The following is a 144,179-nucleotide window of genomic DNA, read 5'->3' on the forward strand; positions in this document are numbered from 1 at the left end:
GGCAGGGGGGCCGCAGGAGGTCATTGTGGCCTCCTGAGGTCGTTTTTGCTGCAGAGGCACCACAGGCTGGTCCTTCGCTGTTTTCAGGGCAGCCCCGCAGGTCAGATCTAAGCCGCCCACAGACGAGATCCAGCCCACGAGTTTGACATCCCTGTTTGTTGTTGTTAGTTGCAAAGTCGTGTCCAACCCATCGCGACCCCATGGACAATATTCCTCCAGACTTTCCTGTCCTCTACCATCCCCCCAAGTCCATTAAGCTCACACCGACTGCTTTCAGTGACTTCATCCAATCACCTCATCCTCTGCCTTTCCCTTCTTCTTTTGCCCTCCATCATTCCCAGCATTAGGATCTTCTCCAGTTGAGTCCTTCCTTCTCATTAGGTGGCCAAAGTATTTGAGTTTCAACTTCAGGATCTGGCCTTCTAAAGAGCAGTCAGGGTTGCTCTCCTCTAGGACTGACTGGTTTGATCGCTTTGCAGTCCAAGGGACTCGCACCAGTCTTCTCCAGCACCAGAGTTCAAGGGCCTCCATTCTTTGGCACTCAGCCTTCCTTATGATCAACTTTCACAACCATACATTGCAACTGGGGAAAACCCTGTTTTAGTCCATTTCAATTCTGAGATCTCTCTGGATTGTGGTACCCTAGACTTACGTTAAATAAATATAGCCTCCTTTCTTTCATCACATCCCTTTTTGTAATGCTCACTGTCTTTAGATATACGATGTAGTTAAGATGATATAGTCGAGGGCAGGGAGACTTGGTTCTCCTCTTGTGTTTGGCATGGAAGTCAGTTGAGTCAATTTCTTCCTCTTTCTTTTCCTCTGAATCCTAATCAGTGTCATGCTCTGTGACAAGCTAGCTGAAAAACAAAACCTTTCTTGGCCCCATGCACTGATAGGTTTAGTTGTGAAGAATAGGAAAGTGTAGTGTAAAGCGAGCAGACCTTGCAACTCAGTAAGATGAGCACTGAGAAAAATCACAAGCCCCTCTTTTCTTCGAGTATCTTAACAGCCAGCCTTAAATTGACGCAGTTATCACATGATGTTTATTTTTTTTATCTGTTGCAGAATGCTTGGAATGTCACTGTAAATCCCAATAATATACATGTCTCCAATCCAGCTGATGGAATGTGTAGAAAAGCACACCTCAAATAAAAAGAACATCTGAAGATTTGTACCAGGTTATGGAGTCTTGAATGGATGCTGTACAGATAGTCCTCAATTTACAATCCAAATTTATGTTGCTAAGCAAAACATTTATAAGTAAATTTTGCCCATTTAATGACCTTCTTTCCACAGTTGTTAAGTGAATCGCTGACCTTGCTAACTTAGCAATATGGTTGCTAAGTGAATCTGGTTTCCCAATTGACTTTGCTTGTCAGATGGTCACAAAAAGTGATCACATGACTCTGAGACCCTGCAACTGTCATAAACATGAATCAGTTGGCAAGCATCCAAATTTTATCCCACGACCATGGAGATGCTGCAGCGGTCATAATGTGAAAAATGGTCATTGCATCCCTATGGTCACATGATTGTATTCAGATGCTTGACAATTCATATTTATGATGGTTGCAATGTCCCGGAGTCATGTGATCCCCTTTTATGACTGACAAGCAAAGTCAATGGTTCCCCTTAACAACCATGTTGCTAATTTAGCAACTGCAGTGATTCACTTAACAAATAGAACAAGAAAAGTTGTAAAAGTGGGCAAAACTCACATTTCTCACTTAGCAACAGAAGTTTGGAGCTCCAAATTGTGGTCGTAGGTTGAGAACTATCTATTGTCAGGGTTCCAAATAACATCCAAAATTAAATCAGAGTCCAAGGCAAAGTATTGCCTCAAAATTCCAATTTATTAAGAGAGTCGTGTTGGCACCTCTGGGAAAACCTGAATCTGAAAGCTTCTGGTTTTACCCACCCAGTTGGAAGTTCAAGATTTGCCCCCACACCCACAAGTCCATCACATGGTCCAATTTTCCACTGCCATGCTGGCAGTTCCACCCCATCCAGTTCTTCCGGTCAGGTTCAGAGGTACCAAGATAAAGGATGACCTTGGCAATCTAAAAGGAATTCTATTTGGTTACATCATACCTACTCCTTACTATCCCCCTCCCATTTTCCCACTATAGAAACAGCATAGTATAGAAGTGTGGCAATGTTGATCCTGCGATTCATGAACCCTGGCGCAGGCATGATGTCATCACAGGGGGTCCGTTGCAAGGGCTTGAATAAATGTTATGATTTAAATCTTAATTAAGCATTGGTGGTGTTGCGTCCCCCTGACGCAGCCGGCAGCAAGCCACGCCTTGCAAAAGGCGGCCGGCCGGCGGGAGAATTTGGCCACCCATTGGCCGGCCGCCTGACAGCTATCAGTATAAATAGCTGTCAGGCGGCGCTGTCCAGCGTGCATGTACTGACCTGCTGTCAGTTCTGTATAATAAAGGTTCCTGTTCATCGCCTCCTGTACTTTAAAGGTGGGTTGTCCCTGCCATGGTCTGTGGTCACAAAAGGATTTCAAGGGGGTCCCATGATGAACGAAAAGTTTGAGACCATTTTAGAGTATTTGTATCCACCCTGGGAAACCTATATATTAAAGAGCAGCATTTAAACTGATAGTGATAAAGGAACAGCCTAGATGAACTCATCTCCTGCAGAAAACTCATCTTCATTCTCAGTTCAGGACTACGTTTTAGTTTCTCCCACTTCTTGGTTTGCAAACCAAGTGCCAGCTTCACCTTGATAACCAATGTGAACTAGACCCTTTCTGATTGGCAGAAACATATGGAACCATTTGTTGCTTACTGACATACCTCTCAATGGTGAGATGATTATGCAAACAATATATGGAATTGTTCTTTGCAAATGCTCGGGGAACATCTGTCATCACTAAAATTGTGCATCAAAAAAGGTTTTGGAATTTTTTTGGGGAGTGGCCCCCAAGTAAAGGGCTGAATTCATGATGTAGCTTTATGAATGATGGGTCTGGAATGTGATGTTCCCTTTTTATTTCTTGTATGCCTCTGACTTTATAAGCAAGGCAGTTGCTTCCTTAGATGAAGTCTTCAACCACTAAAAAGTGGGATTCTTGTAATGCAAATAAGATATCTGCAAAGACCCGTGTCAGCTACCTTCTCAACTCTTGAAGTGTTTTGCATTCCAAAAGCAACTTTTACTGAGAGATAGTAATTGCAGAGAAGTCAGGTGGAGTCCTGAAATTCATGAGTAAAGTGTTAGGTTAACTTTCCCCTTCAACACCCAACACCCCAATACCTCATGTCTATTGGTAGCCAATAAAATCCACAAAGGTGTTTGGAAACTCCAAGGTGGGATGGTGAGAAGAGATTGTTCTCGAAATGTTTGCAACCTTGAATCCCAGGCTTGAACCAGTTGAGAGGGGAACCTGGGCAGGTTGGCTGATTCTCCCCCCCTAAAACTCCCAAGCAGTACAGCAAAAGCAAAAGCATGCAAAACATTAAACCATGAGCTTCCTCTTCTCTCCCGCCCCACTCAGAATGGCAGCATTCCACAGGGACCTGACATGGTTTCCCCCCCTTAAAAGGAGAGATCTGTAGCTGAAAGAGGAAAAAGGGGGCAAGAGAAGGGGAAGCAAAGAAAGGTTACAATTACTATGGTTGTCAGATATTGACTTTGAAAGCATTTAGTAACTTAGGGGTTTTGACATGACATTATCAAACCCGCTCGTTTGGAGAACTAGGGAAAACCTTCCATGCCACTAAGTATGAACCTTTCCCCTGTGGGTGCATGAGTCAAGGATCTCCTTAATTTCAAAACCGTTGTTCCCCTTCTATCATAAAAAGTTCAGGAACGGGGGAGGGGGTCATGGCCTTAAAGGAGACATGCTTTCAGGTTTTAACAAGCTGTAGTGAAAGACACAGTGAACTCTTCTTAGTGACTTTGGTCATTCCAGTTCTACAGTAACTGGATTTATGATGCGTTTGATGGGAAGGTGCCTATAAAAAATAGGGTCTATTCAAATCACTATGTTTGCAATGGTTCCCATTAGGTTTAAAATGACTTCCGCAAGGCTTCCCTAAAGGAGGAGGAAATCTTCTCAATTTTACACAGTGTATTTTTAATTTTAATCACATTGACCAGCAGGAGGCACCATTTGACCCATTTTCATCCTTTTCTTGCCATCATCAGACATTGATAACTTATGCTCAAGCTCTACCATTTCAGACAAATGGTTGTCCAATCTCTCTTAAAAAACCTCCAGTGGTGGAGCACCCACAATTTCTGGAGGCAAGCTGTTCCACTGGTTATTGTTTTCACTGTTAGGAAATTTCTCCTTAGTTCTAGTTTGCTTTTCTCCTTGATTAATTTCTTATCCAGTGCTTCTTGCTCTGACTTTCAACAGAGAATCCATTGCAGTAAAATTTCCAGCCAATACCAGGAAGAAATGCCATTTTCTTTTTACTAAGTTTAACCACAGACCTAAAACTCGAATAAGTTGGTGTTAATTCCCTTTTGTTGTGTCCTCTGGATCTTGCTCACCCTGATTTTGGTTGGTAAACCAGGGTGTGCATCAGGAGCACTAAAGCATATAAGCTGTTCTTTTTTTCCTTGATGAGCATGGCTCACAGAGGATCAAATTCATCTGAAAGGAATCATTAAAAGGGGAAGGGAGGAGAGATAAAACTGGACAAAGGCAGAAAAGTGTTTGTGCAGGAAGAAATTTAAATCCCTGCTTTTCTAAATCCTTCCCCAAGGTGATATGATCGGTCCAAGAGCTAATTGACCCTGTCAAGGATCTTGCAGCTTGCTGGGTTTCACAAGCAGGGGGTACAGTTTCATTAGCAGGGAAACAAGTGCCTTATACTGTTCTTTATCTTGTGCTACAGTTAAGACCCCAGAAATGACCCCTTCTGATTATAATTGCTGTTATTAAAACTATAAAGTATATGGCCATTAAAAATCAAGAAAATTTCAAAATAAAACCCAACCTTTGCTCCTCTAATAGGTCTATCACTGTTTTCCATTCTCTCACTATTCCTCACCCCCCTTCCCCCCAAAAAACCCTTACCACCTCAACACGGTACGAAATTTCACTGCCAGGGGCAAACAGACCATAACATCTGGATAGCCTTACTTTGAATATTGTTTTATGTTGCTGTTTAGGACTAGGTAGAGTGTCCTAAGTACAGCCAGATGATTGTGGTAACACAAAAGGAATTTGGAAAACAAATAATCTTGATACAGAAGACCTCAACTGGATAATGGTAAAAAGTAGGAATTTGATATTGTGGAGTACAACCTCATTTAGTGCTTCATCAGCAAGAACAGTGGCCAAGTTGATTCAGTTAGTTTGTATTCAGATATTCAGTGTCTAGCAACTGTCAAAAGAGTGTGTGTGTGTGTGTGTGTGTGTGTGTGTGTGTTTTGTCAGTCACTCAGTCTATCTAACTGTCCTGTCTGTCTATATCATCTATCAACTATATATCTATATTTGTACATTTGGATCCATCAGATTACTGTAGCCAAGCTTAATATATCTAATGTCACAAAAAACTAAGTAGATTTGGATCAGATTAGAACTTAAATGGGAGGCATCAAGGAATCCCAAGTCTGAACTCTAGGCTGGGAAATTGGAAAAAAAAAATTCCCAGAAGACAAGAGTAAATTTCTTCCATGTTATGACTGTAAAGATCAGAAACCCAGCTGAACTTTAAGCAGAATTATTTTAACGTTATTTCATGCCTATCAGCAACAGTTATAGCAAACTTAAGCAAAAAGGCCATTTGGCAAATTATGTAAACTTATCTGAATGTAGTATTCAGAATGTAATATGTAGAATCCGCTAACCAATTGCATTATGTTTTTAATATCGGATGATCTATTTGATAGTAACATCTCTAGAGAACTAGAGGGAAGCAATAGATAGTAACTGGAATAATTTGTGCAGAATGCTATGAATTCATCCCAGAGTTTTTATATGGAGGGAACCATGAACTTTCCAGTGGGTGGTTTAAAAATAAATAAATGGAAAAATAAAACACAAAATGTTGGCTTCAGTAGTATTGTAGTCATCCCAGCATGGTATCCTATGCGGGAATACAGTTCAATTTTGTTGTAGTTTAGTACAATGACAATAAAGATTATACTTATACCTAGAGGTTTTTGGTCATAGGATGTAATAGTCTGTGAGAATGACCTTGGGAGACAGGAGGAAGAAAGTCAGAGTGGACCACCAATATATAAATTGTGTCTCAACCCCAAAAGGAGAAAGAGCATTTCAGAAGGGACCCTCCCACATTTTCCAGAGAGTAAAAGGAAAGCATGGGATGAATGCTGTCAGTCCTTGCAAGATTCTAATAAAAATAGAGCCAGTACTCCTGTTTGTACTCTTACTTGGATTATTCTGAAGGGCTAACATCGGGCTAGGGAACTTTGGCAGTTGTAATTTCCAGCACATCTGGAAGGCGTCAGTTGAGGAGATAACTGGATTGATGTGAAGTACAGAAGTCAAGTAAGGGACATGGTGGCTCAGTGGCTAAGACGCTGAGCTTATTGATCAGAAAGGTTGGCAGTTTGGTAGTTGAATACCTAGTGCCGCATAACGGAGTGAGAAACCAGCTTTGCCAACCCAGCAGTTTGAAAGCATGTAAAAACACAAGTAGAAAAAATAGGAACCACCTTTGGTGGGAAGGTAACAAGGAACAGCATTCCGTGCTCCTTCGGCATTTAGTCCTGCCAGCCACATGACCACGGAGATGTCTTCAGACAGCGCTGGCTCTTTGGCTTTGAAACTGAGATGAGCACCAACCCTAGAATCGGGAACGACTAGCAATATGTGCAAGGGAATCTTTACCTTTACCTTACAGAAGTCAAACCAGCATGCTGCTTGTTTAAATAAAGAACAGTTTGGAAAAACTCCATGAGTTGATCAGACTTCAGGCCAGTTATTCTTGAACTTTCTTGGCTTTTCAGGGAGAGGGAAGAAAAGAACTAAAAAATTTCTCCTGTCTCATAATGGTGTAGCATTTCTGTTATGCTGATTGTTTTCACAGAGAAATATAGCAGGTTGAGTTCACTTATTTCACAATTACTCTATAGAACAAGGTATGGCAGAAGCGATGCTCAGAAATTTAACTGCTGTTCCATTCATTGGCTACAAAGGACAAGTCAAGGTCCCTTTGAAAGAAAAAGTGTACTTTGTTTTAGGTAGGGGGTAAATTTCAAGGAACAATTAAAGAAATGGCTTGACACCCTCCTCCCCTTCAAGAATAAAGGTAATATAATGCTCCTTTGGTGAATCATCTGCTTTCAAGAATCCATGAAAGTGAACTGTTTATATGAAAATACTTTTGCCCACTTAGTTCCATACAATGGACAATCCTGAGTAAAAAACATAGATTACTAGGGGAAAAGTGACATGTGTAAACAAAGCAAGAATGTTTAGAGCATCTGGTTTTATTCTTTTCATATTTGAAATTTATTTTAGGGCAAAATGATCACTACCATAGTCAGCCTAGATTGTCTCCACAGGAGATGTATAGTTGGCAAATCATGGACTTTAGATTAATGTTATCAGATACTCTTGCTTGATTTATAGCACAATTTTTCCAATAAAAATGGAAGGAACCTTGAATTACAGTAAATTCTAATTCTTCTCTGCAAAATAAACTTTTTTAAAATTAAATTGTGATTCATGACTTTTCCTATCAGCTTGTTCTGTTGTTTGTATGTAAAGAAGGATACGATTGCCATACATTCTCATAATACTTTTCCCTTTCTAATTTTTTTCTTGAAGTTTGTTATTTGTAAATCATAATAGGTAGCAGATAAAGCAACATTTAAGGAAAATCAACACTTATTTGTTGAAGCTGGAAATATTGACAGTCTGAATTTTTGTTTAATTAGTATATTTGCATACCAAAATGATGGTTCTCATTTTCTGACTTGAAAAAGCAATCCCTGGGCTTAGGACATCACCTGTTTCCATCCTCATCATTCTAATAAGGTTCCTGTTAACAATTCTTTGGCTTACAGTTCCCACAATCTCTAATTTAGGCTATATTTTTTGGAGTTATATTCCAAAAATGGTTCCACCACAAACCGCAGTAGACTAAAGCGCGATCAATGAAAGCGCGTACGTGACGTCATCACAGCACGACGACAAACAGCACGCTGTGATCAGTAAACTTAAAATTAACGCGTAATCTAAACCTAACCCCCCCCAAACCTAACCCTAAACCTAACCTAAGCCTAACCCTTAACCTAACCCTAAACCTAACCCTTAACCTAACGCTAAACCTAACGCTAAACCCTTAACCTAACCCTAAACCTAACCCTAACGCTTAACGTAACCCTAAACCTAACCCTAACCCTTAACCTAACCCTAACCCTAACCCTAACCCTAAACCTAAACCTAACCCTTACCTTTATGTGAATTGGCTTGCTTTTAAAGCGCCCTTTTTCTCCGCGGTCGTATTTGTCGCGCTGCTACTGATGTCACGTACGCGCTTTAATCGGGCGCGCTTTAGTGGACCGCGGTTTTGACGGGGTCACGTCCAAAAATATGGAAACTATCAACTGCCTCACCTGCTTGCAATAATATTTCTATAAACTTACAGAAAGGAAGGTACCAGAACACTAAATTCATGTTTCTGTAATAAAGGGCTCACATGAGAAATGATGCTAATTCCACTGAACAAACAATTAAAATTGTTCATTTCAATTTTACATGTTTCCAGATCTCAGTTCAGTTCAGTTTTTGAAGTAAACAATAATTTGACAGAAGTTTCTTTGTAGTTTTGGGCATGTTTGCAATATAATCATCCTTGAGTTAAGAAGTATGACCAAGTATGACCAAGAAGTATTTTTACCAAGGTTCTCAAGCTCTAACTGAATATAATCTCCCTCTAACCAAGCTCAAATACAAACCTTAACCATCTATCTATTTTCAGCCTGCTTCTTTTTTCCATTGTATTTTCTTTATTATTTCAAAATTCTTCAAAGGCAAACTGTCTATGGAGATACTTAATCATCCAGGTCATGGTTGTCCCAAAGGTGCTTTTCCAAAAGATAACTGGACTTCCTTGGGTTTTTTTTTTCTTTTGAAAACTTTTCACTTCTCATCCAAGACACTTTTTCAGTTCTGAACTGAAGAAGCTTTTGGATGAGAAGTGAAATGTTTTGAGGAAAAACAAACAACTAAGAAAGCCCAGTTGCTTTCTGAAATTTACCAGTGAAGATTTTTAAAAAGAGGGATACATAAAATGTATACATTTACACAAACAAACTAAGAAAGCCCAGTTGCTTTCTGAAATTTACCAGGTGAAGATTTTTAAAAAGAGGGATACATAAAATGATACATAAAAAGAGATTTTGATAGGTCTAAGTGGCAACATCTAATTAATCTTGTTTAGCTTGGAAAAAGTAAGCCAGATCATATTGATGAAGAACTCAGAAATGCCCTGCCCTACAAGTTACAATGATAACCATACCTTAAAAAAGCAATGATATATCAGCTCTCTATTGAGGTGGGCATGGATATGAAGTCACTGGATGAATCAAACCCATCTTGAAAAACAAATGTAATTCTGATGTGCATTCAGTTCCTTGTTTTGGTCACCATTTATTTCCTTTTGACCATTTTCTTTAGTGCATCCTGCAGCATACTGACCAAAACAGGCTACTAACCTTGTATTAGTAATTATTTTACATAGATAATATATACTTTAAAAGAAGCATGGGCTTTTTACTTGAGAAGACAAGATGGATTGATATATATATTTTTCTTCCTTTCCATCCTTTTCCCATTTACTAAGCATCTCTTTAGTCATCACTTAATTACTTAATCGTAAATTTCTTGAGGGGTTATTTAGAAGAAAAATTAGCATCAAAGCTTGGCAGGTCTTCCAAGGGTTTTTGGAGGATGGCCAAGCAGTTTCACCCATGATTAATTAGATGAAGAGGGGGAATCTCCCCTTATAAATAGTAGAGGGTTGCTGAGCTCTTTAAGCAGTTACATGACTGCTGGCAGCTCAGAGGATTATGATTGATGGGTTAGGCTGCTATTATATACTGCAGCAACTTTTCATGTATGTGCACACACCCACACACATACTGGAAAACCTCAACATGGAACGTTGTGGAGCCTACCAAAGACATTTAGCCTTTCTTTGGAATTGCCCAGATATTTGACATAACCAACCATTGCCAATTGACTATAAACAACTCAGAACTGTTTCCTGGAGGCACAGACCTATTTAGAAGTTTTTCTTAATCTTGGCCTTTTAAATTTGGCACGAACAAACAAGTTACAGCTTCCTGAAGAATGTAACATTCTTCCACATCCCACAGTAAAATAGGGCAATTTCTTTTGATGTTCTGCCGTATACAGTACACATAACCCAGTTATTTCTGAACGTTTCAAGTGATATTATAGCGCCTTTCAAAAAAATAATAATACTTTGGCTTAAGAATTCTCACCTTTCTTAAGGAACACTGCTCCAATTTCCACTTCCTAAAGGCAGGAAGATGGAATAAATGGAACCTGGATATTTCACATCTTTTGCATAGAGTGCAAAGGAAAATGGGAAGAAGTTCCTTAAGTTACTTACTTAAGTTAGCCAAAGGGATTAAAAACAAACAAACTATATGTTAAGATAAGTGTAGATGGGGAAAAATAATCCTACCTTGATAGGCAGCACCATCTGGAGTAGAGTGGTAGCTTCTACAATTATTAGTTTGCAATGTGTAACTTTCAGCTTTACTATATCGGGGGGGGGGGGGGGAGTCTCACAGAAATTTCAGCAGCTCTTCTTTGAGAAAGATGGACAATTCAGAAATATGAAGTATAAATAAATAAGCAAATGAAAGAATCTTAATGGTCTATAATGTATCAGTTCTGAAATTGAAGGGTAAAAAAAAAAATCTTTTGCTAAGGATTTTGATCCTGAATTATATAGGTGGTCCTCAACTTACGACCACAGTTTAAGACTTTGCTAGCCAGAAACTGTCTGAAAAGATTACAAACATATGACTCCAAGACTACAACTGTTCTAAATACCAGCCAGTTGCCTAGCACCTGGATCAAAGTGACATTTTCTGAGATGATTGTGACTTCAAACTGTCATTAAATGAACGATTGTAAGTCAAGGACAATCTGTAGTCCTTGGTCTACTGATCTTCTTTAAATACTTCTGTTTGTTTAGCTTTTAAACATTATGTCTCATTGATTGTTATTTGGTGCGTGGTGCATAAAAACACAATGTATTAACACTGTTTTATTCTATAAGAGCCTGCTTGGATCAGGAGCATGCCACTGAAGAGGGATTAGAAAGAACAACTCTTAAAGACTTTACCCCTGGCCTTAGACGGACCAGAGAAATCAAGCTGGAAGCAAAGGAGGAAGAGAAAAGAAAAGGACTTCATAAACAGGTTATCAAGCCACCCACCTTGTCACAATGAACGCCTGGAAATTCTCAAAACAAGTTCTAATCCTTGAATGACAGATGATCCCGGGTTCCTTTTCCCTCACTACAAGATTAAATGTGTTACACTTGGGCACCTCTTCAAAAAATACTTTTACATCTCATTTCTGTCAACACTCTCTTCTCACCTGTCTCAGCGAGACTCCACCTGGGAGTCTGAATTGTTCACATCTATTATACAGGTGGGGAGAGGCAGCCTCTCTTATCTGAAAGAACAACACCTCTGTGAAGAGAATTCCTGCAAGGTGCTAGAAAGTGTTTTCAACAACAGATAATCCAGACTATAATCTGCAGTTGGCAGCATGAAGCCAAAAAGCAATATTCTTGAACCTGGAAATGCTGACAGTGATTTTTTGTATGTATGTATGTATGTATGTATGTATGTATGTATGTATGGATGTATGTATGTGTCTATATATAGTGTGTGTGTGTGTGTGTGTGTGCGCATGCCAGGGGTGGGTTTCTCGCCCCGTTCCAACCAGTTCAGTTGGAACGGGGGCGGCGGCGTCCTCGTGCACGCGTGCAGTGCACGCATGTGTACTAGCATCTGCGCGACGCTCCAGCTGCTCCTGGAGGATCGTGCAGGCGCTGTATGCGTCTTGTGCATGCGTGGAAGCGCAGAACTCGTCAAAACCGGGTAAGGACCACGGGCGGGCGTGCGCGCCCTTTGCCGTTCCCGGAAGTTACTTACTTCCGGGTTCGCCGACCAACTGGTTCGCAGGGACCGCCGCGAACCGGTTGAAACCCACCCCTGGCGCACACGCTCGTGTAAAGCTTACAAACTTTAGGGGATAGGATAGGAAAGGCTTCTGCGGGGCAATGCTGAGGGAGAGAAGGGGAGAGGAGAGTGGATGGTAACTACTCATTAATTTTCAAGCTGTGTTGATTTAGCAAGCTTGATCACATAGTTTCGTAGCGGAGTACAAGTATTCAGCTAGTTAGTTTTATATTCACGGCAGCCTGGTGGTTCACTCAGTGTAACTCTTTGCATCTTTACCTGATGGAATCCTCCTTGAGCACAGGACTTTCACTGGAAATGTACTCAGACAGTACTGGCTCAATGGCCTTTAAACAGAAATGAGCAAGCCCGCCCACCCCGCCTATAGTTAGCAACAACTACCAGAGTAAAATCTGCAGGGACTCTTTTTTATATATAGTCCAAAAACATATGAAAGGTATCAACTATGTATCCTTCCATTGCAACAATATGTCTGTAAACTTACAGAAAATGATGAAAGGGGGAGAGATGATGTTTGGTAACAAAGCAGCCATTAGGGACATCCTTTGGATGAACTGATAAAATTGGTGGCACAGTTGTTAAAATGAAGTAATTCACTGCTGACTGTCAAGAGTTCAATTCAGACAGGCTCAAGGATGACTCAGCTTTCCAAGGTTGCTAAAATGAGGACCTAGATTGTTGGAGGCAATCTTCTGACATTGTAAACTGTTTAGAGAGGATGGTAAAGCACTATGTAGAGGTATATAAGTGCTATTGCTGTTCTGTCCCCCCTTCTCGGCTCGATAACAGATGACAGGCAAACAACTTAAAAGGAACTCTCTTTATCAGTTCTCGGCTCAGACTGGCTGCGAGCCCAAAATAACATAAATAAAGTCTCTGACTAGATAACAAAATACCAAACAAAACCTCTTACAAGCAATGCACTTCTCCAAGTGTAGCCTTGAATCAGGGTTACAGGAAACAAGCACTTCTCCAAGTGTATCTTACATAAACCACGACCGATGATCAATCAATGTTGAATGAACCAAGGAACGTTGACTCCTGCAACCAGGGCGTGGCACCATCCATCCTTTTATCCCCAGAACATGCCACTCACGAGCCCCAGCTGCAGTGTTAATCTTGTATCCTGAAAAGACTCATAGAAGACATCTGCTGAGTCACAACATATTGCTGTTACTAATAATTGCTTGTTGGTAAAATGGAATCAGCTCTTTTATTAGTGTTCATCCTCATGCCAGTTCATGCTCATCCTTTTTAATCAAAACAAGGATAAGGTATTTATCATCACTCATTTCATCCCAAATCACTGTAAACAAAAAACACATGATAGTATGAAAATAGTCTCCCCGGTCATTAATTGGCATCGGATAGGGTATGGCAGGCAGCATTTGGATGTTGAAATATTTTGTTTCTCATCCTGCACATACAGTATGTGGGTATTGATTCTCAGAATTTCCTTGGCCGTTAGCTCACTGCTCGGAGATGGCCACAAACATGCATAATACCCAGCTTGAGGAAGGGTATCTTAGGATATTCTCTGATGTATGATGAGGCCAAACATGGACAAAATTGGATCAACCATTTGACTTCTGAAGAAGCATGCCCAATCACATACTGGCATGAACAAAGTAGGTAACTGAGCATTTTCAACATTTTATTATGTCTTTGTTTTATGATGCATTGGGGGATTAAGTTGCAAAAAAGTTGGCACTCTCTTCCCATAACTGAAGGTTATGCCAATGAATTTCAGCAGTGCAATTGTCCTCTAAGGGTGATAAATGGCCTATGGATTATGAGGTACTCACTGTCCATCATGGTCAGAAAAATCATTCAAAGGTCAATGATAACATTATTGATACTTCCATACGTTCATTGAAAATGTGGCTGGTGCTTTTTGAATGAGAAGGAACTAACAACTAACTAACTACTAACACTTATGGACAACTAACACTTATGGACAACTAACACTTATGGAGGAATCACAGAATGCATATCAATATAGTTGAAGAAAAAGATTACAGAAAGTTGAGCCCCCTACTCGAGATTCAGTTCTTGAGATTATCTATCTATCTATCTATCTATCTATCTATCTATCTATCTATCTATCTATCTATCTATCTATCATCTATCTATCTATCTATCTATCATCTGTCTTTCTGTCATCTAATTATATTATTCTATCTATCTATCTATCTATCTATCTATCTATCTATCTATCTATCTATCTATCTATCTATCTATCTAATCAGTGGAGGGTTTCAATTTATTTACTACCGATTTGCTCATGAGACTCGAGCTCTCATCTCACAATCAGGGTTGTGAGTTTGATTCTAGTCAGAGGCAGATATTTCTCTCACTGGGCACACTGAGAATATATTTGCTGAACAAAACTCTGTGTTAGCAACAGGAAGAGCAGCCGGTCATTAAAACACTCTCACTCACTCTCTCACACTCTCTCTCTCTCTCTCTCTCTCTCTCCCTCCCTCCCTCCCTCCCTCCCTCTCTCCTCTCTCTCTCCCTCCCTCCCTCTCTCTCTCCCTCCTCCCTCTCCCCCCTCCCCCCCCCTCTCTCCCTCTCTTTCCATAGACACACACACAAACACTCAGACTATACATACACACATGCACATATAGTGTGTGTGTGTGTTTCAACCATATGCATAACAGGCTGGAAAGGCACTTGGTGTTTACCTTACAAAGGCTGTTTACCTCTCTTATAGAGGTTTGAGTGATTGGCTTACCAGAGCATAAGGCAGTTTCAACTGATCCTACAACACATCCAATTCTGCAAAGCACCACCGTAAAAGAACTGTGTATTACCGTATATACTCGAGTATAGGCCGACCCGAATATAAGCCGAGGCACCTAATTTTACCACAAAAAACTGGAAAAGTTATTGACTCGAGTATAAGCCTAGGGTGGGAAATGCAGCAGCTACCGATAAATTTCAAAAATAAAATAGATACCAATAATGCCATTGCCCATTGAATAACATATACAGCCTGCCTGTGCCCATTAAATATACAGTAGCCATTGTAAAAATTTGCTCTGCATAACAAATTATTATCACACAATACTGGTGTATTCAATGAAATACTTCACTCACCTCATGATGCTGATGTCCCGCTGTGATGATGATGTCCCGCCTCCTATGACACACGGCACAGTGATTCCTATCATTGGATCACTGTACCAGAGGAGGTGGGACATCGCTATGTGGCTGCTTGCCATAACAAGGAGGAGGTGGGACATCGTTGCAGAGCGGCAGGAGGGGGAGGAAGGGGAGTCGTAAGATAGCCCTGCATTACATTAGAACGTGAGGAGGGGGGATGGTGTGGGTGCACGCTGCGTGGCAAACTGACACAGAGCGAGGGGAAACTCAGGGGCGCTGGGCCATTCACGAGCGTCACCCAGCGGCATGGCCCCGCCCCTTTTCTCCTCCATTTCAGGCACATTTTTCACTGACTCGAGTATAAGCCGAGGCAGCTTTTTTCAGCTCAAAAAGTGGGCTGAAAAACTAGGCTTATACTTGAGTATATACAGTATTTACTTGAAATAACTGCATGGCTTTCCCTTTAAAACCAAAGGGAAGTGCAGGCCTTTGCCTCTTGCCTGAGGGATCACTTAATTGGCTCCCCAGGTTTTTTTTTTTAAAAAAAGCAGTGAACTCAGTTGCCTGATAATGATTATAAACGACAGAGACTATCAGATTTACCTTGGGACATCTCCAGAGAGTTTGCAGTTAGTTTAGTCTGAACTCTGCGTCAGCTGCTTGGGCTCCTTTCTTCTCAGTATGCGGTGGCTGGACTCAGGCTACAGTCTTTCAGATCTAATTAGTGTTAGGGGAGAGGTGGGCTGGGGAACTTAAAACCATTCCTCATTTTTTTGTTTTGCCCTGTAAAACAAAGTCAGGGCTTATTCAAGGCAAAATAACCTTTGTAGGGAATGTTGTGCATAAAGACCTTTGACTTGGAATCTTTGAATAGCAGTGTATACCACAATGTGGGGATACACACAACTTTGGATTGAGTGATAGCAATAGCAATAGGATTTATATACCACTTCATACTGCTTACAGCACACTCTGAGTGGTTTACAAATGTCAGTTTATTGCCCCCAACAACCTGGATTCTCATTTTACTGATATCAGAATGGAAGACTGAGTCAACCTTGAGCAGTCAGGAACGAACTTCAGGCCTTGGGCAGTTAGCCTGCATTACTGCAGTCTAACCATTGTGGCACCATGGCTCAGTATGGGGACATGGGTGATCCCATCCCAGCTTTTTCACAGTGGAGCTATGTGTGGGTATTTTACTTATGGGTATTATATCACCTCTGTTCTCTTGAAGGTCGGATTAAGGTGGACTCTCTATGCTGAACCACCATTTCTTCTTTCATCTGAATAGATCAATTAGGGAGTACCAGTGGTGGGATTCACTTACCTTCCCTACCGGTTCGCAAATGTGAACATGCGCATGTCTGCGCATGTGCACCGCCTTCTGTGCATGCTCAGTTCTCATGCATTGTGTTGAGGCAGGTGGGCAGAGCCTCCTACAGCCATCTCTACCCATCAGTGGTGGGTTTCGAAAATTGTTCGAATCTACTCTGTGGGTGTGGCCTCCTTTATGGGAGTGGCTTGCCGCCCATGTGAACCAGATGTGAAGATGCCGACGACACTTGTCAGAACCACCTTAAATTACCTCACACACAGCACTGGCATGCATAAGAATATGATGTAAACTTGTTTTTTTAAAGGCATCTTTGGTTTGCGTTAAAACAACTTCAATACACGCAATGTTCTGATTGCACCACAAACGCAGTAGTCATCCTTACCTTTCACAGAGGCACTGAGTTTTATAAATATGAGCATGATAGTGTAGAATAATCATATCCAAGGACCAGTGGTGGGTTTCAAAAAATTTTGGAACCTCTTCTGTAGGTATGGCCTGCTTTCCGGGTCCACTGGTGGAACCTCTTCTAACCGGTTTGGTAGATTTGATGAACCGGTTCTACCAAATAGGTGCGAACTGGTAGGAACCCACCTCTGCTACCCATTCACCTGAACTGGAGAGAACCAGTTGAATGCCACCTCTGGGGAATACAGATTTTAGAAGAGAGAAGGAAGTTCTAAATTAAGGTGCAAAACAACTTGTTCAAAAGTTTAGAATCATAATTTCTCATTTGGAATGAATTGAAATTGTGTGGGTTAAATGGTCTTCATTTTTAGAAAAACACCCAGTCCTTTTGCAGTATCCTAGTATCTTTACTAGGAACAAAGAAAAGTAAACAGAAGAGTAGAGTTGTTAAGATGAAATGTTGACAAAAATGAAGAGTGTGCAAGAGTATTCTAAAATCAGGTGTTTTGAACATGAGTGCTACAATTGGAAACTGAACTGTTAGGAGTAGTGAGTTTCAAGTTCTAAAAGCATAAAATATACTATTACCCTGTTGCTTACTAGGGACAATCCACTCGCTTTCCTGATCTGACCCAGAACCAAAATCTGAAACTTTATATCAGCAAAGCCAGAGTATAAATTTAACCACAACTAAAAGTTTCCTGTTTTAACTGCAGATCTCGAGTTTGCTAAAATCCATAGTTCACTACAAGATTTCGCTCAACAGTGGGTTGGAACCCAAAGGGTTGTTTGAACAACTTGGTGGAAGTGTACATTTAAAAAAAGAAAATGAAAAAAAAAAAAACCTCATTAAGCTTGCAAAGTAAAAGTCCTGCCAAAACTTCTTTTGGGATTAGTTCCTCATTTAGCTCATTCATTTGGAATCTGTTGCAGTTGAGAAGATATAACTAAATTAAAAAATAAAGTTGCTGTATCACAAAGGTTTGAAAATTCCTGGTGAAATGGAGATGAAGAATACTCATTATAATCACTTTATTTATTTGTAGCCCAACCATATCTCTGATGGAGTCATTATTTTTGCTCATGTCTATATGTGTTACAGGGGTGGGTTCCTGCCAGTTTTAACTTCTTCTGTAGAAGAGGTTCCACAAATCTATCGTGCTGTTTAGAACCGGTTCCAGCTCCCTCCCACCACCCGTCCGCACATCATCAAGATGAAGAGCGAGAGGAGGAATTCTGGGAGTTGAAGTCCACAAGTCTGAAAGTTGAACACCCCTGGGTGTTTTTTTCTAGAGGGTTAGGGGTGCAAGGGTCTTGTAACTTGACAGTTTTAAGACTTGTGTGCTTCGGCTTCTGGGGGACGGAGTCTGCCGCCGTCGGAAGCTCACGGAGCTTCTCTCAGAGTTCTGGTCTGTATATCTTATAAGATCTATAGATATCTCCCTTTCTGGCAGAAAGGGGGGCAGGGAGAAGATCAGTCGTTAGGATCTCTTTGTAATTCCAGCCTTTTTTTTTTCTACCCGCTGTGAATGGAGAAGAGTTCAACATAGCTGAGCTTTAACTCCAGCCAGTTCTTCGCAGCTGCTTTTTTGCAGCCCTAGGCAGATTGCCCCCCCCCCCAGGACAAAGCTAAGCTATTTAAAAAATTAATCCGGGCGGGGACCATTCCTGAGGAATTTCTTCTTTATTATCCAAAATACCAGCTTCAACTTTATAAAAGGCTCCCTTTTCTAGCTGCGTCACAAGATGCGATCTTATAGCTTTTGTGTTTTGATGTGACGTACTTAGTCAGCCCTACTCTCCTGAAGGCTCTCCGTATTAACTGTTAAAGATTAACTGAGGGGAGCAGAGACTTTGATTGTTGGCTTGCTTGATTGCTTGTTTTTTATTCTTATTTTTTTTTTGGAATGGCTCCCAAATCTAAGCAGAAGCGCTTCCTTAATAACATATCTCAAAAAATTGCTATGAAGTCGCTGCCCTTAGCCTCCTACGCCCTCCACTGGAGATTTGCTAACACAAGAATTTCTTCTCAAAACGCTTAATAATTTCAGACGGAAATTAATCAACTGATATCGGATTTATATGATCAATTTGATGCTAAAATTGCTCAAGCAAAGGAGGATATGATCGGAGTAATGACAGTCATGACAGATTATATTGCTGAAACGGAGGCTAAATTGGAACTTTTGGAAGAAACCAACTCTAATTTGACATCCAAAATCCAAACGTTACAACAGGAAATTGAAAATGCTCAAAAACAACTTGTCATGATAAATTATAATAAGACTGCGTTTGCAATAAGAGTTAGAGGACTGCGTGAAAACGACAGGAGAATTTGAAACAGATCTTCTTTGAGGCTCTTAGCCGCCTCGGTGGGAAGTCCGGGACTTAACTTTGATTGGCAGATTCAAAAATTTACCGCCAGAATTCATGGGTAGCAAAACAGTGGACAGCTTCCAAGGGACATAATTATATACTTTACCACAAGGGAATCAGAAATGTGATAATACAGAGGCTTTACAACAAGAGGCTGAGAATTGATGGACAGGACTGATTGTTTTTAAAGAAATACCATCTCAACTATAAGAGCCAAGGAGAGACTACATTTCTTAACTGAAGACTCAGAAATTCTCAGATTCCATACAAATGGGAAGTCCCAGCTGGCATTACAGTTACCTTTGAGAACTCCAAAACATCGCCTTAATTCTGTTTGTGAAGCTGAGAATTTATTACAAGACTCTGAAGGCTGGGACTTCCTGATTCATCCGGACCTGAGAGAGACAAGGAGAAGGAGAAGACAAGCAGCGGGATACGTGGCTACAAGGCGGAGGGTGTTGCTTTCCTCTTCCGGAAGGGCAGAAGAGTAAAGAATAAAGACTAGCGATGTTTTTAAAAACTTCATGATTTCTGCTGGTATAAAATGGAAAAGTTGCATATCGATTGATGAGACATGGAGGACTGAAAGAAGCGCTGCTGATTGTGGACACATATTGTATATAAGATTTGTTTGAACTCTAACTCAAATGCGCAGATTATTTTCTAGGCGAGGAGAGCGGAGATCGCGATCTTCTTGAGTTGTGGTCTGGGACGAACGGAGTTGGGAGGTGCGTGGGAGATGGAAGGGTAGCGAAAGCTTAACTAGACTACTTGGGGCTAGAATGCAAGCTGATGTTTGTATGAATTGCTATTTCAATATAAGGTAAGAAAGATTAGTCAGAGAGTCTCCAGGAAGGTGGAGTAAATATGTGAGGAGCAATGGACGCGGATAAATATATATGTGGACATGGGTAGAGCAGGGTGGAAGGTAAAAAATTTACACGTGGATGTGGGTAAGGACAGAATGGGAGGGTGTTGGAAATGAAAATGAAGAAGTACTTGAGTTTAATGGTTTATAGAAAGGTTTGGATATTTGGATAAAAAAGAGATAAATTAAAGGTCTGAATAGATAGATAAAGCAATGAGACTTTTAGTTGGGGAACCCCAATTGATTAACTTACCTGGTTCTAATATAGTTTGAAAACCCTGCAAGTAATAAAATAAACCGAAATTTGGAATGAGCCACATTGTTTAGATCTACAGATGATGGGAAGCTGTGTTAATGTAGTGGGTTTATGATCTTTCTTGTTTTTCTTTTTTTTGTGTGTCTTTTTCTTTTCTATTTTTACTATTCCCTTTTTTTTTGTTTTCTTTTATTTTTATCTTTAACTTTAAGTTAGTTGGTTTTATTATACTCCAGTGCTTGTTAAAGAACTATGCCGCGTATGGGACCTGGGAAGCCGTAAGGGGGTTAGGGAGGGGGGATTATAGGGGGGAGGGTGGAGGGTGGAAATACAGTTTCAATTCTTAGAACAATAAGAATTCACTTGTATACTGCTGCTCGCTTTCCTTTTCTCTTTCATTTCAAAAAAACAAACTGATAGATTAATTGTAGGGATACACCAAACGTGAGGAGAAGAGGGAAAGAAGAGGGAGAAGTAAGAGGGAGCGAGAGGGGAATGTAAGGAGGTGAGATGGAGGGAGGGGGAGATGTCTGAGGGGGAAGGCAGTAGAAGAGGGGAATGCTGGAGGGAGAAATGAAGTTGGAGGGGGAGAAGAAAGGGTGTATGGGGGATTGAAGTGTTATGTTGGGTTTTTTTTATGGTGGATTTTTCCTTTTTTTTGTTTTTTGTTACGCACAGTATATAAGTGATTGTACAAAATGAAAATGAAAATGAAATAAATACAGATGTGTTAAAGACTTGTGTGCTTCAATGCCAGAGTTTCTGAGGCAACATTTTGGTTGCTAAGCAAGAGCGTTGTTAAGTGAGTTTCACCACATTTTACAAGTTGGCCACACCCACTCAGTCACATGGCTGCCAAGCCACTCCTACTCGGTCACAAGGCCAGAAAGCGACTCCCACCCAGTCACATGGCCAGCAAGCCACTCCCACAAAGCAGGCCACACCTACAGGAGAGGTTCTAAAATTTTTTGAAACCCACCACTGATGTGTTAGTATAACTTCATTACCAGGGGTGTCAAACTAGTGGCCCGTGGGCTGGATGCATCATGTCCAGGCCACGCTCACCCCAGTTCCGCAAAGGAGAAAAACATCACGATGCATCATGTGATGGCAACATCATGCCCTGAGTTTGACACCCGTAATTTAGGCAGTCACAGTATTGCAATGTATGAGATGCCCTAGCTTAGGGGTAGAACATATGCCTTTGTGCAAGAGATAGGGATACAACTCCTGATATCTCGAATAAGTGAAGTCAGGTTCAGACCTGAAACACTGATGAATCATAGTCAATTATGAATAGTATGTCTGTAGAGACATTTGTTCCAGGTCAATTTGGGCCTAACAGGATTTATTTGGAGTGCCTGATTGAATAGAAATCCACACATGCATTTGATTGGTCTAAATCAGTCCAAACTGATTCAAATTGATTTGGATATTGAGTATGAATCAGTCTGGATACTTAAACTGACCAGTTTTTCAAACATGAGAATTGAAATGGGCTTGATCTATATATCCTATCACAACAGCACTTAACCAAACAAAGTAATATTTAAACTTTTATAAAGGAATTTTCTAACTTAATTGGATTGTGTATATCTTATTTTAATAAACTGGATATACAATCATGTGATAAGAATAGTGCACCATTTGCCCCAAGCATATGCTTTCTGTTTTCTACTAGCTGACCAACATACTTATTTTGTCTCTAATTTTGTCTTTAAGAAATGGGGCTCTAAATTCACTAATTGTTCAGGCAATAATCGTTTTCCTTCTGATTCTATGTGTGAACAAATCAGGTTCAATTCAAAATGGCTGCCCAACTTAAGAATGAGCCAAAGCAAATGATTTTATATGAAAATCATACATGAAGTATTGATTTCTTTCCCTACTTCATTTTTTTAATTGAGTAAATTAAAAACTTTAATTTAAACCTAAGGAAAATGCCATGTGTTAACCAATTCTGGGGAAAGGAGGCATGTTTAAAATACACTATCAACAGATGGGATCAGGTAGGCAGAATGTCATCTTCAAATTGTTATTAGTTTTGGAGTCTTTCAAGTAAGTAGCAGACTGCTTCTACATTCATACTGTATATGTGGGAGAAGATCAGGCAGAGATGGGCAGTAGAGTTAAATGTATCATCGTTTAGAGCAGGGGGTGAATCCAGCAGGTTCTGACAGGTTCTGGAGAACCGGTAGCAGAAATTTTGAGTAGTTCAGAGAACGAGCAAATGCCACCTCTGGCTGGCCCCAGAGTGGGGTGGGAATGGGAGATTTTGCAGTATCCTTCCCTAGAGTGGGATGGGAATGGAGATTTTGCAGTATCCTTCCCCTGCTATGCCCACCAAGCCACACCCACAAAGCCACACCACACCCATCAAGCCATGCCCACAGAACCAGTAGTAAAAAAATTGAATTTCACCACTGGTTTAGAGTTCTTGGGTTGCCACCAAAAGATCCAAATCCACTCCTCCTTGAATTCTGTGACCCTTATCTAGTGCCAATTTAATGATGACCCACTGGAGGAGATCCTAATGCTGGGAACGATTGAGGGCAAAAGAAGAAAGGGATGACAAAGAATGGGTGGCTGGATGGAGTCACTGAAGCAATAGGTGTGAGCTTAATAGACTCCAGAGGATAGTAGAGGACAGAAAGGCCTGGAGGAACCGTTGTCCATGGGGTCATAATGGGCGGACGCTGTCCATGGGGTCATAATGGGGTGGATGCAACTTCACAATTAACAACAACAACACTATTTGACCAGACTCTTGTGTATAGATCTGAACAAATCTTCTATGTTTCAACTTTATGAATGATCCTTACTGTTTGCACTGAACATTACTTCAATCTCTGGGGTTAAAAAAACCTTAAAACAAATGGTTGTAGACACTTCTTAAAGAAAGAATACTTTATTTGTATAGGAAATTTCTTTTTCTTTCTTCTGACTGCTAATCCTTTGAGGTTTTGGTAGAACAGATTTCACTACGTTTGTTAGGTCTTTGAATAAAATATTATATGGAACAAGGCAAAAGAGTTGATCAGAAGAGAGGAGCTCAAAATTAGTGGGTGGCCGAGCAATCACAAACCTGTTTTGGAGAAAAGTCACCAATAAAACAGAAATCAATTAAAAACATAGCTGTATTGGTCATGAGGAAAAAAAACAAATTTATAAAACAATACTTTATTAGAGCAACTAACATATAAAGTCACTGTATTCAAAGACCTGAATACTTACATAACATGGAAGGGAAAGAAAGAAGTTAACAAACAGAAATTTAATTCATTTTACAGAATAATGATTTCTTAGATCAGTGTTTCTCAACCTTGGCCACTTGAAGATGTCTGGACTTCAACTCCCAGAATTCCCCAGCCAGTATTCGCTGGCTGGGGAATTCTGGGAGTTGAAGTCCAGACATCTTCAAGTGGCCAAGGTTGAGAAACACTGTCTTAGATTAAATTTAGAAAAAAAGCACGTTATACTGGTTCCTCTCATTGACAAGTTAAATGGTACAATATCTTGGAGAGTAACAGAAATGGTTTTTAAATAAGACATTGATGATGAGCAGCTTTTATGGAATAATAATGCCATAGTTTCAACACCAACAATAGTAGTAGATTAGCAATAAGCCAAAAAATAGATAAATCCTAAACTTACATCAGTAACTTTGCTTAACTCATGTGGAAAAAAACTTGAAAGGATTTAGGAGAAAATGTAGCAACATTTGGCAGGGCTATAAGGCATCTTGTGTTAATGTCATATGCTCTGAGTTATTTCTCAATTGGAAGTTGTCTTTGGTTAATGGAATAATATAAGAATTCTTGCTCTCTATGAAAGAGAAGGTTACAGATTCAGCCTCTGACTTATATTACTAAGAAAGCTGTGGTGTGTCAACTCCAGTGATGGATGCTAAAGTCTCACAGATCTGGAAGATACTCCCTCAAGGAAGTCTCAACCATGTAGTTCAGAGGTCTGGTTCATTTTGTAGATATCTATACCAGTGGTTCTCAAGCTGTGGTTTTTAGACTTAAGTCTTGGTGGTCTATGGACATGGTCAGAGTAAAGAAAGGTTGAGAACCATGATCTGTTCCAGGGTTGTCAAACTCAAGGCCCAGAGGCCAGTTCCAGCCCATGGGGTGCTTCGATCTGGCCCATAGGGCCACCTTGGAAACAGTGAAGGCCTGGCCTGTAGTGCCTCTGCCAGTAAAAATGGAGCTTAGGATGGCCATACATGGTCCTCCCAAGCTTTGTTTTCGCTGGCAGAGAGTTGCAGGAGGCCGTTGCAGCAGAAAATGGAGCTCAGGAACCCATTTTCACTGGCAGAGTGCTTGGACTACCATAGGCAGCCCTGACACGAGTGACATCAAGCAGGCCACACCCACACTGGCCCAACCCAGAAGCCTGAGGTCAAACACAATTTTTTAATGTGGCCCTCAATGAAATTGAATTTGACACCCCTGATCTATACTGTTATATTATATATATTTTATTGCCCTAGTAGCCAACTAGAGAGTCTCCAGGAAAAGATCACAATCAGGGCATCAAGAATTTCCTCCTTCTGTTTCTCCCAAGCAAGAAACACTCATTTGGAGTCTTCCACCTCACTGTCACAGCTAAAAATCACCAAGACTCGCTATCTGTGAATTTATCTCACTACCTTTTAAAACCAATTGAGCCAGCAGTCACCATTGCATCGCATGACAACTCCATATATTAATTATAATTGTAGTACAAGATGCGCTGAATGAAATGGGTGTAAAAGAGGATTGAACAGAGAACAATAAAACCATATGACAAAAGAAAGCTCGTTACTTCATTACTACTCCCCAATTCTGTCCTTTAATGATGATTTTTCATTGTATTATGCATCCCCAAAGCTACTTTTCAAAATACAAACTCCATATAGTTTCTGAAATATTATTGAACATTCCAATATTTTATTGCTGTGTATGCAGGTAGGTAGCTAAACCTTTATGAAAAAAAATTCAATTTTACTATACTTTCCTGATTTCATATGGATTGGGGTGAGGTTTCAGGCGATAGATACCTAAGCAAAGAATTCCATACATATCAAGGGCTTTAATGAACACATCACCGAAGAAGAGCTGCAAAACAAGAAAACACTTTTGATTCTATATCAGCATTCTTGATTAACGGAAGACCCATAACTAAAAGTAGAAGATCATAGCTCAAAAAAAAGGTGGGTTTCCCACATCACTTCTTGGGAAAATAGCAAGCGGAAAATTATTTCCAGCTATTTCCATGTTTCTGTAGATATTTCCAATGTGATACTTTTATTTAAAAAATAGATATTTTGAAGGTATAGTACATGATAAAACACACAGTTTTTTGGATTCATAAATATGGGGCTGAATAGAATTTACAACTGGCCTAGGAATTTTTTTTTTTTTTGTAAAGTCAGAAATAGAATTGGCAGTTTCTAGTAACTCTTTTATGCAAATAATTCAGGCGGGGAATGCTGAGCAGAATGAATCCACAGAAATATCAAGAAAGAGAGGATAATCTATCCATCTTTAGAGTTGCGTCTGATTAGTTCACACTTTATGTTTACAAAATTATTCCATCCAATGAAGGAATCACAATGAAAACTTAGTAACATATATTGGGGTTGCTTACACTGTCCTAGAGCTGGCAATAATTCAATTCACGTCCTTTATCAAACAATGGACTTTATAAAGAATATTAGAAAGGTATCATATTTTCCTTCTAAACAGGTGAACAGTGCATTCTTACCTATACCACTGCCACTGATCATCTGTAAAAGCAGCTGTTCATTTGCCAGCTATTTTCTCATGTATCATACTTATCATACTCAGATAGATATAGTGTGGAGACCCACTGAAGATAACTTGCGTAAGAACAATTGAAAAGTTGTGGCCAATACAAATAGAGATGACTTTTCCTTTTCAAATGCAGGTCATTTTATACACATGTATAAAATAACCTTGATGGAAGCTTTGTTTATTGGCTACAGTATAATGTTCTAAATGTGAATCTTGATTTCAATGTTCTGTTTAGGATCAGCTTGGCAACATTCAAGTATGTCATCTAGAGCCACATAATAAGAGTTAACTCATGACTATCAAATGCTTAGATTTCTAATCATTAGACATTATCCGAGAGAGCAAAATGGATTAGCTTGAATTAAATCAGCTGGCATCTAACAAAACTTACCAGCAGCCCTTCCATTAACTCTGGATCATCTACTAATGTTAAAAGAGCCAGTTTACATCTATTTCTAAGTCCCAAGAACAAGGCCATTGCTATGATTGCTAGTCAGTGAACTCCCCTCTTCCAAATATTCTTCAAGGTCTGGGCTGGTCCCACCTGTCACCAGCGTCTGAAGCAAGGCCAGCACATGGTAATTATGGTAGGTCTGCAATGAGAAATAATAGAAGATGAAAAAAAAAAACCATTTGTGTCAATCGGATAAGAGAAAGATTTTGCAAACACTGTTAACCCAGAATTAAATGACCAGGCTGTAAAATTTGCCTGATTGGCCAATCCCTTTCATATTGATTTGACTGCAAAGAAATCCGCAATATGCACCTTTTTTTTTTAAAGATATGTATTAGCAAATCAGGGTGTGGACTTCTAGTTATGTCAGGCATGAAGAATCAGGACCTCTTACTAAGTTCCTATTAAGCTGATTATTGCTTAGGGTATACAGAAGAATATAGTCAACTAATAGCACTAAATTGACACTAGATAAAAGTCAATTGAATTCAAGGGGGGCTGGACTTGGATCACTTGTGGGAACATAATGACGCCAGACAGACTGCTCTCTTGACTCTGTCCCCTATCTCTGCCTCTCCTTCTTCTATAGATGTCACTTAGCACATTGCAAACACTGTTGGAAAGCATTATATATGCCTAAGAGAGAAAGAGTCATATTTTCCAATCTTCCATTTCTTCTTTACATGTTTTTTCTGTTCTTCTGAGAAACTAAGAGCACCTTGCAAGTAGCTGCCCCTGATTTTTATTCTTACAGTCAATCAATAAATCTCTTATCATGGTCACAGACCAGAATTAAAATATTGAAATAAAATAAAATAAAATAAAATAGAACGGAATAAGGACTAGAGGGTGACATGACAGCAAAGTGCCAATCTCTAAGGGGCTGCCACAAAAATCAACCTTTTCTCCAAAGCACCTGAAGGCAGGACAAGAAACAATGGATGGAAACTAATCAAGGAGGAGAACAAACCTAGAACTAAGCAGGATTCCCTGACAATGTGCTCCAACACTGGAGGATTTTTAAGGGCAAGTTGGATAATCATTTGTCTGAAATGGTATAGGTTTCCTGCCAGAGCAGGAGGTTGGACTAGAAGACCTCCAAGCTCCCTTCTAACTCTGTTATTCTGTTAAAACACAATAGTATAGTATAATTAGTGATAAGAGCATCAATGATCAGCAAATCTGTCTAATTTTACAGACAGTATAGCAGAATTTAACTATATTCAAGGACACTGTATCATATTTATGTGCTAGTAACAGAGGTACATAAAAGATGAGAATTTCCTGGTATTGTAACCAGGTCAGGAGTTATAAAATGGGTCCATAAATCCTTATAGAGGATACAATATAACAGGATATGAGTTGTGGTTTCAATGACCTCTTGTTCATAGGGACACTATCTCAGCTCATATGGGACTGCTTTGTATTGGCCCTCCAGAATGTGTATGGAGACAGCATTACAACATGTTAGAGTTGCTGCTCTCCAAATTTTAAGAAGAGATATATAAGTATCTCACTCATTTATGAAGTGGGGGGGGGAGCTTGACTGCTCAAGAAAATATTCTTATTCTTAACAATAGCCATCTTGTAAGGTAAGATGGTCTGTTACTGCCTTAAACTTACCCAGTGGTAAGTCAAGTAAGGCATTAAAACTGGGTTCCTTCTGTTCTTATCCAACTGTACTGTTTTTAAATAAGCCAGCATTTTGAAAGGGGAGTCTTTACTGAATTAGGAAAATCAATAATTCATTTGAACTGTTTCCTACCCTGCTGCTAAAAACATAGTCAGCTATGATCATATTCCAATTGTGTTGAAAGAATTTTTCATCTATTTAGCATACACAATAAGCCCAACTGAGTTGAATCTTGAAATCTCAGACCAATGTTTTGATTATAATAAGAAATAGAAGCAAGCTGGTGAGCAGTTTGAGAATGCAACACAATTTAATTTGGATAAATGGGTAACTACAATTACTCCAGAAAATCATGTTGGACTTTACTTCTCCATACCTCATTTTTATATTTTGTAAATGTGAATAAAAAAGTTGGAAACCTTCTTGTTCTGAGATGTGCATATTATAATAAAGTTACTCAAACCATGCCATTTCTGAATTATTTTTAGATCTATCAGACTGTTCTCCCCAAGTTCCAGCAAAACATATTTGTGATTCTAGCTGTAGTTCTTGAATTGAAAGACTTTGTGTATGAAATGAGTCCATAACACAATGAACATGTTGCATACAATGCACCTATTAAATGTGAAATTCAATACCTTCAACTATACAAATACTTAGCCATGGTGTATGGGTTTTCGCTGGTTAAGGGACTGGTATTTCAATTTAATACAAGACCGAGAAACTATAGTTCCAAATTTAGATAGCGCTAGCAAAGCTTTATGACTAATACAGATCGAGATATCATATTAGCCACAATGAAGAGCATGTGAGATTGGGTATGATAGTTTATGCCACGGTTGTCAACTGGCAGCTCACAGGCTGGATGCATCATGTGCAGGCCACGCCCACCCAAGCTCTGTGAAGGGGAAAATGCCACAAAACATCATGTGATGACAACATGACGTCGCAAGTTTGACACCCGTGGTATATGGTTTTCAGGTTGATTAACCAGAGAAAATTAAACATGTTGGACAATACACTTGTTTCATTGCACAATGACTGCAGATTCCAGAACACTGCAATAAGTTTTGATTACTGTTCCAATCAACGAGGAAAGGATAAGGATAGAGCAGACAATAAGTTTGCCTTGTCTGTGAAGACGTAGGCCATTTTGGTGAGTAGTGCTCCATTAATCCAACAGCTGTATCAGCATTTTAAAGATGGAATTATCTAGTATTATCCTGAGCACTAGGTCAGGTTTATCTTGCTCAAAAAGAATTGTCATTTACATACTTAGCTTTATAGGGCTGAGCTCTTTAATATTTCTTGGCTACATTTCTTTTTTAACATCAAAAGGATTGTTGCATTCGCTGACTTGGAAAAAAAAATGGAAGGAGTTTGTGTGTCACCTGTGTCTCTCTGTATTTATTTGCTGAGTTAAATACATCATTGGAGTTTTCAGAATAAAAGGAAGACAAGTAGAGAGAGATCGCTTTCTATCAGAATATCCCTGCAATTTATTTATTCAAAGTTCAACATAGGGTTCCCTAACTTGCAGCTGTAGCAGACTTCTTCAAAGTTGCTGCTGCTGATTATTATTATTTGGTAACCAAGAGGGGCAATTATAAAGGATATGGGGATTAGTCATGATTCAAATTAATTAAATTAGAATCATAGAATTATAGAGCTCGAGGGAATTTGGAGGTCTTTAGACCAACCCCCTGACCAAGACAGGAGACCTTAAGTTATCCTGGACAAAGGCTGTACAATTGTTCTTGAAAACCTCCAGTATGCAGCACCCACAACCCCATAGGCAAGCTCTTCACCTGACTAATTGTTCTCACCGTCAAGAAATTTCTACTTAGTTCTGAGGTTGGATCTCTCTGATAAGTTTCCATCCTTTATTTTTTGTCCTGCCTCAGGTGCTCTGGAGAATGGACTGAACCTCACTGTGACAGTCCCTCAGTGGTGGGTTTCACAAATTGTTCGAACCTACTCTGTGGGTGTGGCCTCCTTTGTGGGAGTGGCTTGCTGCCCATGTGACCGGATGGGAGTGGCTTGCCCCCCATGTGACCGGATAGAAGATGCCGATGACACTGGTCAGAACCACCTTAAATTACCTCACACACAGCACTGGCATGCATAAGAATATGATGTAAACTTGTTTTTTTAAAGGCATCTTTGGTTTGCGTTAAACAACCTTCAACACACGCAATGTTCTGATTGCACCACAAACGCAGTAGTCATCCTTACCTTTCACAGAGGCACTGAGTTTTATAAATATAAGCATGATAGTGTAGAATAATCATATCCAAGGACCAGTGGTGGGTTTCAAAAATTTTGGAACCTCTTCTGTAGGTGTGGCCTGCTTTCCAGGTCCACTGGTGGAACCTCTTCTGACTGGTTCGGTAGATTTGATGAACCAGTTCTACCGAATAGGTGCGAACTGGTAGGAACCCACCTCTGCAGTCCCTCAAGTATGGGAAGTCAGTTATCAGGTTACCGCAATCTTAGTTCTCTTAATTAAGCTAGATTAATCAAATTAATTAAATCAAATTCATTTTTGTCCTGCCTGCATATAATTTTTTTTGCAAAGTGGTACATTACCTAAAAGTAAGTTGTAGCCCTGACCAAAAAGTTATCCATCATTGCTTTAATATATTCAAAAAAGCACTTTATTAGAATGGCAAGAATTGCATTCTTACTTACAGTCATATTATGTTGAGGAAGAGAAGAGATCTATTACTAATTAAAACACTGTAAAATGGCTATTGTACCAGTATATCATCAACATTCTTGTTGAATTATGTTTTAGCAATGTTCAAGAAAGCCTTGTAAATTCCAACATAAATAACTTTTTAAATTATTGCTAGGTAGTGTTTTACCAATAAATATCCATCATTCTGAGAGTTTCTAAAAAATTTGGAATTGTTGCCATATGTTGCCTACTGTATACATTTCACATGCACTATTTTGAATATTGTTTTGCTTTGTAACGACCTAATTAGAATTTTTTGCATGCAACTCCCTTAAATATACCACTTTTTGTTTGAATGCTTTGAGCTGAGACATATTGAGAGAAAAATGCCAGTGATTCTATGATTTCATTTCAGTCTATTCCATGACAGAATTTTGGCAGCTGATGCTCTTTCTCCTGAAAAGATATTTAACAGTTTTCATTTACATTTCTAGTGAAAGCCTAGCAAAATTATACATTACCCAATTCTGGTGGTTCTTAGTAGACAATCATACTGTGATAAAATCCATAACATAAACTTTGCATGAACTACATGAAGAAATATGTTCTGAGAGTCTTCCTAATTTGTATTAAAAAAGAAACCAGTCTCAAATCCAGTGGCAGTTTAACCTATAATGTTGGTTTGACCAGGCAAAAATTGTACTGTTGACATTAGATGTATGTCTGATGGATTCAGCAAAGCAAACCCAGTTAATGACCAACAGTGGAAAGAGAACAATCAAGGATTGGCCCAAAGGTGGTCAAAAAGGCAACTAGAATTGCTTGGGTTTTTTCCCTTAAAAAGTTTAGCTTCTCATCCAAGAAACATCTTTAGTTCTAACTGCATGGTAGGAAATGGGAAGGATTTATATTCTTTGCAGTCATCTGGCCATTAGTTCTCTGAGAGACATTGAGGCCCTTTGGGGATTTATATTCCAATCTTCCCATTCTCCATCATGCAGTTAGAACTTAAGAAGCTTCTTGGATGAAAAACAACATGTTTTCAAAGAAAAGGAAAGTTCAGTGACCTTTTTGCAAAAGCACTTTTGGACAACCATGACCTGGATGACTGAGGATTGGGTTGGAAAACCTGCTTATTCCCTTAGGTAGATACTTGGACCTGAAATGCAAATTTTTCAGCTCTGTGTTCTGAGTTTCCAAGAAATTGGCAATTCTTAATTCAGTGACAGCTCATAACCCATATATTCTCCAGCTCAGAAGGAAGTGTTGACACTTAAGTTACCTAATTTAGAATCAATTTATAAAGTCAAGGGGTGCCCTGGAAGCTCTGTCATAGTATAGCTTGTCTCGGCACAGCTCTTTAGATGAAAACGAACACCAGGGAAGACATACTATAAAGAAGATGTTGATGTTGAGCCAATAACTAGTCCAACAACTTCAGCTCTGGACTAATAATTCCTGATTTAGACCATAAGCTTCATCTATTTAACTCTCATCAATTTCTGAAACAGAAATAAGAATATTTACCTAAGTTGAGAAAAACTGAACTTTTTTCCTGCTCTCTGATAAGTTGGTGTAGGTCGTTGGCTATAAAAAACATTTGAAATGGGATATATATGAGTCCCATGTTTCTATGGCACTGTTGAAAACTGCTAACGTGTTCATGGAAGCCATGAGGTAACTTGGCAGTCCTCAGACCAAGTGACTTCACTCAACCTTTCGTCGAGGGAGTTCCTCTGAGAGGAATTTCAGCTCTGTATGACTCGACTCTGTGATAGAGACCTTTGTCAGCTTGCCTGGGCTCAACCTCAGTATTCCACCTTCGTTGCCAATGTTCTAGCTAGGGAGAACGCTGAGTGGACAAACTGAGGCAAGCCAGTCTTTTAAAATGCTAACTGCTTTAATGCTAACAGGTTGCTAACGTGGCAATTCATAACGCCCGCATCTCAGCTAACGGCAACAGCTGAGCCCTATTTGACAGCTCTTTATATATGCCGGCTGTCAAACAGGTTGCCAATCAGGCGCGAGAACAGCACCCCCTAGGCAGACGGACTGAAGGGTGAACTACTGGACATAGCAATCAGGAATGGGGGTGAGGGGATGAAAGAGGCCTACCTTCCTGTTTGGTGGTAGGAAGGCAGGATCAGGAATGATGATGATAATGATGATGATGATTATTACGAATATCAATACACAATAGACAATAAAAAGGGAAATGTTTTTTTTAAAAAAAGAATATTAGTTATAGTGGTCATGAATATCCTGATAAATATGTCTGTCTTTATGGTAAATTAAAGTGTTGTATTGTGATAACATGTGGTACTTTGACTTAGGTTCTCTTGGCTAGGTTAGAGATAGCTATTTTTAGATAAGGAAAATTAATCCAAATAAACAAGGAAGATCAGTTTGTACTTTTGGACAAAGTTGGAGAAGATCAAGGAGTTAACTGAGTCATCCTACAGAAAAGGACAGTTTAATAAGAAACTTGAACTAGGTGACTTTTGAGGAACTTACTGTGCACAAGAGAGAATCCAAAAAGCTGTCTGAAAACAGTGATCCTTTGGATAAGTTCTCGTCTAACTTGTCAGCGTTTTCCATTCCAGTCTGTTGAAAGAATTGTGCATTTGCAGCTACCTCTGTAGGAAAAGAAAACATCAAAAAAAAACCAAAAAAAAAATGCAACACAAGACCAACTGCTTGCATATATCAGCCTAAATAAATGGAAATGATAAGTTGGGGAAAAACTCCACTAGATCCATTGCTACAGCATGAAAATGCACACAAGTGGTCCTCAGCTTATCACCAGTAGCTTAGTGATGGTTCAAGGTAATGACAGGTATCACAAAAGCTACTTACTACTCAGTTTTGAACAACATCACTCCTCTCCCACCACAAGACTGCCTTTTGGGGACTTGGCAATTGGCTTGCATTTATGACCATTTGCAGTGCCCCACAGTCATGTGATTTCCACGTTTTTGCTGGAATCTGGTGTTTCCTTCCAGTAAAAGTAATGACAGATGTTTATGGTAATGGCAAAAACAAGCCGTTAGCAAACAATGGGTTTGCTTAATAACTGCCACAAAAAAGTTGCAAAATTGGGTCTAGACACATGATGACCCACTTTATGACTGTTGCGACTTATGACAGTAATTGCCAGGTTCAATTGCAGTCATAACTCAAGAATTCTGTGCTTTGTGCCAGTTGCAGAGTAATTTGATGGAAAAAATTACTTTAGAAAGCTTTCAAAGGAAAATTGTATTTAGAAATACACACATACATGTAATATGTATGTATTGAATGTATGCATTATATGTAAGTATGTAGCCAAAGATATTTGGGTGACTTTTTTGTTCTTAATTTTATTGTTCTTGCTAGTTGCCTTAGGTTGCGTGGTGAGTAAGTGGCTGGATGTATAAGTAAAAATAATACATACATTGTTTTCCTGATGGTCGCTTTTTTTTTTAGATTTTCAATATATTCTGGGGAAAGATTTCATCCTGAAGATTTTGTGGACGTAATGTTTTATTTCTTTAGTTGAATGCCTGTTTTCATTATTTTTGATAAACTGTCAAAAGCTTTCCTTTCCTTTTCATTTCCTCATTCTTTTGGAGAAATTCTGAAAATCAGTCACCAGATTTCTCTTCCCATAACTTAAGTAATTTCACTGCCAGTATTATCATATTGTCTATATATAATATACATTTTAATTTAATTACATGATGCACTAATTTACTGAGATCAATTTGCTTCCCCAGTTCATAATCTTAATACAGTTGATGTTGGTTTGTGCATCTCAGTATTATTTCCACCAACTGGCAGGGTTTCATACCAGAGTTTTCCTCAGCCCTGTCAGAAATCGCAAGAGGCTGGATTTTTAGAAGGATGTGAGGATATTTCCCATTAAATCATGGCAGTTTTCCCAGAAGTTTAAATGTTACAAACTGGGAAACAGAGTGCAATGAGGAAGGCACCAAACTAGAAATCAGAAGACCAGTGCTGCCTGGAATGACTGCATGACTACACAACACTTTGTTGAACAGGCCCAGGGTACCTGCGAGACCACCTACTGTCACCAGTAGCCTCCCACTGTCCAGTGCGATCCCACAGAGTTGGCCTCCTCAGGGTGCCGTCGGCCAGACAGTGTTGGCTAGCGACCCCCAGGGGGAGAGCCTTCTCTGTGGGAGCCCCTTCCCTCTGGAATGAGCTGCCCCCTGAGCTTTGCCTAATCCCGACCTCTGGTGCTTCCGGTGCGCCCTAAAAAATTGGCTTTTCCAGCAAGCCAGCCTGGCCTGAACAGAATAAAATAAATGATTAACTTAATTGTTAATTCTAACCTAATTTTTAAAATTTTATTGTTAATATTAAATGGGTTTGTTTTTGGATACTTTATTTGATTTCCTTTTTAACTTTTGTAATATGTGTTTTTTTTATGTTGTACGCTGCCCTGAGTCCTATGGGAGAAGGGCAGCATATAAATCCAATAAACAACAACAACAACAACAACAACAACAACAATCATCATAGTAGTAAATGCTGCAAAGCAGCTGCAGAGCCTCTGCATAAACCTTGCTGCTTTGAGTGTGCAGGGCATTTCTATACACTCAATGACAAAAAAGAAATGACCCTCCAATCCTCCTTTGCCCCAAACAGACAACAGCTCTTAGGTCTAGGTATGAAGCGGCACCAGTCTGGTGTAATAGTTAAGGCACCAGGCTAGAAACAAGGAGAAGTGAGTCTAGTTCCACCTTAGGCACAAAATCAGCTGGGTGACCTTGTGCTAATCCTTCTCTCTCAGGCCTAGGAAGAAGGCAAGGGCAAACCATTTCTGAAAAAATATTGCCAAGAAAACTGCAAGGATTTGACAATATTTAAGGCACCAAAAAGAGGGGAGAGGGGATTAGAATATACCTCATCTTCTATTTTATATTGGGCGGGGGACTATTTTCCAGAGCACCAAAAGGCAAGATGAGAAACAATGGATGGAAACTAAGGAGAGAAGCAACCTAGAACTAAGGAGAAATTTTCTAACGGTGAGAGCAATCAACCAATAGAACAACTTGCCTTCAGAGGTTATGGGTCCTCCATCACTGGAGGCTTTCAAAAAGACACTGGACAACCATTTATCTGAAATGGTATAAGGTCTCCTGCTCAAGGAGGGGATTGGACTAGAAGACCTCCAAGGTCCCTTCCAACTCTATTATTTTAGAACAGTGTTTCTCAACCTTGGTGACTTTAAGTCCTGTGGACTTCAACTCCCAGAATTCCTTCCCAGAAGGTTGAGAAACGCTGTTTTAGAATGTAAGTCCATGTGAGCATCATAACTACACCAATTAAAAAATCATCATTCTGGGTGTACCCACCCTTGGGCAGGAGTGAGAGAAAACCCCTCCAGATGGAAAACTTGTTTAGCTTCCTGCTGAGACTTTGCAACACTTCATTGTATTTATTCTCCTGATAAACCATTGGGACGTCTTTAAAGTTGCTGAATTAGCACTTAAGTCAACCCTTTTATTGTTCTTTGGACATGGCACGCTGTCACTTTCTATCTGCAGATTCTAAAGAGAGCTGGCAGTAAAAATAATGCATCAGGCATATTGCTTCGTGAAATTTGTTCCTAAAGAAAAACTTACTTAGCTCGGTGATGACAGAGATCCGTTTGGAAAAAGTGGTTGATTGAGCTCCAATGGAATCTTCATTGAATTCCTGTGGATTAACTTTTGATATCAGTGTAAGAGGGAGGGGGGAGGGGGGGGAAAGAAAGAAACAAAGAAAGTCAGACATAAATATAAGAGGTTCTGAGTCTGTCAACGAACACTTCTTAAACATTATTTAATGCAAACAAAGAGACATTTCTTTCGTCTTCAGTTCAGTTCCAGAGCTTCATTATCTTGGAAGCTTTGCAGAATTACAAATGGGATTCATTTTGTCGAGGCTGCTTTTCTTTTTACTTAATAAACCAGCTTAATTCCCTTCTTAATTAATGTGCTGTACTGAATGCAGCTATTCAATAGATTAGGTTGTCTCTGATGTTGTGGTATGGCACTTGGCTTTAAAATTGGAAAGGCATATTTTGGTGGTAAGATGTGTATATGAATGGCAATACATTCACACGATTAAGTGCAAGGCTTCTTAGCTTTATCTCTCCCCAACCCTTGCACAAAGCAGAAAGTAATAGGATGGATAAATACATGTAAACAGACATAGATTAGAGAAATGGTGGGACCTGTCCCAGTCTGAACCCTTAAGGAAGAAAAACCCTAGATGCCATTTGGTTGAAGTGAAAGGTATTTTTACTAAGAGATGCTGGTTGTAGTAAAGTCAGACGAAATCTGAGTTTCCCAAGCAACAAGACAAAACTATTTCCTTCAGTCCCCTCCCTCCCGCCCCCATGACCAGTCCAAACCCAGCCAATGCTATGCCATGGGGATGTTTTGGGAATGCTGAAGTGTTTAGGTTAGTAACTTTTCACACTTGAAGATATCTAGCATGAACTGCTTCCACATTGATCTGCTTTTCTTTAGTTGTCATTCCCCCTCACAAATTCCTACAAAATTGCATACAGGTTTATTGCCCATTTGTCCTCCCCTCATGCCTCTGCCCCCCAGGTGGGTTTCTGATGGTTCACTCCAGATTGGGTGAACTAGTATGGCAGCGGCGGGAGGCTCCGGCCACCTGCCTGGATGCTTCTGCACATGCTCAGAAGCATCGCGAGAGCGAACCGGTAGTAAAATAAATTGAAACCCACCACTACCCCCCCACCCAGTGCTTTGATGACAGGACACCAGCTCGGCACTAAGCCGAAGATGGTGGACCTGACATAAACACAGATTACCACAACTTCTGATCAGTTGTGTGGGATCCTCTTTGCTGCTTTTGCAGAGATGGTGCAAAAAACTTTATATATTCAGTACCAATTTGGCTACTTGGTTTGTTCACTGCTTGCCTTAGCCAACCAACAATATTGCTCATTGGCCCTCTTAAAGGAATCTGAACAAAAAAACATTGCCATCACTTTATTTTGGTTCTGTTACAATGCTTTAAATAACTGCAAAATAGTCAGTAGCAACAAACACACATATTTATATCTCCCTCTTCCCTCCCCCATTCATTTCCCTCAAGAAAATCCCAGAAAACGTCTCTTCTTCACCTGGCTGCAATGACAAATCATTTATCCTACAGCAGTAGTTCTCAGTCTGTGGCTCGAGGACAACTGAGTGACCATGATGTAATCACAGGTGGTCTGCAAAGGCTTGGAAAAAATGTTAGGATTTAAATCTTGTGTTAAGTCTTGGGAGTCCGTGGCCATAGTCTGTGCCACAAAAGCAGGGGCGGGTTTCAAAATATTTTACTACCGGTTCAGTCGGTGTGGATAGATGGGGGGGCATGTGACTAAGTGGGTGTGGCCAACTTGATGTCACTTGCACACACTCTGTCACATGACCCCCCTCACCAAGCCATGCCCACTGAAATGGTGGCAAAATGTTTTGACAGGAGAGGGCTCCAGACTCACTGGAGCTATGAGAGTGCCTGCAAACAACCCAGTAAGGAAAAATGTTTTTGTCCTCCGCAGTCCCCAGGAACACTCTGTAGGCTTCAGCAGGGCTGGGGAAAGGCAAAAAGACCCCTCTTGTTGTGAAAAATGGCTGGAAAATAGGCCAATTTTTTTTGCAGAAATGGAAACATTTTTGCCTTTCTCCCGCCCTGCTGAAGCCTGCAGAGTGCTTCTTGGGGCTAAAGGAAAACAAAACGCCTCAGTTTTTGTGAAAATCGGCTAATCTCTGGGATCTCTCTGGGATTCTACAAATGGATACGAGCAGCAACCAGGGGACCAGTTCGGGGGCATGGCCAGCCTGCCGGTACTACCAGTTCAGAGAGCCAGCCCCAATTTTTACTACTGGTTCTACCAAACTGGTCCGAACCAGTAGGAACCACCTCTACACAAAAGGTATTTGTTTGGGCTCCATGGTGAAGAAAAGGGTGAGAACCACTGTACTACAGCAGACTTCCATGCATTCTGATGGTATATCAGGAATTGGAAAGTTATCAATGTGGAAAATGCATTAACTTTGCTGATCTACCTTAAGAATATCTTTTTTGCTTTTTACTAAAATCAACAGAGTTATCAGGAAGAGAGAGACGTAGACATTTCTGGGGCAATTTGAAAAAGTTTCATAAGACTGAATCTCTGCTTCATCCTGAAAGGGAGATTTAAAACATCTAAAGTCCTCTAAAATGTAAAAAAAAAAAAAAAAAGTAAATTTTTCCTCTGTCCAGTCAATAGTAATGGGGGATTTTAACTACCCTGACATCGACTGGGAAACAAACTCTGCACCAAGTGAAAGACCCAACAGGTTCCTAACAAACATAGCAGACAACTTTGTTTCCCAAAAAGTAGAGAAGGGAACAAGGGGATCAACCATATTGGACTTAATTCTCACAAACAGAGAGGAAATGATAGAAGGTGTTGAAGCTACAGGAAACTTGGAGGCAAGTGATCATGCAATATTGGAATTCAACATTATGCAAACACAAGTAGTAGAACAAAGTCAAACTAGAGTCTTGGATTTAAGAGAGCTAATTTCATAAACTTAGAGAGAGCTTGGGAAGAATCAGAGTCCTCAAGAGAAAAACAACTCAAGAAGCTTGGGAAATTTTGAAAAACGAGATTACAAAAGCCCAGTCTAGCACAATACCAATGAAGAAGAAAAATAACAGCTCCCAAAAGAAACCAGCATGGCTGCATAAAGAACTCTCTGACAAATTGAAAGACAAAAAAGATAAGTATAAAAAGTGAAAAGAGGGGAACACAATTAAGGCAGAATATCAGCAAATAGCCCAAGCCTGTAAATATGAAGTGAGGAAAGTTAAGGCTCACAATGAAGAAAGGCTTGAGACAAAAGTAAAAAATAACAAAAAAAGCTTCTTCCAACATATTAAGAACAAGAAAAAAGTCAAGGAAACAATTGGTCCATTGATGGGAGACAGTGGCAAGAAGGTGACAAGCAACAGGGAGAAAGCAGAACTATTTAACTCATTTTTTTGCATCTGTCTTTACACAAAGGGAAAAAACAGTTCAACCTATCAAAAACAGCACCACAAAAATCAGATTAGAAACACAAATTGAAATAGGGAAGAAAATGGTAAGTGAGCACCTGTTTATCCTAGACATGTTCAAATCACCAGGACTGGATGGATTACATCCCAGGGTTCTGAAGGAACTGATGAACGAGATCTCAGAACCACTGAACTATCTCTTTCAAAGATCCTGGAGCACCGGGAACTGCCAGAGGACCTGAAAAGAGCTGATGTGGTTCCCATCTACAAAAAGGAAAAAAAACTATACACCCATCAGCCTGACCTCAATACAAGGGAAGATTCTGGAAAAGATAATCAAGCAACAAATTAACGAACACCTAGAAGTAAACAAAGTAATAGCCAAAAGCCAACATGGGTTTGTCAAAAACAGATCATGTCAGACTAATCTTATTGCATTCTTTGACAAAGTGACAAAATTAGTAGACCAGAGGAATGCCATTGATATAATTTACTTGGACTTCAGTAAGGCATTTGATAAAGTAGACCATAACCTACTACTAGATAAAGTAGAAAAATGTGGGTTAGACAGCATCACCACCAGATGGATTCATAAGTGGTTGACCAACCGCATTCAGCATGTAGTCCTCAACTGAACTGCATCTACATGGAGGGAAGTATGCAGTGGAATACCCCAAGGCTCTGTTTTAGGCCAGTACTCTTCAACATCTTCATCAATGATTTGGATGAGGGGATAAATAGATAACTCATCAAATTTGCAGATGACCCCAAGCTGGCAGGAATAGCCAACACTCCAGAAGACAGGCTTAAGATACTGAAGGATCTTGACAAACTTGAACATTGGGCACTATCTAACAAAATGAAATTAAATGGTGAAAAAAATAAGGTTCTACATTTAGGCAAGAAAAACAAAATGCACAGGTACAGTATATGTGGTACCTTGCTCAATAGTAGTAACTGTGAGAGGGATCTTGGAATCCTAGTGGACAACCATTTAAATATGAGCCAGCCATGTGCAGCAGCTGCCAAAAAAACCAACACGGTTCTAGGCTGCATAAACAGAGGGATAGAATCAAGATCACGTGAAGTGTTAATACCACTTTATAATGCCTTGGTAAAGCAACACTTGGAAAACTGCATTCGGTTTTGGTCACCATGATGTAGAAAAGATGTGGAGACTCTAGAAAGAGTGGAGAGAAGAGCAACAAAGATGATTAAGGGACTGGAGGCTAAAACATATGAAGAATGGTTGCAGGAACTGGATATGTCTAGTTTAATGAAAAGAAGGACTGTGGGAGACATTAGAACAGTATTCCAATATCTCAGGGGCTGCCACAAAGAAGAGGGAGTCAAACTATTCTCCAAAGCACCTGAGGGTAGAACAAGAAGCAATGGGTGGAAACTAATCAAAGGAGAGAAGCAACTTAGAACTGAGGAGAAATTTCCTGACAGTTAGAACAATTAATCAGTGGAACAGAAGTTGCCTCCAGAAATTGTGAATGCCCCAACACTGGAAGTCTTTAAGAAGATGTTGGATAGCAATTTGTCTGAAACAGTATAGGGTTTCCTGCCTAGGCAGGGGGTTGGACTAGAAGACCTCCAAGGTCCCTTCCAACTCTGCTATTGTATTGTGTCTTCAACTTTAGGGGATCCTTCTCATCTCCATTTTTTAGCTGTAGGAGCCAGCATTATCCAAAGACATTCCTGTGGTCATGTGGTCAGTATGACTATATACTGAAGGCAGACAGAAAGCTCTTAGCTTCCGCTTCGAAATGATATCTATTTATTTACACACATTTGAATGCTTTCAAATTGCTAGGTGAGCAGAAGCTGGGGCAAGGAATGGGAGCTCACTCTGTCATACTGTGTCTTGGTCTCGAACCCCAGCCATCAGCTTTCCAGCTAACAAGCTCAGCACCTTTAACTGCTGAGCCATTGCATCTGTAAAAATCTTCTAGGACATTTTATTTATTATTTATCATATTTAGAGACAACCTGTCTCAATCATAGAATAACATTGGAAAAAAAGGACAATTGCAATTATTTCAACACAAAGGAACAAACTAAATTTATGAAAAACGGAGGAAAAAATTACACATTTGATTGACTTAATCATCTCTTCCAATTGTTTTTTGACACAAAGCACACATTGCCCTACACATAAGCCTTGAAAATGAGGGAAACATTCCTTACTTAACTTAAATCCTTTAAAAAATTGCAGTAATTATTTCTCTCTCCAATATGTTAATGACAAAAGCAAAGTCATACTGCCAAGGTGGTAATAAATTGGATTAAAAGTAAAATTGGCTGTATAAGCAGGAATTTGGGCAGTATTAAACATGTTGGTAGGATGTTTTGTCAAAAGCTAAAGGAATTAAAAATAGATACTGGCGCATCTACATACGGTAGACAAATGCAATCCAGGGGGGACTGTTATGCAGCTGTTAATCCAGTTTATATGTCAATGAATCTATAGCAGCCACTCAGCAAATTGTAAAAACAGTCTGAAGAGATGAAAGGATTTCACACAAGCTATAAGAGGCTCCTAAAGACAGTGAAATCATCAGCATCTCAGAAAGAGGATCTACACTGCTAAGGTAATATCCTTTCAAGTCAGATTTGACCCCAGATGCTTAGGTGGACACATCTGTGCGTTACCTTTGGAACAAACACCTAATTTGCTATTGCTTTTGGGAAACCTGTCTGTCTGCCTCTGCTCTGTCTTTTCTCTCTCTTTCTTTTATCTACCTATCACTATCTCTATTTCTCTATCTACCTGCCTGCCACCTGCCTGCCCTACCTACTACCCACCCACCTGCTACCTACCTACTACGTACCTATTTGCCTTCCTTACCAACCCATCCACCAGAGGTTGGGTTCTACCAGTTCGCACCAGTTCGGTAGAACCGGTTCGTCAAATCTACCGAACCAGTTAGAAGAGGTTCCACCAGTGGACCCGGAAAGCAGGCCACACCTACAGAGGTTCCAAAAATTTTTGAAACCCACCACATACACACACACACACAGACTCACACGAGAGAGAAAGAAAAAAAAGGAAGGAAGGAAGAAATAAAAAAATAAAAAGAAAGAAAAAGAGAGAGAGAGATGAAAGAAAAAAAGGAAAAAGGGACAGAGAGACAAAAGGAAGGAAAGAGAGAGAGAGAGAGAGAGAGAGAGAGAGAGAGGAAGAGAGAGAGAGAACACATGGCCGGCAAGCCACTCCCACAAAGGAGGCCACAGCCACAGAGTAGGTTCGAATTTTTTTTGAAACCCACCACTGCCACCCACCCACCTACCTACCTGGATAATCTAAGTAAAAAAAACAACTTATATCCAAAAACTAACCAGGGCTGACCATGTTTAGCAGCCAAGTCCAGATACAATTGAACCACCTACTGCTACCTGCTGAAATCTGCAATTGCTGTTAACTGTGATCACTAAGCTATTTTACTGATTTTGCGTTCATTTTGTTAAACATATCAGATAATTGATCACAATTCATTGAAGGAGGATAGGGTCAAAACTGAACTGTTGAAGGTAGTATTCTGGGATGAGCTAATGTGATTAAAGCTCCTCCCCCCCATTAAGAAGAGAAGGACTACTGACATTTGTGTGCATTTATCATAGATTTTTTGTATTTACTGACATATTTGGTGGTGTTTGGTTTTTCAAGAATTTTGGTTTGTACATATTTGAATTGGGAAGTCTTTTGAGAAACAGGAAAAGGTTGATTTCAAGATGTAATTAAATATGCGTTTTCCAAATGGCATTCATGGAATTCAGCAACTGGAATTCCCCTTCATAGTTTTATTCACTAGTGTCCTTTAATTTCATGAGAATTAATAATGCCCCTTTCTCTTGGAGAAAAATGTTTAAATGTCCACAATTGTGTCAAACTAATTAAGAATCATTGAGACTTTTTGCTTTGCCTGTTTTAAAGCAATTTCATTCTTGACACAAATAACTGAAGAAAGATATGAGCCTAGCAAATATGAGAGGTGAAATTTAATTACAGAGCTAAAACCTGTATATATAATCTGTAGGTAATCAAACTTAATCTATTCCTTTTTCAAGAAACCACTCCAATTTGTCCTTTTTCTTTTGTAGTTTCTTTTGAGTTTTGAGACTCTTTAGATGTCCAGTCTTCTGAATCTTTAGAACATATTGAGACTGAGCCAACTGTTTTTACTTTTTTTGTGTATTGAGACATTAGGGCTAGGGTTTATGGTCATGTCTATATATTTAACAACCCGAGTTTATAGATCATCATAAGCTAAGTATTGTTCTTTCTAGCCATCAATCAGGTATCTCCATTAAGGTTTATCTTAACAATCTAAGCAACCCCTTGTAATTTACGGCAACACATATTGTAGATATACCTAAGTGTCAGAGGAATATTTTAACCAAGAACTATCAAACACCTAGGATTTGCTTTTCATTTCAAACTGATGAATAGCTACCTCATAGCTGCCCTTTCGTCCATGTCTAAGAAAACATTCTTTCTTCTCTTAAAAAAAAAAAGGAATGTAAAAAATACTATTGGTGTTATCCATCTCTTTAATCGCTTCTTTTTTCCTTTCTATATATTTGTGAACATTTTTCCAGTTTTCTATATTTTTAAAAAAACCAAAACACAATTTGAGAGGCAATTGTTTAAAAATGCCTCTTCCCAAATATCTTCACCATCACCATGCCAGCAAATTATATCATTCAAATCTCATTGATTTGTAACAATGAGCTATCAGAAATTCTTCAAGAGACCCATTTTCCACATCAGAGTCCAGAGCAAGGGTGGGTTCCTGCCAGTTCTAATCTTCTCTCTAGAAGAGGTTCCACAATCTACAGTGACATTTAGAACCAGTTCCAGTTCCCTCCCATCACCATCCGCACATCATCAAGATGAAGAGCGAGAGGAATTCGGGAGTTGAAGGTCAACAAGTCGTAAAGCTGTCAAGTTTGAACACCCCTGGGGTTTTGTTTCTTAGGGTTTGGGGTACGAAGGTCTTGTAACTTGACAGGCTTTAAGACTGTGTGCTTCAAATGTCAGAGTTCCTGAGCCAACATTTTGGTTGCTAAGCAAGAGCATTGTTAAGTGAGTTTCACCACATTTTACAAGTTGGCCACGCCACCCAGTCACATTACTGCCAAGTCATCCCACCCGATCACATGGTGGCAAGCCAACTCCCACAAAGCAGGCCACACCTACAAAAGAGGTTCTAAAAATTTTGAAACCCACATTGTCCAGAGGCTGACAAATTGAATCAAGAATCCCAATGATCTCCCTTGAAACACAAACCAGAAACATTACAAGTTCCGAAAGAACATTTTCAGAAATGGCTTTTAACTATTGATGGTAAGAAAGCTCAGACACAAGAATCAGATCACAACTGCCAAAGAGAAGTGTACCAGCCCTAACCTTAGAGAGATCAGCTGCCTTGGATAATAACATAGCCATTCAGGCATTATTTGCAAGCCTTCAGACCTGCTCACTTTCATATAGAAGGGAAATTTATATGCAATACCATAAGTTCTGCCCTGCCCAGAAAACGAGCAAATATAATGGAAGAACTTTGCCAATGTTGAACAATCAACTGCCAACAACTTGAGTATATGGAATGGAATTTGCCTCGGGGAGCAACATAGTTTGATTTGGCATCAGAAAAGAAAAATCTCATCTCAGCAAGGTTTATTTCATGGATTAATTCTGCTCTACAGTTTATTAAAAAATAATGTTTGGAAAATGAGGAAGCAGAGGACTCAGCCCTTTATTGCTGCTATGTCATCAAAGCCATTTCAAAGGCTTCTGATTATTTTCCCAATGACCATGGAAGGACGAAAGAATATTTTCTCACCCTAGAAGTCAATTTGAACCAATTGTGGATACAGAGCTTCCAAAAAAACCCAACTAAGGGATTATGGGAAAACACACAGATTTTCAGCTTCAGGTTATCTACTTGTAAGCTGGAATGATCCGTGACCCTACAAATGCCCGTCCGACAAAACCGCACCGACAAAACCGTGCCACGATAAAAAAACAACATAGTGGTACGCGAAAACAACGTTAGGGGTTAGGGTTAGGGTTATAACATTTTCACGTCGCGGAATGTTGTTTGTTTCATTGCGGCGCAGTTTCATTGGCACGGTTTTGTCGATGCACATTTGTCGAGCGCGCATTTGTCGGTGAACCGAAATGATCAAGCACCATTGGATGTAAAATAACTTTCTCTGCCTGATAATTAAGAGACCATTCCAAACAAAGAATATTAGGATAAGTATGAGAATTATGTATGTTTATTCAAAAGCAACATATTGAAAAGAAACTCCTTTGAATACAGAGGGTCTCAGTTTTAGTTCCCTGTCCCTTTCATAGAAAATTAAAGTAAGAAATAGTGAAAAAGTCCCACTGATGGTTCCTGAGAGCTCCTGTTGATCAGACTGGATAACAGAGGGAAAGGTAGGCAAATGAATTCACCTGGAAAAGGAAAGTATATCGGAAAATAATTCAAAAATCTGGAAGAAAGTAGATGAGAATTTCAGTAGGAAGATTTTATAAGCAGCACTCATAGTTGGTAACATTTTTTCTTATGTCAATATTTTTACTCCCAACAAATACATCACCTCTACCTGAAATTTTCATCTTGGCAGGGTGCTATTACAAAACAGTAGTTAATTATATGTTTCTACTGTACATTTGGATTCAGTATCATATTAAATTGTCAAACTAAATTACTATTGTATATTAGTTTATGCCAAAGATCATTTAGTTCAGTAACTAAGTTTGCCAATCTGAATTTGATGAAACATGACAGGGTACTAATTAGAGTAAAACTAGGGGGAAATCTATTTTTTTCTCCTTTTTGTAGGAAGCTTCAGTGACCCACACTGTCTATATATGTATTTAGACAAATATAGATAGGGACCCGTATTTAGACACATATAGACAGGGATCCGTATCACTGTTCCCTTTGTATCTTTTTTTTTTTACATTTATGAATCTCCTGTACTTTTAAATAGGTAGCAAAAAGTGGCAGTGATAGATTTTGGGGATTCAATGAACTCCCACAGCACAGAGTTTATACTATAAATTTCTAGCATTGTACTTTTGTTGCCATTACTTTGCAATCTTTTGGGTTTTAGCTTTTTTTAAAAAACTAAAATGCCCTAAAAGTGCTTTTTCAAAAGGCAACTGGAGTATCTGTTTTTTCTTGAAGACATTTTGCTTCTCATCCAAGAACCTTCTTCAGGTCTGACTGAAGCCCTCAAGAACTTCAGCCATAAGTGAAAAAGCTTCTTGGATAAGAAGGAAAATGTCTTCAAGGAAAAACAAAGGAAGTCCAATTGCCTTTTTAAAAAATGACCTTTGGGACACCATGATCTGGAATTTCATAGACAAACCATTTAAGCATGGGATTCAAATAATTAACAACCAGTTCTCTACCCTTTCTTCCAACCCATTCCCACAACTGTTCCGAAGTTAACAACCGGTTCTCCGAAGTGGTGCGAACTGGCTGAATCCCACCTCTGGTGAAAGGTCTACTTCTTCTAATAAATTCATTACAGGGCAACTGAAGAGCGCCTGAGGGTATCTTGCATTTCATCTTACAATCACCTCTACAGAATCTGAAACTTCCTTGACCCTGGCTGCCACACTTCAGTTCAATCCTTTCCTCATCAAGAAATTAGATCAGCAGGGTTAAGAAAGTCTTATCAGCAATGAGTCCCAGCCAAAGCAACTACCTCAGAAGCAGAAGAAGAGGAAGGAGAAAACAATCCAGTGTTGTTCTAAAGCACATGGAGAAGTTTTTTTTAAAAAAATCCCTTACTGTCTCAGAAATGGAGTTGAGATTTCAAAACAGGTAGGCCTTGATGTACAACAGTTCATTTAGTGACCTGTTGTGGCCCAGCAGGAGCCGTTGGAGCTCCAAACAGACTCTGACAGCGAGGGGCCTTATGAGTTGGCTCTGGAAGATGTGGAGGACCCTGGACAGGGTTCCGACTCTGAGCAGGGACCAGAGAGGCTGGTTGCCCATCAGGCTCCTGAGGCATGGAGCAGCAGTGAAAGCCAAAGGGAGTGTGCTCCTGACGTCGACCTTGGAGCAGTGGGGAGGAGACAAGGGAGTTGGTCCTGGACACCCGGCAACAGCGGACAGATCGACGTAGAGAACAACTACGCAGGTACAGAAGATAATTGGACCCAGGTGGCTGTTATTAGGCTCCTCTCAAGATAGTATTTAAGGAGAGACTCTGGGAGGAGTCTGGTGCAGGATTCAACTTAATTCCAATGCTGGAGAAGCTGTTATCTGTATCTGTCAGAGTCTAGGTTGGCTGCCAAGGTTCTTTATCTGTTCGTTGTGCTTGGGCTTTCAGCCACCAGATTTATGTTTCCTGCTAATAAAGTGTTGTGGCATTCCAGCTAAGCTTGTCTCGGCATTTGTTACTAGACGGAGGAGAGGGTCAGAACAGTGACCGTTCGATGTTACGGCAGCACTGAAAAAGTGACCATTTTTTCACACTTCCAACCATCGCAGCATCCCTGTGATCACATGATCAACATTTAAATGCTTGGAAACTGACTCATATTTATGATGGTGGCAGTATCCCAGGGTCATGTGATCACCTTTTGTGACCTCCTGACCAGGAAGGGGGAAGTCAGATTCACTTAACAAACCTTGTTATTAAACTCAACAACTGCAGTCATTCTCTTAACAAACTGGCAAGAAAGGTCATAAAATGGAGCAAAACTCACTAACAAATAGTTCACTTGCAACAGAAATTTTGGACTCATTGTGGTTGTACATGAAGGACTACCTGTATTTTGTATTTTGTTACAAGTTTGGCTGTATCACTGGCCTTCAGTTTTTGTAAAAGCCAGAAACCTTTTCACGTATAGTCTGCATTTGATCATCGGTCCCAAGAAACAGTTGTCTGAATCTTGTTACTTAAACAAAACCATAGCATCTGGCCAGAGAATGCTGCGATAGAAGGATATTAGCTTTAAATCCTTAACTTCCTCTCTCTGGTACTTCTTGTTACAACCATTTTTCCCTCAAAACACTCAGTTCTAGTAGCACAGCCTATAAAAAGGAGAGGAAGGATAAAGTTTCCAAACCTCTGACCTGGAGATTCAATACTTTAATCTTACCTTCCACTATCTCCTTTAGATACAAATCTGATAATTGACAATTGTGCAATCCCCCCTCCTGTTTCCTACCTCTGGGTTAAACCTTAAATAGGCACAAGCTTATTTCAAGTTTCTGTATAACCTAATCTAAACTTTTCAGGGGGGAAATATTCTCATTTAATTACTATTATCTTCAGTGTAAACCCAACATTTCCTACTAGACTTCCCCCCCCTCTAGAACTATTCAAGAGAGTTAAACTCTGAATCTTACATCACATTCATGACAACCTCTTCTCCACTCCAGTTTTGGCAGAGTTTGTGATATGAAACAAAGAGACTGTATCTACCATTGCAAAGTTTTAAAATAACAACGAAATGGGAACAGCGGGTGGTGGCAGTATGTCAAAACAACTCAGAAACTGGTCTGTCAGCAACTGAGAAGCATTGCATTTAAAAGGCACATTTTTAATTGTCTTTATTTTTTTTTAAAAAAAGAGAGAAACAGAAGAACCTTCTAAGTTAAAAAAAGCATATTAATAGTGTGTTTATTTATATGAAAGTCCTAATATACTTTATAGAACTCGCTTGCCTGGAAAGTGGGCATAGCCTAAATTGTTTCCCCTTTCCAAAAGTAAAATGCTAGATTCACATTGAGAATTGGAATTGTCTACCTTTGTAAAGCTTCATATTTTAATTTAACCTTCCGTACAGGAGACAATATGGACTATATTTTACACACAAAAAGTGCACATCATGTACATGATTTAAGTTATTTTTAAGATTTTCCCATCCTCCATCCTTTCCTTCATCCATGCACATGTTTATGTTAATCAGATAGTTGAGATGATAGACAGACAGACAGACAGACAGAGACAGACAGACAGACAGACAGACATAGATAGATGTAAACACAGAGATAAAGAGTACAGGTCGTCCTCAACATGACCATAATTAAGCCCCAAAAGCAAGACATTTGTTAAGTGAGTTTTGCCCTATTTTACTACTTTTCTTGACAAAATTGTTAAGTGAATCACTGCAGTTGTTTAGTGATAGTTTTTAAGTCAGTCTGGCTTCCCCATTGACTTTGCTTGTCAGAAAGTCACAAAATGGGATTTTATGACTCCGGGACTAAGCATTTGTCATAAATATGTGCAAGTTTCCGAGCATCTGAAGTTGATCATATCACCATAGGTAAGTTGTAAGTATGAAAAATGATCGTAAGTCACTTTTCTCAATGCTGTTGTAACTTTGAATGTAAGCAAATGGTTTTAAGTCGAGGACTACCTGTATATATATAGAGACAGAGAGATAGAGATAAAAACCACAATATAATTAGTGAACAGTAAATTATCCACAGAAGCATTTGATGGCATCTTTAGAGAGAAATTCCTTTACTACGAACAGAAGCTGCTTTTCTATGCTCTTACTGTAGCTGTTAGGTAAAGTGGAATTTTTTGCGCAGTGTGCTTATCTAAAACATTTTTTTATGTCTGAAGTTTTTTTTTTATTTCGAGGAAAAGAATTAGGCTGGGTCTGCCAAGCATCAGAATGGAGATATTTGTTTCAAGTGATACTATGAATGAAGAGCAAATGAAGCTGGGAATGACACAGCAGAACCTCGGGCACTGCCAGGCTCCTGGGAAAAATAGCATTTCTGCTGGATATGAAATGCATTGCTGCATTGCCATGAGGAAGCTTTCTTTCTTTTTCTTTTTACAACTCCCTTAGCTTTGAATGGATGAAATTATTTCTGTTGTGCTTTCTTCTCTCCTTTCCTCTCCCTACCCTCCCCCCTCCCCCTCTCCCTTTTCCCCTTCTCTCTTTCTTTCTCCCTTCCTCCCTCCCTCTCCCTCTCTCTTAATCTCTGTCTTGGCATGCCTAGCGTACTGTAAAACCTCCTGAATGTTAATAAAGAAATGGGCAGACCACTTAGGTGAGTTATCCATCCCCAATTCATTTTCAGTTAATTAATATTGTCATTCCCAAGAGGAGGAGAAATCTTCACTCTTTTGTAAATGAAAAGACAGAAGAAAGAATCTATAATGATAAAAATAAATGATGTTGGATGTAAAGTAATTTTTTTCAGATTTTGTGTCTGTCACGCTGATATAAATCCAGCCTTGAGTCTCTTTTTCTGGGGCAAGATCCAAAGGTCATTGAAAAAGAGGGGCAAGGTCAAGAACCATAGAGGAGAATGGGTGGGGGACTCAGGAGAACCTCTGTATTTTGCTGTCTAACACAGCTACTTGTTCTAATAGTAGGACCAGCTGTGCTGAAAATTAAAAACCATTCATAGTATCCCTTGTGGAATTGCCCATAGATTTTGCTCATAAATAGATTAATATCCTTCATCAAATGTAATTTAGAGGTGAGATAAATGTTAAAAAGAAATGGTGAGTAAGTGGGGACTAATTAAGGTATTATTTCCTGAAATGTCTGTCTCCTTCCTTCCTTCCTCCCTCCCTCCTTCCCTCCTCCTCTTCCTCCTTCTCCTCTTGCCTGCTTCTCTCTCTCATCCAGTTACACCTACAGCAAATCCTGATGATGCCTGAATGACAACATACCTGTGGTGGCATCGTCCCATAAGCTGTACCTTATATATCGAAACATCTAATGCAACTATGTAAAATGAAACAATGACATCATCCATACTACCTCTTTTGAGCCTCCATCCTTCAGTGGATGCCCATGTTTTACCTGTTGGTGAAGTTTGTTTGAACTGCAAAAAACGTATATTCAGGGTAGCCAATATTGATTTGGCATCCACTAGAGTTTGATTACTGGCAGCTCCGGCATTGGCTGACAGAATGGCACACATGCTGCAGTACTGGATGCCAGCTGCTTTGAGATCTGCACAAGATAGTCCACTGCCCTGGTAAGAAAAGTAAGAATTTTGTTTGTTTGATAATGTTAAATTATTGCTTTTTTTCATGCCTGAGGGGCATAGTAGCCCAGAAGTGGAGCTTTCACCTCACAATCAGGAGGCTCTGAATTTGATCCTGGGTAACAGCAGATATTTTTCTCTCTGGGCACAAAGAGAAAATATCTACTGTGAACTCTGCATAGGCTTCAGGAAGGGCATCTCTATAGTAAATGCTCAGCTCCATTCAGTCATCTCGACTCCACCCTGAAGCAAGGGATTACAGGTCCATTAAAAGAAAAAAATCCCCTTCATGGATTACTGCCTTGTCATGGCAAAGGGGCTTGTGTAGCTCAATGAAGCTATGGGCTGTGCGATGCAGAGCCACCCAAGACAGACAGTTCATAGCAGAGAGCTCTGACAAAATGTGATCCGCTGGAGAAGGAAATGGCAACCCACTTCAATACCTTTGCCATGAAAACCCCATGGACAGTACCAAAAGGCAAAAAGATAGGATGCTGGAAGATGAGCCCCTCAGGTTGGAAGGTGTCAAATATGCTACTGGGGAAGAGCAGAAGGATAGTACTAGTAGCACCAGAAAGAGTGAAGTGGCTGGGCTAAAGTTGAAAGGACACTCAGCTGTGGATGTATCTGGTGGTGAAAGGAAAGTCCAATGCTGTAAAGATCTATACTTCTTAGGAACCTGGAATGTAAGATCAATGAACCAAGGCAAGCTGGACATGGTCAAACAAGAGATGACAAGACTGAACATCGACATCTTAGGAATCAGCGAACTAAAATGGACAGGAATGGGTGAATTTAATTCAGGTGACCATCAGGTATACTATTGCAGGCAAGAATCCATCAGAAGAAATGGAGTAGCCTTCATAGTCTATAAAAGAATAGGAAAGCAATACTGGGATACAATTCCCAAAATGACAGATGATCTCAGTTCAAATCCAAAGCAAACCATCCAACATCACAGCAATCCAAGTCTATGCCCCAAACACTGAAGAGGATGAAATTGACCAGTTCTATGAAGCCCTACAGCACCTTATAGAATTAACACCAAAAAAATGATGTCCTTGGAAAGCTAAAGTAGGAGGCCAAAAGATAACTGGAATAACAAGCAAGTTTGGCCTTGGAGTACAAAATGAAGCAGGACACAGGCTGATAGAATTTTGTTAAGAGAATGCAATAGTCATAGCAAACACTCTTTTCCAACAACCCAAAGGATGACTCTACTCATGGACATCATCAGAGCCGAGGTGGCGCAGTGGTTAGAGTGCAGTACTGCAGGCTACTTTAGCTGACTGCTAGTTCGGCAGTTCGGCAGTTCAAATCTCACCGGCTCAGGGTTGACTCAGCCTTCCATCCTTCCGAGGTGGGTAAAATGAGGACCCGGATTGTTGGGGGCAATATGCTGACTCTGTAAACCGCTTAGAGAGGGCTGAAAGCCCTATGAAGCGGTATATAAGTCTAACTGCTATTGCTATTGCTATCACCAGATGGTCAACACAGAAATCAGATTGATTATGTGCTCTGCAGCCAAAGATGGAGAAGCTCTATACAGTCAGTAAAAACAAGACCAGGAGCTGACTGTGGCTCAGATCATGATCTTCTCATTGCAAAATTTAGGCTTAATTTGAAGAAAGTAGGGGAAAGCACTAGGCTACTCAGGTATGAACTAAATCATATCCCTGATGAATATACAGTAGAGGTGGCAAATAGATTTAAGGAATTAGATCTGATAGACAGAGTGCCTAAAGAATAGCAATAGCAGTTAGACTTATATACCGCTTCATAGGGCTTTCAGCCCTCTCTAAGCGGTTTACAGAATCAGCATATCGCCCCCACAGTCTGGGTCCTCATTTCACCCACCTCGGAAGGATGGAAGGCTGAGTCAACCTTGAGCCGGTGAGATTAGAACCGCTGAACTGCAGATAACAGTCAGCTGAAGTGGCCTGCAGTACTGCACTCTACCCACTGCACCACCTCGGCTCTTCCACTATGGATGGAGGTTCACAACATGATACAAGAGGTGGCAACTAAAACCATGCCAAAGAAAAAAGAAATGCAAGAAAGCCAAATGGCTGCCTGAGGAAGCTCTTGAAATAGCTGAGGAAAGAAAGGATGCAAAAGGCAAGGGAGAAAGAGAAAGATAAACCCAACTGAATGCGGAATTCTAGAGAATAGCTAGAAGAGACAAGAATGCCTTCTTAAATAAACAGTGCAAAGAAATAGAAGAAAACAATAGAATAGGGAGGACCAGGGAGCTCTTCAAGAAAATTGGAGATATGAAGGGAACGTTTCATGCAAAGGTGGGCATGATAAAGGGCCAAAATGGTGGGGACCTAACAGATGCAGAAGAGATGAAGAAGAGGTGGCAAAATTGCACAGAAGAGCTATACAAGAACATGCTTAATGTCCCTGATAACCACGATGGGGTGGTCGTTGACCTTGAGCCAGACATCCTAGAATGTGAAGTCAAATGAGCCTTATGAGCCAAATGAGTACTTGAGAGACCGCCTCCTGCCAATTACCTCCCTGCGACCTATCAGATCGCATAGATTAGGCCTCCTCCGAATTCCATCCGCCAGTCAGTGTCGACTGGCGACTACGCGGAGGAGAGCCTTTTCAGTAGCAGCTCCGACGCTTTGGAACGATCTCCCCGTGGAGATTCATACCCTCACCACCGTCCAGACCTTCCGCACAGCCCTTAAGACCTGGCTAGCCCGTCAGGCCTGGGGATGAAGATCGTAATCTGTCCCCACCCGAATGATGAATGAATGGTGTGTACTATTTTATACTCATGTAATGTTTATGTTCATCGTTTTTGTGTCCCCCCCCCCTATACTTTGTAAGCCGCCCTGAGTCCCCTCAGGGAAAAGGGCGGCCTATAAATATTAATAAAATTCTAAATTCTAAAAATTAGAAATCTGAGCAACAACAAAGCTAGTGGAGGTGACAGTATTTCAACTGAGCTATTCAAAATCTTAAAAGAAGAGTGCTACACTCAATTTGCCAGCAAATTTGAAAAACTCAACAGTGACCCCAGGATTGGAAAAAGTCAGTTTACATTCCAATTCCAAAGAAAGGAAGGAAAGGAAAAGCCACCATTGCACTCATTTCACATGTTAGTAAAGTTATGCTCAAAATCCTACAAGCTAGGCTCCAGCAATATGTGGCTCGAGAACTACCAAAAGTACCGGCAGGATTTCGAAGAGGCAGAGGAACTAGAAATCAAATTGCTGACATATGCTGGATCATGGAGAAAGCTAGAGAGTTCCAAAAAAAACCCCACAAAAACATCTACTTCTGCTTCATTGACTATGCTAAAGCCTTTGATTGTGTGGATAACAACAAATTGTGGCAAGTTCTTAAAGAGATGGGAGTACCATCTTATTTATCTCTTGAGAAACCTATATGTGGGTCAAGAAGCAACAGTGAAAACTGGACATGAAACCACTGATTGGTTCAAAATTGGGAAAGGAGTCCAGAAAGGCTGTATACTCTCACCCTGTAATATATATGCAGAGCACATCATGAGAAAGGCGGGGCTAGACAAATCAAAAGTTGAAATTAAGATTGCTGGGAGAAATATCAACAACCTCAGATATGTAGATGGTACCACTCTAATGGCAGAAAGTGAAGAGGAACTAAAGAGCCTCTTGATGCAGGTGAAGAAGGAGAGTGCAAAAGTTGACTTGAAACTCAACATTAAGAAAACTAAGATCATGGCACCCAGCCCTCTCAATTCCTGGCAAATAGATGGGCAAGAAATGGAGGTAGTGACAGATTTTATTTTCCTGGGCTCCAAGATCACTACAGATGGGGACTGCATCCAAGAAATTAAAAGACTCTTGCTCCTGGGGAGGAAAGCTATGGCAAATTTAGACAGCATACTAAAAAGCAGAACAATCACCCTGTCAACAAAAGTGTGTATAGTCAAGGCTATGGTTTTCCCAGTTGCAATGTATGGCTGTGAAGTTTGGACCATAAGAAAGGCTGAACGACAGAGAATTGACACCTTTGAACTCTGGTGCTGGAGAAGACACCTGCGAGTCCCTTGGACTGCATGGTGATCAAACCGATCAGTCCTAGAGGAGATCAACTCTGACTGCTCTTTAAAAGGCCAGATCCTGAAGATGAAACTCAAATACTTTGGCCACCTAAGGAGAAAGAAGGACTCACTGGAGAAGAGCCTAATGCTGAGAAAGATTGAGGGTAAAAAAGAAGGGGATGACAGAGAATGAGGTGGCTGGATGGAGTCATTGAAGCAGTAGGCATGATCTTAAATGGACTTCAGAGGATGGTAGAAGACAGGAAGGCTGGAGGAACGTTGTCCATGAAATCATGATGGGTCGGACATGACTTTGCAACTAACAACAACAAAAGATATATATATATATATATATATATATATATATATATATATATATATATATATATATATGTGTGTGTGTGTGTGTGTGTGTGTGTGTGTGTGTGTGTGTGTGTGTGTGTGCGCGCGCGCGCGCGCGCGCGCGCATGCGCGCACATGCCTGGGTGGCTTATAAGATGAGAACCATAGAACTAACAACACTAACACTAAAATTATATTCAATTTAATATAAACATTCCTAATAACATTTTGAAGAAACACGTGGATTCCTGAGATAAAAAAAGACAGAATAGTCTCCAAACTGTATAAATATGCAGCATATCCAATCAGTAAAAGCTATGGCACCTCAGAACAAAAATCAGATTCCTAGATTTTGGAATAGCAGATGTTCCTAGAAAAGTCCAGTTAGTTTAAAGCAGAAATCCAAGAAAGATATGGAAAATAGGTTAGAAGCTACTTTCTTCAACTCTATTATCCTCCATCAATAAATGAAAATTGTATCCAGGAAAATGAACTCATATATTCTTCTGTCTAGAGACAGCTTCAATTGAGAGTGCAGGACTAAGAATCATATTGAGACTGAAGGTTCAATAAGGACAGATTTCTCCTTTGACAATCTGCACAGCTTTAAGACGTTTGCTGCATGAGATGGATAAAAAAAAAATCCTATGCTTGGATGGAGTAGTTAAGCTTTCTTTTTGCTTTTCCAAAGCCGTCTCTGACTCTCTAATATTTGAATGCAAGTAAATTGGGGGAGAGAATGAGAGAGAGACAGACAGACAGAAAAATTACTGTTGTTGTTTTAAAAGAGCTCACCTTTTCACCAAAACAAGGGAGAGAGAGGAATGCTGTATTCTTGCTTCATCTACAGTGGTAAAGAAATTTGCCTTATTGCCCCATCCGATGATCCTCCCATTCACTAAAAACACATTCATACCTTCAGTAAGTGAAGTTTTGGAAAATTGTTGATGAATTCCCATTCCCGTTCAAGGTATTCAATGCTGCCAACAAAGACGATGTCCTTCAACTCACTGAATGCATAGTTGCTAGCTCGCAGAGGCATCACAAAGTTGCGTAATCCAATCATGGTTGAAGTGGCATCTCCAAAACACAGACTACAATGTGATCGTGCAAGACACCGGAAAACTTCTTTTTGAATTTCTAAATAAGATAAAACAGAGGGACTATGGAAATGAATTGGTAAAATAGCAATGGAACTGAAAATACTAGAAAAGTTAGATTATGTAACCAGTGTTTGCAGAGAATGCACTGATTGTAACAACATGCAATCCTTTCACAAGATTTTGGTTAAATTTTCAACTAGGTAACATACTCAGAAAGAATGAAAGGAAGGAAGGAGGGAAGAAAGGAAGGGCTTTCTCTACTGCAATGCATCAAGGAGAGGCATGAGCTTCAGAGAGAGGTAGTAACCTGCATTGCTGGCAATACAGACCTGATACCAGTCATGTTTAACACAAAGAATGGCAAAGAAAAGAAAATGTTTAACAAATCTGAAACCCTAAACATCTAAAGGGGAGAATCTAAGTTTCATGCTCTACATCTTGGGCCATATTTAGACATTGTGAATTGTGGTCCTGAGATGTAGCATACAAATGTTTATCCATCACTGCTATGTTCCTATTCTCATTGTCCTCCTGGTCCTAAAATAGACATATGAAATTGGGAAGGTTTTATATATAAAGTAGAATCTATCACCTCTTACAAGTTTAACATGTTAGCAGTTTACCCATCAAGAGATATCACTTGTGACTCATCATGTTGAATGGGATTTTAACCAAATACTTAACATGAGAAATTTATTAAACTTGAGGTCACCATACCATTTTTTTTAAAAAAAACCACGGACATCAAAAAAATCTAATTCTAGTCTATGGATTAGCTCTTAGAACTCAATACATTTATTATTTATAGCATAATCTTTGCAAAGCAAAAATATATACCTCAATCTCCTAGAAAAATCTAGACTATCCTTTGGTCCACTATAAGATGATTTGTACCTGTTCTGTCTATTATAGCCTTTTGTTATAGATTTCTGGGAACCTAATAATGTCATTAATGTGTCAGAAAGCATAATGGTGATTTGTCATACTGGGTATGTGACATGACAAGGTGACTGTACATAGGTGTGATGGAAGAAATCTTTAGATGATTGGAACATTCCCTATCAAGAACTGTCAAGCAAACATTCATTAAACCATTTCTTCGTAATGGTTTTATCTTTAAAGGAAAATAAAAGATTCATGTCAGGGAACTTTACTGATGAGTGATTAGAATCATTGCCAAATTAAATGATCATCTCTAACTAATTGGATTAGTTTAAATTGAATAATGAAATTTCAAGCTGTATTTAGTGGAACGTGCTTTAAATCCAATTATTAGTCTGTCAAGTGATGCTAAACAATGGAAATGATTCATTCTATAACCTTTTAATAGATGCTGGGGGTACAGGAGGAGAGCTAGTCTGATTAGAATATGAGACAAAAAGATGAATTTGCTATATTGAAGACAAAGATTAATGTGCATATTAAGTCTGATGGAAGAGGTTTGAACATAAATATCTTATCCCAAACTAAAGATGCTTCGAATTTCTTCTTGGAATTTGGCACTCCAATGAATAATTTAAATAATAAGTTAATTTTTCTATATTATCAAGTTTATTGATAAAAGCTCCAATCAGCCAAATTACTGTGACCATGATAAACATTAACACCCAGTCATAGGAAGATATATAAATGGCCACGCAAAACAGGTGCCAGGCTTTGAACTATCACGTCAGCAATGGACAATCCTGAATAGCATTTACACCCCATACTGTGGCTCCTCTCTGTATAAATGGGGCCTAGCATCCTCCCCTCAGTGTGTCTGTAGAATTTTTAAAATTTATATTTTAATGGCAGCCACTCAGTCAAAAATTGTCTAGAAAGATCTTATTTCAACACTGGGTGAATAAGTATATGGTCTGTGTTCTCACCCCCCTCCGTACGGTGAGTCACGCCGACAGAAGATTACTGCTAAACAATTTATTCACATTAAATTAACACACCAAGAAGACTTTGGCAGCAACCAGATTTCCACAGATAGGAAATATACACAAGAGCTTCTCCAGCTTTAGTATAATGGTTGTGGCCTGCAAAAAGCCTCCTCCCAAAGTCTCTTCTTATATACTCTCTTGGGAGGAGCCTAATCACAAGCACCTGGCCCCAATTATCTTCTATATCTCTGTAGTTGCTGTCGGCGCTTATCTGCTAGTCTTTGCCTGGCATCCGGGACCACCTCCCTTAGCTCCTCCCCACTGCTCCAGGGCCTAACATCAGGGACAAACTCCCTTTGGCTTTCACCATTGCTCTATGCCTCAGGTGCCTCCTGGTGGCCAACCAGCCTCCCTGGTCCCTGCTCAGAGTCTGAACCCTGTCCAGGGTCCTCCACATCTTCCAGAGCTGACTCATTGAGTCCCTCGCTATCGGAGTCTGTTTGCAGCTCCAACGGCTCCTGCTGGGCCACAACAGGTCTGTATAATTGCACGTGTAAATAGCATATGAGGTTACAAGCTTCAGGATTCTGCCCAATGATAGACAGGATATCACATTACTATTAATCTCTGACCTTTGTGCAGAATACTTTGAAGGTAGATCTAAGCATTGTAAAAGGACAACCTCAGAACTCTTTAGTTTCTTCTTGAAGGAGGCAGAAAAATGTAACTGGGAGGTTAAATTCCTCATTAAAAAACTTAGTTAAAAATATGGAAATTGCATGGAAGGAACTAATAAGCAAATACAAGCAAAAATGGCCTAACATAGAAATAGTTTCTACAAATTAAAAATAGGTTCTGTGATTTTAAAAAAAGTAAATAATGCCCTGAATAAATTTAGATCATCTAGGTCCATTATTACCTACCAAGAGAGCCATTTCAAAAGGAACAGCTTCACACCAATGAAACATTCTTGTAGAATCCAATGCGCAAGAACCAGCTATTTCGTCTTCTTCTTCATCTTCTGAATGTCTAGATGAACAAAATGACAGATTGTCATAGGATGACTAACATGGTGCCATCTAAGGTCTGAAGAATTACATAAGTTCTTCAGATTTTCTTTACCAAAACAGGCTTACAGCATACAACTGGATGCAAAGAAAAAACAGAGGAAGGAGAACAGGCAGGCAAAAGTGAGAACAACATAGTTGGAAGATAAAAATAGGAAAGTGAGATACTTTGCTCTCATTTATGAATCAACTTGTTGAATGAAGTTGGTTGAAGTTCACAACCAAGACAATTCTGCCTTTATAAGTATAAGTAAGTATAATCTTTATTGTCATTGTACTTAAATACAACAAAATTGTTTATACAATGAAATTGGTTGTTTATTCAGCATACTTTAATTTTAAGGCCATCTGTACACTTGAATGGACAGTACCAAGACCACATTTTTAAAAGTATCAAATATAGAGCAAGGATTAATATATTTTATCCAGCTGGTAAGTTATTTGACATTTGTATTATGTTCTTTGGTAAACAAGACAAAAATCCAAAACTAATAGAAACTCACGACAATTTTGGGTTCATGCTAAGATGCTTCTTTCTTTTTGACACGGTGTCCTTTCTACCCTTTCTTTATTGATTTCTGGACACTAGACAATGATATGTGTCAGAGAACATAGCATTCCTTTTTGTATTGTGCATATGACTTTGAGAAAGTGACTGTCATAGATATGACTGAGAATGTAATTGACAATGAGGCTATATAATCAAAAGTTATCAGGCAAGGATGATCCTGAAAACCAAGAAACAAAATAAGTCCTTAATTGTACCCAATGGGATCCTTGGTGGAATTTTTTAAATTTCCTCTTACTTCCATCAAACTTCATTTCTGGGGCAGTGCATGAACATCTAAAAAGTACCTTATTGCAAGAAATAATTTCCAGGATTCAATAATACATGTGCATTACAAAATCAACACAAGTCACACCTGCCAAGATGTCTGATATTTAAGTAAAATCAGAAATGAATGACAGCTCCCTTCTCACCAAATAATATCCCAGCCTTTAGTGAGCAAATGTCAAAAAGAATATCAGGATTCAAGTTTAAGCAGCAGGAAGAAAACAGTCTAGGGCCATCCTCCTTGCCATTCCACACAGACTTCTTTAAAAGAGAAGATCTGGTATTAGTAGATAATACGGGGAAAGAAATTAGTATGTGTATCTCAGTGTGCTTATGCCAAGAATAGACATTTTTGTCCATTAGTCATATGGCACCTCCCCAGCATTTGCAACCTCCTCCTTGCTGCCCAGATGATGGATTGGTCAGCTGTTGATTAAATTGTGTTTTGGCATGAGGGAAGCTATCTTGTTGCAAGCTCTTTTTAAGTCAGCCCAGCTCAGCAAATCAATCAGTGCACACTTTCCCATCATCATAAAACCATGATCTATGTACACAAACTGTCACAGATGATATCTCCCTTCACTCAAATGTTATAGGAAGCATCTATGCCCTGGAGGGAACACCTGTCAGAGCCCTGGGCAAAGAAATAAAAAGGCAAGGCAATGCTTGAAATGCACTTCATCATAAAGGCATCTTTCTTCAGATATCATTGTGAAAGTGAAAGGGGGAGAAGGCGGAGAGAGCGCTCATGTATCTCTTAACTACTCTTTCCCATCTGCCATATTTTTCACAAGCAATATGAGCTTGTCTAGAATCTAATGCCCTAGGAAGGTCAATGAGCAATTTTTAATGAATGCAGCTTCTGTGGTGGGAGGTCTCAGGAAACATGAAATGAGAAGGAGAGAAAAATAGACATATCAAGATAAGGATCCAGTCTTCCAAGGAAGTTTCCTGACTGGCCACAATTTTGCTCAAGCCTACTGAGCAAGCTAAACATTAAGATCCACTGCAAAATCTAGTTTCAGGCTTGAAATTTAGCAAAGGATCTTTTTACCAATCAACTATGGCTTTTACTAAGATGCCATCTTTGAATGGTGTCGTTTTTTTCCCCCTTTACCAGTTTCCTTTCTCTTTTCCCAACACAGTCCCCATGATTGCCTAAAGAGAAAAAGCAAGTTAAATAGATGATTATGTTCCCTTTTTATTATTTCTTCAAAATAAGTAGCAATAGCTAAGGTGTTCTAGAATATGTCTCAGGGCTGCTTTGGGACTGTAAGCACTTTACACATCAGACAGTTTATTTTGTTAGACTGATATTATCTGTTTTCTAGGGTTTAAGCTGAGGATGGACGGCCAGCTATTCAAACCAACTGGGCGAACATTTTTGGATATACTTATTTGGAGTGGAAGTCATATTCTATTTCAAAAACTTGGGAGAAGAATGCAGGGGCAAAACCTCATACAAAATTATATTTTTAAAAAACCTCTTTCAAATGTTGCTTTGTCTCCGCATCCTACTTTAATTATGTCTATTATGTCTATTTTTATGGCAAGGATGACCAATCCTTTGCAATTGAATTTCTATTTGCCCAATTTTCAAGCAAATTCTTACTATTGAGGTAGAAAATGACACAGCATGTCTCCTTCCAACAAGAAGGGATCTCACCTCAACTTTCAGTCTCCTGAAGGTCTGTTCAATAGCTGGGAGTATTTTAAGGAGGGATTTCTGTGGGGTAGGCTAAAACTCTCTTGTATGCTCTCAGGATTGCTGAAGACAGAACGTGATCAAGAGTTGTTGAAAAGAGAATGCAATCTGGGAATGCTAGATCTTTGTCCCAGCTTCCAGGCAAATCTGGAAAAGGGGATCTTGTTTTTTAAGGTTGGCCAAACCATATAGAGAGTGATCTAAAGTTGTAAGTGGTAAGCAAGGGGAGAGCTGCTTGAATCTACCCTTGTTAGGCACAAGGAACTAAACAAGTTCATGAACAGACCAAAACAGTTTCTTTATTGTTGATCACCTCTATTACAACAAACTCACCAGACTGGCTACATTCCTTATAAACCAGCAGGTAAGGCTTTGTAGTATAATCTATGACAGTGATGGCTAATCTTTTTTCCCATTGTGTGCCAAAAGCTGGGGGAGTGCAGGGTGGTCGTGCGCAGGTGTGCCCACCCCCCATGGGCATGCGTGCATGACCCCCCACCCTCCCCCCACTTTTGGCATGTGATGGACCCATTTTTCGCCCTCCCCAGGCTCCAGAGGCTTTCTAGGAGCCTCAGGGGGGCGGAAAATGGCCTTCCCTGCCCCCCCAGCCCTTGGGAGGCTTCAGAAGGCTTCTCTGAAGCCTCTGGAGGGAGAAAAATGGCCCAATGCAAAAACCAGAAGTCCATTCCCAAACTTCCAGTTTGTGCATTGGATTGTTTTTTGCCCTCCAGAGGCTTCAGGAAAGCCTCCGGAGGGCGAAAAACAGCCCAAAATGAAGGCCGAAGTTAGCCGGCTAGCACGCGCATGTGTGCTGGAGCTGACAGGGCAATGCCTTGCGTGCCCTAACAAATGGCTTTGCATGCCACCTGTTGCACGCATGCCATAGGTTTGCCATCTTGGGTCTATGATGTTTCCTCCCCTGGAGTGACTTCATAATGGCATGCCTCTTAACTCCCCTCTCTCCTTTAATTGGTGATCCCACTGTATCCCTATAGAAAATCCATTGCATGCACAATACAGTAGAACCTCTGGTCACTACCATAATTTGTTTCATAACTTTGGTTGCAAACCGATTTGATCGTGACCCAAACCTAATTTTGGAAATTTGGCGCTTACAAAAAATTGGCATGGAAGGGGAAATCGGCCACGAAAAAAGTGCATTTTTTGGTTGGAACACAATTTGGTCATGGTCAGAAGTGTTCGTGATCAGAGGTTCTACTGTACTCACTTTAATATTGTTCTCCCTCCCCAATATATGAGGGTTCCTAGTAATTTATCTATGTAAATGCACGAGAAGGATTAAACTGAGCAAAATGACAGTACTATGGACCTTTTAGAGCTGAAGAGAGCCTTGGTTTTGAGTATCCCAAACTCATTTAACTGTTATGTCATATGGGTTTTCATTTCACCCTACAGTAGTAAGGCTTGATATGAAATGCACAAATACTTACAAATGTGTATAACATTTCATGTCACGTTGATGCTATGTTTATGGGAAGCTGTCATCTCTTCCTCTATTTCCACTTCATTACCCTGAATTAATACCACTCGATTTATAATAATGAAAGTTTTTGCTTGCCATCAATTGAAATACTATAAATTAAGATTCATGCAGAGCCTCAGTTTGTATAGTTCTTAAAAAAGATTTACATCATTTCAACTGGTATCGGTGAAAAGCCCTTGCAGGCAGGTAAATTCAACAATCAAACAAGCAGCAATATCTCAGCAATGGTTAATCTATCAAAAAAACTTAAGCACCAAGAATCTTCTGTCAATGTCTGAAATAGTGTAGGGTCTCAAGCAGGAAGTTGGACTAGATAATCCCCAAGGATCCTTCCAGCTCTGTTATTATGATATTCTGGCCTGTAGTTCCCTGGGCTACCCTCATTTCAACCATAACTCTTGCTGGAGCACAGGGACTCATCAATTATGATGCAAGAGCCGAGGTGGCGCAGTGGTTAGAGTGCTGTACTGCAGCCACTTCAGCTGACTGTTATCTGCAGTTCGGCGGTTCAAATCTCACCAGCTCAGGGTTGACTCAGCCTTCCATCCTTCCGAGGTGGGTAAAATGAGGACCCAGACTGTGGGGCGATATGCTGACTCTGTAAACTGCTTAGAGAGGGCTGAAAGCCCTATGAAGCAGTATATAAGTCTAACCGCTATTGCTATTGCTATTTGACTCCTTCCTCGAGCTCAGCTTGGTCATCTCCTATATAGCCATTGTGAAACTATAGATCATCTCTTCATTGTCAACTTTTTGATCAAGACTTGTTTGGACTAAAATGAACAAGAAATGAAGTGCTACAGCTTCCTTCTTGTGATGTCACCACCCTTTACAGTGACTTCAACATGCAGTCCCAACAACAGCAGGTACAAATATATAGTTAAATTCTAATCCAAATTTACTATGGTGATTTCAGATTTTCTTCACCCATCAAACTAGACCTCATATTTGTATTCGCTTAGAGGGAAAAAAAATAAATGGAATAACTTGAAAAAAATTAGTAATGCAATTATCTCTTTCTCCCTACACTACCTTCCCCCCAAAAAAGTCTATAACCTTTATAGCTTTCTGATCTATAACTGTTTTCAAATATTGTAGATCAGCCCATTCAGCAGGTAAAAACCAATCAAATGGATTCCAATTCCTGGAATGAAAACTCTAAGAATACTAAGTTTCTAATTTGGCGTCCCCCTTTTTTTAATGTGCTACTATTTGTTGCCCAACTGAAGCCAAGTGTGTGGGATGCCCCCTCCCCGAAAATATATCAAAAAATGGATGCATTGGGAGCTTAAACGGAAAACTCTGTAAAAGGAAAACAACATCATTATCAAGAACAAAACTTAATGCCCTTAAGAAAGCAGAAAGGGAAATTGTGACAGCCAGTAATCATCACTGACAACATTGTCAGCTGGAAGACATTCTTGACAACTCTTCATTGTATTTGGCCACTGCTAATCAGCTTGAATAGAGTGGTTAATTAGTAAATTAATTTAATTATGGGTAGTGCTTGTCTATAGAATGGTGGGGATCTGGATCGGGCAAGGAAGCCTTCTATTCTATTTTTCTTCATTAAGATGCTCACATGGGAAAATTCGGAGACTGATCATTGCCTTATTTTTATTAATGAGAACTTGGTTCTTTTCTGATAATTTGTCTGGGATAAATGTCATAACTGGGTGGAGTCAGGAATTCCCACCCTCCAATTCTCAGCACACTACTTTTAACATTGTACAAGCCATGATCATTTCAAATGAAGGATTTCAAAAGCTCAATTCAAACATGAGAGGACATGAAACTGGGTAAAGGTTGGGATTCTGCATTGTCTGATTCTTCTATTCATACCTTTTCTCTCCGTCCTTTGCTTTCCCCACCAGGCAGATTTGAAAGGGACTAATGTTCATATGTACTTCAATCTGTCTAACTGTGAGATCATGAATTATGCCAAATGATTCAGGTACATCTAAGCTCATTTTTCTTCTATTAGAGGCAGGGAAGCTGAAGTCACAGAACCACAACTACACTTTTTTGTCCTTGTGAAACCATCTCCCACCCTTCTGACATTTTGAGATGGAAGCATCCACAAAATAAAATTTAAACATTAAAATATGCTAAACCTAATAAAAAGAGGGAGGAAAAATCTTGTCTTTCCAGATCCCAAGAGGGGAAACAAGTTAGATAATCATGATTGAAATTACTTACATGTCTACCGTAAGTCTCTGTCTACTGTGACTCTTGCAATTCAACCATGTGTCCCGACCCAGAAGGAGTTCCCCAGTTCTGCTTTCATTCTCTTTGTTCCATGCAGGAGGGAGTAGATATAGGGGATACAGCTAGCCAACCAGACCCTATTCTTTAGCCACTTTCAATCTCTCCACATGTGTATAAATATCAATTTAAGCTGTAAATAACTTCCTTTTATGATCTATGGTCTCTTTTCAATATAGAGTCCAGGCAATTGGATGGAGCTGCATGTTCACTGGCCAGATGTTCTATAAAGAGTTTGCAGCAGATATTTTTTCTTTGCTAGGAAAGAAACATCTGCCACTACATAGGATTGAAGGCAAGTGCCTTCACCACTTAGGCCACCACACCACTCAACCCAAATTAAGCTACAATGATTGATGCAAATGTACCAGAGGAACCAGGGTAGAACCATAGAGAACCATAGAGACAGATATATCGGATATGGGTAATTATTATTTTTCTCTCTACATGTATGCACCTGACTGATATGTTACTTGCATGAATCACTTTGGTATGTTAATATAAATTTTGTATAGATTCACATTGCATGGATTCTTTATATAGAACAACTGCTCATATATAGGTATCTAATTGATTTTAATTATGACTGGGATTGGGGAAGCATAGGATCACCATTTGGGATTAGAAATAGAATTCTTCCTTTGCTCAATACCACATCCTACAAATGAGTAATTCATAAGCAAATTGCCTTACAACACACCGCACAGATGGGAGGAAAATGAATGATAGGGAGGTTACCTAATAGAATTTGTGGGTCAATGAATATCCAGTGCATACAGTATTAGTGTGATAAAAAATCAGGTATTTTGACTTCCTTCAAGTCATAGTGGAAAATCATTAAAAGGTGGGTGCGGAATAACTTGACCAGAAAAATGAGTTGTCATATAATGTTGATCTACCTTTTTACAATACGCAATTTGCATAATTGCTTCAAGTTTCTTTTTAACAAGGTATGACACTACTATCTACTTTTGAATGCATCCTTCCCTAATACTTGCTGATTTTATACAATACTTTACAGGAATGGATGCCTAAGTTAATAAGCAGGTAGGAACTGAATTCTGTACAGCATTACTCAAAAGTGTCTTTTATGAGGTAGATTGCATTTTTGTCATTCGGACACTAAATATAGGAAATGTTCATAAGAAGGAAATAAAACAAAGAAGGCAAATAAGATACATTAGATATTGAGGAGCCAGGTTCCTGCTAGATAGGAATTATTTTATGTTATTTTAGTTATCCCAAAGGTGGTTTTCAAAAGAAAACTGGACTTTCTTTGTTTTCACTTGAAGACATTTTGCTTCTCATCCAAAAAACTTCTTCAATCCTTCATTCTCTACCATTCAGTCAGAACTGAAGGAGCTTCTTGGACAAGAAGCAGAATTGTTTCAAGGGAAAACAAAGTCCCGGTTAACATTAGCAATAGCATTTAGCCTTATATACCCCTTCACAGTACTTTACAGCTAGTGGTTGGGTTTCAATTTTTTTTTAGAACCTCTTCTGTAGGTGTGGCCTGCTTTGTGGGAGTGGCTTGTCAGCCATGTGACCGGGTGGGAGTGGCCAACTTGTAAAATGAGGTGAAACTCACTTAACAACGCTCTTGCTTAGCAACCAAAATGTTGGCTCAGGAACTCTGGCATTTGAAGCATGCAAGTCTTAAAGCTGTCAAGTTACAAGATCCTTGCACCGCTAACCCTTTAGAAAAAAACCTCTAGGGGTGTTCAAACTTGACAGCTTTTAAGACTTGTGGACTTCAACTCCCAGAATTCTTCCTCTTGCTCTCATCTTGATGATGTGCAGACGGGTGGGGAGAGGGAGCTGGAACTGGTTCTAAACGGCACAATAGATTTGTGGAACCTCTTCTATAGAAGAGGTTAGAAACTGACAGGAACCCACCCCTGTTTACAGCCCTCTCTAAGTGGTTTATAGAGTCAGCATATTGCCCCCAATAATCTAGGTTTTCATTTTACTGACCTTGGAAGGATGGAAGGCTGAGTCAAGTATCTTTTGAAAAATCACCTTTGATACAACCATGACCTGGGTGACTTATTGTTGATTTCTCTTTATAATTTTACATGTTAAAATACTTTATGAAACGTTAGATGTTATCACACTTTATGTTATTTTAATAATACCAAATACCAAAATCTGCTAAACTGTTCACGATTTTTTTCCAGCAAAGGGACATAATTTTTTCCCACTTAACTTCCAGCTTGTGTTTCTTAGAGCCTTAATTTCCTTCTTAATCCTCTTTCAATCTGTTTAACTTGAGTCCCCAATCAGTAATTCAATAAGGGCCATTATGATATGATTTATGATATGTGTGTAAATCGTTAGAATTACTCTGGGTTATTAAATATAAAGTAAGCATTGCCGGGAGGGGTCTGTCATTTTCCACATCCTCAACACAGAATTAGGAAACTGACCATATTATAAATAGGCAGGTTTGCACAGTTAACTGGGCAGAACTAATAATTAGCTAAACTCTTTATGCATCTGGATTAGTCTGAGTAAATTTAGGTAATCAACTTTTCCCCAGAGCAGTGTACAAGGAAATTCTATCTGGATATATGGGTTTTGCTGTGTAAAACATTTAAGGAATATTGGTTGATAAGTAAATCATGTGAACATCCCATGTACGTATATGTACATATATATCTGTTTTTGTCTCTCCTGTTCTATTTTCTAAAATAGTGTAGAGGAAAAGTGTTTTTTTTTTTTTTTCTTTTGTGGCCAAGCTCAGGATTCTTTTTTTTCCCCTGCAGAAAATCAGAGTACATGGGGACACAATGCAAGAAAATATTCCTGTGATGGGGAAAAAAAGGAAGAAATAAACAAAGTAATGTTCTGTATCTTATACAGTGCATATTGTCTTTCTGCTATTCAACCATGCTTGCCTCCCTCTCTCTGAAAAAAGAAAGATGACAGATAGATAGATAGAGATAGAGATATGTAGATAGATAGAAGATAGATAGATAGATAGATAGATAGATAGATAGATAGATAGAAATAGAGATAGAGATAGAGATATGTAGATAGATAGATAGATAGATAGATAGATAGATAGATAGATAGATAGATGGATGGATGGATGGATGGATGGATGGATGGATGGATGGATGGATGGATGGATGGATGGACGGACGGACGGACGGACAGACGGACGATAAATGTCGGACAGATGAATGTCAGACAGGACAGACAGTTTGGAGGCCTTATATGAGTTTTGATTTGCCCATCTGCTTCAAGATATAAATAAATAATAAATAAATAAATAAATAAATAAATATAAATAAATAAATAAATAAATAAATAAATAAATAAATAAATAAATAATGCAAAGGCTTTCCAAGATGCTACATTTAAAAGATAGGAAAATGATTCCATAGTCTAAAAAAAATCAAAGTTGAAATGGCTTTTATAGTCCCATTCTGGGCAGGGGGTGGGTGGGTGGGTGGAAAAGTCTATTGGCACTGAATCAATTATACCCCACCACATCCTGTAAACATTATGTAGCACTGATTGACAGATCTCCTTCATATGTCAATTCACATGCTTCAAGGTACAGCTCAAGTAATAAGATTTGCAAGTGTTACTTAATTTGCTCTTTTGCTTACTAACTTGAAATCATTTCCTCCCCCCCCCGACCCATTTCTCAGCAAAGCAGCCCCAAATTCACAAATGATTGAAGAAAAGACACCCGTGATTACATTCCTACAGACATTCATGAAAGAAACCAATCCTGTCTTCACTCATCTGGAATAGACCATGAAAGATCTTCATGATATGGAAGACACAAAGAAACTCTCTAACATCTCCAGCTGATGTCTCTCTTCTAGTCTATTTATCTCGCACGGGTCCACCACCGGAAGAATAGGGGCAGCTAGAATTTTCTCAGATCCCATTGTGAGATAAAAGCCAGAGGAGGTCAGACACTAAAGCCATCTTTGTGTGTGTGTGTGTGTGTGTGTGTGTGCATGTGTGTGTGTGTAGGCTTTCTGTAATGTCACAACACATTAACTAACCCTGTCTGTCTTCCCTTTCTGGAGAACAGAGTTTACACTTGTCCTTCACACAAATAACCCAAGGGTGGGAATTATTCAAAAGCTCATGTTTGACACCCCATCTGTTCATTTCTGACAGCGATATATAATGTAAAGCTATAAAAACTTGAAAAATAATGCAACATAAAAAAGGGATTGACTCCGGCTCCAAGAGGCCATAAACGGTAACAAATACCACTGTGTGATTTATTTTGTGCTGTAATCTTACAGTAAGTCATCTTTCAGACATTTCCCTGTGACAGGTTTAATAATATTAATGCCCAGAGCAATCCAAATCATTGCCAATAGACATTATTTATCAAGCTGCAATCCAAGTAATGAAATTCTATAAGCAATAATGTAACATGTTAAAGTGAGCTAATAAACAAGTCAGCGGAGAAATATTACTTCAAAGAATTCTTCCCCTGCTCTCGCTAATCCATCCCTGAATGTTATATGGCCAAAATGCAAATCTTCCTTCTCTTTTGTGATTTATTACTCCAAAAATATCAGTGACCTTTCTGTACACTTCGGCACAGCCTCCCCTTCACATTCATAAGAATGCATCACATTTGCCAGATTAAGGAAAGGCAGAGTGCTTAGTTCTAGTCTCACCCCTATCCAAACTCATCCCACGTCCCACTTGCCTTGGATCGGGATGTGATGGATAGTATCAAAGAATAAATCTTAAGAGCTGGGGATTTATGAAAGACTGACACACCTTGACAATCAACAGGTACTTAGGAATAATTATCCAGATGTTAGATAAATTTCAATTAAGAAGGAACACAAATTTGGGTGGGGTTCTCCTTTAGAAACAACCAAGAATACATTTTCTCTTTCATCTATGTTCTTTAATCTTATTTTATATTGGCAGAGGTTGGGTTGGAAGCTTTTTAACGAGAGAGAGAGAGAGAGAGAATGTATTTCTGCATCCATTTTATGTTCTTGTGTGTGAAATGACAATCCCATCATCTAAACTAAAACACAACCAAAAGAAATCTGGAAAGCTTAATGGCGTCACCAAAGATGATTAACTAAATTTAGAAATAAAGGGACTATCCTTATAAAACAGCTATGGTTCTTTTGGTTATAAAAGAATGACCCTGCTATGACTTGTAGAACAAATTATTCCACAAAGAGAGAGAACAGAAAGAAGGAGCAGGAGAGAGAGAAACATTCCACATTTTTCCCATAGTTTTGCCAGATTTTTGGCAGGGACACATAAAATCTTATAAAATTTGTGAGTTTGTAAACATTTTAATTAAAACTAATAATGTTGGTATCTGCTAGACAAACAGGAACAAGTATTGTGATAGTACCTCCGGGCAATGGGCAGGCAGATGCTGAACTATAATGATGCTCTTCAAAAACTATGTGGTGCAGAAACCCATAAAAAATAAAACACTAGGAACTGCTGATTTAGAAAAGCAAGAACTTTACGAAGGAAATAAGAGAGTGAAGAAGATGATGACTCCTATGGTTATTTAGTGAAATGTTTTGCTGCATTTCAACAATTTTCAGATAAATATGTATAAAACTGCAGCTTGGGTGTAAGAATGTCCAACTGCATGCTGAATATCTATCTATCTATCTATCTATCTATCTATCTATCTATCTATCTATCTATCTATCTATCTATCTATCTATCCATCTATCCATCTATCATCTATCCATCTATCCATCTATCCATCTATCCATCCATCCATCCATCCATCCACCTACCCACCCACCCACCGACCCACCTACCTACCTACCTACCTACCTACCTACCTATCATCATCTATCTACTTATCTATCTTTCTATCTATCCATCCATCCACCCACCCACCCACCCATCCATTCATCCATCCATCCATCCATCCACCCACCACCCACCCATCCACTATGTTTCCCAAAAATAAGACCCATTCATTTTTTTCATTTTTGGTCACCAAAATAAGCACCAGGGTTTATGGTTAGGATTTGGATTTGGGGTGGAGGTTAGGATTTTGCATTGTACCCCCACACCACTCCAGAGCAGTCACAATGCCTTCACTAGCCTGCTTTTCTGCTCCATTCCCTATCTATCTATCTATCTATCTATCTATCTATATCTATCTATCTACTCTATCATCTATCTATCTATATCTATCTATCTATCTATCTATCTATCTAATGTTCTACAAATTAGTATAGAACCACCAACATTTATGCAAACAGTTTTAAAATTCTACAAAGTTCCAGATCATTAATGTCATGTCTAGTAACCCTGATGGGACAATTCCAGGTCTTGGAGTCATGTCCTTTGCTGTAGATCTGCCTCATTTGATGACCGGGGTTAGATTCCAATGGTCAAAGGAGCAATGTTTTCCCATCATATTTGTTCTCCTCTTGTGAGGGCTATAGAACATCTGACTTGCTAATCTGCTCCACTTTTAAGTTAAACAGCTGCAAAGAATTCAGCAGACTTTGTAATCCCGAGGTGTAATCCAACAGTATGGAAACTTGCTTCTCTTAAATACCTCCCTCTGGTATAATTGACTTTTCATGCACATTTTAATAATGATATTTCAGCAGGTTGAGAAAGGGGTTTCCCCTCCTTCCTTTTTTTGCTTCAGATTATGTTATGGGCAGAAATGGGAGGGGTGTTATGAACTTAATGATTCCCTTTTTAGTCAAATCGGCATAATGCAGTAGTATGGATAATTTTATTCATGCCCTTTAGGGTGAGTTTCTAATCTACTATGTCCCCCAGTCAAAATTGTTGTCAACAAATGGCTATGGACAACCTGCATATTTTTCCCCTTAGTCAAACAGCAGCTGAGAAAGGGGGATTTCAAACAGTGCTAAAACAAGAGTGAGAAACAATAGTCCCTTATCCTTGTGTGCGGTTCCTATATCACTCCGTGGTCATTACAGTTGAATGTTAGCAATATAATTGTTGAAAATTGGCACCAGTTTCCCACAATTTTGAATTAGGAACATATGGAAACTATAGTATAAATGTTGAAAACACTTATAAAGAAGGAGAAGAAGGAAGGGCAAGGGCAAGGGGGAAAGGGGGAAAGGGGATGAAGAGAAGGAGGAGGAGGAGAAGAGGAGGAGGAAGGCCAACCTTGCTCATTTTAAATAACTGATTTATTTTTTGAAGCCTACAACAGCATAAAAATGTTCATCATAGCTCCAAAGTTCACAAAGATGGTATGCTTCTATTTTTTTCTTTCTCCTGGCTGTATGTGCTAGGTATCTCACACACAATTACTAGACAAAGGTACAGTTATGACAGAAGATGAAGGAGTCCCTTGGTGTTTGCAGTTGTTCTAAATCTTAATCCATAGTGCCATTGTGCATGGAAATGTGTGTTTTAAGATAATTACTCTCACTAAAAAAACCACTGAAGATGGAGGATCTGCCTAGAAGGGAGTGAGAAGCTCCTTATTAGCTAGGTTTGAATCAGTGATGGGATTCAATAATTTAACAACTGGTTCTCTGCCCTAATGATTTCTTCCAACAATCAGTTCACCAAACTTCTCAGAAAGTTAACAACCGGTTCTCCCGAAGTGGTGCAAACTGGCTGAATCCCATCACTGGTTTGAACGCAATATGATTGGGATGTTCTTTGAAACATGGCATGACATTATTTTCAAATTACTTTCCATTACTAGTGAAAAACTGCCCATAATCTCCAGCCCCTTTTAACCATCAAAGGTAAGTACCTAAACAACTTCTAAGATATAAAGAGAAGCAAAAACCTATTTCTCTTGTTTTATTCTAGCTCAAAAAATGGATTTGTATATAAGGAGAACTCTGTTTAACTCTCTTACCTGGGGAAAAAATCCAAGAAAGAGAGAATCCCAAAGGATCGTGAACGTGCTATAACTTCATCTGAACGTCTCAATTACTGTGCATGCTTGATGTCCTTTCTGAAATGAAAATTATTAAGAGGAGATTCCTTCTTTCCTTCAGGTCAACAGTTTATGTTCTGCTGAAGCTATCCCAGCCATGTACTCAGAGCAAGTACATGAAGAAATTCTTCTAGTAATGCTAAATTGCTAATCTACTAGTTTACCCAAGTTTATAATATTTATCAATACAGGCAACATCAAGAAGTCTTTGAAAATGTTTTCCTTCTCTCCTCCTCCTCCCTAATATTATATCTACATAGTACTTAACTGTTCTGTAAAAGACATTCAGCTTTACTAATTAGAGATTCCAAAGAAAGACAACCGAAGTTGCAGTTGGAAGTAACTGACCTCCTGAAGGATTGGGATTACTATATCCCTGAGTAAATAGATTTAAAAATATCAGGTGGAGAATGAAGATGACCAAGAAAAATAAACAATAATCTTGCTTGCAAGTTCATAAGTCAGTGGACATTGGCCCTAGTGATCAATGGCTGTCCCTGACTGGTTTTTCTGTTGGTTTTTTTCATGGCAGAAAGAATAGAAAGTAAACAGCATTGATTACAAATTTCTCCTGGTGAATGCTAGACAAATTGCCCGGTTCTTCTGAAGAGTATTGCTGTGGTTATATCGATCATAGAATTTAAAGAAAAGCCTGCAGTGTATATGTTCCCAGACCTCAGTTTTTCTCATTGCAATTCTGTGCAATTTGCAAAGGGAATGAAGAAGCTAAGTCATCAGCAAGACTTGCCTGCATCTGCCGTTCAGTTAAGAGATGAAAAGATTATTCATAAAAGAAAGGGCCTTGGATAGCATTTACTTTGCAGGAGACATTGGACTTGTTAGAGCTCGAAACTGCATGGAAAACAACTATCCTGGAGGAGCAACTCAGACTGAACTTGTGTGCTTGAGAATGTAAGACACAAGGAGCCAACTGAAGTGCACCCATAATGCCATTTCCACTTAGGACTGAGTGATAGGAAGAAAACCCTTTCCTTTCCTCCCCTCCCCTTCCTTTCAGAATCACCAAGAAAGAAATTGTCATGGAATATTAGGAGACTTCCATCAATATCTTACAGGTGTATGATTACTGAGTCTTTTTGACATTAGCAGCCTGTTGCAGAACATTAATCAGTCAGCAACTGCATGTTTGACTAAGAGTGACTAAAGCAGTCCTTGCCTTCAGGACAACAATTACTGGGCAGAATACCGTAGATAGAAGTCTTTAAGCAGTTGTGATCTAGTCATGAATGTGTTAGAATCTCCTTCCAAATGGAATGCATAACTATCAATGGGTGTTTTACTACTTAGCAAGAATATTTTCCCATGCTTCTTTATATGGTCTTTTGCAATCTAAAAAAAATTGAAATAGAAGAATGTCTGTGCACATCATCGATGAATTATTTTTTCCATGTTTTATTAGAGTTATTCTTAGAACTTGCCCTCTCAATGATTAATAATTGTCTTGAAAGATGATGGTCAGAAAGCATCTAAATAATCTGCCCCATCTTTCATGAAGGCTTTCTTTTTTTCTTTTATTTTCATTTTTCTTCTCTTTTCTTTCCTCTTCCTCTGCCTTTGCCTCCACCACCTCTTCCTTCCTTCTTTCCTTTCTTCCCTCCCTCCCTCCCTCCCTCCCTCCTTCCTTCCTTCCTTCCTTCCTTCCTTCCTTCCTTTCTTTCTTTCTTTCTTTCTTTCTTTCAAATTAATGTAGATTTCTGGTGACTGACTGGGCTAGTTACCCTCCCTTTTTGGCAAGATTACAGAAGTCATTTTCCCTTGCCTCCTTCCTAAGGCTTAGAGTGGGTGACTAGCCCAAGGTAACCCACATGGTAGTACACTAGTACATACCATCTAGTCTGGTGCCTCACCCACTACACCAGACTACTTCAGTGTGAAGGCTATTACTGTATATATCTATCTAATTAACAAATACTTATTTTTCATCCACAAAGTTTTTTTTTTTCCTCCACTCATTCTCTGGATGCTGTAGAATAGTTTGCTATTTTAGACTGTTAGAATACATGTCTCCATTACTTAATAGGATTCTGATTGACTGTACCTTCTGATCCAAAACAAATCCTAAGGTTGCTTAGGATTCCTCATGATGTTCTCTCGGATTCAGCTGAGGCATTAAAAATCAGGGTGAATGCAAACAATTGAAAATATGAATAGACAAAGGATAGGGTGACATTTAGAACATTTCATCAGAGTTGGAAGGGACCTTGGAGGTCTTCTAGGTCAAGCAGGAGATCCTGTACCATTTCAGACTGAACATGGCTGCCCAGTCTATTCTTAAAAGCCTCCAATGATGGAGCATCCACAACTTTTGAAGTCAAGCTGTTCCACTGTTTGATTGTATTACTGTCAGGAAATGGATTGCTTCGGTCTTGGTTGGCTTCCATCCATTGTTTCTTGCCTTCTGGTGCTTTGGAAAATAAGTGACCTCCCCCCTTTCTTTGTGACAGTCCCTCAATTATTGGAACATATTTAACATGTCACCCATAACCTTCTTTTTTACTAGCATACATTTTAGCCTCCAACACTCTAATCATCTTTGTGCTTTTCTCTGCACTTTGTCCAGTCTCAACATATTTTTTATATGTGGTAACCAAAACTGGAGTGTAGTATTCCAAGTGTGGTCTTACCAAGGCCTTATAAATTGGTACTACTACTTCATATCATCTTGATTCTACCCCTCTGATAATGCAGTCTAGGATTGCATTAGCTTTCTTGGTAGCTGCAGCATACTGCTGACTCTTATTTAACTAATTGTCCACTAGGACTCCAAAATCCATCTCACAGTTACTGTTCTTGAGCCAAATGCCTATTTTGTAGCTGGAAAACACTTGCCACCCAATGTGGTCTGCACAGGACCTAATGATGAACTATGATATTTTATGATTAAGTAAATGCCTCATCCATGAGAATTTCACCCACATTTTCTGCTTCTTAAAAAAATCAGAAATGATTTCTTTTTCATAACATGGCATGAGAATAGTAAAAAGAAATGCAGAAGACTTATGTTGCATGACACCAGCAGTTATCTATCAATACATTAAAGCTGCTGAAATGAAAATTAAATTACCAGTATCTGGGATTGGATGTTTTATACTTTTTCTTTTGCAACGACATTTCGCAATGTGCTCAGGATTGGTGATCCCACTGTGGCATTGTGTACAATAATAATAAGCTCTGGATAATAAAAGGGAAACAAAAAAAATTGGATTAGACAAAAAAGCTGAGAAAACAGACAAGATAGCTTTATTTCATTTCTTTATGTTCGGTGGTAAGAAACTACTTTTCAATACAACAACCCCCCCCCCCCCCCCCCAATGAATGGATATAATTAAAGAGATTACCTTTTCAGTTCTCGGGTAGAGGCAGCAATGAAAAAGCCCATTGTGTTGTATTGGAGTTTAATTTCAGAAGGTGGGTTGATCAGGATGCTATTGTCAAATAGTATATTAATGATATATGTCAACATGGCCATTATTCCACTTAACGTACTATCTGCAAAATACATCTAACTCATGTAAGAAGAAAGTAAAGTTGGTGCTTAATAGGGAAGGCAAAATACGCACAGCATGACTTTTACAAATTTTTCAATGCTTTAATAAAAGGTCTCCTCTGGGGACACATGATCAGGAGAGTGAGGCAGAGAATTAGTTAATTAATCATATGCATACTTATATAGCCATCTCTCCTCTCATCCTCAAATTTGAAGCTCAGGGTTGAAATGAGGGCTCTTTGGCGCTCCTAAGCATGGTTATTTTCTTGCAGATGTTTGATTATCCAAACTAGGTAACATCATCTGTGCTAGTCATCATCATTACCATTGATTATGTTACCAAACTCAGAGAGAACCAAGGACCCATCATTTCAACCCTGAGCTTTAAATTGGAGGAGGAGGAGGAGGAGGAGGAGGGGGGGGGAGGAGGAGGAGGAGGAGGGGGAAAACAGGAAAAAAAGATTGATGATATTGGAAGCATTATGTGCCATTATCCAATTGGCTCTTGGTGGGATTTTATTTTTTTCCACAGCTTCCACAGATCCTGCCTATTTTTCTCAATTCCCAGTAAATTTAGCTTATATTCAGATTTAGGGAAATCATGTTGATGATGGAGTCCTAACCTCCTTTACATAATTTCTTTTCAATATTCTATTGGGTCTAAAAATAAAAATGTATTCAGAGTGCCAATTAAAACCCATTGACTTTATGTGCTTCTGTCTTTTCAAACCAAATAACTGAGTCTGCGTGAAAATTCAATTTGAAATTCACTTTCAATAACATGCCAGCTTAGTATTATCTGCAAATTTGTTACATTCTTCTATTCCTTCATCTGTCATTTATGAAGTTATTGAAAAGCACTGGAACTAAGACAGAACCTTGTGGTACCCCACTGCTTACTTCCCTCCATGTAGACATAGATCCATTAGACATGCCATACTAAGAGTTTGGAATAAATATAAACAAGGCTCTCTACAAAGTTGCCCCTTTGGGGGGGCACCCTGGGAAGTTTTCTTTAGAAAAGAAATGGTGGCAAGCCAACTGGTTGATGAATGATAAAATTTTATCTTTTAACTCGGGTGACCCAATCTTAAGGCCAAGAGAAGAACTCGAATCAGAAGGTTCTTTGTCATTAGTTTATTTAACAACAATTGAAATAAAGATTTAAACTGGATAAAAAGTGCTATGGATTTGACTTTGTTAAAAATGAATTGGGAAATTTTATTATGTGAAAATGATGAACGTATTATTGCTAAGATCTATACAATGTTATTGAAATTGAATTTGAAAAATGAATACATAAAACATTGTATGATTCAGTGGGCAAGGAGTTTTGGATATAATATGATGCTTGAATAATAGGAAAATATGTGGACAAAGGGTTTAAAATTTACATTAAATTGTAATGTAAGGGAAAAAAAATCAAGGAAACAGTGAGTCCACTAAAGAGAGAAGACAAGGAAGTAACAGGCAGGAGAGAGAAAGCAGAGCTGCTCAACTCATTATTTGCACCAGTCTTCGGAAACTATAACCCAATCTACCAAAAACATAACTGTAAAAGACAGACTAGAAATAAATGTTAAAATAAGCAACAGCAAAAAAAAAACCCAATAAGAGAACACCCATCTGATCTTGATGAATACAAAACACCAGGACCTGATGGATTACACCTCAGAGCTCTAAAGAAGCTGGCAGATGCTATCTCAGAACCACCGTATCACATCTTTCAAAAATCTTGGAGCACCCGGGACCTACCAGAGGACTGGAAAAAAGCTGATATGGTCCCCATCTTCAAAAAAGGAGGGGGGGTGGAAACAGACCCAGGAAACTACAGACCAATCAGCCTAACATCAATATCCAGGAAGATACTGGAAATGATAATAAAAAGCATATGTGCCAACATCTAGAAACAAGTAAAGTAATAACTAGCAGATGGCATGGGTTTGTTAAAAACAGATCATGCCAAATCAATCTTATTTCACTCTTCAACATAGTGACTAAATTACTAGACTACTAGCAAAATACTGTGAACATAATATACTTAGACTTCAGCAAGGCATTCGACAAAGTAGACCATAACCTACTTCTTGGTAAGCTAGAAAAAAAGAGGGATAGATAGCATCACCATCAGATGGATTTGTAACTGGCTGACAAACTGTATTCAACGAGTAGACCTTAATGGGTCTACGTCTAGGCCCAGTACTTTTCAATATCTTCATGAACGACTTAAATGAAGGAATAGAAGGGGAACTTAGCAAATTTTCAGGTGATACTAAGTTGGCAGGAATAACTAACACCCTAGATGATAGGCTCAAGATCCAGGTGGATTTTGACAGACCTGAACACTGGGCCCTACCTAACAAAATAAAATTCAGCGTAGAAGAAAAAGTAAAGTCTTACACTTAGGCAAAAAAAACCAGAGGTACACATATAGACTGGGTGAAACCAGGCTTAATAGCAGTAACTGTGAGACGGATCTTGGAGTCTTAGTGGATAAGTCAGAAGTGTGCAGTAGCAGCCAAAACAGCCAATGCAATCCTAAATTGCATTAACAGAGGGATACAATCAAGATCAAGTGAGTTACTAATACCACTCTATAAAGCCTTAATAAGACCACACCTAAAATACTGCATCCAGTTTTGTTCACCACACTATAAAAAAGATGTTGAGACTCTAGGAAAAAGTGCAGGAAAAGCAACCAAGATGATTAGGGAACTGGAGACTAAAACATACGAAGAACGGTTACAGGAACTGGGCATGGATAGTCTAGTGAAGGGAAGGACCAGGGGAGACATGATAGCAGTGTTTCCATATTTGAGGGGCTGCCACAGATAGGAAGGGGTCAAGCTGTTTTCCAAGGTCAGACAAGGAGTAATGGATAGAAATTTATCAAGAAGAGGTTCAACCTAGAAATAAGGATAAATTTTCTGACAGTGAGAACAATCAACCAATGGAACAGAAGTTGTTTTCAAACTTTGCAGGAGCTTCCTCACTGGAGGCCTTCAAGAAGAAATTGGACTGCCATTTGTCAGAAATGGTGTAGAGTCTTCTGCTTGGGTGGGGGCGGGTTGGACTAGATGATCTACAAGATCCCTTCCAATTCTGTTAATCTGTCTGTTAAAATTTCTATGTGATGATGTATCATTGGTATTTAACATCAGATAAGTTATCTAAGATGTATAAAGGTATGTCAAATGAATGTTGGAAGTGTAAAAGTAAAGAAGGGACTTTTTATCATCTATGGTGGAATGCGATAAAGCAACAAAAAATTGGAATATGATTCATATTTTAATACAGAAAATTTTGAAAATAGAGATAAAGATGAAAGCAGAATTTTTCCTTTTGGGTCTAATGGAAAAAGATCTGGAGAAAAAAATTTGGCACTTTGCTACTATATATGTTGACAGCAGCAAAATTATTGTATGCACAAAAACGGAAAGACACTTTGATTCCTAACATGGACAAATGTTTGTAGAATTTGATGGAGTTGGCTGAAATGGTAAAATTGGGTATTTTGATTAAAGAAAAGAATATAAGTACTTTTATTTCCCATGGAGACGGCTTCTAAACTTTGTGCTTGAAGTGGAAAAGAATGAAACTTTGATTTGGGGTTTTACCGATTAGATTAATAGAATTTATAGAAATGGCTTGTTCATATTATTATGAAAAAACAAAAAGTTGTGATTTTATGTTAACGCCTTATTTTACTGCAATAGACAGAATCGGAAATCAATGTCTTTTTTTCTTTCTTTTCTTATCTCCCTCACTTCTCTTCCCCCTTTTTCTCCCCCTCATTTTCCTATTTATTTTCCTATTTTGTACCTTATTTATTTTATAATCCAATGAAATGTTAAACATGAAGAAAACATTTAGATCCTAGATAATCTCCAAAGTCTCTGAGTTATCTTTATAACCCTGCAATAAAGCATATTTCAGCGGAATGTATTTTTTTTCTTCTCCAGCCATACATTGTCACATATTGTCCAAGAGCCAAGGTGGCGCAGTGGTTAAATGCAGCACTGCAGGCTACTGCTAGATCAGCAGTTCAGCGGTTCAAATCTCACCGGCTCAGGGTTGACTCAGCCTTCCATCCTTCCGAGGTGGGTAAAATGAGGACCCAGATTGTTGGGGGCAATATGCTGACTCTCTGTAAACCGCTTAGAGAGGGCTGAAAGCCCTATGAAGCGGTATATAAGTCTACTGCTATTGCTATTGCTATTGCTATTGTCCTACACTAAGCCCATATCATAGTATATCTCAGTTCTGTAATGGATGAGATACAGATTAAATTTTCACAAATTAGAACTAAGATTTTAGGGTCACCCCCTCTACTCAATGAAATACTTTTCATTCAGTTATATAGTCCTACAGGCAGCAAACAAACATGACTTAAGCAAAGTTGAGGTATTATCAACCAATTCTTGGCAACATAATATGACCACAAACACATTCAAACAAAATAATGGGAGGAGTTATTAACCTGATACACAGAGAGGTTCAAGCATCACCTGTTTCCTTGTTTTCCAGCTCGAAAATCAATAGCAAGAAGTATGAGATCCAGCTTCAGAAAGCACAGTCTTAAACACAAAGAGATAAGTTCAGGTTCGAAAAAGGATAAACAAATAAAGAGGCAAGGCTATGAATATTGTCTCATTATTTAAAAAAATAAACAATATTTAATCTGGATGAGGTCTTATTTTTGGCTTTTTCAAGCATGATGGAAAACACCTAGGTAGAACTCTCTTATGATCACAATTCAGGCAAGGCATGGAATTGCAGAAAGCAGAACCTTAGATAGTTCTATCTCTGCTCTATTTGCTAAGTTTCTTCTCTATTAGAATCAATACCTATCTCTACAACCTTATATAGTAGCCAGCTAAAATCTTTATGGTGATCACCTACATCATCTCTGAAGGAACTTTAAAGAATTTGAATTGCATTGTTTTACTGCCATGGCTGGTACGATACAAGATGTGTCTGAAGCAAAATCTTTAAGCACAATGGAGAGTCTGTGTCTTCTAGCTTAGAAGGTTCCTGAAAGCATAACCAACTGATTTTCCTTTCCTCTGTTTTATAGTAAAGTCCAAACATTGGCAGGCATAAGCCTTGAATCTTATCAGAAATATGCCTTTAACATGCAAATGAATGTTCAGATCTCAGGAACTTGGTATACTGAGATCAAAGTAAGCAGATCTTCTAGGAATCCAAAATATGCAATCCAGAGTCTCAAATGAATACATTGTTGGGTTTCCATATTCAAATTTAATCCCTAGATGCAGCAATAACTCTATTCTTTCCTTATGTTGATTGGTTATCGTAGGTGAAAATCTGAAAATGTGTATGTGGCAAAGAAAATGGAATTTAAAGTGAAAAATTAAGAAAGTAGATTAAGGGAGCAGAGATAGTGGGGAATCTTACCGACAAATGTCTTTGAAGGACATGCCAACAAAATCATTGGAAAGAAGCTGAGTCATCACTTTATAGTCGTTGCCTTCTATTTCATGCTGGTACTTAATCCAAACATCCATATGCTATGTTTAAAAAAAAAACCAATTATTAACTGGATCCCCTGTGGTTGAGTTGTTATCTAAATTGGACACAAACCACTCTAACAATAATTCATCGTGTTAGTCCTTCAGATTAGAAATATCAAGTCCTTAATAATCAAGATGTCCCGAGAAAACTCTAGTGTTTCAATGAAGATTAAACAAAAGCAGGCATTTCAGTTCACACACACAACTAACAAGCAGAATGATTTGAAAGGTATAACAAGGTTTTGGTAAAAGTAGACAGAAATAAGTTGTCATCTGTCCTATAGGCCTGATTTTTCCCCCCATAAATATGGTAATAAAGATACATTAACTGAATTCTAATAGTGTGAAGGTGAAGGTTCTCCAAGCTTGTGGGTTGGTTTCTGAACATTTTGTTACCAGGCTAGGTAACATCTTCAGCAGAGTTTAGGGGAACTCTGCTGAAGATTTACCTAGCCTGGTAATGAAATGTTCGAAAACCATGTTCACAAGCTCAGAGAATTAACCTTTACCCTCATCCTATACCCGAGCTACAGATATTCACCACTATTGCAAATTTTAATAGTGTATCCCCACAAACACTGTCTTACATGTACATCTATTTATATATACATACATATATTTCCAGTGACGTGCGGTGAGCTTTATGGCTGGTGAGGCAGCTTTTTAGACTTGTGGACTTCAACTCCCAGAATTCCACAGCCAGGCATGCTCAGTTCCGATTTAAAGTGACAGCATTTTTCCCCCTTGCAAAATAAGTTTTCCCATTCTTTTTCTTCTCCCTCCCCCTCCTTCCTCCCTCTCTTCCTCCCTCCCCCCTCTCTCAAACACACACATGCACACAGAGAACTTGGATCCCTCTCTCACTCACTCACTCTCAAACAAACACAAACACAGAAGTTGGATTGGATATATTTTCCAAAGGCTTGAAAGCAGCTCCTTTGCCATACCCCGCCCCTTCCCCTGCTGCCTTCCGATCGGAGCCTTTGATTGCAGGTGAATCATGTTGCCTTTTCAAACTTGTAATGAGTGAAGCTGGGCTTATATACTTTTATCCACCAGCTCTGTGTGTGTGTGTGTGTCTGTGTCTGTGTCTATGTGTGTGTGTGTTTTTTTTTTTTTGAAAAGGCAACGTGGTTCTGCATGCAATCAAACTTTTTGAATTCCTCCCCCCTCCCCATACACGCACCTTTTCCAGCTGTTTCAGAGAGGATTTAAACTCTGCTTTGCCCTCATGAAAGGCCAGAGCTCTGAGTCAGACTGAGCTAGTTGCTCCCAGAGAACTCTAAAAAGCCTCTAAAAATGCCCTCTACAGGAGACGAGAGAACACGTGCCTCCTTTGCATATGAAATTTTCACTTTTTAACCCTTGCTTAACTCTTAAAAGGTGAAAAATTGCTTATGCACAGGAGGCCCATCGTTCTCTCGCCTCCTCCTATAGTTAACACTAAGCAGACTCCAAGTCACTGTGACTTGGAATCTGGCAGCAACTACCTTGGCATTAATTATTGTTTTAAAATTCTTTAAAATTCTTTCCTTTTCCTCATGACTGGTGAGGCCACGCCTCCCCTGCCTCTAGTGACTGCACGTTCCTGTACATTTCATTTTTATAGAGCACTTCATAGCAGTACCCTTACAGCTGCCAAGCAAAATAGTAAGACCAAATGGTAAAACAGTTCCACATTAATACTAACATCTAAGGAAATGATTGAAATAAACAAAAAGTTCAACTGGAGTTTGGAGTTCAACTGAAAACATCTGATTTTATTTTTTCCAATTCCCCAGGAAAATAGATGTCTGCTTTGAGGAAATTTATTTGAGAGGTTGCTGTCAATTTATTCAGGCATTTACCCAATAAGTTACAATTGGTGCAGAGTGCAGCAACGTGGGCAGTTTTGGGCCACCCCAAGAATGCTCCCTCTAGCACCACTGCTCCACGAGCTGCATTGATTATCAGTCTGCTTCCAGATGCAATTCAAAGTTTTGGTGATAACCTTTAAAGCCATTCATGGCATGGGTCCTTGAGGGACTTTCTCACCCCACTGGGATTGACCCATACCACTTGTGCCAGCAGAGGAGGCATGCTGTGGGTCCCATCCACCTGATTATTCCAGCTGGCAGGGTACAGGAGGAGGGCCTGCTGTTGATCCTGCATTCTGGAACATCTTGCCCCCCAATGTGAAGTTGGCCCCAGCCCTCCCATCCTTTCATCAGGGACTAAAGATCTAGATCTGCAAATTGGCCTGGGACCCCACTAGCAGAATAGCACATTGGAGATGGTTGATTGAGTAACAACAGATTCCACCTCCGTCCACTGCATCCCTGCCCTCCCCAGGCGTCCTTGGTTTTAATATCTGATTTTAACTGTATGTTTTAATTGTATATGTAATCGTAAGCTGCCTAGAGATACCCTACGGTAAAATGGGTGGTGAATAAATCAATACAATCAATAAGTATTGATTGGCAATGAGGTCAACATAGATTAAAGAGAAGTACCTCTATATCTTCTCTAATGAACAAGCTGGTCAACAGTGTGGACAAACCTGGCACCACACAACTCTGAGCTATTAATCCAAGCTTGAGTTCAGCAAAGCAGATGATACTATCGCCTTTTCTCCAGTTCCACCCAGGCAGTTTTGACAAGTAAACCTAATTCAGGAGGAAATAGAGAGCAGCATATAAAAAATAATTAATAACAGCAGAATCATACATTTGGAATGTCACCAGAGGGGGGAAAAACATAGTCCAAGAGTGTCATTCTTGGGAAGACTAAGGGATTATGATTATATATAGTTCAAATTTATTCACTCTCTTTCATAAATTATATATAATGGTATATTATATTTATGAAACGGTGTGCTAAGGTCTGATATATATAAATAAATATCAGCACAAATACAACAAAATGTAACAAAAAGGCAACAGTAAAAATATTGGGTTTCTGCCTGGATGGTCTCTTGTGATGAGCCGAAGGACAGAGAATGGAAGTAGTGATCTTCCTCCCATATTTGGGGGTTGTAAAAAATCTAATATATATATATATATAAAATAAAATTAGATCTGATTTCTAATTCATTTAGCATCAGGAACCTGTATAAAGTTGAACAAAGATTTGGAAAACATGAAATGTTTCATCATGATTTTCATCCATCGTGTTCGAAGAGAACCTTGAAATCTAACAGGTTGTGGGCTGTCCACGATGTGTCCACAGGTGGCTGGTAAGGCCTATTTGGGCACAAAATGTTGTGTCACATATCGGGCAGACATGTGTGGGCACCATTGTTGCAGCATTTGCAGCTCTGGCTTTTTGGAGTGCTGGCTTCTCTTGTGCTATGGTTGTTCGTCTGTCCTCAGATACCTGGCAGCCTTGGTGGATCAGTGTGTGCCATATTGATCAATCTTGTGCCAGGGTTTCCCAGGAGGTGGTGTCAATTTCCAGGGACTTGAAAGAGACTTTCAACATGTCTTTGTATCACTTCCTTTGTCCCCCGTGCGATCGCTTTCCTTGAGACAGCTCACCATAGAGGAACCGTTTGGGGATGCAATGGTCTGGCATCCTTGCAACATGGCCTTCTCAATGTGTCTGGGCTTTTATCAGCAGGGTGTAAACTGATGGCAGACCTGCTCGGGAGAGGACTTCTGTGTCTGGCACCTTGTTCTGGTATCCTCAGTATTCTACAGAGGCAGGTCTTGTGGAAGTGGTTCAATTGCCTCCTGTATACAGTCCAAGTCTCACTGGCATACATCAGGGTAGTTAGCACTACTGCTTGGTAGACTTTTGTCCCTTCACTGTGATGGTGGGCTCTTGGTGTTGGGCTTTCAGAGCTTGCTGATGCATCACTTCGGCCTTTTTTATGTTGATGAGGAGGCCAAAGTTGCTGCTGCAAATTTGTCCATGCTGGCTTGTATTTCCTGCTCTGATCCAGCATTCAGGGCACAGTCATCAGCAAAGAGGAGGTCACGTACCACAGTCTCCTTTATCGTGGTGACAGCCTGGATCTTTGCAGGTTGAACAATTTCCCATCGGTCCTGTATTTCAGGCTAACTCACTGAAACTGTTCTGGAAGGCATCTGACAGCATGGCTGAAAACATTATGCTGAACAAGGTCAGTGTCAACATGCACCCCTTGCTTGAGGTCATTTGTAACAGGAAAGGCCTCTGAAGCTTCTCTGTCATCCAGAACATGAGCCATCATACCGTCGTGGAACTGACGTACTATCAGGGCATCCAAATTTTGACATGATGCGCCACAGATCTTCATGACTGACAGTGTCAAAAGCCTTAGCGAGGTCCAGGAAGGTGGTGTACAATTTACGATTCTGCTTTTGAAACTTGGAACTCTTGGAGCTGTTGGACTGCAACGATCATGTCCACAGTGCCACGCTCTCTGTGGAGACCACACTTCATCTCGAGTAATAAATCCTGTTCCAGGTGATCAGTCAGGCAGTTCAGCAACCCTCGTGCAAGGATCTTGCCTGTGATGGAAAGCAGTGATATTCTTCTATGATTGTCACAGACTAGTTGATTCCCTTTCCTCTTGTAGAGGTGTACGATGGATGCATCTTTCAGTTCCCAAGGAATGGATCCTTGATTCCAGAAAGACTGGAACAGCTGAGTGAGTTTGTTGACAAGCACTGCATCATCATCATTATAAACCTCCTCTGGGATCATGTCAGATCCTGGGGCCATGCCACTGGACAGCTGGCTGATGGCCTGTAGAGCTTCAATTGTTGATAGTGGGGCATCCAGGATGCGGTTGATATCCACCTGAGGCATTCTATCAATCACTTAATTGTTGAGGGAAAATGAGCAGTTCAATACTGATTGGAAGTGCTCAGCCCATCACTGTAGAATCAGAGTTTTCTCAGGGATGAGAGTTGCACCATCTGAGTCCAGTAGAGGGGAGCTTCTTGAGGACTGAGGCTACACCATTTCAGACAAATGGTTGTCTAATCTCTTCTTAAAAATCTCCAGTGATGGTGCACCCACAACTTCTGGAGGCAACTTGTTCCACTGATTAATTGATCTAACTATCAGGACATTTCTCCTTAGTTCTAGGTTGATTCTATCCTTATTAGTTTTCATCCATTGCTTCTTGTCCTGTCTTCATGTGTTTTGGAGAAAAGCTTGATTCCCTCTTCTTTGGGCAGCTCCTTCTTCTTTGTGGGACTTCTTATACAAAGCTTGTATAATTGAATTGAATTTTTAAGTGGTTGCACCAGTAAGTGTGCTGCAGATCTCCCCTTTGTCTTAGTGGAAGTCCTCCTTACAACTTCCAACCAATTTTCCATTGCTCTATTAGTTGTACTGGTTACCAGTTGTCTTCCAGGTGCAATTTAAGGTGCCAGTTATCTTTAAAGCCCTAGACTGCATAGATTGAGATATCATCTTCATTCATTTCTGTAGAATAGATATCCTCCAGGTCCCATCTATCAAAAATGTCATCTTGCAGGATCCTGTAGGTATGCCTGCTTAGTTGCAAGATCTACCCTCCAGATATAAACTCCACCCCTGAGATTTATGTAACTCATACCCTTATGACATTCTAGTCCAGACTTTGTATAGGCCCTTTTAATTAGTCACTTTAGTTTTCTTTAATTGAAGACTTGGAAACTGTCTTTTCTCTTTTTATACTTGGAAACTTCCCAATGTCATTGAGGAATTGAGTGACATTGGATTTTAAAGAAATCAATATTGGAACCATAGAAAGAGATGGTGTATTTTTGCTTTACAATCTCTGCTGGTAGAAGGCTTAACCATGGGGTAATTCTACAAGACAGAAAAAAAGTTTTGCTTGGAAAATCTCAGTGGATGAAGTATGAGCTCTCAAGCTCATAATGAGTTGCTGTATAAAACGAGGGCTACCTCAAAGATACAAAAAGAAAGAAATTAGGAAAAAAATCCAACCTTGTTAGAAGACTGGATGATTTGTATTATGACTCTGGTATTTGGAAAATTATTTTTGATAGACAGTACCCTGCATGAAAAACAAAACTGTTGTTAGTCTATATTGTGGATAGGGGTGTGCCAGAGTATTAACGGTAAATAATATTAGCTAAACTAAATGAAGAGTGGAAATAAATTTGCTACTAGCTTAACTGATGAAGAGCAGCATCAAAAAACTTCACATTAGATTAGCTATGGTCATCTTTCACAGACAACTGAGCCCCAGTTTCCAGTCTTTAAGTTTTGTCACTTAAAATTGAAAGGTGCAGATGAGAAAATGCTTCTCCATTTTTATTGATTAGCAAGGGAGGGGATTAAAAAACCAGAATGTTGATGAATAAAAGTGCCGTTTAATACAGTTTGTTCTGGATTCCAAAAGAAGATAATTTCTAACAATATATAATCATTACAACATTTTTGCTTCCTTTTTCAGCTACTCAGATATATCTTCATGATTTGTATGCACTCTCACTCATATTCTTTGTCGCACACATACTTTTATACAAATGCAACAAAGTCCTTTAAATTCTAGGCTAATTAGAATTGCTACTTTTGCATCTGTCTTTCCTATTTCTCCCAACAAGGCACTCCAAAAAGATTATCTCTCTCTCCCTCCCCCTCTCTGTGTCTGTATGTCTGTCTGTCTGTCTGCCTGCCTGTCAGTCCCTCCCTGTCTCATATTTCAGGTACGCTAACTAAACTCCCAATAGCAAGAACCAATATTGGCTAATAAGGAGGACCACTGAAAGTTATAATTGGGCAACATTTGCAGAACCATTAAGAACATGACAAGACTGATGAAATTATTTAAAAGCAGGCAAACCTCCTTGCCAGTTTTGATATTTTAAAAAATGGCAAGAGGGTATTGGGGGTTATCCTAATTTTTTAAAAAAAGAAATACAGCTGTTTAGATCCTACCTTACCTCATGACATTAGAAATATCCTCTGTATAAGGATCAGTAGAACATATATCAGCTAAAATGAGGCATGCTTCAGCCTTACCCATCTGTATTTTAAAGAGAGAAAGGCGAGAGGAGAAAATACTGAAATATTATGCCTATGTAATAAATAGCCTTATTCATTGTACTATTTATAATTATATTACATGCCTGAAGATATGGCTGTGCTGATTGACCTGGGGACCAAATTTGGGGTTGGGGGCGGTTGTTTCAAATTGGAAGTGGCTGCTAGATTGATGTCAGATTCCACCTCCCCCCACTGCTGTCAGTTCTCCATCCATCTTTTTTCATTATCACACTGATGTATTTATTCTTGCCGTGTTCCTTTACCATTGTTTACTGTTCTATTATTTACGCCTTTCATTGTAAGCTGCCTAGAGTAACCCCATGGTAGCAAATAAATTTAATAACTAAACAAACAAAGTATATTTCCCAAGGAAACTAAATAGAATTGCAACTCAGCTTCTTCAGCATCTTGGATGAGGAACGAAACATCTTCGAAGAAAATACGGAAAACCCAGTTGCCTCTTGAAAAAGCACCCTTGAGACAACCATGACAGTGGTGGTATTCAATTTTTCCCCCCTTCCGGTTCTGTGAGCGTGGCTGGTGGGGAAGGGTCATGTGATCAAGTGGGTGTGGCCAACTCAATGTCAATCACGGCGAGGTGGGGCAGCATCACCTCACCAAGCCACACCCATCCAAGCCACACCCACAGAACCCACATAAAAGTTTGGCCAAGTCTTCTAGCATTCAACCTGGTTGCTTCTCGCCTCCTTCTGCTGTTTGCTCTGTGTGTATGAATCAGAAAAGGAGGAAAGAAGCAGCCACATTGAATACTGCAGTGGAGGGAAGCCGAACTTTTCTGCCTACCTTCACAGCGGAGCCACCTTGCGGTGGCCACCTGTCCCTTTATGGTCCCCCTTCTCCCTGTGTCAAAGTACCTTAAAGAGTGTGGCTGGAGGTTGACTTCTGAGCAGCTCTGCTATGATGCCATCCCTCCAGCGCAGCAGGCCATTCTCCTGGCCATCCAGGAGTGGCATTGGCAGGCAATGGGATGTGCATGCATGGCCAGCACAAACAGGGCAGTGATGGCAGTGATGGTCATGAGACTTGTCCTACCAGCACTGTCCATCCCCTGATGGTACTACTTGGGGACAGACCCATCCAGGAGAATGGCCTGCTGCACTGGAGGAATGGCATCGCAGCAGGGCTGCTTGGAAGGCAACCAAAAACAACTGGCGGCTGCAGGCTTCCCACAAAAGGTGACCTAGCTTCTCTGTGCGACCCCCTCCCCAAGGCAATGGAATGGAAGGCAGATGAGCGAGGCAAAGGGCGAATGGGCAGCGAGTGAGCGATGGCTCCAGGGCGGAGAATGGTGTGTTCCCCAACCCAGCCGAGATGGGTAGTGAGTGGGCAACAGATATAGGGCAAGGCCAGAGCCAGGATATGGCATATTCTCCGACCCAGCTGAGGCAGGCAAGAGCTCCGGGGCCTTGGGGAATAGCATGTCCCAGGGGCCTGGCAAAGGATAAGTGAGCAGCATATTTACTTTTGGTGAGCTAAGTAGAGTGGGCAAGGTGTAGAGGTAACTGGCAAGGCGATTAGCTGGACCACGTGGCAAAGGCAACATATATAGGGTTAGATGGGCAGAGTGAGCATCAAGCAGGTGGGTGAGGGGAGTGAGAGTTGAATGAATGTGGTGAGCGAGCATCAAGCAGACAGGGTGAGCAAGCGTTGAGGACAGGGTGAGCAAGCATTGAGGACAGGGTGAGCAAGCGTTGAGGACAAGGTGAGCTAGTGTTGAGGGCAGGGTGAGCAAGCGAGCAAGGGTGGGGCCAACCAGAGGTCATTACTGGTTCAGCAAACCAGGTCAAAATTTCCCTACCAGTTCAGCCAAACTGGTGCAAAGTAGCTGAATACTATCTCTGAACCATGACCTGGATGACTGAGAATCTCCATAGACATTCTGCCATAAATTATAGTTTACAAGCCATAGTTACATAGTAAGCAACTTTTGGTCACTATGTTAAGAAACAGTCAAGAGATTGTGATCATTGACTTTGCAATTAACATCCATTGTGCATGATTAGTACATTTGTCAGATATATTTAGTGAAAAAAAGTGACAGGTTTTGTCACTCCATGTGCAAAGTCAATTCATTGATAAGATCAATGACTCTTTCATGATATTAGTGGGAGAATAATCTTCTCTAGCATCTTACTGCAGAAACCAGTTTTAGGGATTATAGGATATCCAGGCACATCACATCCTCCTTCAACATACTGTATATGTCTGACATATAATCATCTATCATAGTCTGTCTAATGTTTATACAGGACCATAATGTATCATCAAATGCTATCCTTACGCTAACTCTCAGAAGATCATTATTATTGTTGACAGAACCTTGGAAAAAACAGGTATATGCAGTGTAGCATCTGAATATAGTTTCTAGTTCCAGAGTGGGAGGGTGTCTATATTTGGAGAAAGAAGAAAAACAACAATTAATTCTTGAGAAAATGATTATTCTTCCATATAGCTACCTATGGGAGTTATAGACCTTGCCTATATGTTCAATGATTACTTGAGTCATGCAGCCTTAGATTTATTATTGTCGTCTAACTCGGTCACTCATGCTCTCGTCACCTCTAGGCTTGATTACTGCAATGCGCTTTACATGGGGCTGCCCTTGAAGAGTGTTCGGAGACTACAGTTGGTCCAGAACGCGGCCGCGCGAGCGATATCGGGTGTACCTAGATACACCCATGTTACACCTATCCTCCGCAAGCTGCACTGGCTTCCCATCAGTCTCCAGACATGCTTCAAGATGCTGGTCATAACCTTTAAAGCCCTACATGGCTTGGGACCTGGATACCTGCAGGACCGCCTCCTGCCACATACCTCCCAACGACCCATAAAATCTCACAGGCTGGGCCTCCTCCAGGTGCCATCGACCGGACAATGCCAGTTGGCGACCACTCGGGGGAGGGCTTTCTCTGTAGCTGCTCCGGCCCTGTGGAACGATCTCCCCGCAGAGATCCGGACCCTTCCCACTCTCTCGGCCTTCCGAAAAGCCACTAAAACCTGGCTGTTCCGGCAGGCCTGGGGCTGTTGACCCCAAAATACGGTCAAGCCCCATCTAGAACTGAGTGCATGGTGTGTTGTTTTTAAATCTATCTTTTCTTTTCCTTATATTTTTGTTTTGATTTTATTTTCTATTGTAAGCCGCCCGGAGTCCTACGGGATTGGGCGGCATATAAATGTTATTAAATTCAAATTCAAATTCAAATTCTATTTAATCCTGCTATTCCAAAGCACTCTGTCCTAAGAGTAAATCCCAACAGGATGGAAGTTGCTTCAGTTTCCAAAAACATAGAATGATGTAAAACAATGTTCTATGGCTTTATTGGCTGTATGTTTGACAACACTCTGCTTGTGTATACTAAAACAAATGTGTAGGCCTCCTTCATAAGAAGATGACACGTCATCAACTCAGAGGCTTACTTTGGGAAGCAATAGATCAGAGGTTTACTTTGGGAAGGAGAAGGACTAACTATGATTTCCCAACCTTGTCATACAGAGTTAAAGACAACCTAGGAAGGGGAATGCATTTAAACTAGTGCCTTTCCAGGGAAAAAATAATCTTGCACTTATTTCAGTTCAAACTTACCAGTCTGTAGGATTTAGGACAAGGGTGTCAAACTGGATTTCTTCAAGGGCCAGATCAGCATTGTAGTTCTCCTTCGCTGTCTGGCCAAGGTGGGAGAGGGGAGAGATAGGACCTCCTGCAGCACTCTGCCGACCAAAACAGGGCACTGGGGGGGGGGCGTACTCCCATACTCCATTTTTGGCCTGAATGGCTTCCTGCAGAACTTTGGTGCCCAAAAGAGCCGAGGTGGCACAGTGGTTAAATGCAGCATTGCAGGCTACTTCAGCTGACTGCAGTTCTGCAGTTCGGCTGTTCAAATCTCACCGGCTCAGGGTTGACTCAGCCTTCCATCCTTCCGAGGTGGGTAAAATGAGGACCCGGATTGTTGTTGGGGGCAATATGCTGACTCTGTAACCCGCTTAGAGAGGGCTGAAAGCCCTATGAAGCGGTATATAAGTCTAACTGCTATTGCTATTGCTAAAAAAAACAGGGGCAGGGGATTCTGCAGAAGGCCGTTGATGCTAAAAATGGGGCATGTGGATGCATTTTTCCCCCTGTGCCTCATTTTGGCTGCCAGAGGCACTATGGGCCAGTCCTTTGCTATTTCCAAGCTAGCCCTGTGGGCCAGATTTAAGCACCCTTCAGGCAGGATCCAGGCCATGGGCCTTTAGTTTGAAACCTCTCATCTAGGACAATTGACTCTGACCAACTTGCAACAGACAACTCCTTATGGCCAACTCTCTGTGGCCAACCTGCCATGGGACAATCACCACAGGACAGGAGTTAAACTAATATCAAACAAATGGTGGAATAGAGTCGTTAAAGAAAGGATGCAAAAGGACGAACAAAATGAAATGTGAATGACAACAGTTAAGATATTTTTAAAATTATTTTAAATGATTAAATTGAATTTTTGAATTGTCCCATGGTGAGTTGGCCATGCCGAGTTGGCCACAGAGACTTGTCCCATTCCACAGTCTGGAAATATCCAAACAAGAAACGCTCCTTCCTGATGACTTCCTTTTTGTATATAACTGAAGCATAGGAAGCCAGGGAAGGTAATGCAGAGTGCTGGAAAGAAGATTGATAGTGAGCAAGCAGACATCCATTGATCACCTGAGAACTTTCCTGTCTGTGAGGATTTTGCCAAAAATTAACTCCTTCATTTTTCAAACCAAAGTCTCTTTTGTCAAATAGAATTAGAACAGTAGGGGACAAATAAAGAAATGCAGGGATTTTCTTTTATTTTTTTCTTTACTCTGCACAGTGGGTTTATCCACAAAATTTTTATTGTATTTTCCTAGTTTGGAGAAGGAATTGCCTATAAGGTTTAGATAGAATAGCACTGTAATACTTACTCTCCCAGAAAGACTATCTCACAGGCAATGTCTCCTTTGTCCTGAGTTATGAAGTCACTTAAGAAAGCAGTCACACTGCTCAGAGTGATATTGCCACAAACAACAATAAACCTATAGAAAGAAGAGAAGTTCACTGCTCACTGACAAGAATTGGCATCTTACTCATAAAACAGTGGATTTTATTTCACAGTGGGATTTTCTTGTTATTTTCCAAACTGTTCTGGGAGAAAGAATGCTATAGAAATAAAAATAAACAAAACAGAAAGTTGGTTAAGAGGACTACAACCAGTGAATCCAAAGTCCATCATTTGTAGTTGCATTATCATAAATTGCCAGTTCACATTGTCAAAGGCCTTCTGAATGTCTAGAAATAAGAGATTTGGCCTATGAATCGGAGTGGGGGTGGCAGCCTGCAATATGGATGACAAGATGCTGACTTCCAGTCAAAGCAAATGAATAGGAGGGTAAGGAAGAAATGTAAGACTGGTAAGAAAATTTATCTAACCCACAGCCATAAATCAAACATGGAAAAGGCAAAGAAATCTTGAGAGCATAAATAATATTGATGGTCAGAGTGGGATTTTTTCAAAAAGAAAGAAAGAAAGGAAAGGAAAATGGAGGGTTGAAACGCCAGCCCCCCAAAAGCTATTTGTTTGAAACAAATTCAGACAGAAAGGGAGAAAGCAAAGAAGTTACAAACCCACTCAAATATAAACTCTAAATTTGGTTTTGGATTTGAAATAGAAACCAAACATTCATATTTATTCATATTCCATTTATTTTATATGGCAAATTCTGAAGGATTTACTTCGTTTGACCTAATATATCATTTTTTTCCAAAGAATTTTTATTTTTTATTCTCTTACATACCATTTTAAGTATACATTCACATAATTGGTATTCTTCTTTACATTTATCATTCTTATACATTTATTATTTCATTTAATAAGTTATAATGTACAATTGGGGTTGCTTTATTTACCATCCCATAGCATTATATATTAGAAAGACAATACAATCAAATAAAATTTTTGAAGATGGAGAGAGCAGAATACTGATGGTGGAAATAATGATGAACATGAGAAAGATATTATTAGTGACAATATACACTCCAAAACGACAAACAAGAATAATTTTTTGGGAAATTACTAATTACTATGAAGATATATGTATACTAGGAGACTTTAATGCAATTGTAAATAATGAAATAGACTATAAATTTACAAAGATGAATAAGAAGCTGAGAAAAATTATACCCAAAACATTTTTCATGATGGTGGAAGAATTAAACTTGCAAGATGCTTGGAGAATATGACATCTGAAAGAAAGACAATATACATTCTACACAAATATACATTTATTGTGGTCAAGAATTGATATGATGTGGTTGTCAACAGAGCTGACGCTCAAAACAACTAAGATAGACATAGATATAAGCACATGGGCAGATCATAGTCCAACAACAATGACTTGGAAAGGACAGAGGAAAAAAGGGAGATGGACTTTAAATTCAAGAACATTGAAAGAAAAAAGTTCCAGCAATATATGGAAAAAAATGACATAGTTCTTCCAGGAAAATGGAAAGGAAGACACATCATTGCACAATGTATGGGACACTTGCAAAGCATATATCAGAGGCCTTGCAATAACATACTTAAGGAAAAAGAATAAACAGAACAGAAAAATTTTATAAGAATCAGAGTACAAAAGTCTGGAGACGGAGATGCAGAAAAACCTACAAAATAAAAAAGTAAAAAAAATATATGATGGAACTGCAAAAACATAAATTGAACCTGATAGAAAATGAGGACTTGGCAAATAAAATAAAATCGGCAAAACAAAACTTCTTTGAAAACGCAAATAAACCAGGATGTTGGCTGGCTTACAAGATGAAAAAGGAAAGAGAAAAAAGGCTGATAAGTCAACTGGTGGATGGAGAAGGGAATATACAACATTTAAATGGAAAAAAGAGAACAATAATTGAGAATTTCTACAATAAGTTGTATCAGCATGAGAGAGTTCCAGAAGGGAAAATAAGACAATATTTAGAGAAAACTAGAATAATCAAAATCCCAGAAAAATTTTAGAAGGCACTAGAAGAAAAAATTACAATGATGGAGGTAACAGAAGGCATCAAAAGGCAAAAGAAGGGGAAAACACCAGATGGATTACCATCAGACCTGTACCAAACACTACAAGAAGTATTAAGCAATGTAATATTGGAACTATTCAATGACTTATTAAGAGAGGCAAAAATGCCAGAAACATGGATGGAGGCATATATAAGGCTTATACTAAAAGAGTCAGATCCACAACAAGTAAAGAACTAAAGACCTATTTCACTATTAAATGTGGGTTATAAAAATTTTGCATCAATAATGGCAGAAAGAATGAAGAAAGTTTTAAATGAATTTATGCACATAGACCAAAATGGATTTCTCCCCAAGAGACAGATCAGAGACAATATGCAGATTGTATTGAAGTACTATGAAGCCCACCCAGAAAAACAAATGGGGTTGTTGTTTCTAGATGCTCAAAAGGTCTTTGATAATGTGAACTGGCAATTCATGATAATGCAATTTCAAATGATGGGATTTGGTGAGGGATTTATAAATATGATTAAAACTATATATAATAACCAATTGGCAAAAGTAATGGTAAATGGTGATATGACACGAGAAATAGTGATTACGAGGATATCCACTATTGCCATTATTATTTATACTGACACTAGAGATTTTGAATAGAGAAATATGACAAAATAAAGAGGTAAAAGGTACAAGGGTCAAGAAAGAAGAGTATAAATTACAAGCTTTTGCAAATGATTTGGTGTTTAGTATGGAGGATCCCATAGAAACAGGCCCAAAACTAGTTAAAATAATAGAAGAATGTGGAGAAGTAGCGGGTTTGAAGATTAATAAAGATAAAACAAACATTCTGGTGAAAAATATGACAGAAAAACTGAAAAGAGAGTTGATGGGGAAACTGGACATACAAGTGGTGAAAAAAGTGAAATATTTGGTTATTCAATTGACATCAAGATGTGGAACACTAAAGGTGGATAACTATTATAAGGTGAAAAACAAACAGAAGTAGAGTTGGAAAGATGGAAAAACCTACAATTATCACTGATGGGAAGAATAGCAGTAGTAAAGATGAATATATTACCAAGATTGTTATACCTGTTCCAAACAACACCGATAAAATTAGAGAGAAAAAATATTTGAAAGTATGAACAAAATAATGGGGAAATACATATGGCAAGGGAAAAAAGCAAGAATTAATATAAAAATGTTACAAGATGCAAGGATTCGAGGTGGATTTGGATTACCAAACTGGGAATTGTACCATCTAGCAGTGAGTCTTGCTTGGATGAAAGAATGGATTTTATTGAGAAATACAAGATTATTGACACTGGAGGGGCATGATTTGCAACTGGGTTGGCATGCTTTTTTGTGGTATGATAAAAGTATTTTATCTATTTTTCAAATCAGTTCAAGTTCATTTAATATTTCATTAATTTTGGGGCCTCCATCCTTTTGTCGCTGTTACCAGAAGTGGGGAGGCAGACAAAAATCTGCTCCCTCCTGTCTCTACTTTTGCCATTCTCTTCTTTTTTAATCAGGGAATAATTTAAAAAAAAAAAAAAAACCACTGTACTTCAAGACAAGAACATGATGTCACCCAGATGATCCACCTTGCTTTCTTCTTTCTCTCCGTGTGACTGCCCCAGCTTCTTGACAGCTCCGATGGCTGTCTTCCCAGCCGTTGGGTTGGAGGCTATTGCTGACATGTCAGGGAATTTGTGACTTCCCTGTTCATGCCAGTTCATGCCTCTGTTCTTCACCATCCCTACGAAATGATTTTTTCAGTCCTCAGAGGGACCCCCAAAATGGCTGGAATATCAACAGGAGCCCTGAAGTGCACATTGTATTGTCATGATACTGCCCCCAACCCCGGGTCAATATATCTGTAATCCAGTGGTGGGTTTCAAAACTTTTTAGAACCTCTTCTGTAGGTGTGGCCTGCTTTTTGGGAGTGGCTTTCCAGCCATGTGACTGGGTGGGAGTGGTTTGCCAGCCATGTGACTGGGTGGGTGTGGCCAACTTGTAAAATGTGGTGAAACTCACTTAACAACGCTCTTGCTTAGCAACCAAAATGTTCGCTCAGAAATTCTGGCATTTGAAGCACGCAAGTCTTAAAGCTGTCAAGTTACAAGACCCTTGCACCCCTAACCCTTTAGGAAAAAAACCGCATGGGTGTTCAAACTTGACAGCTTTAAGACTTGTGGACTTCAACTCCCAGAATTCCTCTTCTCGCTCTTCATCATGATGTGCGGACGGGTGGGGGAAGAGAGCTGGAATAAGTTCTAAATGGCACTGTCAGTTTGTGAAACCTCTTCTATAGAAGAGGTTAGAACTGGCAGGAACCCACCCCTGCTGTAACCCACTTAGAGAGGACTGTAAAACTCTATGAAGCAGCATATGTTCTGTTTTTGCTACCTTTTTATAGAGCTTTATTCAAAAAGCAAATGTCTTTGTAAAGTCATGCTTTTTTTCTAGTTTGGAAATCAAATGTAATAGTTATTCATTCATTTATTTATAAAAAATCTCTTCTACTTTGTCCCCCTTTAAAAGAATCCTAGAGCAAGGAACATATTTCACTTTCTTGCAGTAAATTTGACTGTGATGCTGGATTAACACATCTCTTGCCTTTACTCAATACATTGTGAGGCAGTGTGATGCAATAGTTATAATATTGATGGATAATGATTGCCAGGTTCACCCTACCCCAGTGGTGGGATTCAGCCAGTTCGCACCTATTTGGGAGAACTGGTTATTAACTTTCTAAGCAGTTCAGAGAACTGCGTGCACTACTGCTTGCACGAGCAAACTGGTAGTAAAATAAATTGACACCTACCACTGATTCTGGTGTTGTTTCTAGCCTAATTTTTATTGCTCTACTTGCCTCTCTGGTTAACCCTTATTACATTGTAACAGCTAAGGTGAAGGGTCCATCGGCGTGAGTGACGTTGAGTTGACCATGCTCACCCAGTCACATGACCACCGAGCCATGCCTACCCAGCTGGTCATTAGGGTAGAGAACCAGTTGCTAAATTATTTCAATCCCACCATTGCCCTACCCCTACTGAATGATTGCTCTCTTTGTTTCGATAAAACCTACCTCAAATGATTATTTTTATGAGGAGGGAAAAAATAGGATGGTCTATGATGATTGCAAGGTTGATTAATGAATTAAACCTGATTCCTGAAATGAACTATTATCTCAGTTTGCATAACACATTAAATTAGCCAAACAACAATATTAGCACAAAAGCACCAACCATATCTAACAATAATAAAGCTTAATATGGTATTTAAATACTGGGCCTGATTGATTAAGTATATCATTTGAAAAAAAACTCATGTGCAAGAAATGTCCAAATTAAGAAGTATAAAAATGCAAGGAGGATAGCATAAAAAATACTTACTTTCTGCCTTTCACATATACATAGGTGCCCATGTAGACTCTTCTGCTTCCAACAATGTCTGCTATTTCAGGCACCAAATTTGCAAAGAGGATCTAGACAATGGGAACCCAGGTTCAATAGTTTTCCAAGAGTCATATAAAATGTTTATTTTTTCCACAGCAACTCGAAATGAATCAATGATTGTCAAGAAACAATGGATGGAAACTAATCAAGGAGAGAAGCAACCTAGAACTAAGGGGAAATTTCCTAACAGTGGGAACAATTAATCAATGGAATGGCTTGCCTTCAGAAGTTGTAGATGCTTCCATCATTAGAGGCTTTTAAGAAGAGATATGGGACAGCCACTTGTGTGGAATAGTGTAGGGCCTTGAGCAAGGAGAAGACCTCTAAGGTCCCTTCCAACTCTATTATTCTATATCAGGAAAAGTACATATTCATTTTTTAAAGTAATAATAATAATAATGGACAATTCAGTATGTAATTAGCCTTTTCCAACCTATTCTCCAAATGAATGGATAAAGCTGCCAGAACTCAGACTTAGTATGACAGGTTACTTATTTAAATTTATTGTCAACCCAAATTTGGAATTGTAACCCAAGAGATCTGGTAGACATCAGATTAAAGCAAGGCACAGTTAAGTACAGCAAAACGCACAAACTGGAAATTATTTCAATCTCAAATTATACATTAGATTTGAATATTTCGTCTAGAAGGAAAAGAGCAAAATGTAAATTTGAGATTTGGACCAATTCATTCTTATAATAATAAAACATGGAATGTTTCAGCCTCAACCTGTTACCATATGCCACTTTCTTCTAGCTGTTACATGGACAAGAATTGTTTGCAGTTGTTATTATCCATTCATATATGAAGTGAAGCTGACTTAAAAGTTCTGTGTTCATCCAAATCCTAATATGTTCCTTACCAGACCAGCAACAATGAAGAAAAGTATGAACACCCGTCCTATGGTGGTTTGGACCACTACATCTCCATATCCAACTGTAGACATCGTTACCATGATCAAGTATAAACATTCAAAGTAAGTCAAGTTTTGATGATTGCTGTGATATACCCAGGGATCTCCAGAATTCTCCATCTGTATAATCAATAAATTATAAATAAATGTAAGAACTGTGGCCAATACAGCAAGACATTGTCATTTGCTGAGATCATCCTGGTGTGCTTGTGACTAAGTCATTGTTAATTGTAAATTAAAAATAAGAGATAAAACAACTTTGAACTTTTTTTGAAATTCACCTGTTCAGGCTTTTCCTGAATTAACATTATTCTTGTCCTCAGAGCTTTCTTCATTATATCCACTGACTAGGTTGGTGCATTCTAAATATGAGTTACTCTATTCACATTTCATAATATGCTCAAACAGGTAACCTACGCCATAATTTAAGGAGATGGTATAGTTCACACAACATGCTAAATACAGTGACTAGGTTTCTGGACTTGTATGTCACATATCATTCTCATGAAGTCTGTGTTAACTTTCTTTCATTAGAAAAGAAAACTTGATTACACATAATAAAATTGGATTTATCTACTGAATCATACAGTGCCCCAAAAACAGTAACTGTGAAAGGGACCTTAGAATCCCAGTGGACAATCACTTAAATATGAGCCAGCAGTGTGCAGCAGCAGCAACCCCCCCCCCCCCCAAAAAAAAAACCCTAATACAATCCTTGGTTGTATAAACAAAGTTACAGAATCAAAATCAAGGGAAGTATTAATATTGCTTTATAAAACCTTAGTATAAGACCACACCTGGAATACTGCATCAATTTTGGTAACCACGTTACAAAAAAGATGTTGAGATTTTGGAAAAAGTGCAGAGAAGAGCAACTAAAATGATTAAAGGACTGGAAGTAACACATATTAAAAACGGTTGCAGGATTTGGGTATGGCTAGTCTAGAGAAAAGAAGGGCAAGGGTGATGTGATAGCAGTATTCCAGATTTCACAGGCTGCCACAAAGAAGAGAGGAGTCAACATTTTCCAAAGCACAAGAGGGCATGGTAAGAAAAAAAGTGATGGAAACTAATCAAGGAAAGAAGCAACCTGGAATTAAATTTCCTAACAGTGAGAACAATAAACCACTGCAACAGATTGTCATCAGAAGTTGTGGGTGCTTCATCACTGGATTTTTTTATGAAGAGACTGGACAGGCTCTTGTCTCAAATGGTATAGGGTTCCCTACTTGAGCAGGTGGTTGTCAAATTTGGTTGTTGGTTGTCAAACAGGGGTGTCAAATTTGCAGCATCATGGTGGCATCACATGACGTATGGGGACTTTCCCCTCTTCGCTAAACCAGGCCGGGAGGGGGATGTCAGACTGTGATGCATCTGGCCTGTGGGCTGCAACTTTGACACCCCTGGACTAGAAGATCTGCAAGGTCCTTCCAGCTTTTCAAACAGCCGAACTCCCCTCCTGTTCTTTCTTCTGCTGTTTGAAGAAGCCACACAGGGCATGTTTCCTTATCTTTTATAGTCGCCTCATTTTCAATTGGGGGACATCCATGGAGAGGGAGGAAAAAGATGGCTTTCTTTCCCCCCACCCCCAATTGGAAATGAGGCGGCTGTCAAAGACAAGGAAGCGCACCCCATGTGGCTTCTTCAAACTGGATTGGGAGCACGCACCAGACTATTGCTCCTCCTGCTGCCACTGCTCTCGGCACAACTCTCATGAGGGGAAGAGAAAAAAATAATAAAAGGTTCTGCAGCAATGCTCATCATGGAGTGACCCACCCCGCTCCCCTGCCCAGCAGAGCTTTTTTCCACCTCATCTTGGCTTTTCTTCATTCCTTCCTTCCCTCAGTGCCCACCAAAGTGCTGCCTCCACTCAGCTCCCTCACTGCTGCCACACCACCTCTGCATGCCCAGCTGCCAGCCTGAGGGGGAGCAAGCGATGGTGGTGCAGGGTGGCTGGTGGTGGCGGCTATTGCTCCTGTCTGGCTGCGGATCACGTTGCTTGGCAGGCAGCACCCTGACTCCTCCCACCGCCATGCCACCTCAGCAGCAGCACCTCTCACCCACATAACTGAGGCAGGGAAGAAGATTGAGAGACGTGGAGCCACTGAGTCCCCCCTTTCCCCTGCCCCACAGTTCACCTCCTTGGGTGGGACCAGGGCACGCGCAGGGTGAGTGGAGTTTGCAACCAACTTTAAAGTGAATGGGGATGTTTGTGACTAAATGGGACAGAGAACATAGAGGGATGCAAAGGAACATGGAGGTAATATAGTCCAACCCCTTCCCAGGAGTCCTAACACTTTGAGAGCTGTCAGTGGCAGACATGAGGAAAATGGTCTGTGTGTGTGTGTGTGTGTGTGTGTGTGTGTGTGTGTGTGAGAGAGAGAGAGAGAGAGAGAGAGAGAGAAGAAAGAAAGAAGGAAAGAATGAGAAAGAGAAAGAAGGAAAGAGAAAGAAAGAAAGTTGGAGAGAGAGAGAGAGAGACAAGAAAGATGGAAGGAAGGAAGAGAAAGAAAGAAAATGTGGGGGAGAGAGAGACATAAAGAAAGAAGGAAGGAATGAAGAAAGAAAGAAAGAAAGAAAGAAAGAAAGAAAGAAAGAAAGAAAGAGAACACGATCACAATTTAGCCCAAAATTTTAGGTGCTAAGCAAGAGCATTGTTAAGTGAGTTTCACCACATTTTCCAACTTGGCCATGCCGGTCACATGACCACCAAGCCACTCCCACAAAACAGGCCATACCTACAGAATAAGTTGCTCAGTTTCGATTTAAAGCAACAGCATTTGTTTTTCTCCTTAATCTCCCGGCAGAAAAGTGAGTTTCCTTCTTTCTTCTTCCCTCTCTCCCTCCCTCCCCCGTCTCTCTTACTTTTTAAAGCTGGACTGGCAGGGGAAATACGTTTTTAGAAAATCTTCTGATGGGAGAACAGGTTCGGGGGCGTGGCCAAGCCACCATTTTTACTACTGGTCCCATCCAGTACGCCAGATTTTCACTACCTCTTCTGGTGTACCAGACAGTAGAGGGAGGAACCCACTTCTGATACATACCCAGTGAAGAAATCCTGCAGCCGTGAGCCAGGTACTGACAAATACCGCAAGAAGTTTAGACAGCTTGATTGCAGTACTGAAGATGCAAAGAGAAGGTTGATATGGATTAGTTTCAAAGGAATAGGGGCAACATTCACCTCCATTTCATCCTTTGAGGGTCTTCCAAGTGAGGCACTCTTAATTAATGTTCTTAACTCAAGTAGACATTGATTGTTTTATTAATTGCATTTCTCATCCTGTTTCTGGCCCTATAGATCCCACAGTGACCCATGGAAACTAACAATAATATGTTAGATACAAGGTTTTAATTCCAGTTTCTGCTACCAAAAGGAATTGAAGCATTAGAGGTCTTCTATCAGCCCATTATGGTAGAGTTTGAATTGCGACAGTTCAGATAGAGTAGGCAGTTTATCATACGTTCTTTGTATGCCATTATTTTAATTTACCCCAGTTCTTTTTAAAAATAAAATACTACTACAAAGCAATCTCAGTAGTAGTTGTATATGCCATGTAGAATTGTTGGAGTGTTGGAACACCTTCAATTTCTAGAGGCAAGTCGTTCCACTGATTAATTGTTGTAATTAGTTGTAATTGTTCTCTATAAAAAAGATGTTGAGATTCTAGAAAAAGTGCAGAGAAGACCAACCAGGATGATTAGGGAACTGGGGACTAAAACATATAAAGAACGGTTACAGAAACTGGGCATGGCTAATCTAGTGAAGAGAAGGACCAGGAGAGACATGATAGCAGTCTTCCAATATTTGGGGGCCTGTCCTAGAGAGGAGGGGGTCAAGCTATTTTCCAAAGCACCTGAAGGCCAGACAAGGAATAATGGATGGAAACTGACCAAGGAGAGATTCAACCTAGAAATAAGGAGGAACTTTTTGACAGTGAGAACAATCAACCAATGGAACAGAAGTTGAATTTGGAAGTTGTGGGGGCTTCATCACTTGAGACTTTTAAGAGGAGATTGGACTGCCATTTGTCTCCTGCTTGAGCATGGGCGGGGGTTGGACTAGATGACCCATAATGTCCCTTCCAACTCTGTTAATCTGTTAAATCTGTTAAATCCTTAGTTCTAAGTTGTTTCTGTTCTTGATGAAAACCAATCTGGAACTAAGGAGAAATTTCCTGATAGTAAACAATTAATCAGTGGAATGACTTGCCTCCATAAGTTGTGGGTGGTCCAACACAGGAGGCTCTTAAGAAGAGATTGGACAACCATTTGTTTGAAATAGTATAAGGTTTCCTGCCTAAGCAAGGATTTGGACTAAAAGACCTCCAAGGTCCCTTCCAAATTTGTCATTCTATTTGTACTTTCCCAATAGAGTGGCTGATGGCATCAAGAGAAAATCACACAAGAGGAACCTGAAATCTAATTGAAACCATCAGAGCCCCAAGAGGAAAGTATCTTAAATCATCCAACTTTTACAGATTTCCATATTCCATATCTAAACTCAGAAAAAGCAATCCATACATAAAAAGTAAAACGTTGGATCTATTTTTTGGTAATGCAAAGACAGATAACATTGCATTAGTACAACATACTGCAGATGGAGTTACGAGACATATAAGCCTGTTTTTCTCAAACCAGAGTTTGTTTTGACCAGCAAGTAGTGGAGACCAACAAAGATATGGCAAAGGTCTAACCATGAGCTAGTACAATGGAGAGCCATGAACAAGCAATAAAACTGACTTGCAAGTTGGACTGTTGGGAAAACAAGAAAACAGCTGGGAGCTGTTAATTGGAGGTAAATTCTGAGAAGATTTCATACGATTCTGGATAAAACATTTTTGGCGATGTTGGAAGTGAACCAACAAGAGTGGTCTAAATGGGAATTATATGCAGGAAAGTGCAAAATAATGTTCAGATTGTTGGAGAAGTAGGCAATCCAGGAATAAAAAAGATTTTTTTAAACTGGAAAATGCAAATGTGAAAGAAAGAGTGGCAGAACTTGGGGCTGGAGTGAAAAGGGGGATCAGTCTAGAATTGCTATGTAGCTACAAACAAAGTCCAACTTTCCTTGAGCACTGTTACCCTTATCTAACTGTAAACTAGTACTGTTGGTTGAGAAGATTCTTGTGCATAAGCTGGCAATAAATCACTTTAATTGAATCTTCACTGGTCTTTTGTACAGAGATTATTAACCTTCAAGAGATACCCGAATAGGAAGATCTAAAATCAATTTTATTTAGCTAACCTGACCAGGATTATAAACCCACTCTTCAAATTGGGACAAAGGATATCAACATATTTTGAGCTGGAGAGAACTTTGATTTTGTTCTAGCTGACTACTGCACAAAAGCCAGTTGGAAGCAAAAAAGAGAGAGATGACTTTACTAATGACACAAATAAAAATTCTCTTACCCACTAGTGGTGACTTGAAGGAACTGCAAAATTTTGGGAAGTTCTACCAATCTCAATGCTTTTAAGAAGCGTAAACCTATAAAGAGGAGGAAATGAGGAAATAAGTGAAATTGTGTTTTTGGTTTCTGGTGATTGAAATATGGTGACAACATTTAGAAATAATGCATACTTATTTAACTAATTTCTAGGTAGTAGGTAGTATTATTATCATTTTTCAGAGAATTAGAAGCTGAACCCGTTTGATATGGGATGGTTGCCATAAATATATATTTGGTCACATTTAATGTGACATTAAATACAGCACATTACAGAAAATCTGAAGATACTGAATTCCACAAATACTTGCTAAGTGGAATCAAAATAGCTCAGCCATTTTTGGTAGTTTATTAGAAGGGATCCTTCATTCACTGGAAATTCACTTGACCTTAAAGGTAAAGGTGAAGATTCCCCTCACATATAGGTGTTTGTCATTCCCAGATCTAGAGGGTGGTGGTCATCTCCATTTCAAAGCCGAAGAGCCACGTTGTCCTATGACATCTCTGTGGTGCTAGGTTGGCAGAAGCTGGGACAAATAACGGGAGCTCACTCAGTTACACGGCACTAGGGATTTGAACCGCCGAACTGCTTACCTTTCTGATTGACAACCTCAGCATCTTAGCCATTGAGCCTCCATGTCGCCTTCACTTGCCCTTAACAAGCATCTAATTTCTCACATGTTTTAGGGGGGGAAACTATTCATGTTCTCTCTTACTCTCGGGATGTTCTAGAATTTCTTTCTAATTTCTCTTAATACAGTTTTTATTCATGCTTTACACATGGAATTGGGAGAGAATTCTGCTTCTGGTAATATTTGCATTATATCGCTCCTTTATTCGGATTCTCACTATCACCCAGCCTGAAAAAGCTCAATGGAAGAAGATCTAATTGCCCTGGAAATTTAATGAAATGTTTTGTCTATCTGATGGCATAAAAGAAAAGCAATAATGCCCCATTCCAGATATAAGGATATCATCAGGATATTCTTTTGAAAGGAATTTCAAAAGGAAATTATGTTTTCATCGAATTACAAAAGATGCAATAGGAACAATGCAAGATTTTTTCTTAACAGCATTGATTAAAACCTTTCCTAAACAACCACTGATGGAATAGCATTGATAGTGTGGGAAGCCTCCACCCTCTCCTAGAGAATGAAATGTTTTGGGGAATATTAAAAGAAATAGAATCTTATATTTCCCCAAAGGAGAAATGGAGAAACATGTTCTTAGAAGCAGAAAGGCCTCCAGTCTTTCTTAATAGCCTACAGCAGATGCCTGAAATCTTTAGAGCTATTTTGTGTCCATTAAGAAATCCTGGGCCAGCCTATTCACAAACAAAACACCTTTCCCTCCAGGGATGGGATTAAAATTTACATTGTTCCCCCACCCAGATTTTAAGGCTAGGGTGTGATCTTTTAGGATATAATAGGATTAACCACCACCATTAGAATAGCAAAAGACACCAGGCTCACTAGATTGCACAATCCCTGCAGCATTTCAGAAACTGTATAAAAATCCTTGCACTCAAAACGCTAATTTGTCAGCTGTCCCAGAACTCTACACTGTGGTTCTGTTCATCAATAAAATTTCTTTCTTAAGCAGCCTCCATTTTATTCCCAGCTTGGAACTGAACCAGAAGATTTTTTCCCTACAATGATTAGCATGTTCAGTTGCGCCTACTGTAGGTGAGATATTAAACATTTTTGATACCTGCTTTGGATCAAAACATACAATGCTAAATTAGATAAGCTTCTAAAGTTAAGTGTGATGATTAAAGCATTGGACAAGGACCTGAGAAACAGATCCAAGACTCATATCTATAGACATTTTGCAAATATTTAAAGTGGCTCCAGATTGAGTGTCTTTTCAGACATCATTGTCAAAGAAAGTTCAAGGAGCACAGACAGAGACTTGACAGCTGCTGTACATTCCAAGTTTTTGGTTTGTCTCTCTTTGGTTTATCACAACTCACAAAATGGTACAATTGAAATGTCCCAAAAGTCATTTTTAAGAGGCAACTGGATTTTCTTTGTTTTTCCTTGAAGACATTTTGCTTCTCATCCAAGAAGATTCTTTGGTTCTGGAGAGAACTGAAGAAGCTTCTTGAATGAGAAGCAAAGTGTCTTCAAAAAATAAAAAGGAAGTCCAGTGGTCTTTTGAAAAAGCACCTTTGGGAAAACCATGACCTGGTTGACTGAAAATTCCATAGAAATGTACCGTGGGAAGTTATCACCCAGCCCTCTCCCAGAAAAATGAAATATCCTAGGAAATATTGAAAAGGCAGAATATTTCTCTGGATGTGAAAAGAAAGAAACATGTTTTAAAAGACAGAATAGTTGCCTGTAGCTTCCTGCCCATCCCCACTGTTAATGGGCCATTGAGAAGGACAGGCTAGTCGGTTTTACATAATAAATACTTCTCCACTGCAGCTGCAGGGGGAAGGAATGTTGGAACTTTACTCAACTGACCACATGGCATCTGAGAACTCATCCATACCTGGATTCAAAACACAGCCTAGAGAGTAGCCCCTGCATGGCCCCATGGGAGTCTGACAACCAATCAGAATACATTTCTTACACAGGAACAGGAAACAGAGAGGTGGGACTGAACAGGTTATAAAAAGCCTAGCAAGCCCCGCCCTCCGCCCTTCTCTTCTTCTCCACCAACATTGAAGCACGTGATCACCTTTTCTGACCAGGGCTCAAGCCATGTGGTCCTGTCCACCAATAAACCATCTTTCCAAGGAGCCTCCATGTCTCCAGTGTCTTCTTCCCCACTTGGAGCTGAACCCAGAAGGACATTTCTTTCATCATGCATACTGAGGTGTGTACTTACCAAGCCAATTTTTTCCTAGATAGAAGGCTATACAGACTGGAGTTATGGTGAAGAAATCCACAATGGAATTAAGCTCCAACCAGAATGCTAGCTTGTCACTGGCTGCCAAAAACTAAAACATAAAGAAAAGAAAACACAAACAAACAAACACAGCACTGCACATAGTCAGAGATCATGAAACTATTTTCACCCTATCTGGTCTTTTTGCTTCATGATGTGATCAGACTTCAGAAAAGAAGAGGTGATATCAAATGAAAGCTCACAGCCTGAGAGATATAGTTATTGTTCCCCCAGACCTATTTTAAATTTAAAGTAGGAAATTAATAGTTCTATCACTGTAATAATTTGTCGAGTCTTATTTTGTACTTTGTACTTTTGTTTTTCTACATACTTCTCTAAACTAGTACAATTTTGTATTCATTATAAGTCTCCTGATGGTGAGATGGACAGCAAATAAATTTAATAAATATGTAAAATAACTTTGTCAAAAAGTATGCTCATTTTCACAGACAGATTTATTATGGTATGCACTTTTCTACAAATTATTTTAAAAAGTATTCAAACTAGGGGGAAAAAGGAAGAATGTGAAAAGTACAGAATAATTGCATTACTATTCAGTTGGTTTAAGGAAATGAGAAGAAGGCATGTTTGTGTTACAATCCACATTGCGTTGCAAATTTAAACAAATTTCTGAACCATTCCTAGATCTCTCCCTCTTATTTTATTTTGCCCAACACTTTTAAAATATTTTTAATTGCAAATATTTCTTACCCGCAATCCAAAATGCAGAAGAAAAAATACATTAAAGAATAGATCGATCACAATTGTCTGGTCTTCAAAAGTGAGACAAAACTCTTTAACACTGTAGTAAGGGGGAAAATATTGTTTATGATTTATGAGTAATTGTTGTTTATATTAAGTCAGGACTTTCATTAATTTTTTTGAAATCAACCCATAGCAATTCGTTAAAACAATCAGGTTGCATATTCCTCAAAGAAGTTTTAATAATCATTAAGAAAAATCAGAGCAGGAAGAGAATTGGAAATTAGAACTCAATCAAGTGTCTGATTTTGTTTGTAAGAAATCTACATGTCTTCATGAAATTCATTACTGGGAGATCAGTTTGTCTGTGATTGACTCTAAATCCAGATGTGTGCGCTCTATACACAAACACAACCACCCTCCCATTGTGCCTGGCCAGGAATCATTGCCCAGGCAGAGAAGGGAGCTGCTTCTTAATATGGTCATAGCAAAGGAAGGAGCCAGAGACTACACAAAAGGAGTTACATATGTGCCCACATCTGAGACTAGGAAGATAAAAAAAAGTGAAGAGCAGCAAAAATGATTAGACAGCTAGAAGCTAAAACATACAATGAAAATAGCAGGAACTGGTTATGTCTAGTCTCGAAAAGGGAAGGATTAAAGGTGACATGATAACAGTTCTCCAATTTGAGGGGCTGACTCAAAGAAGAGAGGGACAATCTATTCTCCAAAGCACCTGAAGGCAGGACAAGAAGGAATGGATAATGTTTGATGGAAATTCATAAAGGTTATACAATAATGTCATAAAAGGCATGTCATCATTTGCCTCTCTTTTCTTTTCTATGCATTCCATTGGAAATACAGATTATGCTTCTCTCTCTCTCACCCTCCCTCTCTCTTTCTCTCTCTCTCTCTCTCTCTCTCTCTCTCTCGCACACCCACACCCACACCAAACATGTTGGCTTTTTTTTTACAAGAGAGTATTCCAATGTAAAGCATTTCATATCAACATGACTTAACTGAATGATCCAAAAGCTGGCAGCATATGAGCCAAGCCATATTCACACTGTATGCTGCAGAATATCAACAAGTAGAATTTCAAATTTTATTTGACATTTTTGACAGTTTCCACATTTTGTGTTGTTGACAAATGAGGAATGACAGAATGAAATTGCCAATACTGGTTTGATTTCCATTTTGCAAAATGATGATGCTGTTTTTTTTCCCCCCAATCAACTAATGGAAAAAGAAATCTCTTGTTTGAAAAAATGTGGCTTATATCTTTCAAAAGTGAAAGATGTTCCAGCTGTAAGTATCAAAAAGATATGGTAGTTGTTTTCATTGCATGGTGTACTCCAGAAGCTCATGTGTATACACATCCTGAATTTAGGATACTGACCAGTTAAATGCACAACTTTAGCAGAATATGAATATTTTAATTTAATGCAAAAGTACTAGTCTAAAAAGAGAAATAGAGGTAGTCATCAATTTACAACAGTTTTAGTAACCAAAGTTACAATGTCACTGAAAAAAGTGACTTATGACTGTATTTCACAGTTATGATCTTTGTAGCATTCCCATGATCATGTGATCAAAATTCAGATGCTTGACAATTGGTTCATATTTATGACCATTGCTAGGTCCCAAGGTCATGTGATCACCTTTTGCAACCTTCTGACAAGCAAAGTCAACGAGGAAGCCAGATTTACTTAACAACCAGGTTACTAACTTACCAACTACAGTTATTCCCTTAACAATGCAGGCAAGAAAGGTTGTAAAGTGAGTCAAAATTCACTTAACAAAAATTTTGGGCTCATTTGTGGTCATAAATTGAGGATTACCTATCATTGCTATTTAGATAGTGATAGTAGAGACAAATAAATTAGAGACAGGCAGTCAGAGAGACTTAAAACAGATCCTACAGCTATTCTTAGGGATATGAAAGAATAACATCACAGATGCTTCTGATGACGAATCTGCATTCTTTCTTTCCAATTGAACCAAAATGGGATAAATACAAGCAAGGAATAAAATCTGCCTCTCTCAGCATTAAAATTTAAAATCTTTTCCTTTGTTTTAAAACAAAGCATTCCAGATATTTGTAATAGCATGGGGCTCTCCTTGAATGCTTTGCTCCTTTTGCAATGCTTTCTGGAATGACTGCATGTCTATACACTACTGTATGTCAAACAACCATCGTAGTAAGTGCTGCAAAGCAGCTACAGAACCTCTGCTGAAACCTTGCTGCTTTGAGTGTGCAGGGCATTACTGCATACTCAATGACAAAAAGAAATGAGTCCCTGATCCTCCATTGTCCTTAAACATACAACAGCTTTTAGATCCAGACCTCAAGATATACCAGTCTGGTATAGTGGTTAAGGCATCAGGCTAGAAACCAGAGGACTGTGAGTTCTAGTCCCACCATAGGCACAAAGCCAACTGGGTGACTTGGGCTAAATGTAGTCCTTCTCTCTCAACCCTAAAAGGCAGACAAGGGCAAACCGCTTCTGAAAATTCTTGCCAAGAAAACTGCAGAGAATTTATCGTTATCTACAGCAGATGGCAGTATCTGTCCAAGTTAAGCAGGAATAAGTTCTGATTCATACTTTTATGGGAAACCATAAAATTTCACGGCTGTGGGCGAGATTGGAAATTAACCACACACAAATATAGCACACAATACCCTAGGAGGAGGCAACAGCAAATCAATTTTATATTCTTACAAGAAAATATGCACATGAAATAGCTAGGGGTTGAACTCAATTTAATTTATTACATGGTAAGTTTAATGTATTTCTTTCCATTGATTTAATGACTTTTTTTAACCAAAGGAAAGAAGGAAGGAGAGAGAGATTTTTTTTTTTAAAAGCAACTATATTTTGATAAAAATTAACAGACATGTGAAATATGTTTTTTTTAAGAAATACATGTACATAGGTTAAATTACAAGGTTCTAATTACCTGTAACAGTTGATGAAGTAAAGGATGAGTGACCCAATACTAAATAGGAACACCAGTATTACCTAAAACAGAAACCTACATATAATTAATTCACTCTTTATTTGCCAATCTAATTCAAAACCAGAGGTATCTAGGGTTTCTAGTTTTTCTAAGGGCATATTTATCATTTAAAAGAGCCTTGGTGGTGCAGTGGTTAGAATGCAGAACTGCAGGCTGCTACTTCTGACTGCCAGCTGCCAGTAGTTTGGCAATTCGATTCTCACTAGCCCAAGGTTGACTCAACCTTCCATCCTTCCAAGGTCAGTAAAATGAGGACCCGGATTGTTGGGGCAATATGCTGATTTTGTAAACGGCTTAGAGTGGGTAATAAAGCACTTTGAAGATGTACATAAGTCTAAGAGAGCCAAGGTGGCGCAGTGGTTAGAGTGCAGTACTGCAGGCCACTTCAGCTGACTGCTATCTGCAGTTCGGCGGTTTAAATCTTACCGGCTCAAAGTTGACTCAGCCTTCCATCCTTCTGAGGTGGGTGAAATGAGGACCCAGACTGTGGGGGCAATATGCTGACTCTGTAAACAGCTTAGAGAGGGCTGAAAGCCTTATGAAGCGGTATATAAGTCTAACTGCTATTGCTATTGCTAAGTGCTATTGCTATTGGCTGTCACAGTGGATCTTACACTCAAGAACTACTGGATGGTGTAAGAATAAAAATATATTTGATATTCTCCATTATCACTTCAGTGTAATATATATATATAAAATATAAACCAGTGATTATCTCCAGTTTGTTATAACAATTTGGCCACTCTTAAACTTTTTATTTAAATAATGCAAGCATTAAGCTCTCTTTCACAGCCCTAGGAAGGAGGCCATGACAAACCACCCCTGGAAAATCTTGTCAGTGAGGAATCTTTGGTGCTTTTGAACTTGGTTGTTTTCTTGCAGACATTTCATTACCCAACCTAGGTAATATAACATCATTAGTACTGATGATGTTATCTAGCTTGGATAATGAAACTTCTGCAAGAAACAACTAAGCTCAAAGATCACCAAGGATTTCTCATTTTCAAACCTGAGCTACAGATATTCTTTTCTGTGGAAATCTTGGCAAGAATTTGTCCAAGAGCTGTCCAGGAATGAAAACACTGATCTTAAGGAAGGAAAGCTACATTTGGAATGGCCAGAGGAAAACATATAGGAACTGATTAACAGATTAACAGATTAACAGATAGCTTGACCCCCTCCTCTCTATGGCAGCCCCTCAAATATTGGAACACTGCTATCATGTCCTACCTGGTCCTTCTCTTCTCTAAATTAGCCCTCCCTAGTTCCTATAACTGTTTTTCATATGTTTTAATCTCCAGTCCTCTAATCATCCTGGTTACTCTTCTCTGCACTTTTTCTAGAGTCTCAACATCTTTTTATAGTGTGGTGAACAAAACTCTAGGTGTGGTCTTCCTAGGGCTTTATAGAGTGATATTAGTACCTCACTTAATCTTGATTATATCCCTCTATTAATGCAATTTAGGATTGCATTGGCTTTTTTAGCTGCCGCTGCACACTGCTGCTCATATTTAGCTGGTTGTCCACTAAGACTCCAAGATCCCTCTCACAGTCACTGCTATTAAGCCTGGTTTCACCCAGTTTATATGTGTACTTTTGGTTTTTCTTACCTAAGTGTAGGACTTTACTTTTCTCTGCATTGAATTTCATTTTGTTAGATAGGGCCCAGTGTTCATGTCTATCAAGATCTATCTGCATCTTGAGCCAGGGTGTTAGCTATTCCTGCCAGTTTAGTATCATCTGCAAATGTGGTAAGTTCCTTTTCTATTCCCTCATCTGAGTCATTTATGAAGATATTGAAGAGTATTGGGCCTAAGACGGAACTTTGTGGTACTCTACTGCTTCTTCTCTCCATGTAGACTTAGCCCCATTAAGGACTACTCATTCGTGGCATGACAAAACTGCGCTCCACTAAAGCGCGCCCGATTAAACCGCATCGCTGACGTCATCAGCAGGGCGACAACAGCGACCGCGGAGAAAAAAGGGCGCTTTAAATAGCGCTTTGAAAGCAAGCCGATTCAAGTTAAGGTAAGGGTTAGGTTTAGGGTTAGGTTAAGGGTTAGGATTAGGTTTAGGGTTAGTTTAAGGGTTAGGTTTAGGTTTAGGTTTAGGTTTAGGTTTAGGGTTAGGTTTAGGGGGGTTAGGTTTAGGTTTAGGGGTTAATTTTAGCTTTAGCGTTTACAGCGTGCTTTTTTCGTTGCGCTGTGATGACGTCAGCTACGCGGTTTCGTCGAGCGTGCTTTAGTCGAACGCGGTTTTGTGGTGGAACCCTACTCATTGAGTACAGTTTGTCAGCCAGTTGGAAATCCATCTGGTGGTGAAGCTATTTGTCCCACTTTTTTCTAGCTTACCAAGAAGTAGGTTATGGTCTATATTGTTGAATGCCTTGCCGAAGTCTAAGTATATTATGTCTACAATATTTTGCTGGTCTAATTTAGTTCTAATTTAGTCACTATGTTGAAGAATGAAATAAGTTTTTTATGTGCATGTATACTTACAATGATATATAAGAGAATAAAAAATAATAAAAAATTGGGAAAAAAAGAATGAAGTAAGATTTGTTTGGCATGATGTGTTTTTAACAAACCCATGCTGGGCTGCTAGTTATTACTTTACTCATTTCTAGGTGTTGGCAGATCTGGTTTTTTAATTGAATCTCCTATCACCAACCCTCACCTTTTTTTTCTAGGGAGATTTGGAGTGTTTTTCTATCTATCACAGAAGCATTTGTTAATTCATCTTTTCTATGTGCATGTTTTCTTCTAGTGAGAGTCCATTAAATCGATTGCTTAGCACCAGTGGGGCTCCATCAGAGTGGGTTGGGTTGGACAGGGGTTTTGTAGTAGGTTTGTGTTGTTTTTTTTCTATGAATGACATGTTTCCATCTATCTTTTTCCTCTAAGGCAGTGTTTCCCAACCTTGGCAACTTGAAGATGTCCAGACTTCAACTCCCAGAATTCCCCAGCCAGCATTCGCATTCGCTGGCTGGGGAATTCTGGGAGTTGAAGTCCGGACATCTTCAAGTTGCCAAGGTTGGGAAACACTGCTCTAAGGGGTCAACTCTTTCAGAAGTTGTTTGGTCATTATTATGTTCGATTTGGGCATATTCTTTTTGCAAGGTTTGTAGTTTCTCATTTTGTAGGTCCAGTTTCAGAGTGGTTAGCATTTCCTCTAGACCCTTTACTTTTTCTTCTAGTAACTTGATTAATTTACATTTGGTACATACGTAGTTTGGGTATTCTATGGGTATAAGAATATACATGGAGCATGTTCTGTAGATCACAGTATTATCAGTTTCTTCTTCCATGAGTGGATTTTTAAAAAAAAAAATGAGAGGGAAAGTGTAGAGGGTTTTACCACAGATAACTGAGATAAACATGTTTGAAGATGCTTATATAATCAATGTACTTCAATATTAATTGCAGTGAATCAATCAACTAAACTGGCTATCTTTAATCTTTAGTCTTTCAGATATTTCATGTGATTTTTTTTTTCAGAAGGTGATGGCAATTTAAGTCCTGACAATCTTTTCCTTTTCACCTACCAACATTATCACCATTCACCTGCTTAATCAATATTTAAGTCTTTCCTCAAAATTTAACTGTTCCGTTTAATAGTTTATCCTCTTTTTGTATACATCCCTACTGTTAAGTTGATTTAAGAGCAAAGCAAAGTCAAATATGGTTATTTTTTTTTTTGATGGAAATTAAGGTATTGCTAAATTAGGAAATTGGAATATCCTGGGTGAAGGCAAAGACAGATTTTTGTTCTATTTTTTTTTAAAAGTAACAACTCTCTAATATTCATATCCATGAATTTATCCAGAGTTGAATTCAATTCAAATGAGATTTGACATAATATTTCACATGTAATTATAGTAAATACATAGTCACCCTCCCTTTCATTATGTATGTGTTCATTGTTTCACCTATTCTTGATTAAATCCACAATATATAATGATTTAAAATTAATGTAGATTTCCCTGTTGCCTTTTAGCTTTTTTTGCATTTATTTTTGTCAAATAAGGTACTTGAAGCAATAGACCTATTAAACCTGTTTTAGTAACACCAAAGCGGTAATCTTATCAGTCATTTATTTTGTCCATGACACCATTTCATTTTAAGTGGGTTACATGAAATCTTCTCTTGCAGGGTTTGGTACCACTTTTCATCCTGCATTTTTATAAATCTTGGGATACCTTTAGACTTGCTGATGCTTGTCTCCTGTGCATGGTAAATTCTATTTTAGTAACCTAAGCATTGACTCTTGTGCCTAATCATCAAATACTGAAATAATCATGAAATCATTCTGCAGTATAATTAATGAATGTTCACCTACAATATTTTAGCCACCTTTAAAAATAACTCACCAGAATACGGCCTATAGATGTCTGAGCTGAGATCATCATTACCACCCTGTCTTGAAACTTTCCTTTCCATACACTCAGCGAATTCATCTTATTGGTAAACAACTATCAAGATAAAAATAAATGCTAACATTTTACACTGCTTGTCTACATTAAAATAAGGGTATTAATTAATTGCCTTCTGTGTGCCTCTTATATGGTGCAGGGCCAAACATTTATTCTGGAATTGCTGTCAAACATTTCATTTCATTTCATTTCATTTCATTTGTCTTGTTTGCCGCCCACTCCCGGAGGACTCCGGGCGGCTCACAACAGACAAGGGAAAGGGGATAAATAGACAAGACAACACTTTAAAAAAAGGCGCAACATTCAGAATTTCTGTGAGGCTGGGTGTTTCACAAGCCCCCCGGCCTGCTGGAGCAGCCAGGACTTGGTGGCTTTGCGGAAGGCCAGGAGGGTAGTAAGGGTCCGGATCTCCATGGGGAGGTCATTCCAGAGGGCTGGAGCTGCAACAGAGAAGGTTCTCTCCCGGGGAGTCGCCAGCCGACATTGGCTGGCAGATGGAATCCGGAGGAGACCTAACCTGTGAGATCTTATCGGTCTGAGGGAGGTAATCGGCAGGAGGCTCTCAGGTATCCTAAACAGATTTATTTAGTTATTTGGCTACTGCACAACCAAAATTCAATCTCAATACTACTTCTTTTAATTGGTTATTTTAGGATTACATCAGAATATCAGAATTAGAAGGGACCTTGGAGGTCTCCTAGTCCAAACACCTGCTCAGGCAGGAAATCCTATACCAGAGGTCTTCAAACTTGGCAATTTTCAGACTTGTGGACTTCAACTCCCAGAATTCTCCAGCCAGCAGAGCAATTAAGTTGCCAAGTTTTGGGACCCCTCCCCTATACCATTTCAGACAAATGATTGTCCAATCTCTTCATAAAAACTTCCAGTGAATTATGAACCATGAAGTATAACATCTGGAAAGGAAGGGATGGAAAGCCCCTTAAAAAGCACCCTCAACTGAAATGCCAATCTCTTATTAGGGTGTTATAGTAGAAAACAAAATCAGAAACCTATTTGCCAAAAAAATAGTAAGTGTTACCAGGAAATATCCTGATCTATCATTTTATAGATTAAATCCTACTTCTTCCTAAATATGATGAAATTCAAATGGTGGTAGGGTTTGTTTTCTTCAGGAGATGGAAAGGGGGGGGGGGGGGGTCCATAGGTAATTAGGGAATACTGTAAATAAGCAATGGATATCAAATGAATACACCAATAATAAGCAATCAACACACTGGTTCTACATCAGAATTCTCAGAAAAGCCCAAGATATTCCACTCCCTTTACATGTAACTCTCTATCTGATTTAACTTCATGAATAAGGTGTGCAGTATTCAGATAATCCTAATAGTTCCCAGCCACATTTTCTTTTTATGACTTATAGAGCACACTTACCTGAAAGTGAATGGAATATTTCAAGGACCACTTATGTAATAGCGATTGGATTACTCTCACCATCAAGATCATAATGATACCTCCCACAAAAATAAAGAGACAAGATGTGATAAAGGCCAGCTGGACATAATCAGAACAGTGGCTTCTAAATTCTTTAGACCAGTCCTCGGTGAACTGAGAAGTACTTAGGTCTTCTGGTGGCTTGCCGGCCATTTTCTCCACTTCCTTTTTGTTCCTTTGGGGAATTCTAAGAAATTCTATTCCTTTGCAGAATCTTTATGATGTCACTTCCACTAAGCAAACAATGTCTGTCTGTCTGTGTGTGAGAGAGAGGTGGGGGAGGGAGAGAGAAACCTTATAAATCAGTGTTTCTCAACCTTGGTGACTTTAGGTCCTGTGGACTTCAACTCCCAGAATTCCCCAGCCAGCTATGCTGGCTGGGGAATTCTGGGAGTTGACCTCCACAGGACTTAAAGTCACCAAGGTTGAGAAACACTGTTATAGATCCACAAATGATGGGTCCTTGGTGCTCTCTGAACTTGGCTGTTTTCTTGAAGACAGTGCTAGACTGATGTTACCTAGTTGGCTAATGAAATGTCTGCAAGAAAACAACCAAGCTCAGAGAACATCAAGGGCTCCTCATTTCAACCCCGAGCTAAAAATATTCTTATCTATTAGACCCTTTATTAGAAGTATCATGCAGAAACCACAGGCTTGAATAGAAAATTAGTTTCCCTTCAGATGTTTTGTACAATATGTCACTATTCCTTTCTAATTGACAAACAGACCAAGGCTGCTTCCCTTTATATTCATCATTTACATAATTTATATCCAAGGATTATACCCAGGGATCACTTCATGAGAATTCATGGATGATAACGAAGCAATGGACGGAAACGAATCAAGGAGAGAACCAACTTAGAACGAAGGAGAAGTTTCCGGACAGTGAGAACAATAAACCAATTTAATGATTTGCCTCCAGAAGCTGTGGGTGCTCCAACACTAGAAATTTTTATGAAGAGATTGGGCAGCCACTTGTTTGAAATGGTATAGGGTTTCCTGCTTGAGCAAGGCTTGGATTAGAAGACTGTTGTGACTCAGCAGACGTCTTCTGTGAGTCTTTTCAGGATGCAAAATTAACACTGCAGCTGGGGCTCGTTACGGGCGTTTTCTGGGGATAAAAGGATGGATGGTGCCACGCCCTGGTTGCAGGAGTCAACGTTCCTTGGTTCGTTCAACATTGATTGATCATTGGTCGTAGTTTATGTAAGATACACTTGGAGAAGTGCTTTGATTTCTGTAACCCTGATTCGTAGAGACTTTGGAAGAAGTGCTTTGCTTTCGTTTTGTTCAACTTGTGTTGCCGTAAGAAAGATTTGTTTTTCATTCCGTTATCTTCAGGCAGAGGCTGTAATTGGGTTTATTTTGGGTTCGCAGCCAGTCTGAGCCGAGAACTGATAAAGAGAGTTCCTTTTAAGTTGTTTGCCTGTCGTCTGTTTAACGAGCGGAGAAGTGGGGACAAAACAGAAGACCTATCATTGTCCCTTCTAACTATTATTCTATTATAAACATAGAGGTTTTTCCTCATACCTGGCACTTCTTGGAACCTTAATATGTTTTTTACTTTTCCACAGCTCCATTAATGTTTTTAGAAATACAGTGTGGGAAGTTATCATCCAGTCCTCTCCCAGAAAAATGAAATATCCTAGGAAATATTGAAAAGGCAGAATATTTCTCTGGATATGAAAAGAAAGAAACATGTTTTAAAAGACAGAATAGCTGCCTGTAGCTTCCTGCCCATCCCCACTGTTAATGGGCCATTAAGAAGGCCATGCTAGTCCACTTTTACATAATAAAGAATTCTCCACTTCAGCTGCAGGGGGAAGGGATTAAGGAATTTTACCAAACTGACCACATGGCATCTGAGAACTCAACCAAATCTGGATTCAAAACAAAGACTAGAGAGTAGCCCCTGCATGGCCCCATGGGAGTCTGACAACCAATCAGAATACATTTCTTACACAGGAACAGGAAACAGAGAGGTGGGACTGAACAGGTTATAAAAAGCCTAGCAAGCCCCTCCCTCAGCCCTTCTCTTCTTCTCCACCAACATTGAAGCATGTGATCACCTTTTCTGTCCAGGGCTCAAGCCATGTGGCCCTGTCCAACAATAAACCATCTTTCCAAGCAGCCTCCATGTCTCCAGTGTCTTTTTCCCCACTTGGAGCTGAACCCAGAAGGACATTTCTTTCATCAACAGAAAGAATTAATGGATCATAGGTCACACACACTTTGGCTTGAAGGCAGAAGGAAAGGACTTCTCCAACCACCAGAAGGAAAAAGAAAAAAAAATCCAAGTATTACATTCTACAAATTGCTAAATAAAGCACAACAGCCCAATTTTCTCTAATCAAGCCTTGAAGTCCCCCTTGCAGCTGCTGGGATCAGATGTGCTTCTGAGCTCAACCGACTTACACCCTACTGAAATGTAATCTCATCCAACCCTTTAGGATTCCTGAAAAGACTTTTTTAAATCTTTTATGTAGCTGATGAAAGAATAATATTGCAATCAGGTTCCTCTTCATGCAATCAGAGCAGCTGAGAGGGAGAGTGATGATTTTATCTGAAAAGAGGACACATGCTTAGGCAAACTAAGTAGGAAAACAACAGCTCGCTTACTGGCATGGGAGGTGGCAAACACATAAGACAATTCAGTGGACTTCAAATGCAGTGATTAGTTGATGCTCTTTCTTCTTTCTTTCTAAAAGCCAGAGGAGCCCATTTGCAGACAGAGCATCTGGATGCAGACAGAAAGACAATGGCATAATGTGCCAATAGCAGCCATTTTGCAACTCTGAGAAAATGATTCTTCTTATTCAACTGAAGGGCATATGTGGAGTCATTCTGACTAATGGCATAATTATAATCATCTCTCCTTTATAGATATCTTAATACATCAACTAGCATCTGTTAAAATGTTCCAGCATTTTGCCTATCTGTTCAACGCAGAGAGGGGGGGCCTTATTGTAAAAGTTATGATTCATGTTGTGAAGGTATTATTCTTGATAATTCAAAACTTACTTTCCCAAAAGGTGAAGGTAAATCAGACCCCCCCCCCCCATTTTAATACTGATTAAGATATGTCAGCGTTGCAGCACACAGAATTCCAAATCACATTTAAGACTTCTGATAAAAACAGGCTCAACTCATCTGGAAGGTTGGAGAAGGTCAAGACAAGAAGAGAAAGTATTTTCTTGGTTTGTCTCTCTAGCATCAGTTTATTCAGTCTATATGATCATACTGCAGAAGAAGGTCGGATAGAGCTGGAGAGCAGAGTTAAACAAATCATCAGCTTAAAGTTATTGCATTCCCACATTTCAAGTCCAATCACTCCTGAATTCCATTGACCTTTATCTAGCACCAACACACACACACACACACACACACACAAACACACATACATGTTACAAAATGTAGTCCAGAAGTCCTTTTATAAAGAAGAAGAATCTTCATCTCAAGAGCAAATAAGGGCATCTGGAAAGTTACTCTCTTTTTTCCAAAACAAAGTTTGCCCTTCATTGAGATCCTCCAAGGATAGAAACTAATGTCATCTCGTCTTGTCATCAGAATTGCCTATAATTTATAATCCAGAGCATTATTAGAGTTGATCTTAAAGGGGCAACAACCATGAAGACATTTATAATATACAGTATAGACCAAAGAAAAGCTAAAGTGTCAGGTTGTCTCATATATATACACTATATTGCCAAAAGTATTTGCTCACCCATCCACATAATCAGAATCAGGTGTTCCAATCACTTCCATGGCCACAGGTGTATAAAATCAAGTACCCGGGCATGCAGACTGTTTCGACAAACATTTGTGAAGGAATGGGGTCGCTCTCAGGAGCTCAGTGAATTCCAGCGTGGAACTGTGATAGGATGACACCTGTGCAACAAATCCAGTCGTGACATTTCCTTGCTCCTAAATATTCCACAGTCAACTGTCGGCTGTATTATAAGAACATGGAAGTGTTTGGGAACGACAGCAACTCAGCCACAAAGTGGTAGGCCACGTAAACTCGTCCAGCATCAGTGTGTGACCTCACAAATGCGCTTCTGGAAGAATGGTCAAAAATTCCCATAAACACACTCCTGAACCTTGTGGACAGCCTTCCGAGAAGAGTTGAAGCTGTTATAGCTGCAAAGGAAGAATCGACATCATATTGAACCCTATGGATTAGGAATGGGATGTCACTTACAGTAAATTCATATGTGAGTAAAGGCAGGTGAGCTAATACTTTTGGCAATATAGTTTTGTGTGTGTGTGTGTGTGTGTGTGTGTGTGTGTGTATAGATAGATAGATAGATAGATAGATAGATAGATAGATAGATAGATAGATAGATAGATAGATAGATAGATAGATAGAATGCAGTATTGCAGGCTAACTCTGCCCACTGCCAGTATATTGATCCTGACTGTCTCAATATTGATTTAGACTTCCATCCTTCTGAGGTTGGCAAAATTAGGACCCAGATTGTTGGGTACAATATACTGACTGAAAACCTCTTAGAGAGTGCTGTAAAGTACTACAAAAAGTACTACTCTAAAGTACTACTCTAAAAATAAGACCCAGTCTTATTTCCTTTCGGGCCCCAAAATAAGCACCAGGTCTTATTTATGTGAGATGTCTTACCCGTTTACCTTAGGACTACTGTAGTCAGGCCCCTCACACCCTGACATCTATTGTGCCACTGCCCGACTTCTGTGGTGCCACCACTTGTGGTAGAATGCCGTATGGCACATTGCGCTTGTGGCAGGATGCTGCGTGGCATGTTATGCCATTGTGAATGAAAGCGGCAGCACTGGTGCGATGCTTCACATGGCCTCCTGTTGAGAGCAGTGGCACTGGTGCAACATGGCATGTGGCGTCTTGTCACAAGTAGCAGCATTGGTGTGACAAACCACACAGCCTCCTACCAGGAGGGTCAGCCCAGGTGCATGCACCATGTGGTGTCTAGCCACAAGTGGCAGCAGAAGATATCAGGCAGTGGCATGACGGGTGTCAGAGCATGGGAGGCCTAGCTGCAGAGACTCTAAGGTAAGTGTGTGCAGTGTGTGGGGTGGCATCTCCACCCCCACCCCTGCCTAGCTTGATTTTTACTCATGCACCTTGTTCCACCTTGTACAAGCAGATGGTGGGACAGAGTGTCTGCTTATTTTGGTGGTAGGGTTTATATTAGGAGCACATGTAAAATAGCAATAGCAGTTAGACTTATATACCACTTCATAGGGCTTTCAGCCCTCTCTAAGCAGTTTACAGAATCAGCATATTGCCCCCAACAGTCTGGGTCCTCATTTTACCCACCTCGGAAGGATGGAAGGCTGAGTCAATCTTGAGCCGGTGAGATTTGAACCACCGAACTGCAGATAACAGTCAGCTGAAGTAGCCTGCAGTACTGCACCCTAACCACTGCGCCACCTCGGCTCTTGATAGTCAAGGTAGGTCTAATTTTTGGGATAGGCCTTATTTTTTTGGGGGAATGTGATATATAAGTGCTATTGCTATTACATCCCACTCTTATTTGTATAACTGAAGGTAGTATATATTATGCTCTTCTCTTATATTTCCCTTACAACATTTCCCTTGTGAAGTGAGTTGGGCTGAGGGACAGCGATCAATCCAAACTCACCCAACCAGGTTCCATGCCTAAGAAATGACTAGAATTTACCGTATCACCAAACTGTCAGAAGTATGGATCATGATAACTATACGTTGAGTATAAGTCAAATTTGAAGTGTCTCACTATTTTTTTCTAAGTCTGAAAATAGGTCAAGAAAGGTCTCAAATCAAGAATAACAATTAGATTCAGATGCTATGGAAGCAGGGTTGTGAAACATTTCCAATGAGGATATTACAAGGAAATATTTAAAGCAGCTGCATCATTTTTAGAAATTCATTAACATAGCTATGTCTTTTTTCAAGATCATGGGAGAGTCTAGAAACAGATGTGACTGCTTTAAAGAGGCTGTACCTGTAAGGCATGCCTCCCTCAATAACCAAGAAAGAAAACTCCTAACTCCATTGTTCGTGGAATTAACATACTTTTACTGGTTATGAAAAGATAGCAGCGAAAGTAAAGCAAAATCTGAGCCAGGAAGGCACGAACAAATACATATCAAATGATAACCCAGACTCCTTCTTCCAACGACCCCACCCCAGTGTCCAATCTGCAACTCCCTTAGGTGTCATGTGGGGTGCATCTCCAAAAGGCATCATCAGGTTGGTATGCAGGACGGTTGGCCTTGACCAAGTCCAAACACCGGCCACCAGCATGCGCAGAAGACGGTGAGAAGAAAACTCCCTTTTCCCTATCACCTCCTGTACCATTTATTCCCATCCCAAACACCATGCCCCCATCCTCCCCGTTTCTTACGGCAGCCGATAGTAAGTAAGCGAAGCAGAGGCTGACAGTGCCTTTTTTTGCTGCACATTCCAAAGTACCTCCTTCAAATCATTTTCAAAGCATGCACATGGTTTGATGGTTTAGCTTTGTCTTTTAAAATTCTCAAGGAATTGTAAAGAAAACTTCGTTTTTACTGTGTGAGTTTTAAGGAATTAATGAAGAATGAAATTTGCATATCTATGCACATTAACTCAGAAAGGGAAAATGTATATGATTTTCATTGCATACACTGAATAAAACCAGTCTTTGGAAAAATATTACACCTATGTGTAAAGGAAGGAACATGAAAATGACTTTCCTAGATAGTCCTTGACTTATAACAGCATGTTTAGTGACTGTTGAAAATTACATCAGCACTGAAAAAAGTGACTTATGACCATTTTTCACAATTATGACCTTTACAGTATGGGCTTGGTCATGTGACTTAAGGTCAGATGCTTAGCAATGGACTCATATTATGACAGTTGCAGTGTCCTGGGATCATGTGATCACTTTTTGTGACCTTCTGCCAAGCAAAGTCAATGGAGAAGCCCGATTGGCAATCACATTATTAATTTAAGAACTGCAGTGATCTGCAGTTCTATTTGCAACTTATACAACTGTGGCAAGAAAGATTGGGCAAAACTCACTTAACAAATGTCTCGCTTAACAACAGAAATGTTAGACTCAATTGTGGTCATAAGTCAAGGACTACCTGTATGATACTCCCCCCCCCCCCAAGGTCTTACAGCAAATGTATTTTTAATATTTTTAAAGTCCCTGATTAATGGAAGACTGCAAATTTAATTAGACAAAATAAATGTCTTGAGTAACTGAGCAATGTATTTTTAATCAGACAAAGTATTTCAATAGATTAATTTAGCTGATCAATCAACCAAATATTGCAGCCCAATTAGAATAACACCTCTTCTAATGCATTTAGAAGAACATAATTCTCTTTATGCTTTTGTGCTTCTGCAGTTTGCAATGCATCCCTCAGCTTAAATTATGATCAAGGTGCCTTCAAAAATGCATGTTCCTGAATCAAGTAAATTTTAAACCATGTCTCTCAATAAAACCTATGTTTAAAAATAAAATACGTATATGTCACATGTCAATATACCATCATTACACACAAATTATATTTGGGGAAGGTATTTTTAGATAAGAATATGTATATACTTTTTTGAGCTACAAGTGCCTGCATTAAATTAAAATAGATGATTAAAAGTATTTCCATCCCAACATTTAAGTTGCATGAAATAGGTTAGCTCTACCGTGCTTTACCTTGCAAAGTGGATTTTACTGATTATTACACATTTATAGAAACCATTTTGGTTTCTTGAGATGGGGCTCCATTCAGCTCCCTAGAAGGTAGGTGTGTGTGTGAGAGAGAGGGAGAGGGAGAGGGAGAGGGAGGGAGGGAGGGAGGGAGGGAGGGAGGGAGAGAGAGAGAGAGAGAGATTTGTCCCAATAGACTGCATGGTCCAAAGCTTCAATGAAAAGTGCTTCTTTAAAACTCTCCACATTGTGGTGGAATCTGATGCTGAGTTGCAGAACAGAGTGGTCCTTTCCCAAGAGCTAAGAAGCAAGTCAGCCTTGAGTCCTGGGTATACAGAATGATCCTCCCTAGACTTCACAGGATTTACACCATAGGAGCCATGGTGGCACAGTGGTTGGAAAGCAGTATTGCAAACTAACTCTGCTCACAGTTAGGAATTCAATCCTGATAGGACTCAAGGTTGACTCAGCTTTCATCCTTCTGAAGTTGGTAAAATGAGGACCCAGATTATTGGGAGCAATATTCTGACACTGTTAACCACTCAGAGAGTGCTGTAAAACACTATGGGAAGTATATAAGTGCTATTGCAATTGCTATACCTATCCAAATTTTGCTTCAGTCTGGCAAGATTCCTTTCTATGAGGAAGCAGCAACAAAGAAGCTACTCTGAGCAATTCGTCATGTTGTTCTTGGTTCCTTGCACCCGATAATCTCCTACTTGACATGGGACCAATAGCTACTTTTCTAGTGGCAAAGGGATAGTGAATTAGTAGTGAATTTCTTCATGGGATTTTCTAGACTCGGAAATAAAAAGAAAAAAACACACACACTGAATTCTGCATTGTTTTCAAGAACACCATATAAGCCCACTAAGGCGGGCTTCGGGGGGAGGAGCCTGCCGCCGTCGGGAGCTCAATGAAGCTCCTGTCAGGATTCTGGTTCGTATATCTTATAAGATCTATAGATATCTCCCCTTTCTGGCAGAAAGGGGCAGGGAGAAGGTCAGTCGTTAGGATCTCTTTGTAATTCATAGCCTTTTTTTGCTGTGAATGGAGAAGAGGTTCAACATTAGCTGAGCCTTTACTCCGGCCAGTTTTCCGCGCTGCCTTTTTTGCAGCCCTAGGCAGATTGCCCCCCCCCCCAGGACAAAGCTAAGCTATTTAAAAGTCAATCCGGGCGGGGACCATTCCTGAGGAATTTCTTCTATTACTATCTAAAATACCAGCTTCAATTTCGCAAAAGGCTCCCTTTCTTTTTTAGCTGCGTCACAAGATGGCGATCTCGTAGCTTTTGTGTTTGATGTGACGTACTTAGTCAGCCCTACCCTCCTGAAGGCTTCTCCGTACTAATTGCTAAAAGATTAACTGAGGGGAGCAGAGACTTTGATTTTTGGCTCGCTTGATTGCTTGTCTTTTATTTTTACTCTGGAATGGCTCCCAAATCTAAACAGAAGCGCTTCCTTAATAACATATCTCCAAAAACTGCTATGAAGCCGCTACCCTTGCCTCCTACACCCTCCACGGGAGATTTGTTAACACAAGAATTTCTTCTCAAAACGCTTAATGATTTCAGACAGGAAATTAATCAACTGATATCGGATTTATATGATCAATTTGATGCTAAAATTGCTCAGGCAAAGAAGGATATGATCGGAGTAATGACAGTCATGACAGATTATATTGCTGAAACGGAGGACAAATTGGAACTTTTGGAAGAAACTAATCTTAATTTGATATCCAAAATTCAAACGTTACAACAGGAAATTGAAAATGCTCAAAAACAACTTGTCATGATAAATTATAATAAGACTGCCTTTGCCATAAGAGTTAGAGGATTGCGTGAAAACCAACAGGAGAATTTGAAACAGATCTTCTTTGAGGCTTTCAGCCGCTTGGTGGGAAGTCCGGAATTTAACTTTGATTGGCAGATTCAAAGAATTTACCGCCAGAATTCGTGGGTAGCAAAACAGCGACAGCTTCCGAGGGACATAATTATATACTTTACCACAAGGGAATCCAGAAATGAGATAATACAGAGGCTTTACAGCAAGAGGTTGAGAATTGATGGACAGGACTTGATTGTTTTTAAAGAGTTACCATCTCAAATATTAAGATCAAGGAGAGAGTACGCTTTCTTAACCGAAGAACTCAGAAATTCTCAGATTCCATACAAATGGGAAGTCCCAGCTGGTATTACAGTTACATTTGGCAACCAAAAACACCGCATTAATTCTCTCTGTGAAGCCCGAGAATTTTACTACGAGACCCTGAAGGCGGGACTTCCTGATTCATCCGGACCTGGAGAGAGACAAGGAGAAGGAGAAGACAAACAGCGAGACACGTGGCTACAAGGCGGAGGGTGTTGCTTTCCTCTTCCGGAAGGGCAGAAGACTAAAGAATAAAGACTTAGCGATGTTCTTAAAGCTTTATGATTTCCGTCTGGGATAAAATGGAAAAGTTGTATATCGATGATGAGACATGGAGACTGAAAGAAGCGTTGCTGATTGTGGATACATATTGTATATAAGATTTGTCTGAACTCTAACTCAAATTGCGCATGAATTATTTTCCTAGGCGAGGAGAGCGGAGATTGCGATCTTTTTGAGTTGTGGTCTGGGACGAACGGAGTTGGGAGGCGCGTGGGAGAGGGAAGGGTAGCGAAAGCTTAATTAGACTACCTGGGGCTAGAATGCAAGCTGATGTTTGTTTGAGTTGCTATTTCAATATAAGGTCAAGAAAGATTGGTCGGAGAGTCTTCAGGAAAGTGGAGTAAATATGGGAGGAGCAATGGATGCGGATAAAATATATATGTGGATATGGATAAAGGCAGGGTGGAAGGTAAAAAAATTTACATGTGGAGGTGGGTAAGGATAGAAAGGGAGGTGTTGGAAATGAAAAATGAAAGAAGTACTTGAGTTTAATGGTTTTATAGAAAGGTTTGGATATTCGGATAAAAAAGAGATAAATTAAAGGTCTGAATAGATAGACAAAGCAATGAGACTTTTAGTTGGGGAATCCTAATTGATCAACTTACCTGGCTCTAATACAGTTTGAAACCCTGCAAGTAGTAAAATAACCGAAATTTGGAATGAGCTATATTGTTTAAGATTTACAGATAATGGGAAGCTGTGTTAACGTAGTGGGTTTATTGACCCTTCTTGTTTCTCCTTTCTTTGTGTGTGTGTGTGTGTTTTTTTTTATTTTGTATTTTTTACTATTCTCTTTTTTTTTTTTTTCTTTGGCTTTACTTTTATTTTATTTTTTATAATTTTAAAGTTAGCTGGCCTTATTATACTCAAATGCTTGTTAAAGAATTATGCCGGGTATGGGACCTGCGAAGCCGTAAGGGGGTTAGGGAGGGGGGATTATAGGGGGGAGGGGGGAGGGTGGAATTACAGTTTCAATTCTTAGAACAATAAGAATTCACTTGTATACTGCGGCTCGTTTTTCTTTTTTCTTTTTTTCTTTTTCTCTTTTAAAACAAACTGAAATGTATGGATACACCAAAGCGAGGAGAAGAGGGAAAGAGGAGGGAGAAGTAAAGAGGGAGTGAGAGGGAATGCAAGGAGGGTGAGATGGAGGGAGGGGGAGATGTCTGAGGGGGAAGGGAAGTAGAAGAGGGGAATGCTGGAGGGGTGAAATGAAAGTTGGAGGGGGAGAAGAGAGGAATGGGGGAATGAAGTGTCATGTTGGGTTTTTTTTTCTCTTTTTTTTTTTACGCACAGTATATAAGTGATTGTATAAAATGAAAATGAAAATGAAATAAATAAAATGTATTCGAGAAAAATAAGCCCACTAAGGCAGCAGGAGCTGAACTTGACCTGAAGGAATTTCATTTTTTAATATCATTTTCTTATCTCTTCTATCAACATTTCCGGGTTATGTTTATTCAGAAATATAATTCACCAGCAGCCGTCATTTTTTATTAACTATAATAATTTAACACCAGGTTTTGTTCCTTCTTCATAGCCTGTCTGGGACATCTTATTGGTCATGGCTAGTGCTTACCATTGGATGGCAGCATATACCCGCTTTTAAGATTCGGTGCCACCTTTATTCTCCGCCTTGGCACAAACAAGTTAGGAAGAAATGGCAGCCACAGAGAATAAGAATATGTCTGTCTGTCTATCTCTCTAGCTCAGGAAGAGAATACAGGGAGTTGCTGTCAATTGATTTTGAGGTTACAACTTGCTGTTTTCCTGTCAAGCTCCAAGGATGGGTTGAGTGAAAATGTGATGTCTCCTTGGATGCATTGGGCCCAAATGCTGCAGAGATGGATCTATGCTGACTGTATATCAAGTAATCAGTATGCCAAAGCAAAATCTATATCTGAGCAAAAGATATCCCATTGCACTCAGAAGAGAACGGGCAGAAGATTCTAGCTGTAGCAAGCTTCCTGCAAGATTTGTAGGGGCGGGAGGGCCCTAGCAATTGCTCCCTCTTCAAGAATCTGTCAAAATGTTGCAAAGAAATTGCTGGCATATTAATAAGGTTCTCTTTTAATTGACCCTTGTTAATGTTAATTTGAAAGGCACGTGGGTGAGAAAACCTATTTTCTCCTGGTAAGCTCAGTTTACACATGACAAAAATAGGTCCAGCATGGTAGAGGGCTTTATAATTGCCATCAATTTCATCATCTCCAGGTTAGGACTGGATCAGGACCATAAGAAGGCTTGAGGGCCACCAGGTTGTAGTAAACAGATTCATCGGTTCTGCTTGCAATCCTTTACTCAGCCATGCAGAAAGAGATAGAGATGTTATATTCAACAAAAATATGATTCTTAAAAATGCATTGTTAAACAGTAATCATCTGTATTTTCTCTGAGGCAAAAGACAAATACCATACCTTATCCAGGGTATAACAAACAACAGCCAAGACAAATATACATCCTTTTACAGTGCTTAGAAATAAACAAACGGAATCTCTTTGTTTCTCTTTTTCTCACATACAGGCTTTACTGCTTGAGTGAATCAGGAAATCCTCCCCCCCCCTCTCTTCCTTTGATTTTTCACTGTAAGTTCTTGGCCTGTTGCTATCTCTCAGTTAAGTCTACCTCATAGCTACCATGAACATAATAGGTAGACTATGTCTCTGTGTACACACACATTGTGTGTATTTAAATGATGGACCTTTCCTTTAGCCAATCTAATTTATCCCACCTCACATAGGATTAAGCTTGGATTAAGCCAGGCATGCTTCCGAAGCTGCTGCTTATAAGTGAGGGGTACCTTTCTGAGTCATTGCAACAATGCTGTCTTAGTCTCTCCCTAGTAGGGTTCCGTCTACTAGCCAATGTCATCTGGCTACTACCGGGGGGGAGGGCCTTCTCTGTGGCGGCTCCAGCCCTTTGGAACGAGCTCCCCGCAGAGATTCGGACCCTCACCTCTCTCCAGGCCTTCCGCAAAGCCGTTAAAACCTGGCTGTGTCGGCAGGCCTGGGGTCGATGAGTTTCCCTTCCCCTCTCGAAGCGTATGGCTGTTGGTTGATTTAAATACCCTGTACTTTTTGTTGTAGTTCTTGTGTTTCCCTTCCCCTCCTTTGGGTTTGTGCACCGCCCTGAGTCCCGCTGGGAATAGGGCGGCATATAAATAAAATGAACCTTGAACCTTGAACCTCTCTCTCTATAGTTAAAAAGGGCTAAAATAGATGGGGAACAAGATAGGAATTGCTGTAGTTCTTGATTGTGTACAGGTACTCCCGATTTATGACCATCATTCAGTCCAACATTTCTGTTGTTAAGTGAGACATTTGTTAAGTGAATTTTGCCTCATTTTATGACCTTTCTTGCCACAGTTGTTAAGTGAATCACTGTAGTTGATGAGTTAGAAACCCAGTTGTTAAGTGAATTGGGCTTCTCCATTGACTTTATTTCTCAAAAGGTTGCAAAAGGTGATCACATGACCTTGGGACACAGCAATGATCATAAATACTGTATGAACTAATTGCTTAGCATATGAATTTTGATCACATGATCATGTGGATGCTACAAAGTTGTAACTGTGAAAAATGGTCATAAGTCTCTTTTTTCAGTGCCATTGGAACTTTGAATGGTCACTAAATGAACTGTTGTAAGGTGAGGACTACCTGTAGTCTGTGCAATGGCTGATATGGTGTCCTTGTGGAAATGAGATCACAGAGAATATGTCACATGCTGTTTTTGCATCACTTCATTGAGAACATTAATAATCTACTGCCATGCTAATTACCCCATTGATTAGCAACTGTTCAGGCACCGGCCCTATTTGCTCTATGATTCATTACAGTGAGCACTTGTCCTTTATTATGACAATAATAATTCTATTTGAGGTTCATCTTCCAATAGTTTCTGCCCATAAACATTGTCTTGGCAATGTTTCAGCGAGGTTTCACTCGCCATCTTCAGGCTGGGTTTTGGGCTTAAAGTGTGCTCGGGGCTGCCGTCTTTCTATAAATCTTGGTGGGGGGTGTGTGGAGTGCTGGCTTTGTTCCAGTAAGTGGAATGAATGGTTGTGTGGTTCTATCACTATTGGTAGATTGGTGCTGATTGGTGCTGGCTCTGTGTCTATTGTTGTTTCATGTTGTAACAGCCTGGGTGGTGGATGGGGCTCGTTTGTTGACAAGGGCTGGTTTCCAGATGTCTGATAGGCGGGAGGTATCATCACACTTATTCATGTTGTGAGGGTGTTTCTCTATTTCAATAGCTTCCATAATTATTCTCTTGTTGAAGTGTTCTGTTTTGGAGATTAACCTGGTTCCTTCAAAATTAATTTCATGTCCTGTAGCTTTAAGGTGCTGGAAAAGGGAGGAAGTTTTTTAATTTTTTTTTTTACTGTGTTCTTGTTGTTCTGCGATGCGTGCATTTATTCTCCTGTTCGTTTGTCCTATGTATGTTGCAGGGCAGATTTTGCATGGTATTTCGTAGACTCCTTGGTTTTCTAGCTGGATTTTGCCTTTGGGGTTTCTTAAGATGTTGAACATTTTGCCAAAAACACCAGCCTGAGGATGGTGAGTGAGACCTTGCCGAAATGTTGCCAAGACAATCTCAATCTTACACAGGAAAAGACCTGAATACAACAAGACCAGTATACCTACACCCATGAAAATCTATGAAAACACACACACACACACACACACACACACACACACACACACACACACAAACATATATCTCAAAGGTCATAGTAGATAAGGGACAGAGGTTAGCAAAAATACTTGTGGATGCATTCTGTGGTTATGATCAGCTGTAAAGCTTGTTGTTTCTTTATCAAAGGTTCCACAACTCCAAAGCCCTGCTAAATCCTGGATTTTATTTCTGCCATTTCAACATAAGAAGCTTTAGACCAATCACAGTTATAAGTATCTTGATCAACAATACCTTCTCCATTGCTGCATTGCTTCTTCTACTCACCCTCTTGATTTGAAATGACCCTGTTTCTCCTGCCTTTGAAAACCTTGAAAATCTGACTGTTCAACCCAGCTTTGAGTTAGGGAACCTCTTTAGTTTGGAAATTATATAGGAAAGAGAATTTTTATTGCTCCTCCTTCTTGGTGATACCATAATTGCTTTGCTCTGATATGATGTCTTTCCTTTCCTTTCTTTTCCTTTCCTTTCCTCTTTGGTTTCCTGGACCATAGGCTGCATTACCTTTGTGAAGGACTCTTGGCAAGGGATCAGCTGCACTTCATGAAAACAGGAAAATATGTACTCAGAATAAGAGTGGTCCAACTCATCAGAAGGGCTTAAACTAAAATTGAAGGGGGGGGGGGACAAATCTTTAGAATATCTGGAACACAAAACCCAATCATAAATCCCAAGAAAACAAATCAAACAATGAAGTAGGGAGTGATGAGAAGAAAAGAAAGACTCATAAAAGTCTTAAATGCTTGTATACAAATGTTCAAAGCTTGGGGAACAAACAGAGTGAACTAGAAGCAATACTACACGACGGGAAGTATATGACATATACAGAAACCTGATGCAATGAAATCCATGACTGGAATGTACTGCTGGATGGATACAAATTGCTCAAAATAAATAGATCTACAAAAAGAGGAGGTGCGGTTGCATTTTTTTATGAGAGATCACTACATAGCTACAGAAATAAAAGACAAAACGTTTCCAGAATGTATATGGGTCAATATAAAAGGTGAAAAAGTGACATTCCCATAGGTGTATATTAAAGGCCATCCAATCAATCAGAAGAAATAGATGAACTTTTTACCAACCATATAACAAATGTATGTAGAAAGCATACCACAGTAGTAATAGGAGACTTTAACTATGCAGAGATCAACTGGGAGACCAACTATGCAGAAAGTGGGAGATCAAATTTGTCAGCTAGATTGATTAGGCATCTGTTTGATCTAACAGATTCCTAATCAACCTAGCTGACAAATTTGCTATCCAAAAGGTAGAGGAGGGAACTAGAAGGACAGCCATACTGGACTTAATTCTTACAAACAGAGAAGAAGGGATAGAGGGAATTGAAACTGAGGAACCTTGGGTGGGAGTGTTCATGTCATACTAGAATTCAACATAATGCAAACACAAGCAATAGAAAATAATTCACCTAGTGCCTTAAACTTTAAAGAAGCTGATTTTTAGAAAGAGAACTTGGGAAAGATTCCTTGGACGAAAATCCTAAAGGGGAAAACAATTAAGAATCTTGAAAAAAAAACTGAAAAATATGATCATAAAAGCCCAGTGCATCATAATACTACTGAAAAAGAAAAACAAGAAATCCAAGGTGAAACCAGCATGGCTGCACAAAGATTTCTCTTGCAAATCAAAAGACAAAAAGGAGAAGCACCAAAAATGGAAAGGACACATAACTAAGGCAGAATATCAGCAGATAGCCAGAATCTTGTGTTACATATTTTTCTTATGATAATGCTAGCAACTCCTCACCCTCCTGTCGTTCAGTTTAAGAAAGATAGATGACCCTTACCTTCCTATAATATTTTAGCATGGATACCAGACATTTTGGCAAGTTCTATCATCAATGGTAACTTCAGAACCTCAGTAAACCTTTCCATCATTAATTTGTGCTATGAGAACAGTGTGCTCTTCAGATAAGAATCTACTTTGCCTCATAATGGATTGTAATATCTTTTCCATGTCCTCTGATGCTTGCAGGTTCCAACATTTATACCTTCCTAGTGAATGAGTGGAAAAGTTTGCTACAAAGGTAGAGTGTCCATACAAGAAATAATCCAAATCATCAGGGGCTCCTAAGTACATGAAAGCATCAACATACATGTTCTTACATACACGTAAAGACTCTTTCTGCATGTTCAAAGTATGTAACAGTGAATTTAAAGAGAAACCTGCTTTTACTGGTGTGACATTAAGTGCTAAGTGATTTGTCTTGGTCTGACTTAGTAAAAAAAAAAACTGTCGTAATTTATAAAATACAATGCACCACATAGCGTAGTGTGTGAACAAGAGATAAACTTTTTTAAATTAAAAAGTAAATAAATGATTACCCAAGAAATGCAGATTTAGAATGATGTGTGAACCCAGCTATTGAATCAGGGAAGGCAAAGCAGTGTTACAAACATGCCTCTATTTTCATTAGTGAGATGTTGGAGGTGGCTTCACCCCAAAAGCATTGAATCTTATTAGGGTTACTCAGATAGCCACTTTGATAGAAGAAGATCATTTAAATATAATAGGGCAGACACTAGAAAATGGGAGAGTCCTGCTTTATGCACAAAGCCAGCTGGGTGACATTGGATCAGTCATTCTTTCTTAACCTTGGAAAGAAGAGATGGCAAAACCACTTTCAAAAATCCTTGCCAAGAAAACTGCAAGGACCAGTTCAGGCAGTCGTCAGGAATCAACATTGACTCAAAGGTGCATGCAAGCACATACATGGTTACTTAGCAACGAAAGGTATTCCACATGGATTTAGAGAAAGTCCTGTTGTTCCCACAAATGGCTGGATGGTTTTCCTCCTGCACAACAGCCACTGTACTCTTTATTGACCCCTCATCTTGCTTTCTTTCAGGGTTGATAGTTTCCTTTTATGTGGTCGATGACCTTCCTTAGATCCAGTGTTCACTATGAAAAGAGATCCTTCAGGTTAATGAAGAATTTTCTTGAAAGCCTTACACAGGTCTCTTGATCGCCTCAACCAAGCTAATTTTGAAATAGTGTTTTTATCTGGTGGAGCCTCTCAGACCATATATATGGTATGTCTGTGTGCATGCCTGGGTGTTGTGGCCCGGCAGGAGCCGTTGGAGCTGCCGCCAGACTCTGACAGCGAGGGGTCTTATGAGTCAGCCCTGGAAGAGGTGGAGGACCCTGGACAGGGTGCCGACTCCGAGCAGGGCAAGAAGAGACTGGTTGCCACCAGGTGGCAGCGGAGCCTTGGATCAGAGGGAATGTTCCGGAAAACACTTGTGAGTTGTTTTGGGATGCATGCCGTCAAAGGGCTACTCGGTGGCAAGAACAACTGAGTAATTGTAGGAGATGATTACGTTTAGCTGATGCTTATTAAGATCCTCTCCTGATTATAAAAGAGATTGCTTGTGCCACGCCCTTTTGCAGAAGTCAACATTCACGATTCAGAGAAACCAACTTGGAGAAGTGGTGAGAGCTTGTTTGCATTGCCTAGTTTTGCAGGACTTGCTGCCAGAGTGGTTATCTCTTTGTTTATTTTGGGCTTGCAGCCAACGAGAGTCTGGACTGATTAAAAGTATTCTTATTTACGTTTGTTTGTGGTGTTCGTTCCTGGACGGAGAAGTGGGGTCAGAAGACCTGGGTATATGCTAATCTGTAACTAAAAACCTAAGGGAGAAAGGCAGCTACAATGCATAATTAAACAACCCATTACTGGTACGTCTAAGAAGAGGTTGCTGTGGCTCAGAGTGTAGTGCTTCAAACTCAGCTGCCCATAGAGAACTCATAAGAAAATCTGATCTCCCTCATAGCCAAATAAAAACTTTTATTTATCTACCTGAATATCCCAAAGGTGCTTTTTCAAGAGGCAACTGAACTTCATCCAATAAGCTTCCTCAGTTCTGACTGACTGTGGGGAATGGAAGGATTTATACTCTGTTTAATTCTGTCTGGACAGGTTTGTTTTTAGATGTATTTAACAGATTCTGGAAAGAAAGACCAGGTGTAGACTAATGAATAAATGTATCTGGCTTCCTCCCCAATTCTCAATTTCACTTTTACTTATTATGGTTGTAGTCAGTTAGTTGATTTCTCCTTAATTGGAGCTTTTACATCACCAAGAATTCTCATCCAGCCATTCTAAAGCTGGAAAAGACTTTCATATGTGCTACACACGGATGCAAGTTGTTTCTAATGTTTCTAAAAGCAGATTAGAGTCATTGGAAGAAGCAAGGATGTTGTGTGAGGCATGGTTTTTAAACAAAGAGAGATGTTGTGTGGTAAAGTAGATTGGAAGTTGTGGTTTTCATGAATCTTCATTAAAGTCAAGTACTGCTTTGAAACTTTGCAGCAGCTCTACTCAAAACCAGCTGTTGTTTGAAATGAAAGCTGGGAATCTGGGCATTACAGCTCTTAGGCAATAAAGGAGTTGAAGGAATTGTGGGCATCCCATGGTGACAAGATGAGCAGAAATTAATTTATTAAAGGAAGTGTTTACCTAAAGAAACAAATGCTTTTCATCCTGAAGCATGGGAGTGTTTTAGGGCTAATTGGTATTAAAATAAATATTAAATATTAGTTACAACTCTTTGGATATAAGGTTAATGAGTTTACAATAGCTTTCTCTTTCAGATTAGGGTTTTAGTAACCTTGCAGCTAGTTGTGCAACATTGTATATTGTTTCTGATGCAATTGCTCTGACTTTAAGTAGAGCAATGAGAGCTTCTGCACCAGAGATAAATTTCTTGTGTGTCCAATCACACTTGGACAGATAAAGTATTCTTCTCTTCTCTCTTCTCTTCTCTTCTCTCCTCTCCTCTTCTTTTCCTTTCCTTTCCCTTCCCTTCCCTTCCCCAGAAAGCTGCTGCTGCATTAATGTCAGAAGCGTCCTGGTTGATTAGCGAGTGACATCACCATTGCCCCAGGGATGCCCGAGGGGGCTCCCTTCATGTCCCTGCTATTTTCCAACCAAAGTGGTACTTATTTATCTACTTGCATTTGCATGTTTTGAACTGCCAGGTGTGAAAGAATTGTAGAAAGCTGACAAGGGAATATTACAAATGACGATCACATGACCATAGTTGACTGTAGCAGCATAGCAGCACTGAAGCAGCCACAACTTTGCAAAATTTCAAGTGCGTAGGAGCCATGGCTTCCCATTTTGACATATCCCATAAATTACCGCATCAGAGGGATGCTGATTAAAAAAATGTTGCCCTATGTACCATTTTGGCCAAATGAATGTTACAATCAAACAGTCACAAGAGTCTTGGTAGTATAAAGAGTCAATTATTTTAAGGACAACTTGCTGTTGTTCTCTTCAGTTGTTCTTCCTAGAATTGGACACTTTTGCATGTTTGAACCTTTTAACAAGCACCTTGTTTTCTTCAGTGACTGCAAGTGGTCTTTTCTTGGCACAGCGTTGTTAGAATGGAAAACATGTTGCACTCTTTAACCACCTGCTCGGCTCCTCTTTCACCACATGAGCATCTGTCAATTTAAAGCTTCCCCAAGGCAGTTTTCACACCAGCATCATTTTCATTCTCCTGATACTTCATTCCATGAAAATAATCCATGGTTCTCTTCTGTTCTATGAACATTGCAGCACTGACAATACGAGGGGGGGGGGGGAAATCATTGCTCCACCCCAGGTGGAGAATCCTGCTGATTCTGGATAAATTGAAATCCCTGTATCCCTATCCCATGAGAAAGGGTAGAAAACTGCTTACCCATGTATAATCTATTCCATTCCCTTACTTCATGTTGTGTACATTGGTTTAAAGGTAAAGCTAAAAGTTTCCCTGTCCAGTTGTATCCGACTCTATGGTGCAGTGCTCATCTCTGTTTCTTGGCCAAAGGAGACAACATTGTCCAGAGACATTTTCCATGGTCATGGGGCCAGCTTGGCTCTACACCAAAGATGCATGGAATGCCGTTACCTTCTCACATAGGAAGTGGTACCTATTTATCTACTCGCATTTGCATGCTTTTCTGGGCAGGAGCTGGGGCAAGGATGGGAGCTCACCCTGTTGTACGGTGCTCAGGTCTTGAACCCAGACTGTCAGCTTTAACTGCTGAGCCACTGAATGCAAATTAAGGAAAAGTAAATTTTTAAAAAGTGGCATCATAATTATTTCCCCAGACGTATTTTGGAAAACCCAGGTCAAGTGATAGGCTGGTAAAAGGAAGGTTTTGTATGGCGTTCCATCTTGTGTGTCCTCTTTTAGATTCCAGAATGTGGATGGAGACAAGCCAACTGATGTCACAAACAGGCAGGGATTACCACACTTGAACGAGGTATGTGTTCTTCTAATTAGAAATCTAATCACTCCAGGCAGACTCATTACCGCTGTCTTTATGTTATTCATTTTGGCAGCCTAAAGGACCATGGCAATTCCTTCCCCTAACTTGTATTCAAGGATATCATGTTTTTAATCATTAAATACCTCAAACTCCCACTTTCAGGAAACACTGAAGAATTGCTTTTGAGTAATGTAAGAAGGCTGGGTCTTCCAAATTCTCACCTGATGATTTTTTTCTGCAATTGTTGGCACCAAACAAGCTCTTCCAAAATCACAATTTTGTTAAAGTGCCCCTCTACAAAAAAATAGGGAAAACATCAGACATATCCACATCATTATGTTTTCCTGCTCTTCCTACTCATAGAAAAGATGCTTGTCCCATTTCTTAAATAATATAGATTAAACTTGGTCAGAATGACAGAGAAGGCAAATACAGCAAGAGCCTCTCTGTTATTCCTGCAGAATACAGCTCTGCATTCTGCTTCAGCTTTTGTTCAGTTGTGATGTCAAATAGTAACACCAGTAAAAACATCAACAAGACTTTAATTGGAAAAACTTATAGAGATGGGAACTCAGAGGACCCCTCCAGAGGTTGGTTCCTACCAGTTCGCACCTATTTGGTAGACCCGGTTCGTCAAATCTACCGAACCGGTTAGAAGAGGTTCCACCAGTGGACCTGGAAAGCAGGCCACACCTACAGAAGAGGTTCCAAAATTTTTTGAAACCCACCACTGGTCCTTGGATATGATTATTCTAGAATATCATGCTCATATTTATAAAACGCAGTGCCTCTGTGAAAGGTAAGGATGACTACTGCGTTTGTGGTGCAATCAGAACATTGTGTGTGTTGCAGTTGTTTTAATGCAAACCAAAGATGCCTTTTAAAAAACAAGTTTACATCATATTCTTATGCATGGCAGTGCTGTGTGTGAGGTAATTTAAGGTGGTTCTGACAAGTGTCGTCGGCATCTTCCTATCCGGTCACATGGGCGGCAAGCCACTCCCATCCGGTCACATGGGCAGCAAGCCACTCCCACAAAGGAGGCCACACCCGCAGAATAGGTTCAAACAATTTTTGAAACCCACCACTGGACTCCTCCCATGATAGAAACAAAACAAAATCATAACTCATAAGGAGCCATGGTGGTGCAGTGGTTAGAATGCAGTGTTGCAGGCTAATTCTGCCCACTGCCAGGAGTTTGATCCTCACCAGCTCAAGGAAGGCTCAGACTTCCAACCTTCTGAGGTTGATAAAATGAGGACCCATATTGTTGGGGGCAATATGCTGACTCTGTAAACTGCATAGAGAGTTGTGTAAAGCATTAAGAAGCAGTATATAAGTCTAAATTCTAGTGCTGGTGCTAGTGCTAAAATAGAGAAGAATCACTAATCTGCAATTCTTCGAGTTATTTGCAGTGTAAGATTTGCTGAGATCAGCTTCAGCCGGGATGTCCAGGGGTAAAAAGTCATTCATTCTCATATCAGTTCAGCTAGCATGGCCTTGTAGTAAGCAATGATGTGTTGCGTTGCATTCCTAGAGAAATTATATTAGCTCCTTTTCCAAATCCAGGTCAACATTTTATGACAGATTTTTTTTTCCTCCTTGTTCCACAAACTCTGAGTTTTGGGTCACCACTTCAAGATACAATACAAGATATTATTATGCTGAGAGATCTGTCTTAATCTCAATTCAGTTGGAGGGCACCAAGTTAGAGAAGGTTGCAATGGACAATGCAGAAATGAATGCTTAGATTGTCTGACTTGCTTTAACGCAGATCAAAGTCCAGTGATCTCATCAGCCCCAGTTAAAACCAGAGCTTTAATCTTCGCATTTCTCTCCTAGAAAGTCTGAGCACTGAACTCTTGGGAGACCTTACTTGGTTTTTTTTTTTTTTTTCATACTACTACGCTCAATTCAGTAGAGGAGGGGAGGAGAAAATTGGCTTGGAACAAGGAATGTGTCATAAGCAATATGTTACAAGTTGGACTTGAGACCTATTTCCTGTTTGGGAGAGACTGCTTAAACTCTTGATTTCCCCTGGAATTTGCCTGGTTCTTGCAAACTGTAGATTAAATCTTGCACATTAATCCAACTTTCATATACATGGCTCAGGATCCTCTATTATTCAGAATTTCCAGACAAAGTGGAAGGCTTTGAAGCATACAAAATGTGTATAGAGCAACAACACACCTTCCTTCTACATTCTTCCGGAGAGTTGGCAGTATTAAGAATGATTTATATTCTGTCAGTTTTATTCAAGAGAAATGATATTCTGTATTTCAGCCTTTTCTGATTAACACTGTTTGGGTGAAAGGAGAAACTTTTTCTCTTTCAATGTTGTTGAGCTCAATTTATATGCATTTTCTTTCCTTTATTCCCACCTTCATTTGTCTGCCTTGGAAATAAACGATACTGACAGCGTCAATATTTTAAAACCCTTCCAAACTGGACATGATGGCTTAAATCCAGATATCCTGCCAAATTAGATGCATTTATGGTCAATAATTTAAAAGAGGACCATTAAAGAAGGAAGTCTAGGAGTTATTTCAATTGTTGGCTGCATACAGAAGTAGAAATGAAGTGGGACTGTAGATTGTGCCATCAAATGAACCATTAAATGTTTTTCCCAAAGATAACTCAATTTTACTTTTATGTAAAGGAGGCAATAGATACAAACAATAACATTTTTTTGCTAGTGCATGGATTGCAATCAACTGATAACAAATATCAATGGGTATAAAGTTAGAAGGGACCTTGGAGGTCTTCTAGTCCACCCCTCCTGCCTAGACAGGAAACCCTACACCACTTCAGACAAATGGTTATCCAACATCTTCTTAAAGACTTCCACTGTTGGAGCATTCACAACTTCTGGAGGCAAGTTGTTCCACTGATTA

The 144,179-nt window shown here is 39.6% G+C and overlaps 1 protein-coding gene across 1 annotated transcript; it reads right to left on the reverse strand.

Moving 5' to 3' along the window:
• Positions 1–23,448: 23,448 nt before the first annotated feature.
• KCNU1 (potassium calcium-activated channel subfamily U member 1) lies at positions 23,449–120,365 on the reverse strand. Its single transcript, XM_032228754.1, is given in 29 exon segments — positions 23,449–23,641; positions 25,549–25,658; positions 26,749–26,814; positions 26,816–26,950; positions 33,639–33,760; positions 36,755–36,802; positions 42,061–42,096; positions 51,997–52,171; positions 57,481–57,653; positions 57,656–57,704; positions 60,459–60,564; positions 77,896–78,033; positions 78,201–78,287; positions 82,858–82,926; positions 83,768–83,880; positions 86,376–86,528; positions 89,788–89,857; positions 90,750–90,832; positions 93,155–93,260; positions 95,794–95,904; positions 101,285–101,376; positions 102,210–102,380; positions 105,305–105,380; positions 107,673–107,748; positions 110,543–110,654; positions 111,314–111,404; positions 114,266–114,327; positions 118,695–118,796; positions 120,147–120,365. Coding segments are annotated over 29 exon segments (3,144 nt in total).
• Between the last annotated feature and the right edge of the window lie 23,814 nt (positions 120,366–144,179).

Source organism: Thamnophis elegans, chromosome 13, assembly GCF_009769535.1.
Source record: "Thamnophis elegans isolate rThaEle1 chromosome 13, rThaEle1.pri, whole genome shotgun sequence".
Lineage (NCBI taxonomy): Eukaryota > Metazoa > Chordata > Lepidosauria > Squamata > Colubridae > Thamnophis > Thamnophis elegans.